The sequence below is a fragment of the Leuciscus leuciscus genome (genome assembly GCF_965113295.1).
Source record: "Leuciscus leuciscus genome assembly, chromosome: 16".
Lineage (NCBI taxonomy): Eukaryota > Metazoa > Chordata > Actinopteri > Cypriniformes > Leuciscidae > Leuciscus > Leuciscus leuciscus.
Window position 1 is genome coordinate 33982579 of NC_138740.1, and position 128478 is coordinate 34111056.

General features: G+C 38.6%; 4 protein-coding genes across 18 annotated transcripts in view; all 4 read right to left on the reverse strand.

The window, feature by feature from the left end:
• Positions 1-409: 409 nt before the first annotated feature.
• On the reverse strand, positions 410-12261 carry LOC309478163 (E3 ubiquitin-protein ligase TRIM4-like). 2 transcript variants are annotated; one of them, XM_082141756.1, is made up of 6 exons: positions 10785-12261; positions 8777-8872; positions 8464-8694; positions 8341-8363; positions 7864-7979; positions 410-2193 (listed from the first exon to the last, which is right to left on the reverse strand). In XM_082141756.1, exons 1-6 carry the CDS (start codon positions 11175-11177, stop codon positions 2138-2140), a joined length of 915 nt encoding a protein of 304 aa, XP_081997882.1. In that variant the 5' UTR covers positions 11178-12261; the 3' UTR covers positions 410-2137. The 2 variants fall into 2 exon arrangements, with proteins under 2 accessions (XP_081997882.1, XP_081997881.1); XM_082141755.1 differs by lacking the exon at positions 410-2193 and adding an exon at positions 6828-7788.
• A 1847-nt stretch (positions 12262-14108) lies between these two features.
• Positions 14109-61255, reverse strand: add1 (adducin 1 (alpha)). Of its 9 annotated transcripts, XM_082142134.1 has the most exons (19): positions 61097-61255; positions 46389-46590; positions 41179-41341; positions 38859-39010; positions 38696-38776; positions 37500-37649; positions 36408-36551; positions 36188-36286; positions 35226-35399; positions 33416-33763; positions 28219-28314; positions 27256-27345; positions 27126-27143; positions 24213-24296; positions 23309-23465; positions 21903-22124; positions 20583-20663; positions 19216-19249; positions 16677-16816 (listed from the first exon to the last, which is right to left on the reverse strand). In XM_082142134.1, coding segments are annotated over exons 2-19 (2289 nt in total). In that variant the 5' UTR covers positions 46584-46590; positions 61097-61255; the 3' UTR covers positions 16677-16815. The 9 variants fall into 9 exon arrangements, with proteins under 9 accessions (XP_081998256.1, XP_081998254.1, XP_081998255.1 ...); XM_082142130.1 differs by lacking the exon at positions 19216-19249 and having other exon boundaries at positions 14109-16816; positions 33509-33763; XM_082142128.1 differs by lacking the exon at positions 19216-19249 and having other exon boundaries at positions 14109-16816.
• A 28590-nt stretch (positions 61256-89845) lies between these two features.
• On the reverse strand, positions 89846-109951 carry LOC309478209 (uncharacterized protein). The gene is made up of 3 exons (XM_082141829.1): positions 109512-109951; positions 90922-91041; positions 89846-90765 (listed from the first exon to the last, which is right to left on the reverse strand). The coding sequence occupies exons 1-3, from the start codon at positions 109519-109521 to the stop codon at positions 90116-90118; spliced, it is 780 nt and encodes a 259-aa protein (XP_081997955.1). The 5' UTR covers positions 109522-109951; the 3' UTR covers positions 89846-90115.
• A 327-nt stretch (positions 109952-110278) lies between these two features.
• Positions 110279-128478, reverse strand: part of LOC309478145 (uncharacterized protein) — a 55571-nt gene continuing 37371 nt past the window's right edge. Inside the window, exons 1-5 of one of the 6 annotated variants that reach the window (XM_082141704.1) lie at positions 125430-125828; positions 125255-125279; positions 124739-124858; positions 112437-112553; positions 110279-112254 (exon numbers count right to left, since the gene is read on the reverse strand). In XM_082141704.1, coding sequence (XP_081997830.1) covers positions 111383-112254; positions 112437-112553; positions 124739-124858; positions 125255-125279; positions 125430-125441 — 1146 coding nt within the window. In that variant the 5' untranslated portion in view covers positions 125442-125828 and the 3' untranslated portion in view covers positions 110279-111382. Of the gene's footprint in view, positions 112255-112436; positions 112554-124738; positions 124859-125254; positions 125280-125429; positions 125829-128478 lie in introns of those variants that run through there. The other 5 variants (XM_082141707.1, XM_082141705.1, XM_082141706.1 and 2 more) reach the window with 5 other exon arrangements.

A 128478-nucleotide genomic window follows, 5' to 3' on the forward strand; every position in this document is an offset into this window, starting at 1 on the left:
ACGCCTGCTGGACTCATGGTACGGCAGCAAAGTTTCTTGATTATTACGCAGGAATGAGAGTATAGTTCCTAGCCATATCATCCTAGAAAATCGCAACTTTTCATTTTCCGTCGATCTTAGTACACGGTTTAACTACAGAAGAGTCAAGTTTTAAATAGGAAAAATATTGAAACTCTTTGGTCATTTTGAAAGAAATGCTACTGGACTCATCAGAATCAATGATCCATGCTAAGCTATGCTAAAAGTGGTACCGTCAGACCCGGAGTTCGGCTGAATGGATTCTAAAACGGTAAGACTCAACTGTTTAACTCTGGGGGAGTTGTAAAATGAGCATATTTCCGAAAAAAGTGGAGTATCCCTTTAAATGGGACGAACCAGCAGCTGAATGTTCTAGGGATGAACTGAACACATTAACTCTAGCCGCCTCAGATTCATTAATCGCTGATGAGCAGGACCGTTATACACCCTTGGAGACTTCTGCTGTGCATGCTCAGTCTCAGCACTCTCATAGTGATGAGGGTTCAAGCGTTCAAGGTGCTGGTTCTTCAGTGGCATTTTCATTGCAAGACACAATCAAGATAGCCCTTGCTATGTTGAATTTGGACCTACCTTCTCCATCGCAGGGGCCTTCAAACCTCTTGCGTCTTCCGTTTGCTCGACCTGAGGATTTCCTGATACCTAGCTGTCCTGACTTTACTGATGTTGTTTTCTCAGCATTTTGCTCTGCATCTTCTTCCAGACCAGTAACGAATACAGTTATGAGTGCTAGAGCACCTTCAACACATCGTACTTACACCAGTAAGTGGAAACTGTTTGTCTCTTGGTGCACAGTTGATTCAACCCAGTTGATTGCCCCATCAGTGGAACTTCCTGCAGTATTTGTTGGATACTGGATGTTCTCCAGCCACACTTAAAGTGTTTGTGGCTGCCCTGTCTGCTTATCGGGATCCTATGGAGCAGGTGTCAATTGGTGCAAATAGGCCAATACAGGTAGTCTGTACCCAGTAGGATTTACGATTGGTGTTGGACAGATTGTGTTCACCACCTTGAGACAGCATTTCTGTTAGCCATAACAGGGTCGGTGAGTTACATGCTCTGTCAGTGAGTCCACAGTGTCTCCGGTGGGGACCAGAGGGCAATCAAGTTACACTTTGGCCGAACCCAGCATTTCAGCCCAAGGTATTGTCGCCTCAATTCACAAACCAACCCATTCAGCTGGCGGTGTTTATACAAGAGGACAAGGCGGCCCTATGTCCAGTCTGTATGTTGAGGGAGTATGTATCAAAGACTGCCCCATGGCGTACCACTGACCAGCTTTTAGTCTGCTTTGGGCCCGGATGGAAAGGTGCACCCTTGTCAAAGCAAAGGCTAGCTCACTGGGTAGCGGACAATATTGGTGAGGCATATCGTTCAACAGGCCATTTATTGCCTACATCTGTCTCTGACGTTCTGGAACAGTGAAATAGAACGCTGGTCGTAACCGTGGTTCTATGAATAGTGGAAGACCGCCAGAGTCTCTGGTCACTCGGATTGAGAATGACTAAGAGACCGACCGTGTCAACGGTCAAAGTCACGTGTGACTGACTTGATACGAGATTCTCTATGTGATGCGCGAGACGCGACTCCTTCCACCGTGTATTGACCGTCTCTGGCGGTCTTCCATCATTCATAGAACCACGGTTACGACCAGTAACCAGGGTTCTAAACACTACAGTACAGAATTAGGGTTCTTTGGCTCGTAACAACAGCAGAACCCTTTTATAAGGTTCCATAAAGAACCATGCTTTGAAAACGTTATATAGGACCTAAATAGTGTTATAAATAACTTTTTTAATAATAGTTTATTTTCATTATTATTAGTAACTTCATGTTATTAATGTTAGTATTAATAATATAATAAAAATCTTGTTGCTTCCATTTGGGATTTACATAAAAAAAAATAATAAAAAAAAAGCACGGTGTCAATTAGGTATTTTTTTAAATGTATTAACATGGCAAATTGTAGCAAAAAATTAGCGCTCTAACAACAGTTGTTAGCTTAAAACATTAATAATTGACATTGAACATGATATAGATGTAGTGAAGACCAAGTTCCAGTGAAATATCTTCACAATCCTCCATGTCTTTACGTCCATCATTATTTGAGTGGCAGTTTCTCTTTGCAGATGATGAAGTTATGATATGTGACAGCATCTGAAATACACAATTGAGTTCAGAGTTAAAGTTTGTCTGTACATTTGATTATGTCAAAAAAATTATGTTTACACTCTAAAAACTGCTGGGTTAAAAAATAACCCAACCTTAACCACGCCGCTGGGTCACTATTGGACAGAACACGCGCTGGGTTGGTTTGACCCAAGTGCTGGGTTTTACCATTTAACCCATATTTCTGGGTCATTCATTTGACTCAACCAGTGGGTGAAATTAGCCCTCTTGCTGGGTTAAGTCTTACTCATGTGCTGGGTTATTTTTTGTTGCATTGCCTTAATAAAATTAGAACCATTAACAAATATTTGTTATATTATGAATGTAAAATAATTATTATCTCTGTAATACAATAAACCAGAGAGGCCACTGTATGATTTCAATCTCATTTTTTATTTTATACATTTCTTTAATACTTTTCTTTATCAAATACAAATGTTAATCAATGTCAAAGGTCTGACATGTCCCCCTCATTTCATCCCTGAGGCACAGAATGTGCAGCAATTCACCGGTCATCTCATTTTGTAAATATTCAACCATGTTGATCCTCACCTGTTGATTACACAAGTCAAGTCATCTTTATTTATATAGCGCTTTTTACAATACAGATTGTATCAAAGCAGCTTCACAGTGATACTGTAACATGAATATAATACAACAAAGTTTGTTTCTAGAAGAAAATTGCGTCATCGTCCACCTTAAGGCAAATCAATAATATTGTTGAATATTAAATGTCCCCAACTAAGCAAGCCAAAAGCCAAGGCAACAGTGGCAAGGAACCAAAACTCCATCAGTGACAGAATGGAGGAAAAAACCTTGGGAGAACCCAGTCTCAGTCGCTCAGTTCTCCTCTGGCCAACGAGCGAACAGTGTATGATTATGATCCAGGCAGCGTTACAGGTCAGAGGTCAGATTGGATCAGAACATTCAGAATATTTATCCAGTTCCATCTGGTTGGAAGTCGGAGTCATCACACCGGTATGGAGACGAATTTGTTGAGGATCAGTCGTGTCGATGAGGCCTTCACAGGGCTGATGAGGCTGGCCCTTCAGGGATGCGTCATGGATGGGTCCAGGCGCAGGTCCACCTTCTGATCTGGATACGGCCTGGATCCGGCTGACTTCAGTAAACTTTAGAATGAACAGAAAGACATACATTAGCATAGAGGCCATTTTTCTTATTAAATAATGAGTACATCAGGTGTTATAGGAAAGTGTCCCCGGTTCCGGCTGGCCTATGCAGCCTAATAATCATTTAACTGATTTGAATAATAGAAATGTATAATGTTCTATATGAATGCCAGGTAAAAGAGATGCGTTTTTCTAGATTTAAACTGACAGAGTGTGTCTGCTTCCCGGACAATCACTTAGAGTTTTGCTATAAAACTGACATGCAAGTTAAGCTTTTTTTGTGGAAGTATCAATTTATTATTGAATATGCAATTAAAATTATTGCAAACATTACCAAATGACCAAATGTGAAAAACAAACAAAATGTGTAGTATTTGCAAACTGAATTATAGTAATAGTAATAAAAGAGTAATTTGGACAAATATTATCAACATTAAGGCATTAAAATAAAACATTATTATTAAAAGTAAAATATTACTGTAATGTTGATATAGTGTCTTTAACATTAAAACTCACAAACCCACAAAGCTGCTTAATCTCCTGACTGGCAGCGCTGATGATCGCATCGTTTTAGATGTTAACTTGCACACAATAAAATGAAAGATGACATGCATGGTGGTAGGGTAGGCTATCATGTAAGTTTACAATTTTCTAAGTTTTAAATATTGGCGATCATTCGTTCAACTACGGGTATACTTTTCTTCTCAAAACTGGCGCCTGTCCATTTATTTCTCCTTTCCTCAGTCGATGTTTATAAAGATTGAAAGTCATACATTTACTTTAAAAAAAAAGGCTACATCAAGCTCTTGAAAGCCTTTTTTTTTTTGGCAGAAACGGTGGTTCGAGACATTACAGAAGACACACGCAGACTGTGCTGGAACTTACCTCAGTCACTTCTTCAGACGGGTATTTCTAAAACTACGCCAGCAGACTTTTCACTCACAACTCACTAGCTAGCCTAACGTAGCCTATATAGAGACTCATTTCCCGCTGATTTTACGTGCGAGCCCTGTGAGGGAAACTGCGCGTAGGGATTTCATACAAAACGCTTTTCTCACTTTTAAATATGCAACGTCCACAATGAATAGGCCTACGATTATTACATGATGAATTTAGAATTTAAATTTTCAAAAAGGCTGCTGATATAGCTGGTTTAATTTCAACTAAGGATTTAACGATGCAGCATGTTGTCAAAAATTCTAACCGGCTAGCTGTGGCTAATTAATGTTTCACAGAATAAATACGTTACCCCTCACACTTCCATATCAAAGACTGTATGTTGAACAGTGAAATTAGCTTGCTGCTACCACCACAACTTATTAAAAATATAGGTAAACATAACATTCATATTAACTTACCATAAAACACTGCCTGCTCCGAGTAGAGTGGTGTGCTCCTCGAGTCAGAAGTGAAGAAGAATCCAGAAAGTTCCGCAAAGAATGAAAAAGGTAACCAGTTGCTGGGTTAAAATAACCCAACCAGCGGTTCATTTGTGATTCGTGAATGACCCCCTTACAACTCATTTGACCCAGCATACGCAACCCAATAATGTGTTTACAGTACCCCAAACAACCCAACTTTTTGACCCAGCACAATCAACCCAACAATTTGTTTACAGAAACAACCCAGCATTTTTTTGAGTGTATGAAGGCCAGAACTAGCAAAAAAAAGAATATCAGTAATGAAGTGACTGTGACAGTTACAGATTTGAAAAGGTGGAAATAAAGAACCCTAAACTCCAAAGGGTTCTTCAGGACGATACAGTTCTAAATAGAACTGTTACTACATGTAGAGAACCTTTAAAGGATTAGTTCACTTTCAAAAAATGTTTTGCTGATAATTTAATCACCCCGATGTCATCCAAGATGTCCATGTCTTTATTTCTTCAGTCAAAAAGAAATTAAGGTTTTTGAGGAAAACATTCCACGATTTTTCTATACAGAATGGACTTCAATGGCAACCAACTATACCAATGTTCAAAGAAGGTTCAAATGTCCGTCTCAAAGCAGCTTCAAAGTCTCTACACGATCTCAGTCGAGAAATAAGGGTCTTATCTTGCGAAACGATCTGTCATTTTCTAAATATATATCATTTCTTTAGAAAATTTCTGTCATTTTCTAAACTTTTTAACCACAAATGCCCATCTTGTACCATTTCTGAGATGCATTGCGTCATCACGTTGGAAAGGTCTCAAAAAAGATAAATAAATAAATAAAATAAATAATAATAATAAATGAAAACAAAGATGTCGGACGATTTTGAAGTTGGAGGAGAACATTTTGGAGAGTTTTTCACCCTTCCCTACCTTTTTGAACTGGAGTACACAGACAAAGAACTTAGATGACGTAACGTGTGACCTTTCCAACGTGATGACGCAATGCGTGGCACATCTCAGAGATGGTACACAACGAGCATTTGTGGTTAAAAAGTATATATATTAGGGCTGGGGGAATTAACGCGTTAATCTTTGCGATTAATTTGAAATGTTTAACGCGTTAAAAAAAAATAACGCAATTGACGCAGCACTTTTTTTTTTTTGCCTCGTTTTAATGATTTACTGTTGCGTCTGCTATTAAAAAGGCCGAAATATGCCGTCCCGCCCCTCCATGTTCGGCGGTCAGGTTTCATTCTCGGGCAGCTTTCATGAGCGGGTCTTTTCCGCTCGGTATGTGCGTCGCACGCGCGCGTGAGTGTGTGTGTGTGTCGGTCGGTCGGCGCGCGCGTGCGTGTGTGTGTGTGTCGGCTCGCTCTGTCGTTAATGGCCCAGCAGCGGCGAGCTCTCCGTTGTGTGTGTGTGTGTGTGTGTGTGTGTGTGTGTGTGTGTGTCGGCTCTGTCGTTAACGGCCCAAAGGCTTCAATCATGTACTAAGCACTGGAAAAGTAAAGTCCACTCAAGTAACGTGAAATTTCTCTGTTGACTTCTGTTTGCTGAGCTGGTATAGCCATGCTGGGCAACAATGGTAAAATGACCTGCTCTGATCACATGCTCTGGTAATAATAGCTTTGTAGGACTATATTTTGTTTTAATAATTAATAAAATAATAATAATAATCTGTTAAATTGATTATGTTGATTGATTATTGAAAAAGAATAATATATTGATATATTGATGTTTAATATTTTAATATAGGGCTATTTTCTGTTCCCTTTTTTTCCTGTGTTGTTTAATTAGGTGATTCTAAGTTTAAATATTGATGATTACAAGCTTGGTGGAAGCGCAATTAATTGCAATTAATTACAGAAATTGTGCAATTAATTAGTAATTTTTTTTTAATCGATTCCCAGCCCTAATATATATATATATATATATATTTTTTTTTTTAGAAAATGACCGATCGTTTCACGAGATAAGACTCTTATTTCTCGATTTCTTCGTGTCGAGACTTTGAAGCCGCTTTGAGACGGATATTTGAACCTTCTTTGAACATTGGTATAGTTGGTTGCAATTGAAATCCATTCTGTGTAGAAAAATCCTGGAATGTTTTCCTCAAACCTTAATTTCTTTACGACTGAAGAAAGACATGGATATCTTGGATGACATCGGGGTGAGTAAATTATCAGCAAACATTTTTTTTGAAAGTGAACTAATCCTTTAAAAAACCATCTTTTTTTAAAGTGCACTGGATTGTTAGAATAATCCAAAGCAGTTTTTCTGATCCTTTATCTAGACCTGTAGTTTTTCGTTGACCTCATTTAGACTGTAAATAAGTTTATTACACTTACTAAGAACTTAAACGTATTATCACTGGTGATTATCAGTGTTATTTTCTGGGAGATGTAGAAACCTCAGTAAGGGATAATGCTTTTACCTGTTATACCCAGTTGCTCCAAAGGTCAAAGACACTCGTTACAAAATTGATTTACCCAGTTAGTGACTTTATACAGAAATGATTTCATTTTCCTGAAACACTTAATCACCTATTCTTTTACTGAGAGGTTACTTCAAAATGTTGGTTTTATATACATTATATATATAGCTGGTTGTCAGTAAAAATGGAGACAATTCCTCCTTTAACCCAACAAGATGTACTCTATTCTAAGGGTAATTTAAATTCACCCTTCTCTGATGTTGTAAATTTAGTTTTATTGAAGGGTAAATATATACACACTTGTTATGAAAAAAAATAAAAAAAAAATAAATTAAGCCCTCCTTTAATACATTTCTATGAGAGTTTGTTAAAATGTTTCAGAGCCTCAAATGCTTAAACATAATAGAAAGTCTGAAACTTCGTTTCTCTGTGTCAAAATTTATTTTAGCATTTTCCCTCCATTTCTTCACCCTTGCTCTTTATTTTTTTATTTTTTTATTCATTTATTTATATTCATTCCATCTGCAATTCAAACTTGATCCCCCGGGGTTTCTTGGACAAGGATTTCATATATTTTACTTCTTGCAGTGGCCCTTTTTTGGACCGATAGCGTCCACATTTTGGAATCATGTTGAAGTCTGAAGCTGAAGAGAGAGAACAGATACACACACATTAACACAAATAACCACAGAAGTCATTGCGGTGTCTGTCTTACTCACGTTTACCAACATAGTCCTGCATCTTCTGTAAGACATTGAGCTTCAGGTTGGTCAGGTGATCTGTGAAAGTGATCGTCACACTTGGACTGAGGTCTGAAGCTGGAATATATTGGGCTCTGAAACAACATTCAAGAGTCAGAGATGCTGATGGTTCAGTGTGGTTATATATAGAACTCTAGGGTTTTTGACTCAATTTTAAAGAACGAAATTTCAAAGGAGAAATATCTTTTTACTTTCATGTTTAATTGGTTGTCGATTTTTAGTAATAAAGTTTACAAGCTGTTAAATTCATAAAATGTAATTACTTGAACAAATTAATGGGTTAATTCAAACCAAATCCATAAAATGATGGGAACCTCTACAAGGTTCTACATAAGAAGCGCCTGACGGAACCCTTTAAGATTCCATATAGAACCTCTTCTTCTAAGAGTGTGATGATTTGAGTTCAGAAGCACAGAGACAAACAAACACACAAACCTTTGCAATGTGGCCTCAAAGTTCTGTAAAGAAAAATAATGTAAATTCAGCAAAACTTAATTTGGTTTTAATCTCTGAAATAGGCATTCATATCATTGGAGAATAATGAAGATTAATTGACACCTGCAGGAATGAAACATCTTCAGCCTTCATCTGCTCCTCGATGTCTCTGATTGTGATTGTGAGAGATGAAATCTGTTTGCTCGTCTCTTCAATCTTCTTCTTCATCCTCTGACTCCTCTTCTCCTCTTCCTCTCTCAGTGCTGTTATTCTGGCCGCTTCTTCATCATGTAAAAGCTGGTGAAGTTCCTCAAACTCATCTTTAATCTGAGTCTCTATGCACTGAGCGTGAAACTGAAATGAAACAATATTGGCCAAACTAGATCAACATCAGTATCTACACTTCCAGAATTGCATTAATCACATTATTTCAAACCTTGATATCTTCATCAGTTTCACACAGATTCTGTTCACGATTCACAGATGTTCTCAGTTCATCCAGTAAATCTTCCAGTAAAGCTTTGAGAATCTCCTGAAAGTAGAAAACAAAAAGTGTCCATTGTTTAAGGATGGCTGAAGCGAAACAGTCGTTCCGAAGCTTTGCGAGATCCCGAAGCGCAGATGTGTCGAAACACTGATCCGAAGCGTGATTCGAAACACCCATGTCACGTGACTATGACCAAACGAAGCCTCGAAGTGTTTCATCAGGTGTGGTCCGCCGAATCAGCGTTTGATTGACACGGTCGGGAACAGACCACACAATCGCACATCTGTATAAAAGTGAAATAAACGCATTTTGACCTCGTGGGTTTTTGTGAGAGGAGTTTGATTTTGAGATAGCGGATTTTTGGTGATATAGTGACATAGTGCGATTTGATTAGTTATAGGCAATTTAGACTTACATTTAAATTTACACAACACATTGACTGATAGGCTAGAGACAGACAGAGTATACATATAGTGACACATTAATAGATACATAGATATAAATATATATAGACAGCTAGATTAATAGATAGATACATATATAGATAGATTACAGATACATATATAAATACATATATTATAGATCGATACATATATAGATACATAGATTATAGATACATATCTAGATACATAGATCGATTCATATATAGATAGATTTGGATAGATAGATAAAATGGAGGCTCCCCAGAAGAGATGCCGTACATCAGTGGTGTGGGAGCATTTCCTATTAGAAACCCCAAATAAAGTGAGATGTGTGTATTGTGATCGGCAGCTAGCCTACTGCAACAATACATCATCCATGATGCGCCATTTGACAAGCAACAAGTGTCCCTTGTGAGAGGATTTTTTCAAAGGCTGGAGAAATTATCTGTAAAAAAAGTAGGCTAAGTCCTTCCACAGCAGATAAATTAATATTTTTTAATAAAAATCTCTAAAAAAGTGAGACATTGTGGCTTGATTTCTTTTATTAATATTCATTTTTCATGACCAAAATAACATTATGCACAGTGAGGAGCCTATAGGTTACAAGCTTCACATATTAGAACATTATAATAATAAAAAAAAACACATTTTTTTTAATGGCTCGTCAAGGTTGTTTCAGATCAACACCTGCAAGTGACCACTAGGTGTCACCGTTGAGACGGGTGTCGGATTGATTCGAAGCCTCGAAACAATATGGCACATTTGGTTCAACTGTTTCATTGGTTCACGAGGCCTCGATTTTGCCATCACTACCATTGTTAAATTTTCAGGTTTTTGCCTCTTATTTAAAGTCCACCAGTAGTCAATTATTTTATCCCTTAAAACTCACCTTTGACCACCAAAATTAAATATCGTAACTTTTTTTTTTTTTGCTTGAATGTAACTCGACACCCTTGCCTCATTTAGCATTCGCGGTTCTATGAATATGCAAATGAGCCCCGCCTCCACTCACTCAGAGATCCACTCGTTGACGATCACACATTGATCTGATTGGTTACAAGGTAGTTTGTGAAGTCAGAAAAAACCAAAGCTTGAGTTTACTCTTCTGCTACATTTAAAAGTATTCGTTCTTCACACACACCCACAAAAGTACATAGGCTACGTTTAGGGTGTAGTAGAAGTAGGCAAATGGTGACGCAGGAAACTCAGAATATTTATTTATTCTGAGTAGGTATACTTAGAATTATACTTCACAGATACAATGTAAAGTGTAAACATTATATTCATTAGCATAACATTAGCAGTTCTACAATCTGATTATGGCTTGAATTCCAAAAAAAGTATTAAAGACAAATTTAGCAAATTGCTCTTTGGTTTATCTGAGATTATCTTTGGTTTCATAATTTAACAGATTAAAAACATCTGTATTGTTTCTGTGTGAATAAAGCCACACCAGTATCAGTTTGTCATTGTGAAAATGTCTGTCAATAATGAGATTTGATTTTATAAAATGTTTTGAACATCATTTATCTGACCTTATTATCCACGACAGCTTCATCTACAGGACAGAATCTGTGGTTGGTGTGTTTTCTGGAGTCTCGACACACCAAACACACGGGCTGTTGATCATCCAGACAGAAGAGTTTGAGCTCCTCTTTGTGATCTCTACAGACTCCAGATCCAGATCTCCGTCTTCTCTCCTGTTGAAAACTCTCACACATGTTCTTCAAAGCCAAATTTACTGGAGGACGAACATTTGAAGATGTTCTTCGGCAAACCGGACATTCTTTAAATGTTTTGTTTCCCCAAGCCCTCTGAATACAGCTTGAACAAAAGCTGTGGCTACACGACAGAAGAACAGGATTTACAAAAATGTCACAGCACACCGGACAAGATAAATCCTCCTCAGACAAAGATCTAGACGCCATTTTTTATAGTTGCTTAGAAATGAAACTCAAAGTCAATCTTTAAAGTTTCAGTGATAGGCCAGGGGGTTTTCAAACTGCACATTTTGTATGTCTCTCTCATCTAACACACCTGGTTCAACTCATCAGCTCATTAGTAGAGAGAGGCTGCAAGACCTGAAGTGGGTGTGTCAAATAAGGGAGACATACAAATGCCTCGTCCAGATACACACACTTCTGGTCTTTGCACTTGACCACTTGCATGACATATTTCCCCAAGTAGGCGTAAAGACTGCAAGTGTGTGTAGAACTTTTGATTACTCGATGGGACACACTTATAGTCTTGCAAAAAATGCAGCTTTTATTTATTATATTTTCAATACTTTGCATTTTAAAATAAACTTGTACATGTCTGTTCAGTAGTCGCTGTGTAACGAACAGAAGACACACATTTTAAATTGTGGTGCTTCTAATTAAGTGATAAAAAACAGTTGCGAATGTTGTACAAAATAGGCCTACACACACCATACTCATCTTTGCACCAATAAAATGTGCAACACTTTATGATTTTACTACCAAATTATATGTATCTAATTTATTTAAATTACAGTGGAATGTTTTCCTTGACATCTCACGATTTTGGGGCACGAGTTCCCGAACATCATACATGATGGGATACGCTTAGCCTTGAATACCGCTCCGCAGTGGTATTGGAGATAGTGTGGGTGTAGTGTGCATTAAGGGCACTGCACTTTGGCATTTTTAAGACATGGGACCAGTGTGGGTATTTGGACAAGGCAATAATGTGCAGTGCTGGCGGTCCTCCAGTATTACACCTCTCAGGGGTCCTCGGTTGGTGGAGACCCTATTCTTTTAGTAAGTCAGAATTGCAAAATGTAAACTCATTGTGAGATAAAAAGTTAAAGTCCCCCTGTAGTCAATCATTGTATCCCTTAAAACTCATCTTTGATCACCAAAATTACACTAATTTTTTTGCTTCATGCCTTAAAATATCTTGACTGTAACTCGACACCCTTGCCTCATTTAGTATACGCGGTTCTATGAATATGCAAATGAGCCCCGCCTCCACTCACTCACTCAGCTCAGAGATCCACTGGTTGACGATCAAGGGTCAAGGTCAAGGTAAACTTTATTATCCACAAGTAGGAAATTCATTTGGTCACCATTACACGCTCCATTGTTAAATAGCCTGCTACATACCAATAAAACAAATACAAAATATTAAATACAAAAGCATTTAAAACATTTAAACAATAAAACAATGACAAGCATGTGTGGATAAATAAACTAGCTGAGTGCTAGCTGCTTATTGTACAGTCTAATTGCTGTAGGCACAAAAGAATTGCTGTACCTTGTGGTCCTAATTTTCCTTTGCAGTAGTCTGCCACTTGACCTGTTGCTTCTTAAAAAATTCTGATGAAGAGGGTGGGTAGAATCATTTAGAATTTGTTCTGTCTTTTTAAGACTAAGGTCATTGTTCAATTGGGCTACAGATACCTGATCAACTCCAATGATCTTACTGGCTGTTTTGGTCCTTAATACACGTTACCAAAGGCACAAATAAGGCCAAATGATAAGACACTCTGCAAGAGAGCTTTGTAAAACATCTGAAGAATACAGCTGTCTATTCTAAAATGGTTAAGTTTCCTTAGAAAAAACATCCTCTTCTGTAACCTTTTGGACTTATTTAGTGCACATTCATTAAAAGTCAATTTATTGTCTATTTCAACACCCAAATATGTGTATGTTGTGACCCGCTCTACCACTACACCATTTATATTTGAGGGTGGAACTATAATTCCCTTTTTATTAAAATCTATAGTCATCTCCTTTGTTTTCTTCACATTAACCACAATGAAATTATCTGTACACCAATTAATAAAACCCTGCACCTCCCTCTCAAAGCCCTCTAGGGATGCAGTATTGGACTGTACAAAACCCACTAATGCTGTATCATCAGCATATTTAAAAAATGTGTGGTTTGAGATGGTTGCTTGGCAGCTGTTGGTGTTTAAGGTGTACAGAATAGGGGACAGAACGCACCCTTGTGGTGCCCCTGTATTTATGGCTTTTAACGATGAGACACATGAATTGAATTTGACTTGACTACGATTCGTCAAAAAGTTAAAAATCCACAAAACTAATCTTGGGTTAACCCCAAGGTGAACCAATTTTTTTACCATCAGGTGGGGTTGGATTGTGTTGAAGGCACTGCTGAAATCTATGAACACAATCTTGACAAGACTCACACGTTGATCTGATTGGTTACAAGGTAGTTTGTGACGTCAGAAACACCAGCGATTTCAAAGCGTGTGTTTGAGACTGTCTTCGGTTCACTGCAGTTTTAAGGAGAAAATACTCAGCAATGCTGTCGACTTATGAATTTACACATGCTTTGTCTTATAATCATATTAAAAACACCACATACACACATAAACTACATTAAACACTGGATTTTCACCAAACAAATTTTTTCAAGAACATTTTTTTTTAATTATCCTTTTGAGGTCCAAAAAATTATGAATTGATTGAATGATTGACTTATTGCATTTTAAAAACACTATAAACAACATTAAAAGCTTGATTTTCACCACAGGAGGACTTTAATTAACACTTACCTTTTTATTTTATTCTGTGGCAGAAACAAGCTTCCATAATAATTAGAATTTACTATACATTATAAAATTAATAACATTCTCAAAATAAACATTACAACAGCTGTCGCACATTAACGTGCATTACAACTTCAATAGTATCATTATATTATAAATATTAGTTAACTACTAAAAGTTGTGTAAGGTCAAATATTCAATTGAACTAAATTTATTGGCCAAGTACGCAAAAAATGCAAGGAATTTGTTGGTATGAGGCGTCCCACATACTGTATATATGCAATGTATTGCAATTCATAAAAATGAATCTTCAAATCATGGCTGTTTTTAAAGATGGATTTTTATTCATGGTTGCAAAATAAACAGTACCATGAAAAAAAAAAAAAAATGGTGGTTTTAAAATTGTATTACATACAACTGCTTTAGAAAAGAAGAACAACAACAGCATTTAAAGATTCAACAGAAACTGGAAATAAAGAGTTCAAATAAAACCATCTAACTCAGTAATGTTATCAATAATACGGCTGAGAAGAACATCAACAGAAAAGCTCAAAGGACAAACAACACAAGCTAAAGCCCATAATGCCATGCGGTCCTTCAGCAACTCTTGTGTTGTGGCTGTTAGTCAGAAGATACTCAGACTTTAGTGTGTAAAACTGCACTTCTGCTTCACATTAGTCCAGAATGCAGATCTGTACAAGCCGAAGCGCTGTTTTGCACCATCAAAATTAAACATGGTTAGTATTTCACTCCTTTCTGCCTTATTATTATTATACATTTTAATTAGTTATAAGAGAATTGCTCATACTGCACAGGTCAGGCATTCAAGAACAGACGAATCTCAGGAAAACGGCAAAGAAACGCACAAATCATAATTCAACTCAAATCCAACAGAACGAATATGAAAATGCCTCCTTTTAAACAAAACACTGTTTTTTGCACATTTTTCCTTCAAAATGTCATCACTGAAGTACAAGTACACTATATATATTTTTATGTAAGTAAATGTTGCACTAATTTTATATTTATTTTTGCATAGCAGTGATGAGGATATTTTTTGCATTATGGTCATGATTTCAGGATCAAATCCTATGGGTCAAAATTTTTTTTTTTTTTTTCTATACGCAAAATAATGCTTTTCTTTTTTTAAATTTGGGTTGAAATATGAATCGGACGTTTCTTTGTGAGATTCAGTATTTAGACGTACATCTCGAAGCGCGTTTCTTTACCAGTGGCTATTCAGGATGGTTGAGTGAAAACTTTCAGTGTTACTAAAGACACACACCGCAGGAGTGTGTGTGTGTGTGTGTGAGAAAACACACCAGACATCTGTAAACCAATCCAGAACACACACATATATCATCACCAGCATCATCAGTGGCTGTTCATTAAACTTTAATAATGATTCGTCTATGATGTTCTACACAGGACAAGTGATAGTGTCAAAGTTACAACAGTGTCAAGTTACTTGACGTGTTTTGAATGAAACTTACGGAGGCCCGAACATGACATGCGGACAAATATATATATATCTCTTGTGGAACCAATTTGATTTGACTAAAACAAGGGAACTAATTATTATATTGTGAGCATGATTTACTTTAACTGAGTGGACGTATTAGTATGTCATGGGAATTAATTGTTCATTCTTGGCCACGATACACATATTCTTGTCCCCACGTCATGTACGGCTTCGTAGAAACTAAATAAACTACAGCTAAAAATAACTACAAAATATATATATATATAAAAGCAAAAGCAAACGTGTCATTCATATTACTGCAGGATGAAAGTCACAGCTAGTTTTAAAACAAACCTTCACATGAGGACGAAAGGTATTTTGTGTTTAGTTATAAATGTAAAGCCACAGAAACGCATCTCTGTAGAGCGAATCTCACAAAACATTCACATTACAGCCAAATATTACACAAAATTATGAGAATTTTCATAGCAATTATGATTTTATTTTTTTTTTACTCCAATTCTCCTTTATTTCAGGCCAAAAATATTTTTTTCGCAATCATTTTCAATTAAATGAGAATTATGGGGAATTTGATTATTTGTTATGAAAATTTCACAATCGACAAAAAAAATCTTTATTTGGTTTATTTGATTTTTGGGGAGAAATGTGTGACAGAAACATGTTCGTACGGGTTTTGTGAGATTCGCTCAACGCTTCGCACTGCATGTCCATTACTAAAATTCATTCAACGAGTTGATTTCCATCCAAAAACAAATTTAAGCTGATCAGAATATTATCACGAGCATGTTTTACACTCTTGTTTTACACCTGGTTTTACACTCTTATTTTACACCTGGTCAGGTGAAACTGCTTGATTAAATGAGGCATTTTCACTCCAGGTCATTCGTGTTTTCAAGACGTTTATAGACATGATTTGAAAAACTATAAACATGCAGCGGAGTAAAGATCTTAATTTAACACCAGGAGGAACTTCAACTTGAATTTATTTTTTTCTCTGTTACATTTGATACATTCCAATACATTATATAGTGGTTATTCATATTCATTTGTTTTTTTTTTTCTATATAAAAACAGAGATGATGACTGATGATCATGCTTAACGAGCCGCACTTTGCCGTAAAGTGCACATCAGCGCTCAGCCAGAACTGCTAAAAGAATAAAAATGTAATAAAAAGATCGACGCACTAAATGTGAACAGACACAGTACAAAAACAAATCGGTTTAAAGAAAGGTATTGCCAAGCTTCCCTCACTGGGTCTCAGACTTCTTTTTGTTTTTCTTCAGGAAAGACGGGGTGCGAAACTTTTTCTTCTTCTTTGAAGGGGATTTGTTTGGTGATTCATCGCTGCCATGGTCACCAGCCGCATCGTCGACTGCGACAGGCTCCTCCCCCTCCTGTTGAGGGGCGGAGTCAGTCAGTTCAGGGGCGGGGTCTTCTGCGGGGAGGGCGGCGGCTTCAGAGGCTTCATCGGGGGTCAGATCGGGGAGGGTCTGTCTTAAAGTGGCGGCGTCACTATCGTCTTTAAACGTCTGTTCCTGATGTGCCTCTGTGGAGGACGAGGAGAAAACATCACAGTGAGTTTGACGATCAGCTCACGGCATGGACACCGTCCAGAGGGAAACTCAGCGCTCAACACTCTGGCTCCTCATTTATGAAGCGTGAAAATAGCATTTCTGAGAAACTGATCATAAAACTTGAATCCCTGCAGAACCACACTGATCTCCAGACACACACTCATCTTTAGCTTTAATCACCAAACTGCTACATCACGAAACACTTCCCGATGCAATTACCTAATTAACAAAAACTAGATGTACTAGAACAACCACTCTCAGAGTGAACCCTGAACAACTGTGCCTAGTTTGCATAATAGGGATCTCAGTTAATAGCAAAATAGTAATAATGTATGCTTTAAAACAAGTGTACATGATATATTTACATATATGCTTAAAAAAAAATATTATAATAAAAAAATTATATATATATTTTTTATTATTTATTTATACATTCTCAATAAATTAGAGTATTACAATTTTAATCATATTTTCAATATATTTACAAGGTAATGTATTTAAACATACATTAATTTTTGTTTCATGCACCATTACAATATTGGGTTTACATAATATAATAAATATTTTTATGTAAATTACGTAGATAAACTAAATAATTTAATATATAATATTTATTTCTGTTTTGTTTTAATTTACATTTACAACTGTTTTAATTAAATTATTGTTAAATCAAATAATTTTTCGAATTATTCATCGATTAATCATTAACATCCCTTTCTGCAAACTATTAAAGACCATTAAAAGCAGATTTAATCTCTAGTAAAACCTGCATATCTCATCCTATAATTTGCATATCTGTCACTCAACAAATCCTAATATATATTATTCAGTATTTTAATCTCAAACATCAGAACGATGTTCAGTTCATGCAGCGAAACAGACTCCGTCTGAGATCCTCAAATGCACTAACATAACACATACATTTATAAATGCGACATTCATATTTCCAGAGACATTTCAGCTCTCAAACAAACACCAGTAATAAAGACACACATATATATGTATATATGTAACGCTCACTACTATCTGATATCTATAACCATCTGCACGCTTTAAGACCACACAGCAGCGCTTCACTGACAGTCATAAACAGAGAAATAGCAGAGATATTTAAAACATTATTCACACCAGAAGCGTAATATTCATACATTACCTGTTCGGCTAAAGCAATACTGGACTGGCATGTTAAAGAACTTTGCTATTGTTATAAAAGGTTAAAAGAGGAAAGTTTGTAGGAAAGGAATGTGGAAGTTTCTAGGAAAAGATTTGTTGCTATGGCATGATCTCACCGCACTCCAGACAGTGTCCTTACATCACTACATCCATCAGGTGTTTATCTACAATAATAATAATAATAATAAGATAAAGGAAAGCAAGGAAAAGTCAAATTAATCAATAATGTCATAGTCTTGTTTTTATTTAAAGTGCCCCTATTATGCTTTTTTTTTGAATATTGTGTAATAAAGGTGTTTGTGAGTGAAAAGGGTTTGCAAAGTTTTAAAGATCAAGTGCAGATAAAGTTATTGTCTCCTAAAAGAACGAATTGATTCTGAACTGTTGAAATGAGTCGTCAATTATTCCGATGTCATTTCCAGTTACAAATTTGCATAATGCCAGTCCATGGTTTTGATTGGCTGAACAGCGTCTCTTAGCTCCGCCCTCCAACACTGTAGTTTATCTGAGACTGGAAGAGTTTGATTTCGGGTTTGTGTGGAGAAGACGCTGTTTTCTGCTGACAAAGCAAAGCCACTTTGATGAGATTGATACGGTAAAACCCACGCCATCGTTACTGTTCGTATCACTGTGATCAAGAGCTGAGAGTCAGATATGATAATGAGCGTTGGGTTTTTGACCAATCAGAGCAGAGCAGCTCTCAGAAAGGCGGGGTTTAGAGAGACTGAATCTACGGACGAATCGTTTTCAGACTCTTTGAGAAATTAGGTGATGTGCAATATATATTATGAGAAAACTATTATTATTATTTATATGTATTGTAGGAGACCTTTAACACAAAATTAGGAATAGCATAGGGGCACTTTAAAATCTTTCATTAAAATGAATAAGTTTGTCAGCAAGGAAATGTATAATATGTCTAACAGGTTTCCATCCACTCAAATCCTGATGGATAAAAATCGGTCACATTATAGAAGATAAATGCGTTACAAATGCAGTTTCACTTTATTTCAAATGCCATTCGCAACCCATTTGACTTCCGTAATCTGACGTACGACTGGCTGGAGCCGAGCGGCGTAAACCATCCCTCACAACAAACGAGAGGACAGCGAGGACAGGGAGATGAGTTAGACAGCGGAGGAGTGAGATCCAGTGAAGCCGTGCAGCAAACTCGAGCGTGGGGAGGTGAGGTACTTACTATGGTAACAGGTACTCTTTTGCATTTCCATCTCCTGATTGTGACGCAGCCACGAAGAAGAAAAAGCACAAGTAGAGAGAGAATGTCTATGCAGATCAAATCACAGCCACCGGGTTAAATTAAAAAAGAAATTAACAGAAACCGTAAAGGGACACACAGGCCACCAGAAGTAAAGAATGGTTGCCGAGCCATTCTTAAAGACCCCGGAGAAATGAGCATGAAGGGTGAGTGAGAACATTTAAGACGGGTGATTTACAACACATTTCTCATGTCGGATTACACCTGAGATACAGCATCTGATCCGAGTTAATATATCAGTTCTGCTTCATTACAGCTCGTGACTGTGAGGTTATAAGAATCAGATGTTTATTTTGACATCCAGGCCCTAAAATACTATGAATTTACTTGAAATTTATGATTTAATAGTGACTTTATCATTAGGAGAACGAGTGCAATTCAGGGTTATAATCGTTAACTAAAACTAAGACTATTAAAAAAAATTCTGTTTAATTGAAATAAAGCTGAAATAAAATATAAATGTTAGTTTAAAAATTAGAAATGTTGCCTTGGCAATAAACTGAAATAAGTTTAAGTTGAAAACCTAAAATTATTAAAGCTAAAACTAACTATAACTGAAAATAAAATTAAAATTAATTAAGCCTTTTTAAGAAGATTAATTAAGAAGAGATTCTTGTTAAGAATACTAATACTAATACTTTAAATCACAAAAAATAAGCTAATTCAAAATATTAATAACTCTGGTGCTATTCGTCAGTAAAGCATGCGTAAAATGTGAAAAGTTATTTTAATGTTTATTTAAAAAAATTTTTTTTACTTTTGGTTCTATATGTTTTTAAATAGTGCATACAGTTTAGATTTATAATATTGGCCTATTGTTCATAAATTAATTATCGGATATTGGTGTCAATGTCAAAAAGGTGAACATTTGGTGTATCCTATAAATAAACACTATAAAGCATGTTTATTATGATCTCAATATAAGAGCTCCTACTGTATTCTGATAAGATGGGTGTAATCCATGGTAATAAAGACCATAAAGGGTGAAATAAAAACTTTTAATAAGATTTAAAAATGATTTGCTACCTGTCCAAGAGTGTAAAATAAAATAATTGGATTTAAAATAAAGATTATGTTTATGATTTTGTCATTAATCCTTAATCGTAAGATTATTATTATTTTTTTTAAGTTGTGGGGAGGTAAATGAACCAAACATCAATGATGCCCTTTGGTCTGTTATTACAAACAGCAATAAATGCCTAAAAATGTTAATTAACAAACATACAGACAGACATTAGCCAGCTGGAGAGGCTCATGCTGGGAGAGAGCCTGTGAGCGGATGAACGTACCTTCCTCCACACGCACAGGTGAGCTAGGGGGGGTGCAGGTGCTGCTGGGAACTTGACCATCTTCAACCTCTGCTGTCTGACCTACAAACAGCACACGCATCATTACAGTCCAGTCTTCATCAGGAAGACAAAACCACAGATCTGACATCAAAACACTGCAAAAATATCAAGACAAGTAAGTGACATAATACCAAATCCAACATGGAATCTGTGCATTTTTTACACATTGATTGATGGATAATATACATGTAAATATGGTAAAACGCACACTTTTGGTAGACAAAAGATTATAAAAACTGCCAAAATATATCAGCAGATGATGCCATGCAAGTCTGATAATGTCTGACTCAACCCTCGTTAACTAAAACTATTGCTTGAAATAAAATAAACATTAACTAAAATAAAATGAAATCTATATAAAAAACAACTCATTTTATTTCAGTTAGTGTTTTCATCTCGTTGTTTAGTTTGAGCTGATAACTCTAAAAATAAAATATAATGATGAATAAAACCTATAGAGATAAAAAAAAACTAATAAAAATGACAAACACAACAAAAGTACTAAATCTTAACTAAAATGAAAATGGATAATATAAAAAATAAACACTAATTCAAAATATTAATAAAAGGTAAAACAGTACACTAAAAAACGAATACAAAAAAGTACTAAAACTTTAATTAAAATGGATAGAAAAAAAACCTAAATATAAAATGACAACGGATAATATATATATATATATATACATACATATACATATACATATATATATATATATACTAATTCAAAATATTAATAAACTGTATATTAATGATACACACTATTCATTATTTGATTCTTTCCAAATGCATAAATGCTATTATAACAGTAAAATCCTTCTGCATTATAAAGTAAAAGGGAAAACCACTGAAAAAAATGCTAGAGAACCAAGAAACAGGACATAAGGAGGATTTTCACCATCAGCACATCCACATTTAGTCAAATCTCAGCTCAGATTCAGAGACGCCACAGTCAGGTTTATTAGTACAAGAATATCCAATTAAACCACAACAAGCAGAGGAGCGAATCCCACTTGAGAGGACAGCGAGGAGCCCGCAGGTGACTTTCAGTCCAGGACTGAGAGTGGAAGAGCTGACGAGGGTCTTTATTCACAGATCCAGAGCAGGGTGTTTGTGGGACGCAGGCTGGGGCGAGAACAAAGCATGTCGGATCACCAAGGTTTGAAACCAGGGGACAGCAAGAGACAGCAAGAAAGAAAGAGCCCAGCAAAGTCAGAATACACCCCAGAAAGAGAGGCCCTCCTCAGGCAGATGCAGGGGTACCTGCAGGCGTCCCGTCCCGCTCCGGCTCCGGGTCACAGCCCAGAGCCTTCAGAACCGCAGAGTGAAACTCCTTATGAGGGGACCGTGGAGGATCCGCCGGGGTGTCGTGACCCGACGGGCCCCCAGATTCAGTGCCGCGGCTGGGGATTATGGAGGGTGGCGGGGCCGTGGTGGCCCTCGGATCCTCCTGTGGGACGTCTGAGCCAGACTCACGAACCTGTGCTAAATGCAATACAACAGTTTCTCTCCTGACCTGCGGTGGCGCTGTTGGGCTGCAGGATTCATGTGCGATTGCAATAATCTAAACTCATAAACTTTGCACTCCGGAGTTGGTCAACAGAAGAGGTGGTTTGTTCAGAAAACATTACTTATGCTTTTTTTTAAATGTTTTAGACAAATGTATGAGCACAACAATTCATGCTTTTAATTTATTTCACACTGGACCACATTTACTAGTAAGAATTTATAAAGGGTGTCAAAACAGTTTATATATATATATACTACCGTTCAAAAGTTTGGGGTCAGTAAGATTTTGCAATCTTTTAAAAGAAGTCTCTTCTGCTCACAAAGGCTGCATTTATTTGATTAAAAATACAAACAAAAACAGATATTGTGAAATATTATTCCAATGTAAATCAGCTGTTTTATATGTGAATATATAGTTAAGTGTAATTTATTCCTGTGATCAAAGCTGAATTTTCAGCATCATTACTCCAGTCTTCAGTGTCATACTGTTCTGTTGAACTTTCTATTCATCAAAGAATTTTGAAAAAAAAAAATTGTACACAACTGTTTTCAACACTGATAATAATCATAAATGTTTCTTGAGCATCAAATCATCATATTAGAATGATTTGTGAAGAATCATGTGACACTGAAGACTGGAGTAATGATGCTGAACATTCAGCTTTGATCACAGGAATAAATTACAGTTTAAAATATATTAAAATAGAAAACATTTTAAATTGTCATAATATTTCACAATATTACTGTTTTTTTTTTTATTGTTTATTATCAAATAAATGCAGCCTTGGTGAGCAGAAGATACTTCTTTTAAAAACATAAAATCTTACTGACCCCAAACTTTTGAACGGTAGTGTATATATATATACACACACACACACACACACACACACACACACACACACACACACACACACACACACACACACACACACACACACACACACACACACACACACACTATTGTTCATGTGTACTGGGGGGGGTCCTCATAAAACATTTTGTGAGACAAAAAGCTAGTGTAAAACATGAAACTAACTAAAATGATTCTAAAATGACACTTATCAGGAGGACTTCGGGCAGCATTACAGGACGTTCTTGGCATCCATATCAGTTTCTGCGAGGAGAATTGTGTGTTGATCTGCGATTTGTAGTGTTCTTACCTTCTGGGACTTTCTGCTTGAGCTCCACTTCCTTGCGATACTCCTCCAGATCCTGGTCTGTGAACTTGTTGAAGGGGTTTGGTCCAGTTTTACTGACGACGACCCGCGGTTGGTACTCCTTCTCAATGATGGCTTTAGATGCGGTCACTAGCTCCCCCTGCGGGCCAAAAGAGGACAAAACAACACCGTTTAAGCACTCCTATCTTTCTAAAAATGAAAAAAGCATTTAGGTCAAGCAAATTTAGTTTCTCATAAATGATATTAAATAGAGCGAATACTAGTGGGACACTCAACATCCAAATGGCTTCATAAATGTCTCCAATTAGAGTTTGAGATGAACTAGATGCTGTTTTTTTTGTAATGAAAAAGTATAAAGAATGATAGAAGATAAAGCTCAAGTATCCCACTTAAATTGGTATTCATCTTTTATTATAAAAGCCTTGTTATTCAGTCTTATCATTATTGAAACTCAAATCCCAGTTAAGACGTTAATCAAAGGATGCAACATTTATTGCAACACAAACACAAACCAGGCTGTGAGCGATAAAAGTACACATTTGTTTTTAGATTTACATTTAGAATACATCTTTTCACAAATATCAAGTGGACCACAAAAACTGTACATGGGAAAACATTAAAAATATAGACTTGTAAACAAATGGGAAAACGTGACCTGAAGGTATAACATATTGGATGTACTTTTGGATCCTCACTTCCTTGTTTGTGTCAAATTAATCTGCCATAATTAATATCAATACACATCTGACATTGGTTTTGAAATCATCAGTGCAGACTCAAAAGGCCCTGAATGTTCCTGTCTTTTTCCTCAGTGTAAAGCAAGAGAGTATTGAAACTGTGTGTGGTTTGATGTTATCAAACATTTCAGTATTATCGCAGGATGTACCTTTCGAATAGACCTAGAAGGACTAAAGCTCTCTGAAGTGTCAATGCCATCAATAGAGTCCGTACAGTCAGAGAGTGGAGCGTCCTGAAACAGTAGAGCTGGTGAGCAGCGCACAAGCCCAGTACAAATACTGACCACACACACACACACACACACACACACACACACACACACACACACACACACACACACACACACACACACACACACACACACACACACACACACACACACACACACACACACACACACACACACACACACACACACACACACACTAATGAGGCAAGCCAGAACCAATGCATACAAGCAGAAGACCACACATTCTTGAACATCTATTTTTGTGAGGACATTCATTGACACAATGCAATCTCTAGCTCTCACACACGCACACACTCAAGCTCAAGTGCACACACACACACACGCTCAAGCACACACACGCTCAAGTAGGGCTGCACGATGTATTGTTTTAGCATCGAGATCGCGATGTGCGATGTAATATAGGGTCTGAACTTCGTTGTTGATCAATGATCCGTACAGGCCAGCTGCTCCCCGCTCCATAACGCCTGTGATTCACGGATTAATGCAAAGTTTAGCCATTATAGAGTGACAGATTATCATTTTCATGTGTTTTAAAGTCCTGTCAGTTTAAACATCAAGTGCAAAAAGACTGGAACTTGTGTGCGCGCACAGAGCCACGCAGACAGCACGTGAAGCTTGTGAACACCTGATCCCTTTTTTATCTATTTGTACTTGAACGGACATGTGCACGGAAATTTAAGTCAAATTGTCAGTTATGAGTTGTAAACAGAGAAAGAAAACGTATGCATGGTATTGGTTACGTGCATTCGTCTTAAAGTGACAGTAGCCCAATATACCAGCAACTGTTTGTGTCACCAAAGTTAATCAAACAACAAAAAATAAACACTTTTGTAGCTTTAACAAAGATAAACTGCAGTCTTAAATTTATAGATTAAATATGATTCAAATAATTAAGGGCGTTTTCACACCTGAGAGTCGCACCAAGGTCCGAACCAAAGGTCATGTTTTGATACATTGTATTCATTCGGTTAGTTTTGGTTTGGTTTCACATTGCAATTATGCGAGCGCACTAAAGAACTTTACATGACGTACTTGCGTCCTGTCGTCATCATCTATGTGGGCTGCATCTCGACATTGATTGGTTTGTAAACGGACGTGCGTATGACGTCAGCGTGTTGTCAATTCGGTGAGTAACTTTGACAAGAATGAATGAACAGACGCATATCGTTGCCACTATACTTTCATTATTATGGCATTACTCCCTGCAGCACCAACTATACTCGAGGCTAGTTCAAATTCGCCAAATGAACGTCCTCGTTGTGCAAACATTTTATCGTCGCCGGCAGGACAAATATGTGTGTGTGTGTGTGTGTGTGCTGGAAGAAACGCAGTGGGCAGGACTGACAGATCTGCATATAAATATTCTTCTTCAGTTGTTTAGGCTACGCAGGAACCACCGGAACTTCCTGTAAATGGTCTGAAAGTCTGAACCATACAGAAAATGCTTTCACACTAGAAACGAACCAAACCTTTGTTCAGTTTGATCCGGACCGAGACAAACTCTTTTCGTCGGACCAAATGTCGTCTGTTTGGTCCGGATCGTGGTCCAGCGGAGGTTTCACACCTGTAATTTTGATTCTGATCAAACTGAAAAGTCAGAAAATCCGGACCAAACAAGGTAGGTGTGAAAGGGCCCTAAGAGTATTATTTTACATTTGATTATTCAATGTCTGTACCTGAATAGTTAATTTCCCTGAAAAACAAAGCACTGCTTCTTTTATCTGTCTTTGCTCTATTGTATCTATGCTTGTAATTTGTTTATTATTATTTACACACGCTCAAGCACACACACTCAAGCACACACACACACACACACACACTAGACATGCAGAAAGCATTTCCTAAAGAAGCGTATGGGCAGGCTAGAGCGAGACGTGATTTCATGGCTCAGAGTCATGCACTGCAACACCAGAAACCAAACATATGTGTGCTAGTCAAACCACACACAGATTCATACTGCTGCGACTGGTGACCATGTGATTGGTCAGGAGAAATGAATACAAATATGTAAATGTACAATATATGCGTTCAGCAGAAACCATATTCAAAGGCCTGAAGATTTCTGGTTTGGAATAGTGTTGCTGCACTCGGGTGGTTTAGATGAATGATCTGATGGTTAGTGGCAAAAACACACTTCTGCATCTGAAATTTCTCTTTTAAAGTGTTTAGGGTGTTTAAAAAAAATGACTATAGAGATCATCCGGAGGTTTATGGAAGTAAAAATGAAACCTCCATATGTATAAACGTATAAATCATTCAAGACAGATCTAACATGAACTCTGGTGTTGTTAAGCAATGGTTTATGCTTCCGTTAAAACAGTGAGTGGAAGTCAGATATGAATTACGATAGCTAACTACTTATGTATCGTTAGTTAATATGTGATGTTAAAGCATATCAGCATGTCAGACAGTGGTGTTTTTGATCATTAAATGCATTAAAAGACGACTTTTTAAAAATGACTCTTTTTAATTGCCTAAAAATAAAATAAATGATTTACCAATAAATTAATTTAATTAATTATCTTGTAGTAAAATAAATATAATTATTAATATAAAAAAGAGAGAAAAAAAGTACAGTATACAGACTAATAAATGAACTGGTCTAGATTAGCAGCTCAGCACGGCAAACGTCACGTGAGACGTGCAGAATTATAATTGCATGTGTTACAACAGTATCATCCTGTAGAGTTTCTATTACAGTCAATGAACCAAACAAAATGAAAGAAAAAGGGCAAACATGGCACTGCAAACCAATCAAAAGAAAAAGAAAATGGACACAGCTCTGGCTTGCTGGTCGTGTGGTTTACTTACGTGCCATATAGTCACTCTCTGGGGTCAAAAGACACAATTAAACGGTTACACACACGGAAATAACGTTGGGAACAGAATATGTTGGATCCAATGGGAGGAACAGGAGTGTGCAGATGTGCGTGAGACTCACCTGGACGAACGAACGGTCCACCATGGAGCCTGTGAGCACCTGCGACTGAGGCCCTGCCGTCTTTTTGTCCTGCAGATTCTGGTCACGGATCTGACGAAAGAAAAGTCACTGTTAACACGAAATCACCATTAAAGATCGTCACAGGACTAGGGTTGGGTGTCGTTTGAATTTTAACGATTCCGATTCTTATCGATTCCAATGAGAAATTTTTTTTTTTTTAAACTTAGATATCATTCACATTTAGTCTTATTGCAAAATATTTAATTGTAATTGAATATCATGAACAAAAATCAACAGGCTAAAGAACACTTTGTCTGTGGTTTAAAAATACCAAGCCTAAAACACCTAGCCTAACTAATATCAATTTCAAGCATTATTAAAGACAAGTAAACACTAAAAAAGAACAAATAAAAATGAGCAACTACAACACAGATACAACTGAACAAAGATACAAATAAAATAAAGATTTTTAGGTACAGAAACTGATCAAATGTAAAAACGCTGCACTTTATAAAACAAAATTAACATTACAAATATAGTTACAGAAGTTATTCAGCCAAGAACGAGTGAATTTTCTCTGTGTCTTGTGTTGTTTGATTAGTGTTGCTATAGAGACGGCAGAAGGAGTATTAGGCTGCTGTCACTTTACAGTTTAACACTTTACAGAGTTGCTCAATACAGTTACACATTTACATGTACATGTACACAGACATGCCCACACCACAGAAAACAGGGCGAGAGTTGTCTCACGCTTGAATTGTTTTAAGTCATATTTAAATACTCACAAAGGAATCGATAAGAGGAATCAAAATTTACATTTTATAACAAGTATCCGATTCCAGAATTGGAATCGATTTTCAATTCCCAACCCTACACAGGACATTTACAACAGCTAGAAGGGCCAGAGTTTGTGCTTCCTCGTCACTGAAATGTCTTAAATCTACATGGAAAAAAGGTTCAGACCTTGTTGCGCATCTCTTGGACCTCTTTGGGGTTGGTGTTCATCGGGACAAACTGATTGGCCACAGCACCCTGTCGGAGACTGTCCTCCTTAGTCCACTGAAATTATCAAAGCACAGCCATTCAAATAAACCGAAACGAAAGAAAACTTACCCAAATTAAATATTTAACAAATAAAAGTTTTAATTCATGCCTCTCAAACAATACGAAATGAACACAAAGCAGATCTGAAACATTATTGGTCAAATTATAATTGTCCACTGAGCAACGAACCAATGATGATATACAGTTTGCTTTGGGAAAACTTGGAACTCTGTGGTCATCACAAGAATTCTAAATTCTAAAAATTCCAAACTCCTCTAATCCTCTGCACACAAAGCAATTAATTAGTAAGAATCAACTTTTCAAATGATATCAATTTAACATAATATTATACTACTTGGAATCTGCATTTGTTGGCAATCACCTCAATAAATATGATTCTAAATCAATATGTATAAACTTAAATTTGACATCTGTGCCGGGGCAGCCGTGGCCCTCATCATCATTGATACTGCCGTTGGGCGTATAGTAAGGACAGAAAATGCTAAAAAGAAAGAAAAGAGCACACACACACAAAGAGAAAAACAGAAGATTCAAGAGGATGATGGACCACGAGGGAGGCAGGTGTGAGGTGGGGTGAGGAGGCAGAAGCTGGTGTGTGTTTAGCAGTGGACAGAGGCGTAAGTGGACAGCCAGAAAATCCCTTCAGATACTGGAACATCACACACACACACAGTCTCTCACAGTCACACTCTCTCACAGACAGACAGACAGAGACACACTCTCTCACAGACACTCTCTCACAGACACTCTCTCACAGACACTCTCTCACAGACACTCTCTCAAAGACACTCTCTCACTCACAGACACTCACTCTCGCACAGACACTCACTCTCGCACGCGCACTTACTCACTCACTCTCACTTGCACACTCACTCGCACCCTCTCTCACTCGCGCACTCACTCGCACCCTCTCTCACTCGCGCACTCACTCGCACCCTCTCTCACTCGCGCACTCACTCGCACCCTCTCTCACTCGCGCACTCACTCGCACCCTCTCTCACTCGCGCACTCGCACTCACTCACACCCTCTCTCACTCGCGCACTCACTCTCACACTCACACCCTCTCATTCGCACACCCTCTCTCACTCACACCCTCTCTCACTCACACCCTCTCTCACTCACACCCTCTCTCACTCACACCCTCTCTCACTCACACCCTCTCTCACTCACACCCTCTCTCACTCACACCCTCTCTCACTCACACCCTCTCTCACTCACACCCTCTCTCACTCACACCCTCTCTCACTCACACCCTCTCTCACTCGCGCACTCTCACGCACTCACTCACACCCTCTCTCTCTCACCCTCACTTGCGCACTCTCACACCCTCTCACTCACTCACTCACTCACACCCTCTCACTCACTCACTCACACCCTCTCACTCACTCACTCACACCCTCTCACTCACTCACTCACACCCTCTCACTCACTCACTCACACCCTCTCACTCACTCACTCACACACACCCTCTCACTCACTCACACCCTCTCACTCACGCACTCACACCCTCTCTCTCACTCACACCCTCTCTCACTCACTCACACCCTCTCTCACTCACACCCTCTCTCACTTGCGCACTCACACCCTCACTCACTCTCACACCCACTCTCATTCGCACGCAGTCACACTTGCGCACTCACACCCTCACTCACTCTCACACTCACACCACCCACTCTCATTCGCACGCAGTCACACTTGCGCACTCACACCCTCACTCACTCTCACACTCACACCCACTCTCATTCGCACGCAGTCACACCCTCACTCACTCTCACACTCACACCCACTCTCATTCGCACGCAGTCACACCCTCTCTTACTCACACCCTCTCTCTCTTACTCACACCCTCTCTCTCTTACTCACACCCTCTCTCTCTTACTCACACCCTCTCTCTCTTACTCACACCCTCTCTCTCTTACTCACACCCTCTCTCTCTTACTCACACCCTCTCTCTCTTACTCACACCCTCTCTCTCTTACTCACACCCTCTCTCTCTTACTCACACCCTCTCTCTCTTACTCACACCCTCTCTCTCTTACTCACACCCTCTCTCTCTTACTCACACCCTCTCTCTCTTACTCACACCCTCTCTCTCTTACTCACACCCTCTCTCTCTTACTCACACCCTCTCTCTCTTACTCACACCCTCTCTCTCTTACTCACACCCTCTCTCTCTTACTCACACCCTCTCTCCCTTACTCACACCCTCTCTCCCTTACTCACACCCTCTCTCCCTTACTCACACCCTCTCTCTCTTACTCACACCCTCTCTCTCTTACTCACACCCTCTCTCTCTTACTCACACCCTCTCTCCCTTACTCACACCCTCTCTCCCTTACTCACACCCTCTCTCACTCGCGCACTCACTCACTCTCACCCGCGCACTCACTCACGCACTCACTCACTCACTCACTCACGCACGCTCACACCCTCTCTCACTTGCACACTCACTCACACTCTCGCACTATCATTCGTGCACTCACACAGACTCTTTGAGGAAGGACAGAATTACGCCCAACTATACTTAAAACGTACAAGATGAACTTAATTTTATGAAGTTTTAGCTTAAAGTTTCAGAGGTTTACTCCAAAAGCTCTGATACATGGATTCAAATAAAGATGAAGAGCGAGTACTAAATATTTCTGAAGCAAAGACTGTTAGCGTTTGGCCTGGGTAAGAATAGCATGAGTAGCCAATGAGTTTCTTGCTTTTACCAAAATGAAATAAAGTCATGAGGAAGGGTTTCCGTATGGGCGCTGGAGAAACGGGGCACATGGGATGAACACGTAAACATGAAATACTCACTGATCACGTTTAGAGCCCCACAACACAACACGCTCTCCCCCAACTAGAGACAATCGTTCGGAGAGTTAACAACCACTCATGAACCAATGATTTTTCCTTTCTTTTTAGGATGATTTTGAAATTTGAAAAGTTAAAATACACTCATGCGCAGGAAGAGTTCAGGAAAAGGTAAATCCAATTCAGAAAGAAGAAAAGGAAACTCATAAAAATAGAAAAGAGGAATTAAAAAGCCAACACAAATGTTTTTAAGCGTTTTAAGGAAAAAACATGGAGTCATAAAAACAGCAAGCCACAACTCCAGAATTATAAGCAGCCGAGCTTTTTCTCCCACAGAATGTGCGGCAAAAACCTGCCTTTTTCTCTGATATTCCTTGATTGCCTTAACAATTATTGTTATTTTCTTGGAAGCATTTTCATGCTCAAACTCAAAGAAAATTCACAAAACTCTCATATTTCACCCAAACACTAAAAGATTTGTTAGTAATTTAAAGCTATGCCAGATAGAAGAAAGAAAGTAGCAAAAATATGAAAAGAAAATTTTTTTTTTTTTTTGAGAGAATTTTTTCTTAAAAAAATAAATAAAATCTATATCTGGCCTTACATTAAAATCGTTTAACATCAGTAAACCAATTTTTCTTTTCTTTTTTTAAAGGTATAACTTAAAGATAATAGATTTTTTTTTTTTTTATGACATTATATTCATGGCAATTAAGCACACATTAGTAGCCTGCTAAAATGCAACAACACAGGGCTTATTTGTCATTAAAATAATGTCAAAATGGAAAAACTAATACATCTTAACGGTCCTAAAAAAAAAAGGTATTTTCTCTATGCAAAGTAGAATTTCATATTTTCTGTTATATTATTTTTAGATGAAATATGACAATTTTTTTTTGAGATTCATCCATCCGTTCACTCCAAAACTTTCCAATGCGACAGGCTTTTATCTAAAGAGCATTCATAAATGATCATACTGTAGGTCTTCTACTGTACTCCAGTATTTGCTGTCTTCATAACTGCATCTAAGTGCACAGTAAGTACATTATCCACACAAATGGCTCTCTACAAGGCTTCCTGCGATAGTTACTTAGTTTGCTCTGAGGAAACCGTTCATGTGGAGTAACGGCTCCATTAAAACACAAACAATACAAGAGGTGCGAAATAAATGAAACAAACAACAGAAACAGGAGGAAAATCCATAGCAGCAGAAAGGATTAGCCACACCCACTTTGCGCACATGCCACACCCTCCTGGTCCCCCAGGAGAAGATCCACAATGCATCTGATCAATCATGCAACACAGCATGCACTGAGCAGCCGGAGAGAACCCTGACACCCCTTCGACCAATCGTGAGAGAGGGGGAGGAGCCTGACACTGTGATTGACATACATACTTGCTTAGAGAGAAATCAGAGGAAGCAAGATCCAGAACAGATGGTTAAGGATAATAGGTTAGTTAATAAGTTAAAGAAATGCAATCTGGACCAAGTGATCAAACCCAGTGAGAATCTTAAGACAAGAACTACAAGCAAAAAAATTAAAATCTCACCAATTTAGCCTTCCATAAAGTGTCGTTTCAAACTAGTGGAAAGAAAACATCCTAAACAAAGTGTTTATTTTATTGCACTTCATCTATTTGCATATTTAGATTTCAATTACAATACATATCATTACATGCTGTAAGTCAATTACTCTCTGTATTCTGAAGGTTTTTGCACTGGGCTTTGTTAATATATTAATTGGTGCAAATGATTATTTCTGGCTTGTTGACAGTATTTTCTGATTAATGGAGTGATAAAAAGAGAAATGTAAAACTTTGACTTTTAATACGTCAATGAAACAAGAATTTTCAACATGGCTTTATCCAATGTTCAGATTTCTATTCAAGAAATGTATGCAAATTAGCGCATATTTAATTAGATGAATGCCTCATTTGCATATGTTAAACATTAACAAAACTTGTAACACCATTTCTTTTTGTTCACAATGGATAATAGATATCATAGGGTGTGTTACGGTAATGTTTTTTCCCTATTCACCTGTAGTGCCTTGCCTTAAGAAGTCAGCCGAGAGAAAAAAGCTGTATATTTACAGGACAAAACGAGTCTAAAGGACAATTTTCTTTGGTTGTCAAACATTTCACTCGAAGAAAAAGGCATACACGCCCAAAACCGCTTGGGTATGAGTAAAGGGGTGTTTTCTTGCCCTGGTGTCGGGGTGCTAACCAGCCGCCCTCTCTGGCTCTGTAGCAGTACGTTTCTAAACTATGAACAATAAGGTTGGCACAGACCAAGCAGTTGGTAATACAGCTTGGCACGCAGACACCGGACGAGAGAGACTGCAGCAAGGGTTTCACGTGATCGTGTGTTATGTTCGTCCACACCTTAGTCTTCGCCTTGGGGCTACCGCTGCCGTCCTGGCCTTCCTCCGCCGACTCATCGGGCCGCGCGGCGGCTAGCCAGCGAGTCTTGTCCCGCTGCTGCCGCTGAAAGCTGTGCTTTAACGGGGAGCGTGCACCCGAGTCACTGTCCTCGGCGTATGAGTAGCCCGTGGCTGAAGCGGGAATCTCAACGTCACTGTACTTTTTAGCTTTATCACGCAGCGCCGGGCAACGGTACGGATAACCAGTCCTGTAGCCCTGTGGAGGGAGGGAGAGAGAGAGAGAGGAGAGAGAGAGAGAGAGAGGGAGAGGGAGAGGGAGAGGGAGAGAGAGAGAGAGAGAGAGAGAGAGAGAGAGAGAGAGAGAGAGAGAGAGAGAGAGAGAGAGAGAGAGAGAGAGAGAGAGAGAGAGACCCAGTCAAGTCAAATATGTTCACAATACACACGGTTTCAAAGCAGCTTTACAGAAAATCATGATGTGTTTATGATATACTCTACAGTAGTCAACAACATTAGACGGTATTGTTCAAAATTCATGTATAACTTTGATGAAAAGGTTTTGATCCACTTCAGATGTTGACTACTGTAGTTGGATTTAGCAGATTAGAGTTGGGCGATAATATAGTTAAAGTCCTGCTGTGGTGAAAATCCAGCTTTTAATGTTGTCTATGTGGTGTTTTTAATATGCTTACGACCATATGATTATAAGACAAACTATATGCAAATTCGTAAGTCGACACCATTGCTGAATATTTTCTCAATTCAAAAACACGGTTTGAAATCGCTGGTGTTTCTGACGTCACAAACTACCTTGTAACCAATCAAGTCACCTTTATTTATATAGCGCTTTTTGAGCTCTGAGCTGAGTGAGTGAGTGGAGGCGGGACTCATTTGCATATTCATAGAACCGTGTATACTAAATGAGGCAAGGGTGTCGAGTTACATTAAAGATATTTTAAGGCATGAATAAATCTTTTACAAGGAAAAAAAAAATTTAAATACTGCAAGTCATTTTGGTGATTAAGGGTTTTAAGGGATAAAACTATTGACTACAGGGAGACTTTAAATTTTGCAATGATACAAACAATAAAGCAGCTGAGATTTATTATATTATATATCGCTTAACGTGAGTATATCAGTATGTATGGAGATAAAGTTGAACATACTTATATATCCAACTTTTTATAAAGGTCTCTGTTATGATAATTACATTTTGCAGCAAAATAAAAGATGTGATTTGCTATATAGTATATATAGCTTTGTATAAGTGTACTGTATGTATGCAGATAAAGTTGGATTTAATATATGTCCAACTTTATATATAGAGCTGTGCAATAATGCAGTTTACATTTTGCAACGATATAAACAACCACGCAGCCAAGATTTGCTATATAATATAAATTGCTCTATGCAGATTTTCCGACAGGATTTTGTGAGACAATAACATATATTGTAAAACAAATGCACTGTAAAATAAATGAAATAATTTTACTTCAAACTACGATGGGGAAATTACAATACTTTTGACTAATTTCTCCACTTGTAGGAAGATAAACCCTTGAGCTTTAACTTTGGCGGAAAACACCATATAAGTTAGTGAATGCTGTCTGGAGATCCTGGTACCATTATTGAGTTGTTAAAAACCAAGGGAAAATAAATAAATAAATAAATGAGCAAAAAAAAAAAGATAAAGTAATAACAGAGTTTGTTCTCTCGCTTACCAGATTATCCAGCATCCTCATCAAGGCCTCAAACTCCTGCTCCCCGATCTGCCACTTCGGGTGCGAGCTCGACCCGTCTCCAGCCGGCTCCAGGTGGCGTGGGCGAGATTTATACTTGCCTGGGTCCAACATTACCAGGTTATCAGGACCGCCCGCACTGGCGAGGGTGCGGACCTGGAATTTCAGACCGGAAACACTGACATTTAATAAAGCCAAGTGCATCAACTAAGGCCTAATAAACGATCAAAGCTTTGCTGTAAAACCTGTTGCACACAATCTACTACATTCCTTCCGTCGTCCGATTGATATTTTAGCCTTTATTTAGCAGGTAAAAGGCCTTTAAGTATAATTATCTAAGTATAATAGTGTCTTTTTGCTGTGAAATCTTTAGTGATTTTTATAAAAAGTAAACAAAAGAATAACTTTGATATTGTTAGTAATATTTCAAGATGAGCGAAATGGATTGAGGAAATTTTGGTTTACTTCATCATTTTTTTGAAAAATCATAAGTATGAAATATGATCATCAGGCTTTTGAGGAAGGTTTATTTGTTCATCTCTCAATCATCATTATATTTCATAGCATTATGTGTTTTAAAACTACAGAAGCATTTAAATATCATCTTACTAAATCATATTATTGGTAGATTTAGTGACTGATATATATATAATATCATGAAAGTAGTCTGCTGTTATAAAGCTCTCATTAATTTACATTACAAGCATAAGAATTATCTTTTTGTTCAAATAAATATCAGCAACTACAACAAATTAAGTATTTTTGCTCAGTTTGGGCCATAAAAAATTGAGTTGGTTTTTTCTCTCAATATGTTCACAATATTAGACGATTTGTGCCACAAAATTTTGTATTTTTCTGACTATATTATGTCAAGCTTTACAGGGTTAAAGCCCTGCTGGAAACACAATAATTTCACACATTAAAAATGCTAAATTGATGGATACCTGAATCTCACAGGCTGTGACCAGGTTGTGAATGTAGTAAAACGCCTCTTCAACTGTTTCTCCAACAGACACCAGACCATGATTCCTCAAAATCAACACCTGAACACAAACAATTATCTCAATCACACATTTACACAACATAAAACTGGATAGAGCTTAGGCTTATAGTCAGACAGAAATTGATATAGCTGTTTAATCTCTGTGTGTGTATATATGGTACCTTGCTCTTGGGACCCAGGTTCTTCTGTATGAGGACGTTCTCCTCCTCGTCCACCAGGATACCGTGGTAATCGTGGTACGCCACCTCGCCCAGCGCCAGAGCCTCGGGTGAAATAGGCAGAAGACCACATTTCATAGCAGACACCTGGAGGTCAAATGATTTAAATGATTAATATGAAGGTATATAACAGTTCAAATTATAATAAATATACCATGAAATAAGTTTATCATGAAATATTGCAATGAAATGAGAGCATAAATAAATATTGCAAAATGCATTTATTCAAGAATGAATTATTTTAAGTCTATTAAAAACGAAATGGGACATGAAACACCCATCCGAATACAACATAATTCAAAATTAAATGATCAAATACTATGTAAAAATGCTGCAATTTGTAAATAAAAATAAGTGAAATGTGAACAAACAAGATGCGTGTAATTCTTCATTGGTCACCAAAAAAATAAAAATCTCTTTATGCTAATAATGCTATGGAAGCTTGTATTCGCCACGGAATAAATCAATTTAAAAGATAATTGCAACTTATTCTTAATAAACTCGAGATATAAACTTGCAATTCAGAGGAAAAAACGCCAGAATTGTAAGATAAAAAGTCGCAATTAATTATTATTTTTTATTCAATGGCGGAAACAAGCTTCTATATTATGCTAATATTTGACTGTATGCAATAGTTTTAGATAAAAGCATCGGAATTAAATTAATTTATTTATTAAAAAGTTGGTCCCACTTTATATTAAGCGTCTTTAACTACCATTTTCAATCATTTAAATGAATCATTTGATATAATGCACTAATTGTTTACATGTTTTTGCATTGTACTTTCATTTAAAAAAAAAATACCTGCATGTAATTACAGCTGTAATTAAATTCTGTAATGACATCTCTAATTCCCTTACCCTTTAACCCATTCTTAAACTTACCCGTACCACCAAACCTGCCCTAACCTTACCCATATCCCACATCAAGGGTTTTGCAATACAACGAACACAGTAGTTAAAGACATCTAACAGAAAGTGTGACCCAAACGTTTATTGTTGATGATTGTTGAGTTTGTCATGAACCGGCTCGTACCGCGGCGCCAGCGGGCGTGTGAATATGCACGATGCACTTGATGTCGGGCCGGGCCGCATAGATGGCGGAGTGGAGGGTGAAGCCAGCCTGGTTTACGCCCAGATTCGTGCTGCCTCGGTCTACGATCTCACCCTGAAGGTTGATCTTCACCTGAGGACACAAACAATGCTGATAAATACAAGTTACAACTGCTGGCTACTCCGAACAACTATTTAATTATTTTCCTACAGGTAATACACCATTTAATAATAATAATAATAATATTATAAGTAAGCATTAAAGGTCCCGTTTTATGCCCCTTTTCACAAGATGTAAAATAAGTCTATGATGTCCCCAGAGTGTGTATGTGAAGTTTCAGCTCAAAATACCCAACAGATCATTTTTTACAGCATGTTTAAATTGACATTTTTTGGGGCTCAGAAAAACGAGCTGTTTCAGTGTGTGCCCTTTAAATGCAAATGAGCTGCTGCTGGACGACACAGGGGGCGGAGCTTCATGAGCTCGCGCTCAGTCTGTCAGGAAAAATTCATCTCACGGAATGATGATAATATCAGAAACTCTCAGTAACGGCGTTCATTTCGAGTCGGACAATAATGCCTACAGAGTCAGAGTGCTGTATAGAGATGAAACAGGTAGGGTTTAGTAGTTTAATTACGGTTATTATAACGTATTTGTCATCTGCTTGTAGGCTATGTATCCATTATTTATTAATAGCCTACAAGTCTGCTGTCTGAATGATGATCAAACATGTACTGATGAGTTTAATAAAGTTTATTGTACATCACACAAAAGATGAAGCGTCAGTTTTACTTCAGAAAATCACCGTAAGAGCTGAGTAAACACAGTAGCCTAAGTTATAAGAAGTGCGCAAGTAGCCAGTAGAGTTGAGGGAGCATTCCTGTGGGCGGAGGTTAGTCAAGAAACGGTTCTAGTGACATCATTAAAGAAGGAAGTAGAGGGATGTAGTCCAATCGAGCCGTTTTTTGTAGTCAACTTCTGTTAAATAAAATATCTCGCTTGGCATTGAACTTTGAGCTTTATAATTTTACAGATATTATTTATGCTCTAACAGCAACATTACACACTAACTAAAGTTTGAAACATGGGATCACGCAGAACGGGACCTTTAATAGCCTGATGTCAGTCACGTTCTAAGAGCCAATCAGATGGTTGGGATAAAACAAAGGCAGGGTTACCAGACTGGAGGCCGTGACTTCACTGAACAGAAGACCGAACGGGACAACCAGAAAACGCTCCTGTTCGGTGTTCAGCCGGACCTGAAGAGACAGAGAGGTTTAAATTGTACTGCCACATATCAAACGTCCTGAGATGTGTTGTATATATTTGTGACACACTCACAGTCAGGTGGTTGTAGATGAGCTGAGACCAGCCGAAGAGGTCGGCCAGGCGGTAAAACGCAGCGAGTTTACAGCGCAAGAGCTTCTCTCCTTTCTCATAAGCGATGGAGTCTGAACCTCTCAGGTCATTGACTGGAGTCACCATCCCCAAACCTAAACACACACACACACACACACACACACACACACACACACACACACACACACACACACACACACACACACACACACACACACACACACACACACACACACACACACACACACACACACACACACGTCTGTTAGGACCATTAATACATAAACATATATAGGTGTAGAGTTCTTTAAAACACTGAAGTTGTTGTTTAAAGCCACACCGCGGAACTTTTGCGGGCGCTAGGGGCGCTAGACCTGTAACTTTCACGTCTAGCGCCCCTAGAGGCCACAAGCGCCGCAGCACTGTCGCAAAAGCCTAGAAGACATCCACTTAATAAATTAATTGCACAAAAAGTGAACAGAAAATAATGTCTGATCAGGTAAGTCGCATAGACCAGGGGTGCACAACCCTGCTCCTGCCGATCGTCTGTCCTGCACAGTTCATCTCCAATCAAACACACATGTCTTTAATTTTCAAGCGATCCTGAATACGTTAATTGGTTGCTTCAGGTGTGTTTGATTAGGGTTGGAGATAAACTGTGCAGGTCAGGACAGTCGATCGGCGGGAGCAGGTTATAGACGTTTTGTACCTAAAACTAAGTTGTTATTGTGCTTGTTTTGGAGTCATTTTATCTTTAGATCGGACTTACATCGTTTTATTTGTGTTTTTCCTGTAGTAACCTATGAATTTGAATCTAAAATCATATAAGCCTCTAATAATACATGCACGTTTGTATCTAAAATCATATAAGCCACTAATAATAATACACACATATATGAATGTGTAAAAGGACAAAGAAACTGAAGCCTACAAATAACGGCAGTAGGCTATGTTGTGACTTATATCAGTTTTGTTACACGATTTCCAGACTTCGCAGTAAATATTACATTATATATCCACATTTATGCCGATGTTCGTTTTATTGTCACTCATTTTCTTCACCGCTTGAAGAATCTTCAGAGTCCTCTCCCGAAACAGGGAGAGGACGAGGAGGACGAGGAGGACGCGGAGGACGACGAGGGAGAGTTTTAAAAAAATGTATTGCCTCAGCCATGTCCGCGAGCCGAGCAGGCGGGAAAATAGTAGCAAATGCCTTAGCTCCATGAGTATATCAGAGCCTATGGTCACGTGACGGCCGTAAAGCGATACGTTCTCCAGGTCACATGACCTGGCCAACGACGGTCCGTCTTCTCCAAACTTACATAGGCGGTATTTCAAGAGGGCAGCCCCGATCGGAGCATTAATAGTGTCAAACGCTGTATATTGGCCTGAGGAATCATTTAAAATAACTCGTATGCGTCAACTCTTTAGGTCACAAAGTCCACGGTGTGGCTTTAAAGTAGTACTTTACTTTCAGTGTGGAACACCAGGGTTATCATTAATTTAAACTAAAACCATTAAAATGTTTTAATAATTCGTTACTTGAACTAAAATAAACATTAACTGAAATTAAACAAAAGTTATTTGCCACGGCAACATTTCTTATTTTCATTTAGCTTAAAGGTATAGCGGAGGATCTTTCCAAATTTTAGATAAGACCCGCCCTCTCCACTTTTTGAAAAGTTTGATTGATTCACCAGAATGATTGACAATTAGGAGGACCAATAGTATAAGTTACCCACCAGGAAGTAAAACATCCTCCGCTATACCTCTAACTAACTAAAAAGTACACAAAAAAAAAAGAAATTAAAAAACTAATACAAATGACAAAAACACAAAATGACAAAAATAACTAAAATTTATATAAAAATTTGTTTAAAAATATTATTGCTAAGTATTAAGTACTAAAGTAACAAAAAATATAAATAATAAAATTGAAATATACATACATAAAAAAAACTATTAAATTACAGACACAACAACATGACTAAAAATTAAAACAGAAAATATATATATAAAAAAATGAATAAAAATGATCCAAGTATATAAATGAATAGAAGGTCGATACGTCAAGGCAAGACAGTAAAGTGGAGCAGATTGTATATTTTAACTTTTTGGATTCATTATTATTTGTTAAATGTTGGATTTATGTTTATAAAAAAAGACGTCATGAGTGTGATGTGATGAATCACGATTGTTGCAGTGCCAGTAGAAAGTTTGCGTGCTCAAAGTCTAGAGTGACTGTGGCTTAACGCAGTGGATTCCCACACACACACACACACACACACACACACACACTCACTCATGTTGAGGGCAGCCATCCCTCCCTGCGGGGCGGCGGGGTACATGGTGGGAACGCTGGTGGTCATGAAGTCAGCGATCTGCTGCAGGGCAAGCAAACTGGTGGGGGTTTTCCCCTTCTTCATCTGATCCTGGATCAGAGACTCCAGCTCATCACAGAACACCTGAAACACAGGAGAACACACACACATATAATTACAGCCAGAACTATACGGTCCCATTCTGGAAATGACTTGAGGAATCATTCGTGTCTGTAGCACACACAGTACGGGACGAGTTACACACTAAAAATGGTTCTTGATCTGCAACCTGGAATCTCAAAACTTGCAATACTGAAAATATTTAGATATTATTCTGTACATTTACATCAATATTGTTTTCTGTCATTTTTATTTGCCTGAGATGCTCCATTTCCAAAAGATGAGCATCTAAAGTTAAGCACCTTCAAACCATTGGAAATGTACTTGATCTTGACTTCGATATGAAAAATATTAGAGGGAACATTGACAGCGACCACTAGATCGCTGATGGTACTGGGCCTAAAAAGCGTAAGAGCTGAAAATCAGCTGCCGTTCCTTCACTCCCTCAATTTCTGCCTGAATAAAGAGCATCTTTATTCTTCCGTTGACCGTCCGCTTGCATAAACAGAATCCCCTCTGTGCTTACACACACACACACACACACACACACACACACACACACACACACACACACACACACACACACACACACACACACACACACACACACACACACACACACACACACACACACACACACACACACACACACACACACACACACACACACACACACACACACACACACACACACACACACACACACACACACACACACACGCATGATTGCTGGGCATATTGAGAAATCAGTCACAAGGGGGTTTTTATTGAGAGCTGAATGAACTGTATGGATACCACCAGAAATATGAAGCAGCGCAACAGCTTTCAACATTGATAATAATAAATATCTCTTGAGCATCATATCATATCAGAATGATTTCTGGAGGATCATGTGACACTGAAGACTGGAGTAAAGATGCTGAAAATTCAGCTTATATTTAAATAGAAAAGTTAATTTAAATTGAATTAACATTTCTCAATTTTACTGGGTTACACTTTATTTTAAGGTGTCACTGTTACAGTGTAGGGGTGTGAACCTGCACTGGTCTCACGGTTCAGTTCGGTTCGATTACGATTATCATGTCATCGATTCAGTTAAATTCGATATCACGATGCACCGCATCCTCAATTAAAAATTTTATTTCAAAAGTGATGTGCGCGTGTGTGTGTGTGTGCTCGCCTGTTCGGGAAGTCGCAGTGACAGAAACAGTGACATTCCAGTTTAAGTTTCAAGGGAGTAAAGCTTGTTTATGCCATTGAAAAAAGGAAAATCTGTCAAATAAATGTTGTTTTAAAGAAATGTTCATTTAAAAGCAGCGCTCATTAATCAGTGTGTTATGCTACCATTAAAGATGCGCGCATCAACCGTCGCCGAATCTGCTGTTGAAAGTGACGATCATCCATTTATAATCACGCGTAACAACACAGAATAATTGTAATTTGACCATCGGGTGCGGGTGGTTTATCAAGTTAGTGGTATTACCTCCTGCATATTCTATTTGTGCATGACATGAGAGCGCACACAGCGCGTGTCTTCTGCAGGTCGTGCTTACCAGGCTGTTCATAAAAGCCGAAATGTGCCCAGATGTAGGCTTTTAAAGTAGTTGGAGCATTTTTAATTTTCTCACACTCGCGTCTAGGGATGGGTATCGTTAAGGTTTTAACGGTATTACTACTCTTACCGATACTCCTTATCGATCCGGTACTTTAACGGTATTCTTATCGGTTCTTTTTGTTATATTAAAAAAAGGGGGGAAAATAATTTAGAACATAATTAATATTGCTTTATATTTTGAAATGTAAAATAAATATCTATAGCAAAAGAAAAAGCAATGCTTTAACAAAACAAATAAAACATGTATGTTATGCAGAAGGGTGCAGGCTTTTGTGTTTTATATAGACAGACAGGACGCCAAAAACAAAGTACAAACACATGGTCAAAAAAAAAAAAAAGTATACAATAAAACAAATATACAAATTATATACCCAGTGCTTTAATTTCAGTAATGTCCACTGACATTACTGTTCAGGAGTAATATGGGTTAAAAATACATCTAATAAAGTCAGATGTAAAATAACACTGCATAGTTTATCATAGATAGATTAAAGCTTATATCATTCAAGAGCTGTGACTGATTTTCTCTTTGCCTTTTGTTGTTTGATTCACATTAATGGAGCAATCGTCAGCAGGATTATTAGACTGCTGCCTCTTTAAGACCAAATGCAGATCTAATCATTATTAAGCCTCATATTTTCTCCCAACTATTTACGCCGATTTAAGACATAAACTGTATTTAAGTGAATAAACTGTTTAAGTGAATCTCCAAGACGGCCATTTTGACATATTTGTGTATTTGATCGTTTAGATGCGCACACGAAGCCCAAAATATACGTTGCTTGTCTCGTTGCGGTGTGTTTCGGAGCGTGCACCGCATTTTGGAACGGCGTCTATTGCGTCAATTTTGGTACTTTTAATAGCCTTTTATTATCAAACGCGTCCCGCAGTTTAGCAACAGTACAGACTACATTTTACAACAATCACCGATCGTGCAGATTCTGACGTTACTTTGGGGTTTTAGGGAGAAATGACAGCGCATCGCTCTGTGAAGGGAAGGAAGTTGCGCTGGAGAGAATGTGGCTTAGTTATTAGTTTTTAATGGTTACACCTCAAATATCTTCTTTTTTATAATCATTGGAAGCCAAAATCTAAATCTAAAATAAAATTAGTTTAATATCAAAGATCTAAAGTGTAACCTTTTGAATGTTCTGTCCTCATCGTCACTCATTAAGCAGGGCTGTTGTGTTGCGCGCGCCGTGGCTTTGCGTGAAAGATCGCTCGCTCTCGCTCTCTCTCTCTCTCTCACACACACACACACACACACACACACTCTCTCTCTCTCTCTCTCTTTAGCAAAAATGCATCACAGACAAATGGTTCAATATATATTCGCAAGATAATAATTTCTTAATAGCAATAATAAATAGCACGTGTAGGCTACTTTCATAATTTCTCCAGTACCGACAGCAGAACCGATAACGTCCGAGCTTAACGATCCAGCGGTCTTTCAAAATTCAGCACCGGGGCCGTTTAATACCGGGTTTCGGTACCCATCCCTACTCGCGTCTCACCTTCCTCTGCCATTGTATGCTACCGAGACAAAGCACGTACGCAACAAATGACGTCAGAAAAGCGTCAGTACATTGTAATCGGTTATGGTCTATTACTGAACCGATACCGAATCGTCCTCGTCTGCATCGCGATTAGAGGTCGACCGATTCATCGGTTTTGCCGATTAATCGGCACCGATAGTTGATTGGTGGAACTATCGTTATCGGCAAAAATACATAACGATAGTTTTTCCTGGTTGCGTCCGTTACTGGAGCGGCTGAGAAGCTCGCGCTGTCATTCATTACACAGTAAGAGAGAGCTGAGAAGGGTCTGCTGGCATCATGCAGTACAAGAGCGGCCTCTAGAGGTGTAATAAAAACTATCGCTGATGCCTCGTGTTGTTTATTTCGACACGTGATTCTGCGTGCTGCACTGAGAGCACTCGCTGCGTGGAGAGCGCTGACATCAGATGCGTGTTTAAAGCACCGACAGCTAAAAGGTAGCCTATGTATACACTACATTTTTTCATATCATTATAAAGTGATTAATTTGTTGACTAAATGCTGCATTAGTAGAGAAAGAACAGCACAACAAAATATGTTTGTTTGCCTTCGAGGCTGAGAGGACGCTATAGTACCTCAAGCGGTTAAAACACTGACAAAAATAAACGTCCGACCCGAATGTTTAATGTCACAATTGTTACCATCTATTTGCATTAGTTTATATCGAGCTGGTCACTTTTATGCATTAAATATGCAGAAAAGTTGCATATTTAAAGCTAGAGACGTAAGATAGCAAACTGATATGTTCATACAGCCGACAGAAAGATATAAACAAATCAGAAAAGCATTCGATTTCGGTTATTTTTTCATCATCACTTTAATACATATTTTGTTATTTTGATTAGATAATCATCAAGTGTTTATAAAATAGAAGCAAAAGTGTGAGACTACATGTAATATTTATGTAATTTCAATGCTCTGGCGTTGTAGATATTTAAAGTTGGCCATCTTTAAGCATGACTGTTTGGATTTATATGAAATGATAACACTTACAGTAAAATTCCATATGTAACATTAACTAAGGTTAATAACTGCTGTATAAGTATTGTTCATTATTTGTTAATTAACATGTACTCATTTATATTAAGTACAATATATACATTTAAATTAAAGTTTTTATTTGTTAACCATAGTTAATGCACTATCAAACTAACATGAATGATCAAGGTGCAATTGTATTGCTCAAATATTTTACCGATCAAATTTTGTTACTTTTTTATTCATTAAGTTGGCTTGAAAGAACAGTTAAACAGTTACATTTTAATGTTACTGGTTTTATTTGTTATTTAGAGTATTACTTTTTGTTTCAGTTTGAATGAATGTCTTTTATTGACTTCAATATTTATTCATATTTATATATTTATTTCATTTAGCATGTTTTCATGGTTCAATACAGTTTTATTATTTTTATAATAAAGTTCAGCACTGTTTTACTTGGAGTGTTATGGGTTTTTTTTATCCAGAATCAATTTTAAAAACTATCGGTGGATTAATCGGTTATCGGCAAGTATGGCCCAACCTAGCTATCGTTATCGGTAAAATCCACTATCGGTCGACCTCTAATCGCGATGCATCGTAGAAACGATTCATTTCGACACCCCTATTACAGTGTACCTATATATTTAAGTACTGTGTAATATTAAGCAACTACATGTACTTACTAGAGGGTTAGGGTTTGGTTGAGGGCTACTTGCATGTAAGTAGTTATTACTATGGTAAGTACATGTAACAAAACAAGGACACTAAAATAAAGTGTTACCTTTTACTGTTTTTACTGTATTTTTGATCAAATAAATGCAGTCTTAGTGAGCAGAAGAGACTTCATTTGAAAACGTTTTTAAAAAAAGCAGTAGTGTATATGCATGCTCATGCGTTCTGTAAGTGTGTGTTGTGTTCTCACTGGACTCTGCAGGATCATAGAGACTCTCTTCCGCTGCTCCATCATGTTGAAGTCCTGCCGCAGGTCGGGCGCCATGTTCCTCTCTCTCTGGTACTCCGGGCTGCTCTCGTCCACACGGTCGAAGTAACGCTCCTTATGAGGGGGGTTGGTGGGAGGGGGGGCCGTCACCACCCCTGCACCTGAGTCTCCGTTCATCACACACCTGCAACAGAGCTCAGTTTATTTATTTATCTATGATTCAACTCTATATCAGCAGCAATGGCAATATCCATGGCAATCAACATTATTTCAATAAAAAAAAAAAATTCTGATTACAATCAATTCAAAACATTGTTTACAATAATTTAACAATTTTTTCTTAAACAATCAATATATACAAACAAAATCTGACATTTACACCAATAGTAACAACAGTAATAATGCAACAGAGGTCAAAGTTCAGGGGGGATTTGCATACTTTAACTATGCGCCATAAATGAAAGTACATACTTACGATCAACAAAACATGCTCTAGTTTTACTTTAAAGCTACTCTATGACTTCTTTTATAACAGTGTATTTTATTTTATAATACATTATTGTTGTATAGTAGAATTTAGATGCGTCTCAATAATAATACTAACACTAATACAAATAAATTATCATCAAAACTTTATTTTAAGGAATTTTTCTTGCTTGTTTTAATTGTAACAGTAAAGCTGATTGTGCAGCACGTTATTTGACAAAGAGTTTGTTTAATTTCATGTGATTAAAAGAAATTAAGTTAATGTTTTATGTCTTCATTTGATTACCAGAAAAAACACAACACAGAATGTGTGTGAAAAATAAAAATAAATAGATGTTTTATAAGTTTAACAATTGTTTAATTTTTTAAAAATTAATTAAGACATACTTTTTGATTACTAAAAATGTTACACCATGTATCCATAAAATGCCCGCTCCGCCACACTAGTAGTTTTGGGGGGTCTACCACCCCCCCCCCCCCCTGAAAAATAAATCCTAAGGAAAACATTGCATATTATTTCCCTTTTTTGGGGGGGGGGGGGGGGGGGATCCGGACATGAGATTCACCCACTGAGAGTCATTTTAAACGGGCATAGGAGACAGAATGCTGCACAGCGGGAGTGTACGAGTGGTTATAACGGGCTGTTTACTATCGAGTGCTCTGGACATAATGCGCTTTCTCAGTCCATTAAGCAGAGTCAAGACAAGCATGATGTTCAGGAGGAGGAGAACGGAAGACACTGGGACTGTTCAAGGGGGCATTGAGCTCCCAAACAGATCCTGCTGTTGTCACAGCAACTACATCATCATTAGCAGCCACACAGAGTAATTCTCTGGGATCAAAACAAGTTAAGCTCTACATAATGCAGTATTAATATCACAGAAAATAAGACGCAGTAAAAAGTCAAAAATCAGGATGGCAGAAGCAATTGCTCTTATGATAAATTCAGGCCACCTGTGGTGAAAATCCAGATTTGAATGTTGTTTATGTGACTATGTGGTGTTTTTAATGTGCTTTAAGACAAACCATGTGTAAATTCATAAGTCGACACCATTGCTGAGTATTATCTCTTTAAAACTGCAGTGAACCAAAGAAATCACGGTTTGAAATCGCTGGTGTTTCTGACGTCACAAACTACCTTGTAACCAATCAGATCAATGTGTGATCGTCAGCGAGTGGATCTCTGAGCTGAGTGAGTGAGTGGAGGCGAGGCTCATTTGTGTATTCATAAAACCGCATATATTTAATGAGGCAAGGGTGTCGAGTTACATTCAAGATATTTTAAGGCATGAATATTTTCCTTGATATTTTTCAATATGTAATTTGAGTGATCAAAGATGAGTTTTAAGGGGTACAATTATTGACTACAGGGGGACTTTAAGATTAAAACAAGATAAAAATTCTAAAATGCATTCAGATTTCTGATTAGAATGCCGTTCGTGTCGAGTATCTGCAGGAGAATCAATGACGCTAAGGCAAAGAGAGAGAAGGAAAGGGAGACAGTCTGTCTGACTCGGCATTATTGATCGTCTAATGTCATCTAAGTGGTTTTGTTTCTGTAAGCTGATGTTTCAAAGCCACATGAACATGTACCCGATGCTACAGAACCTACGCCACAAACTGCCCAGTGCAACACATTATTACAGCATGAAGTCAACAAGCACAGGCTGCTCATGTCACCCCAGCACAGGAAATAACTGCAGCATTGAGTAATGAAACCCTGGAGCTCCTGACAGATGCTCTGCTCTCAGTCTGCAGAAACACCAGGAGTCTCGCAGACCGTTCGTCCTATTTCAGCTTAAACCCCCTAAATGAGCTCGTTCAATCAGTACAGAAGCAGGACAATTAAAACATGCAAACACGTTTCTCTACATCATAATGGCTGCTGAGTTAAAATGAACGACAACAAAAAGTTCATCCTGACGGCAAGAATTCAATGCAAGAATTCAGACTTTAATAATAGCTATAACAATCATTATTGGGGGTGATGGTTGTTGGAGAATAGCAAGAGGTAGGCTCATGCTGTTAAGTGTACTGCACGTGTTAAGTGTATTATTTATACATGCACGTAAATTGTTGCGTCCAACATTGTTGAAATTTACAGCTGTACTTCGGTTTCTTTGCGGGGACACCGCCTTCACCTGCCATGTCTATCGTATCGGCTCACTTTCAGGTTAAACTTTCCGCGACTGCGCAACTGGGTTATAGGTTGCCAGGTTGAGGTGACAAACGGGTTGAAATTGTATATGGTTTGTGGATTGTGTGAATATAATGCATTTAATACAAGATCTGGCAACTGCTCAACATTAGACAAACATATTGGTCCGATTATTCATAAAGGAGTTTGGGCCATGCAAATTACGCGAGTTTCCCGGGAGAAATAACAAACCGGGAGGGGTCCGGGAGATAGGGCTAAAAAAAAAAAATGGGAGAAACCCGGGAAAAACGGGAGTGTTGACAGGTATGATATAAAGTGACAGGATGAAGAAAAGGTGTGTTAGGGCTGCAAAATGATTTGGAAAAAAAATTTGATTTAAAATGTGATTTAAAAACTCCAGGTTTTGCTGTTCTTTGTTTGCAGGGCTGCAAACGTCTTATTAAATATATGAAACAATAAGAAATGTTCCTGCTGTAATATTTCACTGTAAAAAAAAAAAGAGAAAGTGAACCATGATTTTTCAGATGAAATGCGATAAACTGCTGTGGTTGTTAGTAGGGCTGCACAATTATTATTATTACTATTAAAAATATTAAACAAAATAAGAAATGTTACTATTGTAACATTTCACTGTAAAATAAAAAAAGAGAATTTAAGATTTTATTTTACAGTACAAGTGTAATCAATACTATTATTTATTAGGGCTGTAATCTCCCAGTCGATTATTGGTCGATACGTTCTGGCTCGACCAAAATTCTGATTGGTCGATTTTTTGCGGCGTTCATTTCATCAGGTGGAAAGCACTAATTGCTAATGGGGGTGTTTTCCGAGCACCCCTGTTTCACAGGTAACAGTTTGTCTTCAGAACACCCCCCTTGCTTTCACTTCTTTTGAATTAGCCCAACCCACTGGAGAAGAGAGACAGATTGAAGAAAGTAAGCTACTAGAAGGTTTGCTGAATATTATTTATTTAATTGTGAGAGCGTTTAATTCAGTCAGTCCTCTTCTACCATGTCAAGTTAATAGTTAATATTAACGTTTAATAGTTTAAGTTAATAGTCTATTCGTGTCTCAGCTGAGCTCCTATGTTCAGTCTGAAATGGCTGAAATGATAGTATGTCTGTCAGTTATTATAATACATGTGACAAAAACAATTGTCTAAATTATGTTGCATATGCATATTCCTCAAAAGTTCTTGTGATGATATCACTAGTACTATTTTCGGAAATCATAGGCTCTGATATTGTGCAGATGCACGTGATGCAACGCTGCCAGAGCCGACAGACTCGTGTGTCAGACTCATTTCAGTGCAAAATAATTAGGTCAAAAACTATTTAATATACTGCAAATAGTCCACTAGTTTTTTATGTTTATTTATAATTAATTTAGGCGGACAACAAGGCTACCAAGTACTGCGCACAGTGCACAGCTAATTCATTTAACATTTTTTTTTTCCTAACGTCATTTTTAGTCGAAAATTTCAGGACTTCAGTCTACCAAGATTTTCTTTGGTTGATTACAGCCCTATTATTTATGGCTGTCTAAGTTTCAGTTGAGCGTTTATTTTTCTGCAAAAACCACAGGGAGCACTTAAAGCACTTAAAAGCTTCACTTTTGTTGACAACAGCTGGTTTATAATCGCTTCTCATTACAAGTTTGAGAAGATGGCCTGCGCGTGTTGCACGTGACTCAATCTCAGAGACGAGTCCGTGTGGAGCAGCATTTACAGCGAACCTCGACTCAAATGTGAAAAACAAACGTCCTTTAGAATTAGTGCTTAATACACCCGTGCATCTCTCTCTGTCTCCATCTCTCCAGAGTTTCCTCCCACTCTCTTTCACGATGTGAATTACAGCGCAGCCCTTCTGTGTTCCTCTCCTTGGTAACTGCACAGACACCGAGAGACGCTTTAGTTTCCAGCGCAATCACATAAAGGCCTCGGACGTGTTCAGATATAGACGCCTCTTCACGCAGAATTCTGAATAAACACTGGGATTTGAGCACAAATTAAAAGTCATCCGAGAATAAAAGAGCGCTAGTTCTCCTGCATGTTGTCTTTCTCTTCCTGTTGAGAAAGGAAATACAATGACACCCCTCACAGAGAACAGACAATGATTGGAAAATGGAAACCACTCCTGCCTCTGTAACCAAAACACTCTCCTTATCTTGGACTTCTGATAATATCCTGTGACTTTCAACACCAAACTTTCCATGAAAATCCAACCGATTTGTTCCAGTATTTCCCAGAGTACACAGCCAACAGCGATTGGTTTTTCCGTTGTGCTTTTGATTGATTTTAGGCATTAGTTGCAGACAAATGCAGTGACCCTTTAGGACCGAACAAAGCTTTTATCCCTAAATGAAACACAGTACAATAAGAATCTGTCCAGACACAATTGTTGTCCCGTCATCCTTCCGATAAATATAAAGGCTGTGACACACCAAGCCGAAGTAAAATGAATGTTTTTGAAAACGACACTTTTCGTCTACAAACCACAAAAACATTTTGTGAAATCGGTGATGCCATGCACATGCATATTACGTGTTCGGTCTACAGGCACGCGCGAGTGCTCAACCAAAACAACACTGGCGGACTGCAGGACTGTGTTTGTTCTGCTCAGGAGACAGAGTTTATTGAAGGTGCAGTGTGTAAGATTGACAGCTAGCAGTTGAAATTAGGGCTGCACGATTAATCGAAATGAAACCGAACACGGTTTGGCAAAGGCTGCGATTATTTTATGTGCAGCTTGTCAGTGAAGTACGGCTCTGTGACCAGCAGTAAATGCTGCTCCATCTGAAAGCCAGAGATTGAAACGCTTTGATTGATTTTTAAAGCTACACTGTGTGATATTTTCCCCCATCTAGCGGTGAAATTGTATATGACTACCCAGTGAATATTAGTTTCTTTTCCTTTCAATTTCGAGGGCGTTTTAACTCCTACGGTGGCCGTATTATTCCAAGATTAACATGGCTTCCAGTTCGAATTCGTCCAATTGCGCCTTTAAAACTATCACCTGTGATCCGTCGCAGCACAGATTTATGTTACAAGGTAAACAATACTTTTTCACCATTAACGCGAGGAAAAGTAACGCAAGTTATACTAGAGGTCGTTCTGGCGTTATGCACAACCATGCTATGGTTAGACAAGCAACTATAAAACTTCGAATTTACACAAATAGGCTGGATTACCTGCCGAGAAGAAAGCAGGCAACTTCGGTGTCCGTTTCAAAATCTTTGCTCCTCATGAGCTCTTTCCATCTGGGAAAAGTTACTCCAGTATTGACTTTGGTCTTGCTGATCTGCCTGTCGCGTTGACGTTTTAATTCTCTCTTTCGCTTCCTTGGTGACTCTGCTACATGTCCTCGAAAATAGGCGTGATCCTCCATCAGCAATCTTTCAAATCTGCCGGCAGTCGCGAGTAATCTCCCCCTCGCATTCGTCTCTGTGTCACTGAGTGTAAAGCGCGAAAGGCGAAGCTTGAATTTACAGGTATGTCCCTCTTTGGCTAATGTAGTTTCAAGATGGAGGGGCAACATGGCGACCGGCATTCGAACCCCTCACCCGTATGTACTTTCAATGGCAGATTATAAACTTACGAGAATACTTTATTACTTGAAAGAAGTAATTATACATTAATGAGCACATATATTTTTGAAAGAACTAAGTGTTTTTTGCTAAGAATAAAAAAAAAAAAGATGTCTTTTGTTGGACAAGAGGTTCATAAATACTTATGTTTGGAAAGATGTTTGACGCGTGTTGCTTTTTCAAACTGACGTTATAAGCGACTCAAACTCTCAGTGCTTTCAGATGGAGCAGCGTTTACTCCTGATCACAGAGCTCATTAAATAATGCGATATTCGATACGATAATGCTTCAAGTGTGTAAAATAAACTTAAATTATCTTTAAAATATATTTAAAATGATATAACCAACATACGTGTTTCACATTCTTTTTGTGACAAGAAAACATCCCTAAACTTCTGAAAGTGAACATCAGTGTTTTACTGTAGTATCAGAAGTGTTATTTTAACATCAGTGTAAACCACGGGGTTCAGGAAACTGAATAATCAAATGTAAAAATAAAACACTGCTTAGTTTTCACTGTATGAATTAAATACTGATTCTTATTAAAGCTACAAAAGTTATTCAGCCAAGAGCAGCGAGTGATTTTCTCTTTGTCTTTTGTTCATGACCACAGTTATTGCAAGCCGTTGCGATATGCATATCGCGAATACATTTGCGATATAATTTCAATATATTGTGCAGCCCTACTCAACATATACGTTTGTGATTGCCAACAATGATCAACGCTTAAAACAAGTTTTCTTCACCGGGCGCTTACACAGATTCACACGAAAGCGTTTGAAAGCAGGCGTATATCAGCTGACCTCTAATATATCCACTGATGATGGACGGAGACGCCTGCTTTCAAGCGCTCCCGATCTCTACACTCCTGGATAAATGTTATTATCCTCTATTATCTGGTCAAATCTGACTTTCCACACAAGAAACTATAGCCTAGGTGCTCGGATCAGTGTTTTTGGGGCCGATCACAGATTACCAGAAGCAGTATTGTAAAAGAAATTTTCTCTGCACACTGAAAAATGGTCTCGCGTCATCTGATAGGCCTTTATAGAGACCACCAAACTAACTACTGTATATAAAGCTACTATCGGCCAATATCGATTGACACCCGATCACGTGGAGCACCCTTAGAAAAAACATGCATACAACACTTCCTAAAACCTGAATCACACGGTTATTTTAATAAAAAATTTTCTTTATTAAAGGTTAAAATGTCATATTTTTTGGGGGATATTTAACATTTTGTGCATGCACTGTTACATATGTGCAACTTCCACCGTGAGTTTGTTATGCAGATTAGAATCTCGTCAAATGTAAACAAGCCTGTTTCTTTCCAATACCTGGATCATTTCACATGTTGATAGTAAATGGATCGGTTAAAAGAATAGTTTCTGTTAGAATATTCTTTTGCCTGGAAATGTGCCATAATATGCATTTTTCCGAGCTCATTTAACAGCAAAATGATCATCATATCACACAGAAGTGATGTTTCTAGCTCAGAGATGTATATTATAGCGTTATGTTAAGCTTGCGTATGGTTTTAAGAGCACAGAGATGTGTAGGCATGAATGTAGTCGCTATGGGAACAAAACACATTTCCATGGAAACCTGTAGGATTATGTAATAGTATACGGTCACTCCTGTCCTGTCTTCTGCCCACTCACTGAAACACTTTGCACAGCTCACTCCTGGATGCTTTGGATGATTTACAGTTCTATTATCTTTGAGTCTTTACGGCCTATCAGCACCCCGTGGTCATTTCATCATTCGGTTTCCCCTCTGGCTACATTTTAAGATTGCACTCTGGAAACATCTGGAAAGTTTCATTACCGAGTCAACAACATTGAAATCATTGAATTTGTCTGAACAAATTCCATGGAGGAGAAAACTTGAAAGTCCTGTAAAACCATTGTAAATGAGGCAGATCTCGCTGCATGAATTTCCTGCAGTAATAATGGCGTCTTGACAGTTTCTAAATGGCAGTCAAATCCATTTCAGCCCACCAGCCGGCTCAAATGAAGGCCAAAACCCATCCGAACGGGCCAAAACCCAGCTCCAGATTCCCTGGCCGACGTTAAACCGGACAGCAGGCGATCAGAGAGAGTCTGTCGTGACTCAAAGCAGCCAAACAAACCAAGCGATCAGCTTATAAATGCATGAAAACACTGGAACACCTGCCGAGTTGGAGGAAGTGTGTGTCTTTCATATGAAGAGAGAAAGACAGCATGAGAGAGACAGAAAACATTCAAGTCGTGAGGTTCTCAGAGGTCTGAACTACACAATAAAATCTCGTAGTTGCAGAAGGCACTGTTTAAGATTGCAGGTTAAATCCCTCATGATTTAGTGCCCGCCAGATTCACATTATTAGAGCATATTAAAAATAAAATGCAGGCCAGCAACTACCGCACTACCATAGTTTAACCGGCACGGCTTGGGTCCATCCGGACCGAGGGACATAATTGTGCCGTTTTCCCGTTTCTACAGATTAAAGTGCAAAACAACAGAGCGGTTCACACCACAAGCGCTCGGGGTTGTTTATGCTAATGATCTTTCAGAGCTATATCTATAATATTTTTTTCTAGAGCCAAAAATAAAAGTGCTTAATTCAAGCCCGAAGCGTTTTCTCCCGATAAAAAAGCACCACATTAAGAGCTGCAGACGACACGGTTGTTTTAACAACAGTAGCAGAAACACGGTGAGCAGCAAAATAGATACCTTCGCTAAAACGAGAATGCAGGTAATACAATTATTTGTATCCGTCATACAGAAGACTGTTTGACTAAACCAGGTTTGAGATGAGTTAACGTGTGACGTTTTTCCCCCATACATTTAGCATTCGGCTATTTATTAGCATATAAAGTACCCTGGTAATCCAGAGTTCTCGCGAGAGCACAAGTTGAATTTGCTCAGCGAGTTCCTCTGGTGTCGAGTAATGATGCTCATTAAATATGCCCCTCGATCTGAGCTGCACCAATCACATCGGGTTATCTGATATAGGCGGGCCAGAGGCGAGATGACGACAGCGCTTTGACGTTAAAGTCATTAGTAAACATTGCAAGATGCCTATGGATGAACACCAGTTGTTTGAAACGGCTTTGGCCGCTACAATGAACGAGTTAGACTTGGCTTTTTATCTAAAACAGGAACAGAAGACGCCGCTCGAATCCTTCCTTTGCAAGAAGGACGTTTTTGCTGTTTTGCCGACCGGATACCGCAAGAGTCTAATCTACCAGTTAGCTCGCTGGTAGCTAAGCGTATGGGGCTTGTTGTGATTGGTCGTAGTGTTATCCAATTGCGTGCAGTGAGATTTTCAAACGCATGCTTGGTGCCGCCCTTCGAGCTGGCCGATTCTCATTAGTCGACTCATCTTTTAGATTTAGGTCTGGATTTCCAGGCTACATATAAAGAGCATTTCATGATAAACAATGTTAGAATTTGGACAATTATTTAGAGATAGCAACGGCAACTCAGCAACATCTGATCTAATCTTTTTATAAATATCAAATATTTACTTTTTTTGGTTAAAAAATTCTTAGACATCATTGTTTTGGCTCTCTAGGCCCAAGATTATTTTCTTTTTTTCTTTTAACAAAGTACTACGACTGCCTCGATGGAAATGTATAACTGTTCCAGAAAAGCATTGCCCGGACCTCCGCTGGCAGGGAAATATAGTGAACTGACCTTTACTTTAATTGAATACCCCTGGTTTAAAGTGTCACGAAACCCCCGTTTATCACTGGTCGTTCACACCTCAGATTTGGAAAAAGACTCAAGAAATGGGCGTGTAAACAAACAAGCACACAATAAAACACCAAAATTAAAAATCAAACATCACTCAACGGATCAAATCTAGGATCTGATAGACCTTCTGTGACTTCGTTAAAGTGTTGAATCTTTCTTTAAACTGCATGAATTTGCGTCTTATCACCGACTCATGAGGAACTTCCTTATTGACCTAGTTTCCAGAAGAGAAGTGTGTGTGAATTATCTCACCCGTAACACTTCACAGATGTGAGGGAGGGTGTGGATCAGTGATCATGTGACTGCGTGTGTGTGTGTGTGTGTGTGTGTGTGTGTGGGATTGAGTTGCTGGCTGAGGGTTTATGTGGGTGTGATCATAATGTTTGGAGAGTGACGTTACGTAGATTCAAAACGTGAAGATTTCCAGTTCTACAGTCAGTTATTTGCTTGGTCAATGTCTTTGTGGGTTTTGGTTTATTTTGCTGTTGTAGGCTGTAAGAAGAACCTTAGCAGCAAAATAATTGAACACCTAAAAATGCTCATCAGCCAATCAGAATCAAGCATTCAACAGCCCCGTAGTATAAGCAAAACTACCACCTACAAGCCACACTTCAATGCTTAAATGCTTAGGCCTATTCTTTATATTATTCACCAGCCAAAACTCTTCAGATTGGAGCCAATTAAGGGAAAATGTGCTATTAGGATTATATGATTGTTACCTTCCTACTTCCTAAATAAATAGACCTGAAATAGGGATGCACCGATATGAACATTTTGTCAGATACCGATAATTCTTTATATTTGAAAGCCAATAACCGTTGTATTTTTATATAATTTTTGAGAGCCTGATTACAAAAACGTCTCACCATCAAAATCCATGTCCCAAGTACCCAATTATGATGATGTTCTCGTTATAATTGTATGTAGCCGATATGACAGACTTGAGCTGCACATTCCAATCATATTTCAAGCAATTCAAAACCATCATGGTGAACAGTGCGCATCTGAAGCGTCTCAGCTGAAGGAAATTATCTATTATTTATCAACTTTAATATATCGGCAGGGCTCGCAAAATCGCTAGCCCGACGTCCCGGGGGCCGGGGCTAATGTGTTTTCTCGAGTCAGGCTACCAAAATGCATAACCGGCCTGCCCGACGGGCTAACTGAAATAGTGTTCACTTCAGTCTTGTTTTCAGATTCAGCGCGTTCTTCATCTTTAATCCGCAGCGGCGCCGAGCAGAGCGCACGTCAGAAACAGAGGACAGGGTGTGTGTGTGTGTGTGTGTGTGTGTGTGTGTTCATCTGAGCCTCATTGGTCTGTCACTGCTCGTCAATGTCAGAACACTTGAGATGACCAATCAAATCAAAGTAGGCGGGATTTATGTTCACAGAGCGACAGACGCTTCAGTTTACGGTCAAGTGCGAGATGAGATGTAAGTAGCTAAACTAAACATACTTGACAGTTTTTTTAGGTCATAAATGTAAAACTAATGACAAAAATAATCAGGCAAACGAATATACTTTTGTCTAATTTCGCCATTTTGAACTGAAAATAGGCCTATGTAACGTTACGCATAATTTAATAATTAGTTTAGTCATTGTGAGGGGACAATAAACATTAACAAAGCCGTTTTCATCATGTTAGGCACAAGATTAATAATGAATGTGTACATGTTGAGAATTAATATAATACAATTTGTAGCCTTCAGTAAATTAAAAAACTTCAGCTTTACGTGTACAAATAAGGTCACATGAGACACAGACATCTTCTAACCGTATACATACTGGGAACTATATTCTCAGAGGGCGAAGCACTGCTACTTTAACATCAAAAATGAACATTGAGCGATACCGAAATGGTGGCCGATACATTGTGCATCCCTAACATGAAAAGAGTTTAATATTTTTATCATATACAGTGCAGTGTGTGTGTGTGTGTGTGTGTGTGTGTGTGTGTGTGTGTGTGTGTGTGTGTGTGTGTGTGTGTGTGTGTGTGTGTGTGTGTGTGTGTGTATATATATATATATATAAACTAAAGAGAGCTGGGAATTACCCTAACTTGCCCTGAAATGTTATCTGAAATCTGTACATTAACAAAGTTTGCCTGAAAACTGTAACCACACACCAGCTGTTAAACATCTCAAACAAATCACTTGGTGTGTGTGTGTGTGTTTGAGGAATGCCATGGCACTGGTCGTCTGCATTATTCCTGGCACACGGTGGGTCTAAATGTGTCCGTGGGCCAGTAGATCTGAATACTGCACATGAACTACATGCCTCACATTCACCAAACACTGAGAGATGGACCCCTACAAACAATATTCCTTAAGCGATGCAAATATTTCAAATAACACCACTGGACTGCTAAAATAAAATACAGCTTTATACCTGATAAAATATTCTAAACACATTGAAAATCCCCCAAATAGTGCTGAATTATCAATCATAAACATATGGACTCTGTTCCAGTAACTAGTGAGATGCCTTGCTGTCTACTTACATCCTTCACACTCCACATATTGACAATATAGGCTATTATACTTGTATTTATCTGCTTATAAGGAATACTTATTTTGCTATTGAATGAATTATAAGTATTTTGATCATCAACATTTCTCTTTGTCCACCATGGATGGATTTCACAGTTTGTCACAATGCATTATGGGATTTTTTTCTCTCTCAAGTATGCAATTCTGCCTGATAATTTGGCCCCCAAAAAAGCAGCATAATCACTCTGCAAACATTTCAAATAGCCTTTGTGTCGGGATTGTGCTTTAAAATGCTGCCCATGGAGGTTTAGGCTTTGGAAGAGCGCCGTGTTTTACAGCAGATGTAGTTTTTATACTGTGCAAAACAAACGCTCAGCAAACAGCTGCACACGCTACACAAACAGCTGCACACGCTACACAAACTGTTTCCTGTTTAAAGCAACAAGCATTACACATATGAAAATTTGAGCAACCAAAAGGGAGGAGAGAGGAAGAGGGGAAAAAGTTAAACAACGTGAGATGAAAATGAGAAACACATTTCCGTCCCTCTAGAGGGTCACGGGCGAGAGAACGAGCGTCTCAATCTCGGGTTTCACCATCGCACTGTTTTTGAAAAAGCTGATAAAAACGGACCACTTCAACACTAAACTCCTGATTGAATGAGCCACGTTCAAAACCATTGTAATATGTAAACACTCACACCTGTGAGCGCCCATTCTACATTAAAGTGCCCAAATTATTCTATTTTTAAGGTTCCTAATTTTGTCTCCTACAACAGGTTTATCATGCATACAAGGCCATATTGATAAAACACTTTCATTTCACATAAAATTTCGTTTCAATTTTAATTTTGCACATCACCTCATATCTCGTACTCTGAAACGATTTCTTTGAAGATTCAGTTTCTCTAAACCCCGCCTCTCTGAGAGCCGTTCTGCTCTGATTGGTCAGACGGCCCAGTGTGCTGTGATTGGTCAGAAACTAAACACTCATTATCATATCTGACTCTCAGTTAATGATATACACAGTGACACGAACAGTAACGATGGCGTGGGTTTTACTGTATCAATCCCAAAGTGGATTTGCTTTGTCAGCAGAAAACAGCGGCTCTGTTCAGCCAATGAAAACCATAGGCTTGCATTATGCAAATTTGTTACAAACATACTTAGATTTGGAATGAGTTAGACTGGAATTACTGACTCGTTTCGGCAGTTTAGAATCGATTCTTTCTTTTAGAAGACAATAACTATATTTGCCGTGCACTATTATTATCTTTAAAACTTTGCAGACCTTTTACAGTCACAAACAGCTTTATAACACACTGCATGAAAGGTAATACTCAAAAGAGCATAATATCATCATTAATTGGCAGAACAATTCTTTTGATCATGATCAATAGTAACTTTATTGGCCTTATGTATCATATTGATATTGCCACGGTTGTATTCAAGCAATAAGCTACTAGAAAGATCTGCAATGCCCTTATGCTACAAATCAGCAGACAGACGCTTCAGTCTCTCTTTCTCTGACTGACAGACTGTCAGAAACACCAGTGACACAAACATGAGCCCGATCTGTGACCAGCACAAATACACACACATCCCACAACACACAAGACGCCTTATGATAATAATAATTCGTGATTAACCCATGATAAACTGATATATCAGCCAGACACGGTCTGGATGGCCACTTAGTGTCCCTTCCGAGTTGAAAGTGCACATTTTAATTTCACAAAGGAATAAAAAATAAAACAAAACGTATGGCATGAATTTTGCATATTAATATTGTAGATAAACATAACCAATATCACTTTAAAACCAAGGAAAATCAGATGCGTTATCGACATTCTGTCTAATGTCAAATACGTGCAACAGGGATTACCACATTTTGCAGAACACACAATATTTCCAACTTTAAAAGTGACAAAGACTTTTAAGTATTTTCATTTGTGCGCGTGCAGAGTTGCAGTGGCCCTGTCCGGTGCACGCGCGCGACTACGCTCTCCTCTTTCTACAACATAATACACGTTACCGAGAGTCCCGATTGTGGCAGAAAACGCTCACGTGACCTCTAAATCAAAAGAAATATCGGAACATATACGACAAACGAGTTCGTCCTGCAGAAAGCGAGCGTTAACGCCACTAGCTCGCTCGCTAACGCTGAGGCCGCGCGACTAAAACCCTGGTGAGAATAATCCAGAGTGAAAGGAAAGTAGAAAACAAACTTACGCGATTTTTGGGTTTAAATGTGCGGCTGGAATCCACAGCGACTCGGGGACGGGCGGGGAGCTTGATGTTTGTCTCCGTTAGTGGGATTGTGTCCACTGTTTCTTTCTGCAACCGTTTGTTTCTGTCGGTGCGCGTCTCACAGACTGGGGCGCGGCGCTGTGGACTCGCGGAGGAGAAGAGGCTTCTGATTGGTCAGCGTCACACGACGTTCCGCCCACAACTCAAAACAGAGCCAGAGCCTTTGAAGTGAGCCGCCCACATACATGATGGGCGGGGCCTGTCCGTCCATTAAAAACAGTGAGCTCGGCGTGTGTAATGATCTGTTGTTTTGTGAGAGACTACTGGGTGGGGTATGTGTAGCCTAGGCTATATGTTTTCCAGTAAATTAGTGTTTTTTTTTTAAACTAAGCATCAGAATCAGAATCAGAATCAGAAAGAGCTTTATTGCCAAGTGTGCTTGCACCCACAAGGAATTTTTCTTGGTACTGAAGCTTCCAGTGCACATATACAAATACAAATACAACAAGAAACATAGTAATACAAATTCTAAGAATAAAATATATAAAAAAATAATAAAATAGTATAAAAAGTAAAAAAAAGGGGTCACAGTTGGGTTTAGTCTGAATAAACATTTACAGATTATGAACATATTTACAGTATTTTGAGAAGTATGAATAATATAAATATAAATATCACCTGAGTTAGAGAATATTACACTAGACAGTGGGAGTCTAGTGTATGTTACAGATTATGAACATATTTACAGTATTTTGAGTAGTATGAATAATATAAATATAAATATCACCTGAGTTAAGAGAATATTGCACTAGATAGTGGGAGTATTGCACTTGCAGGCATATGCCTTGGGGGGCATGTTAAGTGTTCAGAAGGGAAATGGCCTGTGGAAAGAAACTGTTCCTGTGCCTGGATGTTCTTGTGGCCAGTGATCTGTGTCGCCGTCCTGACGGTAACAGTTCAAACAGGGGGTGTCCAGGGTGAGTGGAGTCTGTGATGATTTTACCTGCTCTCTTCCTCACTCTGGAAGAGTACAGGTCCTGGAGGGTTGGCAGGGGGGCACCAATAATCCTCTCTGCTGTCCGGACTGTCCGTTGTAGTCTCCTGATGTCCGATTTGGTAGCTGAACCAAACCAGACAGTGATGGAAGTGCTTAAAACAGACTCAATGACGGCTGAGTAGAACTGGATCTATTATTGAATAGCTTAAACGTATTAATTTGAACCTTTATATTCTGTAATACATATTATATAGTTGTATTATATATATATATATATATATATATATATATATATATATATATATTATATTTGATAAAAAAAATCTACATAGTGCAAAGTCAAGTCAAGTCACCTTTATTTATATAGCGCTTTACAATATTTATGTAGCCTACAATGTACAATTTAGTTCATTTATATATATAGCCGCTCTGGAGAAAACCGCGATGTCATCGCCCAGCTCAGTTCAGTTCTCATATTATGGTGTCAGAGCATAAAAATTAAATTAAATTAAATGTCCCCAACCAAGCAAACCAAAGGCCAAAGGCGACAAAAGCGAAGAAAAAAGAGAACTTCCAATGCATAGAGGTGAATTGGGACACATTTGCCATTGGGATGACTGGGAAAGAATGTCCCAATTATGCTGAATTACCCATATCATCAGAGCAGGTGCCTGTATAATGCAGTTTTTATATAGTGTATTCTGTATTCTCTGTATTCTCATTCTGGTAATCCTGACAAAAATTCTATTTCCCAAAAATGCATGGCACTTTCAATTCCAACGTCATGCGTTTGATTCCCAAGGAATGCATGAACTAATCAAATGTAGCTGTAACTTAAATGCAATGTAAGTCCATTTCCACTTAAAGGGATACTCCACTTTAAAATGAAAATTCTGTCATCATATACTCACCCTCATGTTGTTTCAAACCTGTATGAATTTCTTTCTTCTGCTGAACAGAAAGGAAGATATTTAGAAGAATGTCAGTAACCAGACAGTTTCTGGTCTCATTGACTTCCATAGTAGGAAAAAAATATACTATGGAAGTCAGTGAGACCAGAAACTGTCTGGTTACTTTAAGTATCCCTTTAAGTCCACCCCATCCCCTCACACAGCCATCTCTCCCACACTTTTACTTCTATTTCAATAAAATTCTCAGCCAAATAGGCCTAGGCCTAAACACATTTTTTTTTCCTGTGATTTTTTAAACATGATCTGGATATGCTTTGCAATATTAACCATACAATACAGATATACATCTCAATATAAATGTTTCAAAATCCACTGTCTGCAAGCAGGATAGTTCAATTGGTTCATAGTCACATGGCCTCAAGTTCACCACACGAGGTCGCCATTTTACACTACTGCATTTCTCTGTAACCCATGGCTGTGTCCGAAATCACCTCCGATACCCTTAATAGGTCACTCTTTGGCTGCGTTATCTGTCCAAACAGAAGTGTACATCGAGTGAACTCATTCAATCCCTCAATGCACTGCAATAACGAGTGTACAACCGATATACACTCAACGACTAGAGAATACCCATAATGCACTGTGAGGGTCATGCTGAATTTGAAACCGTGAAAATACTCAGCAATGGTGTCGACTTATGAATTTGCACATGGCTTCCCTTAAAGCATATTAAAAAACACCACATAGACATATAAACAATATTAAAAGCTTGATTTTCACCACAGGGGGACCATTTTGACTTTAGGCCATTTTATTATCAGTCTCAGACTAAGAGGACTTTAATATCTGAAAACCCATCTCTTCCGTGAGCACTTAACCTTATAAAAAAATAAAAAAAATAAAAAAAAATCCTTTCCCTTTGAAACATCACTTATCAGGCTTATGCTACTCTGAATAATACCTGAACTTCGTATTTTGAGCACTTCTTGCGTTGTTGTTGTTTTTGCCTCTTTATGATGACTCGCTGAATTTTTGTCCTAATTTGTAAGTCGCTTTGGATAAAGGCGTCTGCTAAATGACTAAATGTAAATGTAAATGTAATATATGACAGATACAAGCAAATGTGCATTTACTTGTGTTACTTTAATTATAATTTTACATAATATCCAGTATAATATGAGAAAACAGGTAAACTAGTTTGGTGTTGATAAAGGGAGCCTTACTGACATGACTGAGGAAACATTTTTTGGTTAAAAATTATCCAAAATAAATGTTTGAGCAAGTACATAACCAGCCAGTGTTCAACACTATCTGCTTGCCGTAGCTCGATTAAAAACGGTAAGCTTGTAATAATGTTTTTAATTCCAGTGGTACTAGTGTTTATCCGCGGGAAATTCAAGCATGTCTTTGCGTGATTACGTCACATCTGTACACATAAAGAAGAGTCCCGGCTATGAGTGTGGATGATGGAGGTGGAGATTTATAGCCTTTTCTCACAGCACTTGATATAATTAAACTTATCAATTTGATGGCGGATCCAGAAAGGTTCAAACGACAATCACCAGTGACAACTGGAGATTCACCCGTTGTAAAACGCAAAAGACTTCGGAGTGGCTACAGAATAAAAGAGACTGCAACCGGTCCATGTGAAAACAAGGATAATATCGGAAGGGCATTAAATGTAGTCACGCAGTGCTGATGTTGTTAACATTAACAATTTGAGAACCAAGTATAATTTGCACGGTTTGACGTGATATGATGAGCGATCGTTAGATTTAATCAGCGCGATTTACTGCAGTGCTTTTTACCCCTTAGTTGGTCAGAACCAAAGTGGATGTTCAGATGTTACTTGTTACTCTTACTTGTTCAGACGACATTTTCCGGTGAATATTCTTATATTGGTCATACTTCCAAGTAGAATCTGTGATTGTGAATGCCAGGATCCCCAGCGACTGACAGCCGCACATTCTCCTCAAAACATTGGATTCATCCGCGCTGTGCCGAGCCGAAGCACAACCCACGGTAAGTTGATAACTCCGTGAATAAATGCAATTGCAGATTTCGAACAGAGATGGCGACAAAGAGGAAAAACTACGGACTGCAGCTTTAAGAAATTAGGAATGACACAAATACTCACACCAGCCAAGCTTATATACATTTTATTAGGTCACAGATTCATTTATAGACGTTTTTTTCAGGCATTGTTGTCAACAGGCTACTAGTCATCGAATGCCAACAAGGTAGGCTACTAACCAAACTATTCAAATTAAATGTCAAGTCAAGTCAAGTTTGTAATGCAATGTAATGCAAATATAAATGTAAATTAATATTACAAATGAAAATAAAAAAGGAAAAGTAATCAAAGAGTAAAAAAATCTGTATTAGCCTAGACAAAGTTATTCGTTTGCTCTGCTTTGTCCACCATATTTATCTGAATGCCTGTAATCAATCAGGTAAAACAGCCCAGACTATTTATATTACACAAATATTGTTTTGAAAATGGGAAATGTTGCAGTTAATGCTTAAAGGACAAGTTCGGTATTTTACACTTAAAGCCCTGTTTACAGATCGTATCTGATGAAATAGAACGGTTAAGATTAAAATTTGGACACATGCTGCTGTCCCGGGAATTTTAGGTTTATTTCGCTTCCCCCCTCCACCCCCACAATGGTTGTCTATATACACTGGAAGATTCCGTCCTAAAAACACATTAAACTTTCGTTTACAAAGACGTGAAACTCACCGAGTGGTCAGGGGTGTTCACTGATATGTTCCATCAAAAATCGCTGAAAAAGATGCATTCCAACAGGTTTTATCGTAGTTTTTGTCCAACTCCATTGACTTAATAGGACGTGCTGTGAGACCGCAGCACCTTTACGGTATTACTCCGCCGCTTCTTCTTCTGCTTCTTCTGTGTATTCAATGAAATGCCCGTGGTTTGCTTGCAATTGGCAAAGGTGCATTATCGCCACCAACTGGGCTGGAGTGTTTATTATTCAAGCTCTCAACGGAAGAATCACGGGTGTGACGCGTTTGGCAAAATAGGTCCACAAAAGCGAAATAAACCTAAAATTCTCGGGACAGCAGCATGTGTCCAAATTTTAATCTTAACCGTTCTATTTCATCAGATACGATCTGTAAACAGGGCTTTAAGTGTAAAATACCGAACTTGTCCTTTAACATTGAAACCATACCTTTTCGAAATAATCCATTAAACGAGTTGCGATTGATGAGCGAGTACAAACAATTTCAGTTCCATTTGTTTTGTGAGTTGTCTCAAGGCCACGCCCACAACAGGGGAAATATCATGAATATTCAAGTGAAATCCATCCACTGGAACAGTTTTTCACAGGAGCTGAATATTACACAACGCCAGGAGCAGCAGCTCATTTGCATTTAAAGGGACACAAAAACAACCAAGATTGCATAGCAATTTTAACATGCAATAAAAATACCTGTGGGGTATTTTGAGCTAAAGCTTCACATAAAAATGAATCTCATCACAGTTCCCCTGAAAAACTTTAGAAATACTTTAATGCAAAAGAAGTGTTTGAAGTTCAGTAACGTTGAATCATATAATTATAAATCATGTTACACTTCACTACTTTTTTAACCCTTAAATTTAATCACTCTATTAAAACAATTTGAATGTCAAATTATTTGTAAGTACAATTAAATCATGGACGTGAATGTGAACTTTGCTTAGTTAGACGAGACGACTTCAGGCAATGCTTTCTCTCATGATACCGTAGACTAGATGATGTGGTGAATCTCTTTCCACATGAAGAGCACTTGTACGGTTTCTCTCCAGTATGAACTCTCTGATGTGATTTTAAGTTGCCTGATGTAGTGAAGGTCTTCTCACAGTCAAAGCACATATAAGGTCTCACACCAGTATGAATACTCTCATGCACTTTTAAATACTGCAGTCGTGAAAAACTCTTTCCACAGAAAGAACAAAAGTGAGGCTTCACACCAGTATGGACATTAAGGTGTTCTCTTAAGTTTGATGAATAAACAAATGTTTTATCACACTGATCACAGCTGAATGATCTCACTCTAGAGTGACGGCGCAGATGATCTCTGAGATTACTGTTCTGAGTGAAACTCTCTCCACACTGAGAGCATGTGAACGGTTTTTCTCCAGTGTGAATTCTCATGTGTACATTTAGGTTTCCTTTTTGACTGAAACTCTTTCCACACTCAGAGCAGGTGAAAGATCCTTTGACTCCAGATTTTTTAGCTCGTTTTTGTGTGAAACGAGTCTCTGAAATTACCGCGTTTCCATCTTCATTTTTGAAATGCTGAGGATTTTGAAACTGATGTTGTTTGTCTTCATTCACTTCCATCGGGTCTAAAATCAAAATATCAAGTTTTCAAAATTAAAATAAAGAATGAGAAATGAGAACAATAAATATACACAATTGAGTCACAATTAAGAAAAAATGTTGTCCTTTTATTTAGTTTTCATCTTAATGTTCCTCATCAGTCATTAAAGAGAATGAAGGAAAACACCAACCTATTTGTTCCTCTGTATCTTCATCTTTTATTCTGCAGGGTTCTTCCTTAATCTCCATCTTTACAATAGTATGTCAGTAGTTTCTCCTGGAGTAATTCCTCCTGCTTGCTTCTTCTTCTTCTTCTTCTTCTTCTCCTGTGGGAAGATGGGAATATTCCCCAGCATTTAAACTCTCATGAACGGCTGTGGGAGCTTCACTGACTGAAGGAGTGAATTGTGGTCGTTGTTGCTCATTTAGCAGATGATCATCACACTTACAATCACTCTCAATTATCCAGGTGCAAATGTTTTGCTCAAATAGTCGTTAAGAAACCATTCCATGATTTTTTTTATTTTTTATTGAGACGTCAGGACACAATAGACCCTTTTACAGCCGACGTGATCAAATAGCTGCGCGCATTTTGGCAACGGAAGTGGTGTTTCTCCCCACTGGCTCTAACGTGTTAGCAACTCCGACAATTTATCAAAACGGTTTCCCAGCATCAAAATGTCTGGTTGTTGCGTTTACGGTTGCACTAATCAATATTCCACCAAGGGGCTTAAGTTTTATATTATTCCGACAGGATCACGGCCGTTTCAGAAGAGTGGCTGCAAGCGATTAAACGTGTTGATTGGAGCGAGGACATAATAAAAAATGCTCGCGTCTGTTGTTTAGTCCGCTCGCGTAGCTTGACATGCTGCTGATTCTCGCCATACTTCCGTTGCCAATGTGCGCGCGCATACGTCATCATTGTGTACAAACAGTAAAAGGGTCTATATATGAAACAACAAACTTCATGAAAAACTTCAACAAAAAAATCACGTCTTTTAAGTTTAAATGAAAAAGAGATAAATAAATAGAAATAAAAAACTATTAAAAAAGAATAATAACATATATGTGCACATATTTAAATCCACAAGCATACATAATGCAAACCAATGACAGAAATAAGCTCAGTTAGAATAGAAAATAGAATAGATTGTGACTATATTGTATTTCAATACGACGTCAATCTTGACAATTAATTGAAACTAGTTTGCCCATAGTTCATAATATAACATATAGTTTAAAGTTCAATACAAAGTTTAATATAATAAAAAAAATAAAAAAAAGGGATGTATGAAATGATACGATGTTAGGTTAATTGTTCCCAAAATGTTTTACACAAGAGTTAATATATTGTTAAAACTTGTAAAAGTGGTGTAATTATCAGAAATGAGCTCTCTATTTACAGCACTGTTAAACTATCAATTCAGTTCAGAGAAAAGATAAATGAATATTGATGAGGGTTTATTGCTGTAATCAGACATCTATTAAACATGTGAATGTGTGCGAATTGCAGACAAAGGAATCGTTTGCAATTCAGAGATACAGGCATTTAACTTAAAAACTGAAAAAAAATCAAATCTCCATAAACATGCAATTCATTCTGAGACTCCTTTTGTACAGACACTTGAGAAAAATGTCCATATCGCCCTTAATTTGGAAGTGAAACACTAAATGCTCTTTGGCCAGTTGCCCGACATCATCCGTGTCAGCCTGTGGAAGTTGAAGAAGGGCTTTTTCCTGGTCTTTCTCTTTCAATTTCAGAAAGCAAGGCTCTTCCACTAAACCTCTGAAGACTTTAGGTTGTTTCGCAGCCGTTCGACTGCAGCGCAAACGTCTCTGTTATCCGTGGCTCCTTAAAATGGGATGAAATGTTGGATGTGTCTTTAACAATACCTTGTGTTAGTCAGGAATAACAACGTTTTGTAATTCTGTTTTTCTCATGTCTATATTGGAGACATAAATCATACCCTGTCACAATTTTCCACACTGAGCTTAACCCTGAGTTATCGTCGATCTAAACACCGCAACCCGGTTAAAGTAACTTTCACGCTTGTATATTTACATGCTTTAGACAGTCACTGCACGGCATATTCTTGTAAAAAACGGAGGAAAAATCCAGAATACAAAGAGTTTTTGAAATAAGGTCTGTGATTAACACAAGCTCAAGATGTTTTCACATTTTCAGATTATCAGTAATACCTGCTTGTGAATTGGATACATGTTATTTTATCCAATCTGATTGGTTCTCGTCACCTGTCATTCAACTTTACGCTCTTGGCCACTACTGCGAGTGCGCGCGGGCGACACCGTCAAAACCTTGCTAGGCTGACCACTTTGGTAGAAATAATGGCCGCAGTTAATCCAAATTCTATCATTTATTTACAAAAAAAAAAACTTCAACAAGACTTTCGCTGGAAGAAAAAATAAATAAAATAAAGGATCTCGGACCGGACCATCCAGATTTACAAATCCAGTAGCAGGCCAGTGACAGAGGACGAAGCTAACGCTACACCCGGAGCTTCACCCGCGCTTGTAATGAGAAATGGAGGTGGCTGGCTGGATGTGATGTTAGCAGTGCCCTGTTTTGTTTTGTCACTGAAGTTTTGTGGACAACAACGGGGGTAAGAGACCTCAAACATCTATCTGAAAAATATACCTATTCCAGCTGTTTATGGAGAATAATCTCGAAGAAGTCTTTTCCGAAACTGTGACTCTCCTAAAAGTTCTCATTACCACACCCATGACCACGGCTGAAGCTGAGAGGTGCTTCTCAACCTTGAAAAGAATAAAAACTTTTCTCAGAAACACCATGACCCAGGAGAGGCTGAATGCACTGGCATTGCTGTCCATGGAAAAGAGACTTGTTACTGAGATGACTGACTTTAATCAGAGAGTACTCATGGCGAGCGCCCCCAGTGGAACTCTGATTGGAACTACAACCAATAGGACTTAATAGGGCGTTGGAGTGAACAGGCTTTCCGTAGACGGGCTTTGTTAGCGCCTATTTTGCATACCAAAACAATGGCCGCGCCAACGCCTACAACAACCACGGGTGACGAGGAGTTCGAAATCTACACTCCTGGCAATTTGAAAAGCAACATACTTTGGGTTACCAAAGAAACAGGGATCAAACTATTTACAAATTTATGATTAGGTTTTTCTTTGGTTATTGAACCTCTCTAGGAAGGTGAAGGATGGGGCTCCTCTCTTGATGTCCATCATATGGCTTTCTGTTGACTAACTCCCAGTCTTCATCCAGTTCAATGTCAGATGATTTTCTGTGATATAAAAAAAGCAAAGAAAGAAAGAAATAATTTACATATTTTATGTATTGTGTACTATTTTATACAGAAACGCACGTACACGAACAACCAGGCATATTCTCTCTCTCTCTCTCTCTCTCTCTCTCTCTCACACACACACACACACAAACCCGTGGATAAAGACACAAATATACATTTATACCTCATAACAGCTCAAGAGCGCTCATAACACACACACACACACACACACACACACACACACACACAAACACACACACAAACAAACAAACAAATAAACACACACGTGGATAAAGACACACAGGGACAACAAACATAAATGTACAGCTCATCATAACACAGCACAAGAGCGCTCATAACACCAAACACACACATACGCTCGTGGACGAGCAAACACACATTAGCAAGTTAGCATGGCCATCTCAAAACACAAATTTGTGTAACGGCAAGATGGCGGCCAAGGTGGATAATCTTTCTTAGCTGTGAACGTCTTAGGGGTGTTTTTTCCAAATATTCGTGAAGGGAGAAAATCATTGTCATATTTTATGGACTAGGATAGTTACATTGGATGGTTAACTAGACTAACCCCCTCGGTTATCGATTTCCTCTCACAAAATGAAGGCGAGTACGGTCAACGGCTCTGGTGGTGCCTTTAAACGAAAAGAGAAGGCTGCTTCTAAAGCATCGATATCTGTGGAGACACAAAAAGTCAAGAAAAGGGGATACGCAATGACTTTGAGATGGCAGATATGGAGTTTGACACACCAGAAAAACCTTGTTCCAAATAAAAGAAAGAAGAGCCGTCGCTTCTTGAGATGCAAGAGAATATTGTAACTCTCTTATCCAAGAAAATGAATGAGAGTTTGGGGCTCCTGGAGAATCTGATTCGAGAAAATACGCTCAGCATTGGAATCCTCAAAAAGTCAATTGACTTTGCGCTGAATGAAGTTAAGGATTTGAAAGACGAAATGAAAGCGGTGAAAGAAATCACTAAATCGCACGAGCAGAAAGTTGCTGAGCTTGAACGAAAAGTCAATGAAGCAGAAAGATATCGTGGAGATGGAACTTGAGGCTGCACGGTGTTCCTGAGAAAACGGATGAAGATCTCAAGCATCTGGTGATTGGAATCTGCGGTTCGGTTGCTCCAGAGCTAAAGGAGAGATGCCAGGTCGATGTGGACATTGTTCATAGACTGGGTCGGAAAGAACATGGCAGAAGTCCAAGAGCAAACGATAATTCAGTTCATGAACAGGTCTACTCGGGATCTACTTTGGAAAAAAGCGAAGAACTGTGAATTCCTTCAGGCACAGCGTTTACGGTTTACAGAGGACTTGACTGCGCTGGACGTGGAGAGACGAAAACTCCTGTGGCCCATGGTAAAAGATGCCAGAGAGAAAGGTCGTAAAGCTTATTTTGTGGGGAGTAGAGCCTTTGATGATGGCCCCAAATAAAAGTTTGGTTCTGATAGTCTCTGACCAAATAATTCTAAGTGAGGATTTTTGGGTTGAAAGAGAATGATCGAGGGGGAGTGAAAAAAATTAAATAAATACAAATTAATCTCCCAGGTTAAATTGTAAACTAATAAGGAATATGCACCTTTTGAGTTACATATACCTTAGCTCTTAAAGGGTTAGTTCACCCAAAAATGAAAATTCTGTCAGTAATGACTCACCCTCATGTTGTTCCAACCCCGTAAGACCTTCGTTCATCTTCGGAACACAAATTAAGATATTTTTGACTAAATCTGAGAGCTGGATCACTCCTCCATAGGCTTCTAAGGCATTATAACTTGCTGGCCCAGAAAATGTATTAAAGACATCGTTAATATACTGTAGTCCAAGTGAGTACAGTGGCTCAATCTTAAGTTTATAAAGTGACGAGAATACTTTTTGTGCGCAAAAACAAACAAAAATAACATCTTTATTCAACTATTCATTTCCTTCTCTGTGGGCCTCGAGTTTTTTCACGTAGTATAACTGCGCAGCGCATCTGTGTTGTACGTCACACGTAGGCTCACTATTGGCCGACGCTGGTCATGTGTGTGATGCAAAATGTATTCTGGCCGACCAAATTTTATTATTATAATTTATTATTGTCTAACCTGACAATTTTTTTGCTCAACCTGTTAAACACCACTTTAACAGGTTAAGAAGAAAATCTTCGTTTTAATGTTAACACATAATTTATAGGATTCCTTATATAATATCACCATGGTAATTTATGAAATCATTTGAAAGCTTACAATTTAACCTTTACAAATAATACACTCTAAAAACTCCTGGGTTATTTCTTCAACCCATTTTCTGGGTTATTTGTGTTGGGTTAAAATGATGGGTTATTTTTTCAGAGAGTAACCATTTTCTGGGTTATAGGGCTAATATTTTGACCCAATTCCTGGGTTGTTTGGGTTTCTGGGTTATTTTTCAAAGATCAACCCATGTTCTGGGTTATAGGGCGGATATTTTCTCAGTTCATGGCCAGCGATATTGTTATGTTTAAGGACATTATGAAATTAAGATAATGTCTGTGTTCTGATTGCACTGTACTGTAACTTACAGTAGTGCTCTGTGGCGCGGCAGGATTTTGAACACGGTCCTGAGTCGTTGCTGGGCGCGGACAGACGCAGAACGGACGGCGCGCCGCCGGTGTGTGATACCTCGAGTTGTCATAGACGCGACGCTTCTCTCCGGTGTGCGACCGCGGCTACAGAGTGACGAAGCAACACAATAGTTGAGTTATTTTTACCAGCTGCGTCGTGCTTGCTTATCATATTATAGAGTGCTCTACTGGCTGAAGTAGTGAGAGTTAAAGAAGCGGGTCAAGTCTTCGAATTGTTGCTAACCTTTATATTGCTGTTTTCTCCAGTTCATTTAGAACGGACAGGTTTGTCGCTGATAAGCTATTGAGTGGCGGCTGTCTGAGCTGATAGAGAATTTTAGAGGTGAGCATTTTACTCTTACTGCCCTTATATCATCTCTCTATACCTAAACATTTTTCTTTAAAGGTGCCCTAGAATGGATTATTTTATTATTTTATTATGTTTCCTGGGGTGCCCTTATAATGTTAGTATGTTTTTTAGATCAAAATTTGTTATAATTTATAAATAAAAGGCATATTTCCTAGCCTGATTTCATCCCCTGATTTGAACACTCTGTTTGAAGGGGCGTGTCTGCTGTGAGACTTCAGTGTTGTTGCCCACGGCTGTGATTGGCTGACATGCTTGCATATGAAATATCTGGCATTACATGTAGAGCTATCTGGAATAATTTTACTATTACAGCTTTTATATGTTTTTTTCTATTACAGCTATCGGGATTAACGAATCATGAGAAGTTTTTTAAGTATTTAGATCTATTCCCATCAATAAAAGGTTGCAGTGATGACCACTGAGCAGATGACAGCCTGTTGATCGCGTGAATGAAGATCTTATCACTGCAATGCGATTTACTGATGCATAAACAGTGTTGAACGACTTTGAGAGAAAGATTATCTGTCTGAACTTGAACAATTACACATCAGAAATTCACATAACCCACTGGTTCTCCAGAGGCTCGGATGAAGGAGCTAAAAAAATATTTTTGTGTTAATTTGTACATCCAAACACTGAGCAACTGCCATGCTTCGTTCGCTCGTTTGCAAGCCATGATGTCTCTCGAGGAAAAAACAATATCGCGCTGGATCTAGATAACACAGTGTAAATTATCGTTAATAAAATCACTACTTACCGCTTGCGGGAATATAACGTTAGTTGAAATTGCCCCCTTCGTCAGTATGAGACGTTGAGAGAAGCCTGGCTGCTTGATATTGTTCCAGGTTAGAAAAACAGTCCGTGGTGAAATGGGCAGAGCAAACTAACAACTTCGAATTAAACTGTAGCGGTATCCGATTATAGATAGATAGATAGATTATAGATAGATCTGCCATTTCCCCTATGATCCTCCTCCTGCTTGTTTCTTCACCTGCAGAACTTCCGATGATTCGGCGTTAAGGCTGATTTATACTTCTGCGTCGGACCTACGCCGGAGCCTCTACGCTGTAGGCAACGCGTTGGTTTTCATTTATACTTCTGCGTCGTTGTCCGCGTTCAGGCGCGCAGAGGGAGCATGTGAGGGAGCGGTCCGAGCAGACCAATCACAGCGCTTGCGTCCGCGTAGAGTTGACGCGTTGTTACATTTTTGGAGAGGTGCACGTCAGGGTACGCCGAAGGGTACGCGCGCTACACACAGCCTAGGACGTAGCTACGGCGTAAGTTCGATGCAGAAGTATAAGGTGTGTTCGACATCGGCTGCGGCTGGATGTAACCGATCGGCGAGAGTAGCCGCGTGCAGGCGGGGAGGAGCTGCAAACGGAGACGTGAAGTCGGACACTTTCTGGTTTCCGTAGTGACCGCTCACGTGGTGTTCGCGTACTTTACCACAGCTGAAGTGAAATAAATGTAATATTGGCCAAATAATACACAGATTTTCAGAGACATTTTCATTCAATAGGCCTACTTTATGTACTGCTTCATACAGCGTCTGTTTGAACAAGAATACAGTTCAACATAATTGCTACTATTAATGAAGTGGAGTCTATACGTTTTTTAATCAGTTTTAATTTGATAAACATGACACATAACATACGACATGAAAAGAGTGTTTACTGTTATAAAAAACTGATTTGTGAGCTTTAGAGTAACTAAAGGGTGTTCGAATAAACACGAAACACACGTGATTGTTGTCATGCGGTGAATCCGGCCAATCGTGGGACAGCTGTGTCGTCATCAGCCCTCCTGCAGCCCAGTGCAGCCGCTCTTGAGAAGCTGCGCTGGCTGAGTTCTCCGGCTACTCTCGAAATGCTCTCGCGGTACTTTGATGTCATATGTCACAGTCACGTGGCGTCGGCGCTGTATCAAGTCGGACAACATTTCTAACCGGCATGCACTGCTTCAAGTCAACCGCCGATCGGTCTGCGCAGAGCTGTATGAAGTCGAACAAGCCTAGTAATTGGGCTTTACTTGATAGGCGTGGCAGCCTATGCCGGAAAGAAGCGATCGACGTCATTTTCGCGCGAAGAAGAAAGCGACATAAACAACAATGGATGACATACAGCAGATCTGGTTCTTGCTTCTCGGCATGTTTGTCACAAGAAGCCAAGCGCCGCCGCCGACATTAGGCGTTTCTCAATAGCAAGTACGCAAAGTTCGGACTTGCCAAGTCCAGCTCAGGAGAATGACTCATGAGGACGCGAGTCCGGTAATTCTGCTGATGGAACAGCGCGTTCTTCAAAGCGTCAGTCAGCTCGCTCTGCTAACGTTACTCCGGTTATCTCTGTATGTACATTTTAGGCAACAATAAAATGAAATATGTTATAAAATACCACACTTCCTCTTTACGTTTTCATTTAAAGAAATCTTAAACATTATAGCCACACAAATGTGGTTCAGGCAACGCGTATTTATTATATTCACTGCATGTAACGTTAGCCTATTTATAACAAAAAATATACATAACACAACCCTGCCTCTTTTCGTTTAAATTTTAAAAATATTAAACTTATTAATATGGTTCAGGCAATATGTGCATTTGTACTCTGATCATCGTAATAAAATTAAAAAAATTAAAAAAAGTCTCTTTTTGTTAAATTTCAGTTTTATCAATAATAGCCATTATAAAAGTATAAGTAAAAAGTACAAGAAGCTATACAATAAGAAATAAAGCAAACAATTCAGTCAAACATACAAAGTCAGCGCTCTAGTCTAACGATACAACGGTAAAGTTAAATAGCCTAAATATAAAGTTATGAAATTTCACTTAGCCCTCAGTTCGGCCAGGGAACAAATTATAGATTCACAAGACCAAATATCGCCTGTTAGATATACACAAGACGAATTATATCTCATGTTTAACCACTACTGAGACGTCAGAGTCAGCGGCAAACTTCAGAAAGACCAGCCGAGGAAAGGCTGGGGTACATGAGCGCCGAGCGCCCGGTGATTGCACGGATCTCAAATTTTCATAAATCTTTATAAATAAAGTAAACCACAGATTTGAGCTTTAAACAACTACATTCTCACCTGAAAAACTCTTAAAATTACATTTCGTGACACAGTAACAGTAGTATTATATTAAACTGTATATTAAAAAATGGCGCTTCTTATGTTGTCATTCCACTTGTAGCACGCGCAAGTGACGATTCTCTGTCAACCAATCAACGTTCTGCAGTGAGTCTAGCTCCACCTTTTAGTACCGTTCCACTGTGCTAGGTACCACAACGGAAGGGTACCCAAAAAGTGGTACGGTACGGTTCGGCATTTTGGTACCATTTACAACTTTTGATAGTGGAAACGCAAATAAATGCGTACCGTACCGTACCGTACCGTACCGCTCAGTGGAAACGAGCCATAAGGAGCCATTGGGGGCTTAAAACACCATCGAGCTGTTTGGAGAGGTTCTGCTTGACTCTCTTAATTGCCGCTTTCTGGGTCTGATTCTGGCTCAAACTGACACGGCAGTATTATTTACATTTGACGGGAGCACATATGCAACTTTCGCCCGTAAAGGTAATGCGCGTGAAGTTTCCGGACAACGTGCACTACGCAGTTTAGCCAATTACAACACACCGGCCCAACTAACCAATCTGAGCCCATTGCCTGTTTCTGAGGGAGTGGTTTCATAGAATCAGGAAGTCAACCGGTGGTTCAAATGACAGAGGAGAAAGTGGCTTACAATAAAGGTGAAATTTATGAAAAATAAGGCTAAAAAAAAACTAAAAAACACGAAGACATGTTATATTGCACCCCATAAACACAATCATGCAAAGGTTTATATAAAGGTAATAAGGTAATATAAAGTTTAAGGTAATATAAAGTTAGATTTGGTGACATACACACCCAGCTCAGAAACCGAAAAAAAACATATAATGAAAAAATTTACTTGCATTGTGTCAAAACACAAAAACAATCAAAACTTTCCTCTAATCAGCGAGAGACCATCTTCTGGCAACGAGAGAAAATAAGCATAAACACAACCTGCTTGACCCTGACTTACTATGTAAAAGGTCGGTGTTACATTTAACCTCGCGTTAGGTTGTGCCCCGCCCTCCCCTATATTCTCCCGTTCAGTTCTGTCCCTTGTCGGTTATTGTTTGTGTGAATGCTAAAATGCTGTTACACTCTGTTCACCTGCTGTTGGATTAAACCTTTTTTACCATTCAAATCTACGTTCGTCTGTCTGTTTCATCTGCCTAGTCGTGACAGAATAATCGACCCTCACAATTTGAGTAAACGAATACGATGGACTCACCCACGCTGCTGCAGCTATTCCTCCGCCCGGAGAGACGGCCGTATCTGGGGTACCTGGCCTGGATGCTCTGGAACAGTGGCCTCTCTTCTGCAGCTGACGAGCGGGAGGCACCCATCGAGGTAGTCCCAGACTCCGGAAGTCTTCTGTCCACATCCCTGCCTGTCCCAACCAGCCCCCTGGATCCGTCTGCACCACTGGCGTCGTGTAGCTCCTCGGCTCTGCCACCGCCGCTCACTCCGTGCGGCTCATCCTCTATGCCTCGGGCTCCCCTACCACCAGCTCGTCTAGAGGCCGAGTCCCCAGCTACACCTCAGGCCTCCAGACCCACACCACCACCTCGTCCTGTCAGCCCGTCGCCCTCACCTCGACCCACCACTCCTTCATTGCCTCCGCGGTCCGTCTGCCCGGAAGCTTCCGTGATTCGGGCTGCACCCCTGGACTCCTCCCTTCCTCTGATCTCCCCATCTTCACCCCAGTCATCTGTCCCCACGTCACCGCCTCAGTCCCGCAGGTCAGTGGCTCAGCTCCCGTCTTCCGGGTCTATGGTGTCGGGCCATGGTCCGTCGGCCACTCAGCTCCGCGGAGTCCTCAGCCACCCATGGTTCCACCGCCGTTGATCGGCTCCCAGGTGTCGTCTTGCCCGTCAGTTCAGGCTCCGCCCTGGCTCCTCCCTGGCTCCTCCCCCGTCTGTGCCACCATGGTGCCCATCGCCAACGTCCCCACGGTCCAGTCCGTCCCCAGCTCCACGCCCTCCGCTGAAACCTCCGCCCTTTTTTATGTTGTTTGAACTTTTGTTGTCTTTCCGAGGGGGGCGTAATGTCCCAATTATGTTCTGCCTTGTCTGTACCTGTTCTTGTTAGTCCCGGATTAGTTAACCTTCATCCACCTGTGTCTTGTTAGGGACTGTTCGTTTTTTATTTAAGGGGCTACCGAAGGAGTTTTGAGATCTATAGTCAAAATAGACTTGACCCTCCCTTCGCCAGCAATACATTTTTCTATGACCCTCCAAAATGATTGTGAAAAAAGGCATGACCCTCCCAGATACTTTATTGATTACTTCTGTACTGGTTTGTGCTTGGCAAAGTTGTCAGATAGCCATTTTTTTTTTATAACCGTGACAAACGGCGTTTCACACATACTCTGTTTGCAGTGCGTATGCGGTGCGTCTTTTTTTCTGTACCCATGTTAACAGGTTAGAGCACGCGGATGCGGTCCGGCGATCCGTTCGTTGTGGTGTATGGCAAGCCGTTTTAGCTTAAATCGTACCCAGCGTTACTCGTCGTAATTGCATTTTTACTAAGAATTCCAATTAGAGAGCTCTACAAATGAATTTTTACTAGTCATATGTCTCCACTGACTTCCATTCATTTTTAATTACGGAGCTCTACAATTGAATTGTTACTTGTAAGAATGCAATTGCAGAGCTCTTTAATTCAATTACAGAGCTCTGCAATTATACATATCTTTAATTCGTTTTTTTTACTAGTAACAATTCAATTGTAGAGCTCCGTAATTAAAAATGAATGGAAGTCAATGGAGACATATGACTAGTAAAAAATCATTTGTAGAGCTCTCTAATTGTAATTGCTACTAGTAAGAATTGAATTGTAGAGAAAAGTCCAAGTATATTTGGCCTGTACTTGTACTCAATCTTTTGATCGAGATATACTTAAAATTATAATTAAGTATTCAAAGTATACTTGGCTTGTAGTTGTGTTAACTCTTTTGATCGAGTAGCCTAATAAATATACTTTTTTACATAGTTTTTCATATACAGTCTTATGAAACTTACATTGTTTGAAAATATTGCTATAAAACAGATGTTTCTAATTCTGTGTATGTGTAGGCTAGTCCACTGGTAGTGTACTTAGGAATTTACTTTAATTCTACTTTACTCTTTCCCCACCATTGACTGAATTTTCCAGCTATCCATGTTTTTACTGTTATACGCTAGGGGGCGCTATGACAGTTCTAGTACAGAATCTCCGGATCAAAACACAGGAGAAGAAGCTGAAACAAGTGATAGAAGATTGCTCACTCAAATGTAAAATAACGTGATCAAACATTAAACAGCGTGTAAATCAAAACTGCTTAATGTTACCAAATGAAAAGAAGCGTAACCCATGAAGAGAAAACGACTGTGAAGTTTTGGGGGTGTTGGACTCGATCTACTCCATCTGTGTTTTGATCATCGTTCTGAATCTGCATGAATGCATGAAGCTAATAAAATGTTTTTTAAAATGAGTTAAAGTACAGTTAAAGGTATTTTTCCAGTATAAAAAACAATATCTACATTTGAACATAGTAGTATACTGCAAGTGCAAAAATAATATAGAAATAGTAAACTAGAAGTAGGCTATAATGTTATGTTCACTTAAAGAAAACTTCCAAGTATACTTTCAGTATAAACTACTAAACTAGAAGTTTACTGAGAGTACACTTTCGTGTGTACTTTCATAAACGTTTTTTTTTTTTACTACTTGTATTAAAATAGTAAACTACTAGTTTACTAATAAGTTAACTTGTAGTACAGACGCATTACAAATGAAAAACCTAGTTGTGTACTTAACGTTTACTACTATAGTGCACTTAAACATACTTTTATATACTAAAAGTGGGCCAATTTAGTCCCAAGCAGTATTGAAATAGTACACTTACAAGTTTACTACAAGTACACATTGATATTAGTATACTTACTACATAAAGTATACTTAAAAATATACTTGAACATTACTTAAGTAATGAGTAAAATTAACTTGAGGTATACTTATTTTTTGTAAGGGTTAGGATTATTTATTTTATTGAATGAGCTGATGACATCACCTACTGTAAAACATTTTAAACAAAAAAACATTTTGCAATATGACTTTGCAAAAGATGAACCCGGACTAAACATTAAACAAAGAACAGAAAAAAATTCTCACCAGTTCACCTGAAAAACTTTAAAAATATTTTAATGCAAAACAAGTGTTAGAAGTTCAGTAAAGTTGAATCATATCATTAAAAATCATGTTACAGCGGTTGAGAAAAGAGAAGAGCCAGATTCACACTTCACTACTAATTTAACATTTAGATTTAATCACTCTATTAAAACAATCTGAATGTCAAATTATTTATAAGTACAATATTTGTAAATCATGGACGTGAAGGTGAACTTTGCTCACTTAGATGAGACGACTTCCGGCAATGCTTTCTCTCATGACACTGTAGACTAGATGATGCGGTGAAACACTTCCCACATGAAGAGCACTTGTATGGTTTCTCTCCAGTGTGAACACTCTGGTGTCTTTTTAAGAAGCTCGATAAAGTGAAGGTCTTCCCACAGTCAAAGCACACATAAGGTCTCACACCAGTATGAATACGCTCATGCTCTTTTAAAGTCTGGAGTAATGAAAAACTCTTTCCACAAAAAGAACAAACATGAGGCTTCACACCAGTATGAACTTTAAGGTGTGCTCTTAAGCTTGATTCCACAACAAATGTTTTATCACACTGATCACAGCTGAATGATCTCACTCCAGAGTGACGGCGCAGATGATCATTGAGAGAGCTTTGCCGAGTGAAACTCTTTCCACACTGAGAGCATGTGAAAACATTTTCTCCAGTGTGAATTTTCATGTGTCTTTTAAGATGTGATTTATATATGAAACTCTTTCCACACTGAGAGCATGTGAACGGTTTTTCTCCAGTGTGAATTCTCATGTGTACATTTAGGTTTCCTTTATAACTGAAACTCTTTCCACACTCAGAGCAGGTTAAAGATCCTTGTCCAGTTTTTTGAGCTTGTTTTTGTGTGAAACACTTTTCGGTCTGTTGAATCACTGTGTTTCCATCTTCATTGTTGAAATGCTGAGGTTTTTGAAACTGATGTTGTTTGTCTTCATTCACTTCCATCGGGTCTAAAATCAACATATCAAATTTTCAAAATGCAAATAAAGAATGAGAAATGAGAACAATATGGGGTGGTTTCCCGAACAGAGATTAAGCCTAATCCTAGACTAAAATTGCCCTTTAAACCAGATTAACAGAAATCTGCTTTCTCGGTCAAGGCTTTAAATAGTCCTAGATTTAGTTTAGTCCAGAGTTTAATAAGCTAATTTCCTATATATACTAAGTCACAATTAAGCAAAAATGTCCTTTTATTTAGTTTTCATCTTAATGTTCCTCATCAGTCATTAAAGAGAATGAATGAAAACACCAACCTATTTGTTCCTCTGTATCTTCATCTTTTATTCTGCAGGGTTCTTCCTTAATATCCATCATTATAATAGTATGTCCGTAGTTTCTCCTGGAGTAATTCCTCCTGCTTGCTTCTCCTTCTCCTGTGGGAAGATGGGAATATTCCCCAGCATTTAAACTCTCATGAACGGCTGTGGGAGCTTCACTGACTGAAGGAGTGAATTGTGGTCGTTGTTGCTCATTTAGCAGATGATCATCACACTTACAATCACTCTCAATTATCCAGGTGCAAATGTTTTGCTCAAATAGTAATTTAGAAACAATTCCATGTTTTTTTTTTTTAAGACTTCAGGACACAATATATGAAACAACAAACTTAATGAAAAAAACGTCAACAAAAAAATCATGTATTTTAAGTTTAAATAAAACAATTTTTTATTAGATAACTAGGACCACAAATAGTCTATTACTGGCGCGAGTCCTAGCCAATTAATGACCCGTCACTGAATAGGTTTTCGTATTGGTACATATAATAAAATTATGTATTTCATGGTGAACAAAATGAATAAAATACCTCACGATAATGGTGAAATTATCACAGAGATTATAATCAGTTCAAAAGTAGATAAATTATTAGATAAATAAATAGACAAAAAACTATTAAAAAACTAATAATAACATACACTGTATGTGCACATATTTAAATCCACAAGCATACATAATGCAAACCAATGACAGAAATAAGCTCAGTTAGAACATAAAATATAATAGATTGTGACTATATTGTATTTCAATAGAACGTCAATCTTGACAATTAATTGAGACTAGTTTGCACATAGGTCATAATATAACATAAAGGCTATTGTAGTCTAAAGTTTAATATTAACTAAACTTTAAAAAAGGATGTTTGAAATAATGATACGATGTAAGGTTAATTGTTCCCAGAATATTATACCTGTTCAAAGCAAAGGGAGATATTTTCTTTTACAGAAATCACTTAAGGACAACAACAAATGGCTGGTAGGGACTACCAATCAAATATTTGATACCAATCTTTCATTTGAAAGCCACGAAACCAGGAAGTTTGACCATATTCCCACATAGCAAATTTTATCTGGCCCAGCTCTGTTCCACACAACCCCTTTTCCCTCGGTCCAGATCCGGACTGAAGACATGGACCACACATGGGCCAACACTAGTGTAACGAAACAGACACCCCGAACAAGAAGGTTGAGAAGAGTAAACAGTTTATTGATGTTATGAGAAATGCAACAATGGGAACTGCAGAGGATCAATGACAATGGAGGATATGGAACCGGAGATACTGACTGTCCTTGATGATGATGGATGAAGCACACACTAGTGTTGGGAGAGAGGTGAGTATACTCAGGCACGACGAAGAGGATGACGAATCTGGAAGACACAAGAGGCTCGGGGACATGAATTGGAAAACGAAGATATCTTGACGAAATAGCATAGAAGGTAAGCGATGTAGCTTAGGCAGTCCTACTCATTTACAAGACCTGACATAGTGCCAGAGTGAAGTGTGTGCTTATAAGTGTTTGTGGTGATGGCGTGCAGGTGGTGGTGATTAATATTCAGGTGATAGCGATCTCAGTGATTGGGTGGTGGTGGAGCCTGGCTGATCCCTGACAACTAGCCCAACTCTCAGCCATTTAATAACCATAACAGGGCCTGAACTGGGCCAGAACTGGGGCCTGTACCATGAAGGTAGCTGAACAAACTCGGAGTTACAGGATTAGTTTTGAGTTGACAAAACCAAACCGATGCAATCAGGCTTTATTGGTACCATGATGCAGCTCATCAACTTTCTCTGTCAACTCAGGCTTTGATCCTTAAGCTATGATTACTCCACGCGCGCGTGCACATAAAACAGTGACGTCGACACTGAACAACCAATCGCGGGTAGAGCGAGAGCGATATATTTTTCCGCGGAGGAGCAAGAGATAATCATTCATAATTACGATGAATTTAAATATGTATTTCAAGCTCGAAACAATACGGTCTCTGCTGCCAAAGCAAGAGAAGACTGTTGGAGAAAGATTGCTGATTGTTAATGTTTAAGTTAAACAAATACGCTCTATATTATTGTAAAATGATGTGTATGTGTAGCCTATATGTGTAATATAGCCTATAGCCTATTTTTATAATATATAAAAAATTTGCATGTATGTACTATAAGAAAGATTAATATTCATTGAAGGGCCCTATTTTAACGATCTGAAACGCAAGTGTCAAGCGCAAAGCGCAAGTAACTTTGTGGGCGGGTCTTGGGCGCTGTTGCTATTTTCCCGGCGGGATAAATGACTCTTGCGCCCGACGCAAATCTAAAATGGGTTGGTCTGAAGTAGCTTCATTATTCATAGGTGTGGTTTGGGCGTAGCGTGAAATAAACCAATCAGAGCGTCATCTCACATTCCCTTTAAGAGCAGACGCGCTTTTTCCATAGCGGATTTGCTATTGTAACGGCGGATTTGCCAGGCGCGCGCCAGGAGCGGTTCACAGCCAAGGAGAGCAAAGCTCTCGTCACGGCCGTAAAAGAGAGAAGTTACATTGAAATGGAGAAACACACCCAAATTAACTTCGGTTAAACAGGCGTATGATAATTTGGGTAAATGTGTAAGCTAGATGTATGCTTTTGTAATAAATTGTCTATCTATCTATCTATCTATCTATCTATCTATCTATCTATCTATCTATCTATCTATCTATCGTAATAATGTATGATTTGCAAAAATGAAAACTGCTGCTTCTGTGTAGATGAGAGAATCAAAGTGTATGCGCGTTGTGCACACGCTACATTGATTATGGCCAAGCATGCGCCCTTAAAATAGCATATGAATAACATGCGCAACGCGCCACTGACTTTAAACTATTTTTTCCTGGTTAGTGGCGCAATTGTTTTCTAAACCACCGCCCCCGGGAGCGCAAGTTCATTCCCTAGTTTAGCGACGTGCTTCTGTGGAGGGAAAAGCGCGCTTTGCGCGGGTGCAAAATAGGAATGATACATGCGTCGGTGTACAAAGTCAATTGCGCTGGGTGCAAGATAGGGCCCCAAATGTTCTTGGCAGCAGATAAAGACAAAATATAAAAATATAATTCAAAGTGGTGAGTATTTACCACAACCTTTTATTACTTTTGTGAACATTTTATCACAAACACTTGTTTGCAGCAAACAGAAATAAAGAGTTAAATTCAGAAAACCAGAATACACTGTGGCGGAGGAGTTGGCTCAGAGTAGGCAATAAGGGATGGCCGATTATGGATATGATTACAGGTGCTGTACAATCTGACCCTGGTGCTGGCTCCTCTAAGCAAGTAACACTGGGTACGTGTGCAATACATTACTACTTTTTTTTAAGTTTTAAATATGGCTGACTGTATGTTCTGCAGTAGAGGGAAATACAGTGTCCCTGTTGAAGCCAGCACACATACACACAGTCTCCCACACAGAGGTCAGTATGCAGCAGACAGAACACCAAACATAACCTGCTTTACAACAGTCATGCTTTACATTGGCCTCAATGGCCTTCAGAAGAAGTGTGAACAAGGTAAGGATTTAAAACCCTTGACATAAATTACAGTCAGTCCTGTGTTTGTAGGAAGTCAAGGAACTTTTTGTGATTTGATGAGCCTCCAGAAAACTTGTAATGATCATGTTTGTGGTGGAATTATGTTTCAGGTGGAAACAGACTCAGTCAGGGCCCTGTACAAAAGGAGTCTTGAACTAGACTGCACACTAAAGGAGACTTGAACTAGACTGTTCACTAAAGGAGACTTGAACTAGACTGTTCACTAAAGGACACTTGAACTAGACTGTTCACTAAAGGAGACTTGAACTAGACTGTTCACTAAAGGAGCTGGACTGTGAGCTGAGGAGGCTCCAAAAAAAAATAATTGGAGATCAAACAGCTGGATAAAACTGATCTCAGTATGTGAACTTATTTAACCAAGTAACACTTTAGTATGAATATTTATTAATGCAACTTTCTCTTGCTCTCTTTTTCCCTCCCATCCCACAAAACCAATAAAACAGTTTGAGACCTATCTGCAGTTTCAATGTGCTTTTATTAAGTGTAATATTGTATGGTGATTGCATCTACATCTGCACCAGCTGGGTGGTCAAGTGTGATCGGGTCAGTTTCATCGGGGAGAAGCTGGTTTTGTGGTGTTTCTCGCTCCTTTCTAATGGTGGCTATATTGTGCAGAATGGCACATGCAGCCACTATCTGTGATACCCGCTCTGGTGACTCTTAAGTGCTGAACACAGTTGAAATGTGCCTTTAGGATGCCAAAGGTCATCTTCACTCTGGTTTACTGAGGGCCACATTGAAGCGGTGCTGTGGCCCTATCTGAGGGTCATGATAGGGGGTTATTGTGTAGGTTTTTCTATCTCAGTTCAAATTAACAGTGTGTTGTGCTGACACAACACAGACTCACGGAAAATTTGTGAGACAAGCACTGGAGCCAGGCCATTTGGCATCCAAACTTGTGATCATACGTTCACGACCACAAGTCGTCTGCAGATGAAATGTTTAGTAGATCATTGTTATATCTGTTAATGTTACTATTAATTTAAAGATTCATCTCACAGAAAATAATCATCTCACATATTCACATCATCTCTACCTGAACATTAAGGCTGTGATAGGACTTCCTATTAACATAATCTGCCTCATGTTCCCCTAGAGCAGTGGAGATTGGAGCAAGACTGCATACATGTTGCAATGACTCTAGGGAATCCTATCATAAGATTAACAGAATAATAATAAAAAAGTTTTAAAATAATTCTTAACATGTATTATATTGTATAGTAGGCCTACATTTGTGAAATTTGCTCTTTTTTTTTTAAATGTGTTCATGTGATGTCACCCTATCGATATATTGATAGGGTGACATCACATGAACACATTTAAAAAAAAAGAGCAAATTTCACAAATTACCAGCAATTTTATAAAAGCCCTCTTTTATGGACGTGGTCGATAAATGTCCGGGGAACACTATTAATTAAACTATTCATGTACTCCTGCAGAGCGAGGACCACCTTACGAATGGTTCGACAAACCGTGTGTTTTCTCCGAGCTTCTGTGCGTCACCCACCGTGCAAGTATGTACCACTTGCAAAAAAACGCAACGCAATACCATTTGCGGTACAGTAAGTGCATGAATTCGACGTGTTAAATTCTTAATGCGCGGCTCAGACATTCCTTCCGCGGAAAATCTGTATCTTTCATAAATTCATACAAGTAACTATCAGGAAAGGCAAGGGGATTTTGTCTGGCTAAAAACTCTTTCTCTACGAAGTGCTCGTCAAACAATTTGCGCTGAGATGTCACCGGATTTGGAAGAAAAGGTGAAGTCATTGCAACAGACACTGGGAATAAGTTTCGTCACCTATATGTTTCTTTGCTCTCAGCTGATTGGTCAAACTTCAGTCTGAGATCTTGAATCCAGAACATAACCTGCCCCGGAGCAGGTTAGCCGTGCAGCGTAAGATACCATGGCAACGAACACCGATTAAAGTCAAGCTACCTTCATAGTACCTAAAACCCAGGGTTGGCGGAAACTAAACTGAAACATAGCTGGCTAGCCACCTAAACCGGCTTCATGGTATAGGCCCCTGAGCCTTATCTAGCCCAGTCCCAAAACAGAATTGTTATCTTTTATACATTGCATACTACTTTATATATATATATATATATTTACAGTACTAGCCATTATTTGTTTTGTTTAATATTTTGGTAATATTATATGTAAACACAATCATTTCAATAAACGACATTAATTTGAATCAATATCACACACACACACACACACACACACACACACACACACACACACACACACACACACACACACACACACACACACACACACACACACACACACACACACACACACACATACTTACAATCTATAAGACAAATGTATCAGACAGACAGTGTAAGCACAATCATTTTTTGAATCATTTTTCACAATCACAATCATTAATGGTGAATTCAGTGACGTTGTGAGAAGGATTACAATGAAATCGCAGTATCTAATATCATCTGAAGCTGGGGCCACACTAAAATCTTTTTTAAATCTTTTTTAGACCACAAACATGACGATAAAAAATATCATATATTTATCCACTTTGTTCCTCTAGTGTGTGGAGTGCCACGATGTGACCAGGAAAGCACACCACACACAAACAGACTCCATTCACAGCCTGTGAACTCGGGAAATATTGCAAAATCTCTCTCATCAAACGTGACTTTAAAGTAGTCAAGTCAGTCAAGTCACCTTTATTTATATAGCGCTTTTTACAATACAGATTGTATCAAAGCAGCTTCACAGTGATAACATGAAAATAATACAACAAAGTTTGATTCCTCCTGTAGTCAACCAACAAACATTGTGGACGACCGGCAAGAAGAAATTGTGCTTATAGTGTTTTTTATAGTGTAGTAAAAAATTACTACTTGTATTAAAATTGTAAACTACTAGTATACTAATAAGTTAATACCTGGGGGGGGATAAGAATACCTGTTTATACTTAGATTTAAACTTAGATTATCCACATAAAAATGTGAAAAAATCTGAATGTGTTGCTTGTTTGATGTGTAGACAGACACATAATATTAATATTACCACTGTAGGCCTCTCTGTGGCAGCAGAAACTCTTTATCCCCATCGTCCTGTGAAGATGAGCATTTGGTCGAGTGCACTTTATAACACTATTTCTCATCATTTCTGGTGTATTGATACAACTGCCTGGGGTTCTGTTGGGACAGGAGGCTCCAAAAGACAGATATTTGGGACCAACAAAAAAAAATAGCCTATATAAAAAATAACACATGTAAACCTCTTACATTTTATGAAGGCCCTTGGATCTTGGGGAGTGACTGGCTCTGAAGTCCCTCCAGGAATTCCCTCAGCCGAAAACGCTGCTGCACTGCTAGACACTGGATGCTATTTAGTTATTTAATATATCAAATGTAAAGTCAGGTAGCCTACACCCATGATATGCTCAAGCCTTACTTGATTGAATTATGTTTTATATTTAATTTTCAGCAGCTGCCATGTTCTTTTAATACCTGCAGGATTGCACCTACATGACAATTAAAATTAGGTTTACATACTGTTCTTCCAGTTTCACCTCAGATATTATAACAGTTGGGTAAATTACTTGTATTATAACTACAAATGACATCTTCAACAATGTAATTAGATTAATGTAATAATGACAATCTTTAGAAAGCATTGGTCTACTTATTACTAAATACTAAATCCCATGTCAACCTCAACCACTTGAACAATACAAGGAGAGACAAGAAACTGCACTTTTAATGCTTTCAAATAAACAATATACAATTGCATGAATTATTCTTGAATTGACCAAAGTGTGTAGAGGGAGAAGGTTACATTAAAAATATACCTTTTAAAAATGTATGTTAAATATACAGAATTGTTCTATAGTCAATGCAATTACATCAGATTTTACTTTAAATTAGGCTACAGAAGAATTAAGAGTAATCCCTTTAATTAAATTACAGTATTAATGTTCTAATACTGTAAAATTACAGTAATAATGTTCGTACTGGTGAGAAATATGAACACCTCTTTTTGTCTGGCGCTGTTGCCATGGTGACTCATAATATCTGCTCTCCATTGATAACGCCTTTTTATAGCGCTTAACTCAGAGTAAGTCAACTAAGTCAAGTTTTAACTCAGAGTTGGTTGAACCTCCTTTCTGAAACAGGCACCAGTTCACCTGAAAAACTTTTGAAATATTTTAATGCAAAACAAGTGTTTGAAGTTCAGTAAAGTTGAATCATATCATTATAAATCATGTTACAGTGGTTGAGAAAAGAGAAGGGCAACACTTGATCAAACTATTACCAGATTCACACTTCACTACTAATTTAACCCTTAGATTTAATCACTCTATTAAAACAATCTGAATGTCAAATTATTTATAAGTACAATATTTGTAAATCATGGATGTGAATGTGAACTTCACTTAGACGACTTCAGGCAATGCTTTCTCTCATGATACCATAGATTAGATGATTGGGAGAAACTCTTCCCACATGAAGAGCACTTGTACGGTTTCTCTCCAGTATGAACTCTCTGGTGTTTTTTTAAGTGGCTGGATGTAATAAAGCTCTTCCCACAGTCAAAGCACACATAAGGTCTCACACCAGTATGAATACGCTCATGCTCTTTTAAAGTCTGAAGTACTGAAAAACTCTTTCCACAAAAAGAACAAACATGAGGCTTCACACCAGTATGAATTTTAAGGTGTTTTCTTAAGTTTGATTCGACAACAAATGTTTTCTCACACTGATCACAGCTGAATGATCTCACTCCAGAGTGGCGGCGCAGATGATCTCTGAGAGAGCCTTTGGATCTGAAACTCTTTCCACACTGAGAGCATGTGTACGGTTTTTCTCCAGTGTGAATTCTCATGTGTACATTTAGGTTTCCTTTATAACTGAAACTCTTTCCACACTCAGAGCAGGTTAAAGATCCTTGTCCAGTTTTTTGAGCTCGTTTTTGTGTGAAACAATTTTCGGTCTGTTGAATGACTGTGTTTCCATCTTCATTGTTGAAATGCTGAGGTTTTTGAAACTGATGTGGTTTGTCTTCATTCACTTCCATCGGGTCTAAAATCAACATATCACATTTTCAAAATGCAAATAAAGAAATGAGAACAATCTATATACTAGGTGAGTCACAATTAAGCAAAAAATGTCCTTTTATTTAGTTTTCATCTTAATGTTCCTCATCAGTCATTAAAGAGAATGAAGGAAAACACCAACCTATTTGTTCCTCTGTATCTTCATCTTTTATTCTGCAGGGTTCTTCCTTAATCTCCATCTTTACAATAGTAAGTCCATAGTTTGTCCTGGAGTAATTCCTCCTGCTTGCTTCTTCTTCTCCTGTGGGAAGATGGGAATATTCCCCAGCATTTAAACTCTCATGAACGGCTGTGGGAGCTTCACTGACTGAAGGAGTGAATTGTGGTCGTTGTTGCTCATTTAGCAGATGATCATCACACTTACAATCACTCTCAATTATCCAGGTGCAAATGTTTTGCTCAAATAGTCATTTAGAAACAATTCCATGATTTTATTTTATTTTTTAAATCAGGACACAATTTATGAAACAACAAACTTCATGAAAAACTTCAACCAAAAAATCATGTATTTTAAGTTTAAATAAAAAATAAATTTATTAGATAACTAGGACCACAAATAGTCTATTACTGGCGCGAGTCCTAGCCAATTAATGACCCTTCACTGGCCCTGAATAGGTTTTCGTATTGGTACATATAATAAAATGATGTACTTCATGGTGAACAAAATAAATAAAATACCTCACGATAATGGTGAAATTATCACAGAGATTATAATCAGTTCAAAAGTAGATAAATTATTAGATAAATAAATAAAAATAAAAAACGATTAAAAAACTAATATAACATATACTGTATGTGCACATATTTAAATCCACAAGCATACATAATGCAAACCAATGACAGAAATAAGCTCAGTTAGAACATAAAATATAATAGATTGTGACTATATTGTATTTCAATAGAACGTCAATCTTGACAATTAATTGAAACTAGTTTGCACATAGTTCATAACATAACAAAGGCGATTGTAGTCTAAAGTTTAATATAACAATATTAACTAAACTTTAAAAAAGGATGTTTGAAATAACTAGAATGCATTTCCGGAGGAACTGTGAAGTGTGCTTGCTCGGGTGCGGTTCACTAACGTTAGCAGGTAATGGATAAGGGTGCGTTGAAGTTTGCTTGATCTGAGAATTTCAACAATAGTACTTTTTTCAAAATTGTGCAAAAAGGTGCAAAGTTATGTGCATTAAAGGGATAGTTCAATCAAAAATGAAAATTGTGTCATCACTTACTCAACCTCGTGTTGTTCTAAACCTGTATGGGTTTCTCTGTTCTGTTGAACACAAAAGAAGATATTTTGAAGAATGTCGGTAACCAAACAGTTGATGTGTCCATTGACTTCCATAGTATTTTTTTTTCCTCACTATGGAAGTCAATGGACACATCAACTGTTTGGTTACCGACATTCTTCAAAATATCTTCTTTTGTGTTCAACAGAACAGAGAAACCCATACAGGTTTAGAACAACACGAGGTTGAGTAAGTGATGGGGTCATTATTAGAAGTGTAATGTACCGACATCCTAAATCCTTGTTCCCAAAGCTAAGAACAATGAGTTTTCCCCTACCATCTTTTCCAAAGCATCTGAACGATTATGAATCAGCCTCGAAGAGTTGTGAGAGGATGGCAGTTGTGTGAGCGCTCTCGGTCTTTCATTGCGGGAGCAGCAGCTCATTTGCATTTAAAGGGACACACACAAAAACTTTTCACCCTCGAAAAGTGACAATTTTAACACGCTATAAAAAAGGATCTGTTGGGTATTTTGAGCTAGAACTTCACATACACACTCTGGTACATCAGAAATATTACATCTTGTAAAAAGGGACATTATAGGACCTCTTTAAAGCAGCACTCAGTAGCTTCGGGACTTCTTCGCTGTATTCTCGCTTTTTGCTCGCAGGTTTCTCTCTAGAGCTCCCCCCACAGCTTCGGAATAGATATTTGACAACACTGTTGTAAAAACTCGTTGTTGATTCTCAGACACCAGAGGCTATAGATCAACGACATCAAAGCAGATGGGACATTCTTTAAAACATCTTCTTCATTCGGGTTCGGACAGCGTGAGGGAGCGCAATAATGACAGCATTTTAGCAGATTTCTTTTGGCCGTAAAGCAATTGTTTACATCGCGAGACCTGATATCACGCGAGACTTCCTGACGCAGCGGCCGGCGGCCCGCCAGCTCAAAGTTGCAAGTGCGTATTTTCCACTCACGGGCACCAGGGGGGTGCGAAACGACCACCATTCAACCCGAAATAAGTAATATAACCATTCCAATGACTCCGAAGCTGTTCAGTTAAGGTAAAAAAAGTTACTTAGTTCACCTTTAAGCAAAAACAGAAAATAATTAATCTTACCACAGTTCACCTGAAAAACTTTAGAAATCTTTTAATGCAAAACAAGTGTTTGAAGTTCAGAAAAATTTAATCTATCATTATAAATCAGACAAGAGAAGGGCAACACTTGACCAAACTATCACCAGATTCACACTTCACTACTAATTTTACCCTTAGATTTAATCACTCTATTAAAACAATCTGAATGTCAATTTATTTGTAAGCACATCATTTGTAAATCATGGACATGAATGTGAACTTTGCTCACTTAGAAGACTTCAGGCAATGCTTTCTCTCATGATACCGTAGACCAGATGATTCGGTGAAACTTTTTCCACATGAAGAGCACTTGTACGGTTTCTCTCCAGTATGAAGTCTCTGGTGTCTTTTTGAGCGGCTGTGTGTAGTGAAGGTCTTCCCACAGTCAAAGCACATATAAGGTTTCTCACCAGTATGAACTCTCTCATGATCTTTCAGGTTTCCTGACTGAGAGAAACTCTTTCCACAGTGTAAGCACTTGTACGGTTTCTCTCCAGTATGAACTCTCTGGTGTTTTATTAAGTTGCTGGATGTAATAAAGCTCTTACCACAAGCAAAGCACACATAAGGTCTCACACCGGTATGAATACGCTCATGCTCTTTTAAATACTTCAGTACTAAAAAACTCTTTCCACAAAAAGAACAAACGTGAGGCTTCACACCAGTATGAGTTTTAAGGTGTCTTTTTAAGTTTGATTCCACAACAAATGTTTTATCACACTGATCACAGCTGAATGATCTCACTCCAGAGTGATTAAGCAGATGATCTCTGAGAGAGCTGTTCTGATTGAAACTCTTTCCACACTGAGAGCATGTGAACGGTTTTTCTCCGGTGTGAATTCTCCAGTGTTTCTTAAGGTCTGATTTTTGTGTGAAAGTCTTTCCACACTGAGAGCAGGTGAAAGATTCTTTGACTCCAGTTTTTCGAGCTTGTTTTTGTGTGAAACACTTTTCAGTCTGTTGCATGGATTGAGGATTTTGAAACTGATGTTGTTTGTCTTCATTCACTTCCATCGGGTCTAAAATCAAAATATCAAGTTTTCAAAATTCAAATAAAGAAGGAGAAATGAGAACAATAAATATACTAAATATACTGGGTCACAATTATGCAAAACATTTAGGCGTTTTTTTTTCCAGTTTTCATCTTAATGTTGCTCATCAGTCATTAAAGAGAATGAAGGAAAACACCAACCTATTTGTTCCTCTGTATCTTCATCTTTTATTCTGCAGGGTTCTTCCTTAATCTCCATCTTTACAATAGTATGTCAGTAGTTTCTCCTGGAGTAATTCCTCCTGCTTGCTTCTTCTTCTCCTGTGGGAAGATGGGAATATTCCCCAGCATTTAAGCTCTCATGAACGGCTGTGGGGCTTCACTGACTGAAGGAGTGAATTGTGGTCGTTGTTGCTCATTTAGCAGATGATCATCACACTTACCATCACTCTCAATTATTAAGCTTTAAGTGAATTAAAGGTTGATTGCTGCACTCAGACATCAATTAAATGTGGGAATGTGTGCAAAATAGAGACAAAGGAATAGTTTGCCATTCAGATCAGATTTACCTAAAACTACAGTTATTTCTGGCACAAAAGACTGCTGCATAATTTACCGCAGCACGTTTAGAAAATGTTGTAAAATTTTAATTTGGCACATATTATCTGTTTTTTACCCGATGGATAGTTCAGTTAAAACCTTGCCCTCTTTGGCTTACTATTAATGTTGTTAAACTTAATGTTCAAGGAAATCTGTCAGCTTATATAATAACAACACTGATATAAGAATGCACTTTTTATTTTTCAATCAGTTAAGAGCCATTCACACGTTAAAAAATGAGACGCTGTCAGTGAAGAGGAAAAAACGCAAGGTAAAAGGTTGAAAGTATTTTAAATTGGGTGCAGTATTTTTAGTACGCGCATCATGTCCGAGACGCCGCTAAGTTCCATATGTTATTATAAATAATGTTTTATTATAAGTGAGAATGAGATAGAAAGTCTCATATTGAGGCGTGTTATAAAATGTTCAGTATAAATAAATATAGTTTAGAAAAGTTATAAAATAACCTATCTATCTATCTATCTATGGTAAGATTGATGGCATATACAGCTCTTTAAAGGATTAGTAATCCGGTTCAAAAAGGTAGGGAAGGGTGAAAAATGTCATCTCATTTTCTATTCCAACTTCAAAATCATTTTAATTTATTATTATTATTTTCTTCTTTTTTTTTCGTGACCTTTCCAACGTGATGACGTAATACGTGGCACGTCGCAGACCAGCACAAGACGAACAATTGTGGTTAAAGGGGAATTGTGGTTAAAGGGGAACATGGCAACTATTTCAACTTAATAAATCTGTTTTGAAATCATTTGGATGGTTAAATAACCTGTTCTGGTGAGAATGGTGACTTTCCCCGCACCCCCCAGCGTTCCCAGACAGAAAACCAACTTTGCAACATGGGGACTAACGTCCCGGTAAGTTGGAAATAGTAAGTCTCGTGAGAAGCAAGAACGAGCGAGAAACACAAACTGCTTTACGGCAATTCAACATAAACACACACGCCATGATACTGTGTATGATGCAGTGTTGTAGTCGAGTCACCAATTGTCGAGTCCGAGTCAAGTCTCGAGTCCCCGTGTTCGAGTCCGAGTCCAAGTCCGAGTCACCAAAGAAGAGACCGAGTCGAGTCCGAGTCGAGTCACCATTACCTGAGTTCGAGTCCGAGTCGAGTCTCGAGTCCCCAGTGTTCGAGTCCGAGTCGAGTCATCAAGGTTGAGTCTGTGTTATATTTCAAGACTGCCAACATTTCTCTACTCTGGCACCTTTAAAGAGCTGATATAATTATAAAAGAGGGTCTACATTAAACAAAAATGACACCACTGTGTTGACAATTATAAATAATAAATACAATAAATATAAATAAAAAATTTGATTTCAATAATGTAGGCTATTAGTAGGCTAAATGTTGAAATTAACATTAACAATGCTGTAGAAGTGCAGTTTATTAATAGTAGCCTAAATGTTAACTAATGTAGTTAACTAGAGTTTAATAAATGGAACATATTGTAAAGTGTTACCGATTTGTTATACACCGATTCAGACGTCTCGTGAGTTCGTTGTTGGACAGATGGTCAGTTGTTTTAACCATTCATTAAAGTGAATCGTTCAAAGGAGTCATTAGTTCGCGAATCGGACGTGTCATTAATGGACGTGTAGCCTATACGGCACGCCTTGTGTGATTATCTCGGCAGTTTAGGACAGGACAAGATTTGTGTCAACACAGAAAACATTTCATCACTAGATAGGTCTTTTCGTTTATTGAAATTGTGGCTAATGTCAGCTGAATGTGCGGAACGCTTTTCAGAGAAGATAAGGCAAACGTTTTTTGTTTTTTTTTCAGCACAATTCACACCTCGCGGTAATTCAGGAGAAAAAAATCTCTGAATGATCTACGTGAAACTTCGGTCTTCCGACCTTTTACTATCGTGTCAATTGATTTTGATTAATATGCGTGAGGAGGGAGCACCGCTCGTGTTGTTTGAAGACGGTGAGAGCGCGCGCGCGGCTGGGGCTTTCTCTCTGCTCGTTCATATATGCAGGAAAAAAAGAGATCCCGTCCGGTCTTGGAGCCCAAAACAGGAAAAGTGTAACATCTTATATCAAATTTTAAATCCTATTTAGTCAGAAACTTCATCCAACGTCATTCATTTGATGAATGCTCAAGTCCGATTTTATATCCTCGAGTCCGAGTCCAAGAACGAGTCATCAGTCCGCGAGTCCAAGTCAAGTCACGAGTCCTGAGAATAGAGTCTCGAGTCGGACTCGAGTCCAGAGAATAGGGACTCGAGTCCGAGTCCAGGACTCGAGTACTCCATCACTGGTATGATGTATTACCCACCTCGGTAGACATAGCTCCAGTCCACACGATAAAGTTGGCCGGCTCCCATAATAATAAATGCACATAAGCAGTGGTAGAAAGGGGGAGAAGGGTGCCCCAAGTGAGATTTTTTTACTATACGGTTTTGAAATATACGGCCCACAGCTGTAGGGGGAGCTCGTTGAGAAAACACGCGACAACAAAAGTGAAAATCAGCGAAGAAATGGCTAGAGTTGCCTTGTTCCCCTTCTAAAAAAAAAAAAAAATTTTTTTAATTTTAGAAAATGACCAATCGTTTCGCTAGATAAGACCCTGTTCCTCAGCTGGGATCGTGCAGAGCCCTTTGAAGCACTTCAGAGCCCTTTGAAACGGCATTGATTTGAACTTCAACATTCTGGTTGCCGTTGAAGCCAATTGTGTGGAGAAAAATCCTGAAATGTTTTCCTCAAAAAACTTAATTTCTTTTCCACTGAAGAAAGAAAGACATGAACATCTTGGATGGCACTGGGGCGAGTAAATTATCAGAAAATTCTCATTTTGAGGTGAACTAATCCTTCACTCCAGTTGACAGTTGATATTCAGCCTTTAAAGGAACACACCGACCTTTTGGGACTTTAGCTTATTCACCGTATCCCCCAGAGTTAGATAAGTCCATACATACCCTTTTCATCTACCCACCCACCGCTAGCCTAGCTTAGCTTAGCACAAAGACTGGAGGTAAACGGCTCCAGCTAGCATACGGCTCCCAATAAGTGACAAAATAACGCCAACATTTTCCTATTTACATATTGTGATTTGTATAGTCACAGCGTGTACGAATATGCAATATGCGATCATGTGAGTAACACGACGCACATGCAATGCATTAGGTGACAGTTGACCATGCAGAGCATCAGGGAGAAGTTGGAGCGTAAGGAATTACTAAAAGTTCCCAATACTTCAGGAAAAGCTGCATTTTGAAAGAGTTTTGATTTGATTATCGAGCCAGAAGCCTTCAACAGTGGATATTCTTTTTCTTCAAAACGATCACTAATAAACAGTGAATGAGCACTAGCTCTGTTCAACAGATTTTTTTTTTCTTTATTATATTTTTATTATTATTTAACGTTAGCCAGTTGGCGAAGAGTTCTTTGAAACGTTATTCTTCAGTAAAGTTACTTGACATAAAAAAAAAAAAGGTAGGCCGTAAATCTTTATTTACTGCTGGATAACATTTGGCTATATGATATTCTCTACTGCATGCTTCTGCTTCTCTGTAATGGACAGTCTGTATTAATATTTGAGGGCATAATTGTCGTTGGTGGTAGTTAGGTTTGAGGCCTATAATAAAATTGTACCTAGTAGCGTGTGTATGTATGTGTGTGCGTCTAGAATAGACAGCGCGCATCAGAGAGAGCTTTAAGTGATATTGATGTTGGTCTCGGGTCGGGTTCGGGCTGAAAAATTGCAGACGTTTTCGGGATGGGGCCGGATTAGGGCTTGAACACCACGGGCCAGGTCTCGGTTAGGGCTGGATGTTTTGCCCCGTGCAGGGCTCTAGGCAGTATGCTAGCTGGAGCCGTTTACCTCTCGTCTTTGTGCTAAGCTAGGCTAGCGGTGGGTGCGTCAGACAGAGTGACGGAACGCACGGAGATGAAAATGGTATGAACTTATCTTACTCTGGGGGATACAGTGAATAAGCTAAAGTCCCAAAAAGTCGGCATGTTCCTTTAAATCCACTGACCACTACCTTTTTGTACTTTGAAAGGGTCAGTGTTGACTTTATTGTTAGTAAGGCTTTGACTTTTGCCCAAAAATCATATTCGAAGTTCGGTTGTTTATTAATATTAATATTTTGACAGAGATAGCATGGAGTCAATTCTGGCCTGCCTCGCCCCCGATCCCTCCCCCTCCTCCTCTTCCAGCTTGTCGGGATGTAGTGTTGACTAGTGTTGGGCTCTCATGTTGCTGGTCGTTGCTGGTCGTCGCGTGGTATGTAAGTTTGGCCCTACATATTTTACACATCACTTTGTCCTTAAAGGGATACTTCACCTCTGGAAAGATGAATGTGTATTTAAAATAGGTCATTTATGTAGAAGAAATGTGAAATTATTTTTGAATTTGGAGCTTTCTAGACTGAGAAAAGCCAGAAAATGTATTTTTGGCTTGTTTGTATGAAAGACAACAACTTCCAGAATGCACTTGCTTCGCTGCCCTAGGAGGCCACTCCCAAGCCACGCCTACCGGTAAGAGAGCGCAGGCTAGGCTACAAGTGAGTCTCCGTGACGACGAGTCTGGCCGGGATTTCGAGATCGCCCAAAATGTCCGGTATTCGGCTTTTGCGTTCTACAGTCGCCATTCATCATGTTTACTGTGGCGAGCAGGACGAGGCTGAGGGCCGCGGGAGAACGGCGCGAGGCCGGTGGCGTGATTACTGAGACGCACCCGTCTCGTATCTCTCACGGAGGAGCAGGAATTTTCTTAGCAATGTTAAAACGCACATCGACCGATCACTTGTGTTCATGTAAACACTACATTCAGATTCACCAATCGGAATGAATTTAGTTAGACTGAAACAAAAGGTGTGCATGTAAACAATGAATGGCGACTGTAGAAAGCAAAAGCTGAATCCCAGACATTTTGGACGATCTCGACGGCCAGACATGTCCGGGAAAAAGAGGATGGTAACCCCTACTACTCAGCTTTCTCCACAGAACAAGAGCCTGCTAGCTTAGCTTCCAAAGAAAGACAGCTGACACTATGTGTAAAGTCTGTGACTGAGATCCCACCCTCTATGGGCGGGTTGAAAACATGTGGGACAGCCCCTACTACTGGCTGTAGCCTTTAGCCTCTGGCCAAAAAATCCTCCAATGATGCAAAATGACGATTTTTGCGTCATCAGAGGATTTTTTCCAGACAAAAAATACATAAATCCCTCATCTCCGGGGGATATGAGGGAGGAAAGCACAGTAATACTACAGGTTTTCTACTACAAAGCTTAATGCAAAATCCTGAAGTATCCTTTTAATCTTGATTTTTCCGTTTCTTTGGGAACCCAAAGGAGCGCCACACGTTGCTTTTCAAATTGTCAGGAGTGTAGATTTCGAACTCCTCATCAGCCGTGGTTGTTGTAGCCGTTGGCGCGGCCATTGTTTTGGTATGCAAAATAGGCGCTAACCAGGACGCTAACGTCACCTAAGCCCCTTTCACACAGCGCTTTGAACCCGGCAAATTGCCGGCAAATTGCCAGAGCGCCTTCTGTGTGAACGCAAACTCGACCCGGGATTTATGCCGGGATCGATGCCGGGTCGGGACCTAGTAACATTGCCGTGTTCAGTCCCGGAACGCGCGCTGTGTGAACAAAAGCCGTAATAATGCCGTGTCGTAGTGATGACGCTGAAGCCGGACTCGTTCTCCAGCTGTGAAACGGTACGTAATGCGCAAGTTTATGATCGAATCAGAGAAACAAATGCACAGGCGTGGTTTCTCGAGAGAGAGATCGCAGCTCATAAGCAAACTTAAGACGCTGCTGAGATTACAAGTCACATCGATGTCACGTGTCTTTACGGCATTTTTACGGGTTGTGTGTGAACGCACTCTCTGATTCCGGAAAATCACTGGCAATGTGAATGAACCAAAATCAAACGAACCCGGGTCAAATCCCGGGTCACTTTATCCGTGTATTTTCCGGAATCTCTGTGTGAAAGGGGCTCTACAGGAGCCCAGATGACCAATAATAGCCTTGCTAATGAGCTCGCGATTCACAACTTCACCAGGCGTGAAAAAGCCTCGGAATCTGAATTGAAAACGTTTACAAGCAAACACATTTACAAGAAATAATGCCCATAACAAGTTTGAATATTAAAGGCTGCCTACTATTCGTTCGAATATCATTATTTTTTTAAATATTCTAATTATATTAGAATAACAAAGTTCGGAGTCAAAGCCCTAATTGTTAGTCCATGAATTCAACTACTAGTATTTTACCTAAGAAGCCTGGTTGTGATGTTTCTGATTTGTCCAATTACAGGCCTATTTCTATCCTTCTATTTCTGGCTAATGTTTTGAAGCGTGTTGTGTCTATTCAGTTCAATAATCACCTAGCACTGAACAGTCTTTTTGAAGCTTTTCAATCTGGTTTCAGAAAAGGTCAAAGCACTGAGAATGCTTTATTGAGGGTTGTAACTAATCTTATTGCAGCTGATTCTGGCACATGTGTTGGAGGCCCCGTGCAGAACGCCTGGTTGACAAATTAGAAAGTTCTGCGAAAACAGGAAAAATTGAGGAGATAGGAGCAACCGTGTAAGGATCGCACATAAGCCCCAGCAACTGTTTATTCAATGTTGTTGTTTTTTGTCACATCAAATAAAGTATTTTTTTCTTATTACATAAGTGTCCTTCTTTCATTTTCTCTATTGTCACAACAATGCTCATTTCGCATTTTCATTTTCCCTTTTTTTTCTCCACATAAAATGATACATTATAGCTTTTCAAATTGCTCAATTAAATCTACTCAGAATGAGCCAAAGGGTATTTTATGCATATAAAAGCAACACATGACTAAACATGTAAGGCCTAGAAACCTGAGAAATATATGTAAACCATACATTAACATTACCTCTGCATTGGAAATAGAACAGCATTATATTTGTTTGCACTGAAATGGCTGTTTGAAACATTTGGCTGGAGAAGAAGTGCAATGATATTTATACACATATGAACTCTAATAAGCCAAACACAAATTTAATACAAGTAAACTAATAAATGAACAATATCCCTGGTAACTGGAGCCTGTCTGAATCAAATTAAATGCATTCCACGAGCACATCATGGCACAGTGTCCACAAAATGGCGGATGAACATATTCACTATTTTCACAAACCAGAACATTTATACACAAAATATTGGCAATATGAACACCCACATAGATAGCACATGACTCGTGTGAATATGGTTTAGTTGTTGTGAAAGTCATACCTGCGAAAACAGGAAAAATTGAGGAGACAGGAGCAACCGTGTAAGCATCGCACATAAGCAACTGTGTGTGTGAGGGCGCCCGCGCAATTCAGCTGGTGTATACCTCGGTTCTTTTTCAAATTAAAAGTCCTGATCTCGCAGAGACAAACAATTATGTTAGAGTAGTTTAAGTGTTTAGTCTGGTTAATAAAGTCTTTACAAAATTTATATTTCTTAGAATTAATAAACAATTAACTCTGAGTGTTCACAGGGAAACAGGTTAATTGATTGTAATATTAATTTACAACATTAAGTTAATTAAATTAACTGATCCAAATATTCATAATCAATTATAACCAGTTCTATTGATTATTAATATTTCATAAAGCTAATTTGCTACAACAAAAGCAGCGCTTTTTACTAAATTTTTTTTACTTAAAAAGTGACAAAAAAGGATATAAAAAAGATCTGTTGAGTATTTTGAGCTAGAACTTCACATACACACTCTGGTACATCATAGATATTACATCTTGTAAAAAGGGACATTATAGGACCTCTTTAAGCAAAAACAGAAAAAAATTTATTTCACCACAGTTCACCTGAAAAACTTAAAAAAATATTTTAATACAAAAGCAGTGTTTGAATCATATCATTATAAATCATGTTACAGTGGTTGAGAAAAGAGAAGGGCAACACTTGACCAAACTATCACCAGATTTACTTCACTACTAATTTAACCTTTAAATTTAATCACTCTATTGAAACAATCTGAATGTCAAATTATTTGTAAGTAAAATATTTGTAAATCATGGACGTGAATGTGAACTTTGGTCACTTAGACGACTTCAGGCAATGCTTTCTCTCATGAGACCGTAGACTAGATGATGCGGTGAAACTCTTTCTACATAAAGAGCACTTGAACGGTTTCTCTCCAGTGTGAACTCTCTGGTGTTTTTTTAAGTTGCTGGATGTAATACAGGTCTTCCCACAGTCAAAGCACACATAAGGTCTCACACCAGTATGAATACACTCATGATCTTTTAAAGTCTGTAGTCGTGGAAAACTCTTTCCACAAAAAGAACAAACGTGAGGCTTCACACCAGTATGAACTTTAAGGTGTGATCTTAAGTTTGATTCCACAACAAATGTTTTCTCACACTGATCACAGCTGAATGATCTCACTCCAGAGTGACGGCGCAGATGAATGTTGAGATTACTGTTCTGAGTGAAACTCTCTCCACACTGAGAGCATGTGAACGGTTTTTCTCCATTGTGAATTCTCATGTGTACATTTAGGTTTCCTTTATGAACAAAACTCTTTCCACACTCAGAGCAGGTGAAAGATCCTTTGACTCCAGATTTTCCAGCTTGTTTTTGTGTGACACACTTTGATGTCTGTGAAATGACTGTGTTTCCATCTTCATTTTTGAAAGGGTTTTGAAACTGATGTTGTTTGTCCTCATTAACTTCCATCGAGTCTAAAATCAACATATAAAATGTTCAAAATTCAATAAAGGAGAGAACAACAATATATATACTAGGTGAGTCACAATTAAGCAAAACATTTAGTCCTTTTTTTTCAGTTTTCATCTTAATGTTCCTCATCAGTATTTAAAGAGAATGAATGAAAACACCAACCTATTTGTTCCTCTGTATCTTCATCTTTTATTCTGCAGGGTTCTTCCTTAATCTCCATCTTTACAATAGTATGTCAGTAGTTTCTCCTGGAGTAATTCCTCCTGCTTGCTTCTTCTTCTGTGGGAAGATGGGAATATTCCCTAGAATTTAAACTCTCATGAACGGCTGTGGGAGCTTCACTGACTGAAGGAGTGAATTGTGGTCGTTGTTGCTCATTTAGCAGATGATCATCACACTTACAATCACTCTAGATTATCCAGGTGCAAATGTTTTGCTCAAATATTAATTTAGAAACAATTCCATGATTTTTTTTTTTCACAATATATGAAAACAGAAACAAAATCATGTATTTTAAGTTTAAATGAAAAAGAGATAAAAAAAATAAAAAAAATAAAACTATTAAAAAACTAATAATAACATATGTGCACATATTTAAATCCACAAGCATACATAACGCAAACCAATGACAGAAGTAAGCTCAGTTAGAATAGTCCAGGTGATATGTGAAAATTATGTTAGCTTTTTTATAAAAGCATGAAACTTGGTACACATGTACAGTTTGCGACCAATGGGGCCATCGCAAAACGCCCCGTAACTGAATTATGTATTTTGTACTATATCTCGTGAACCAAACATGATAACACAGAAAAGATGTTTTGATGGTCAAGGGTTACAATATACAACATCACAAACTGTTCAGGTAAATAGTTAATGGTGAATTCAGTGACGTTGTGAGAAGGATTACAATGAAATCGCAGTATCTGAGAATATCATCTGAAGCTGGGGCCACACTAAAATATTTTTGTAATCTTTTTTAGACCACAAACATGACGATAAAAAATATATTTATCCATTTTGTTCCTCTAGTGTGTGGAGTGCCGCGATGTGACCAGGAAAGCACACCACACACAGACTCAACAGCCTGTGAACTCGGGAAATATTGCAAAATCTCTCTCATCAAACGTGACTTTAAAGTAGACAAACATGGTGGGCGACCGGCAAGAAGAAATTGTGCTTATAGTGTATGGATTACTTTTTAAGCCAGGGACACACCTAGCCAGTTTTTGAGTGTCGGCCGACTTAGTTTTCTCGGTGTGTTCAGCATGGTTGGCTCTAGTAAACACAGTCAGCTTTCATCAGCGCTCGTCCTTAGGCATCGTTTGGTGTCCACAGGGGCGTAGGAATGACTTGGACATTGGGGGGGACATATTGGCCACTATAAATCAATGTCCATCCCACCACCATAATAGTAACATACAGTATGGTGACGTGGTACAACATGTATGGAATCACAAACAGCAAATAAATAAACAAAATCATCCAATCAGTTTATTATTAGACAAATATTGTAGTTGTGAAACATATAAGTGTACAAGCCCCCCCCCGTAACTGCCCCCCTCCCCCCTCCCCCCTCAAAAAAAAAAAGAATCCACCCGCAAACCGCCCGAACATATGATATTCTTTGATTTAGATATCTGCATCTGATCATCACAATTATTCAGATTCTCAGTGTTAAGCATCATAATATGGTAAAATATCACACTGAAGTAGGCTGATTTAAAAATAACATTTATTTAAAATAAAAGTTCTTCTTTTGGCAAAATTACATTTCCTTAATAGCCTAAACTTAAAACTTAAATTGTTAATGTTTCATTAAATCACTGTTGGAAAACACTCTTATCGGAATATGTTTTTTTTTACCTTTATAAAGGGCTCCATCTTTCATTTCAAATTCTTAAATTTGATCAATAGGGCTTCATTCAGTTGGAATTATAAGACACTAGGCTGTTACCAATCAAATTAAATAATTTACATTGAAAAAATAAAACTGTATTAAATGATTAAATTCATTACCAAAATCATGAAATAATGACAGGGAAAAATTACTCTGAGACTTGTTTAAAAAGTTTTACGAATCACCACAACATGATTTCGTTTTATTAAAATGATTCAGAATAATAGCATACAAAGGCAAAAATCCCCCCCCCCCCAAAAAAAAACATAAACACGTAAAAGTCTTCACCCGAAAAAATGCGGCCACGAAAAACTTCAAGTTCTTTTTTTTTTTTCTAATTATGGGCTGTCATTATACAGGTAATTCCCTTGTAAGGCAACACCTGGGACTTATCCTAGTCCCTCTATTAACATAAGCTTGCGAAAGCACATGTTCAAATTATCTATTATATTTCACACTTATTCGCAGCACGTACATCAAAAGCTTTATATGGTAAGTTCCTCTATCACAGCCTTTTTGACCTTTCTCTAGCTTCACACATGCATTTTCTATGTCTGAGGTAAAAGATGTTCAAAGTTCCCTTTAAAAGTACATGTGGTTTAACACCCCTAAACATGTCCTATAGCCACACACATACATTACACTTCTAACAATGACCCTTAAGTTCGCAGGCCAAGCTCGAACTAGGCTTTAAGTAATTCGATCTTGCCCTGCAAATTCAACACATCCTCATTTGAACATTTTATTTAATTATTCAATTTGCTGTAACTGACAATTTGCTGTTATTTTCTGTGACTGATGAGGATGAAGCAGAAAAAAGAAATGTTATTGTCACGGGCAAAGTTGAGATTTTTATGGACAATCTTATAGTTGAACACCTCCAGAGGGACAACGCAAAAAGAGCTCGCAAGACGGAGAAGAAGGAGAGAAAGGCGCTGGCGAAGGTCTTCCACTAAGGCTCAACTCCCTCGAGACGGACAGATTCAACGTGCTCAGCAGTTAGTAAAGATTATCAAACAAGTTGAACAATTAAAAAAGAAGATAATAAACATTGCAAACAGTTTTATGATTGAAAATGAAATAAAATGTTCAAATGAGGATGTGTTGAATTTGCAGAGCAAGCTCAAGCTACTTAAAGCCTGGCTGGCAACCTTAAGGGTCATTATTAGAAGTGTAATGTATGTGTGTAGTTATAAGTATACAACATGTTGAGGGGTGTTAAAAACTCTATGTAGTTTTGCAGAAGTACTTTTGACGACTCTCGCTTCAAACATAGAAAATGTGTGAGGTCGGAGAAGGGTCAAAAGGGCTGCGATAGAGGAACTTACTATAAGAAGCTTTTAATGTACGTGATGCATAAAATAAGTGTGAATAACAATAATATAGAGTTTGTATGTGTGCTTATGCTAAGTAGAGGGACTAGGATAAGTCCCAAGTATTACCGTATAAGGGAATTGGCTGTGCTATAATGACAGGCCATAATAAAAAGGCGGCCCAAAAGATAGAGTTAGTATAAAAGACCTGGAAGAGGTTTTTTCGAGGCCGCATTTCAGGTGAAGACTTTTACGAGTTTGTGTTATTTTTGCCTTTGAAATTTTTGTCTATGTATTATTCTTAATCTTTTTAAAATAAAACGAAATCATGTTGTGATGATTCGTAAATCTTTTTAAATAAGTCTCAGAGTAATTCTTCCCTATAAATATTTCATGATTTTGGTCATGGAATATTATAATACTGGCAAACGCCCAGTGCATTCTAATTCATGATTGAACTGGTTAGATGCACCGCCGAGGACCCTGAACCGACATCCAACATCCTTGTTCCCAAAGCTAAGAACAATATTTAATTGCAACAAATTATGGAGATGTATGAGAATGATTTATGGGTTACAGCTGTATAGAAATACAACTTTCAAATCTTTTGCTTCGGCACTCATAAAGTCAATAACATCTTTCAATCCAGAAATCTGCCTGGTATTTTTATTGATCGTTTCTTTCATACTTTCATTACACGTGAGTTTTCCCCTACCATCTTTTCCAAAGCATCTGAACGATTATTAATCAGCCTCTAGGAGTTGTGAGAGGATGGCAGTTGTGTCAGCGCTCTCGGTCTTTCATTGCGGGAGCAGCAGCTCATTTGCATTTAAAGGGACACACACAAAAACTTTTCATCCTCGAAGAGTGACAATTTTAACATGGTATAAAAAAGGATCTGTTGGGTATTTTGAGCTAGAACTTCACATACACACTCTGGTACATCAGAGATATTACATCTTGTAAAAAGGGACATTATAGGTCCTCTTTAAGCAAAAACAGAAAAAAAATGAATCTTACCACAGTTCACCTGAAAAACATTAGAAATCTTTTAATGCAAAACAAGTGTTTGAGGTTCAGAAAAATGTAATCATATCATTATAAATCAGACAAGAGAAGGGCAACACTTGACCAAACTATCACCAGATTCACACTTCACTACTAATTTTACCCTTAGATTTAATCACTCTATTAAAACAATCTGAATGTCTATTTATTTGTAAGCACATAATTTGTAAATCATGGACATGAATGTGAACTTTGCTCACTTAGACGACTTCAGGCAATGCTTTCTCTCATGAGACCGTAGATTAGATGATTGGGAGAAACTCTTTCCACATGAAGAGCACTTGTACGGTTTCTCTCCAGTGTGAAGTCTCTGGTGTGTTTTTAAGCGGCCTGATGTAGTGAAGGTCTTCCCACAGTCAAAGCACATATAAGGTTTCTCACCAGTATGAACTCTCTCATGATCTTTCAGGTTTCCTGACTGAGAGAAACTCTTTCCACAGTGTGAACACTTGTACGGTTTCTCTCCAGTGTGAACTCTCTGGTGTTTTATTAAGTGGGTGGATGTAATAAAGCTCTTACCACAAGCAAAGCACACATAAGGTCTCACACCAGTATGAAATCTCTCATGAGCTTTTAAATACTTCTGTAGTGAAAAACTCTTTCCACAAAAAGAACAAACGTGAGGCTTCACACCAGTATGAATTTTAAGGTGTCTTTTTAAGTTTGATTCCACAACAAATGTTTTATCACACTGATCACAGCTGAATGATCTCACTCCAGAGTGATTAAGCAGATGATCTCTGAGATTACTTTTCTGAGTGAAACTCTTTCCACACTGAGTGCATGTGAACGGTTTTTCTCCAGTGTGAATTCTCATGTGTTTCTCAAGGTCTGATTTTTGTATGCAAGTCTTTCCACACTCAGAGCAGGTTAAAGATCCTTGTCCAGTTTTTCGAGCTCGTTTTTGTGTGAAACACTTTTCGGTCTGTTGAATGACTGTGTTTCCATCTTCATTGTTGAAATGCTGAGGTTTTTGAAACTGATGTTGTTTGTCTTCATTCACTTCCATCGGGTCTAAAATCAAAATATCAAGTTTTCAAAATTCAAATAAAGAATGAGAAATGAGAACAATCTATATACTAGGTGAGTCACAATTAAGCAAAAAATGTTTTCATCTTAATGTTCCTCATCAGTCATTAAAGAGAATGAAGGAAAACACCAACCTATTTGTTCCTCTGTATCTTCATCTTTTATTCTGCAGGGTTCTTCCTTAATCTCCATCTTTACAATAGTATGTCAGTAGTTTCTCCTGGAGTAATTCCTCCTGCTTGCTTCTTCTTCTTCTCCTGTGGGAAGATGGGAATATTCCCCAGCATTTAAACTCTCATGAACGGCTGTGGGAGCTTCACTGACTGAAGGAGTGAATTGTGGTCGTTGTTGCTCATTTAGCAGACGATCATCACACTTACAATCACTCTCAATTATTCAGGTGCAAATGTTCGCTCAAATAGTCGTTTACAAACAATTCCATGATTTTTTTTTTTTTTTTTTTTACATCAGCAGCCTGTTTCAATAAGGAGGTTCAACCAACTCTGAGGTAAAACTTGAACTCTGAGTAGATTTACACTGAGATGGGAAACTCTGAGTTTTCAGTTTCAGAACAGCTGAATTGAGTTAGTTCAATAAACTCTGAGTAAGTTGACTCTGAGTTAAGCGCGTGCACCATGACTGTGAAAAGCCATGATCAATGGAGCTCTGAAACTACGACTTACCATGGCAACAGCACGGCTGTGGGAGGTTCACTTACTCTACAAAGTAGGCATAAACAGCACTTAACTCTGTGGCATCGGAGTCGTGTTTCCACAACGGTGGCAGCTGTGGAGATCGCGAAATCTAATTCCGTCAGAATGCCGGTTTCGTTTTGGAAACTCACCGGCTTCGAGCAAACGTGCTCGTCAGATCGCCGCCCGGGTGCATTTACTGGGTGCCGTCTTCTCCCCCGAATCTGCTGTTCAATACTGCGGGCAACCTCGGATATATAAGGACCTCCCGCCCAACGTACGTATCAATCGCCAACCTAGATTCTTCCCGACGAAAACCTGAAGCTATTTTGTCTCATAGATCGCTAGAATGACAACTGTTTACATCTAGAGACAGGGGGCAGCCATTTTGACTCTGTGTTACATTAAAAAACATTCCCCGTGGGAAACCCATTCCCCGGCGAGTGCGTTCCTCCCCCACTGAATATAGTCCCCCCGTGACATTAACACATCACCTCAAATATTGCCCATACTGTACTGAACCACCTGGACTAGAACAGAAAGTAGAAAAGATTGTGACTATATTGTATTTCAATACATCGTCAATTTTGACAATTATTTGAAACTAGTTTGCACATAATAGGTATATCATAATATAACATATAGTTTAAAGTTCAATACAGAGTTTATTATAACAAAATTAACTAAACTTTTTAAATGGATGTATGAAATAATGATACAATGTTAGGTTAATTGTTCCGAGAATGTTTTACAGGAGAGAGACAGAGATTTGTTTAAATACTTTCTCTAAACCGACTAAAAAAAAAGACAAACAAATAATTAATTTATCTTCGTAAAAGCAGTGTTATTATCAGAAATGAGCTCTATATTTCCAGCATATCCAGCATAAACATATTTCTATATTTACTTTCACAACACAGACTGTAAAAAGATGGACAGCGCGTCTCTGCTTCTTCCACTGTAAAAAACTAACGGTTTAGCTTACAAATATACATGATCTCAGCAGCGCTGTATATAGACCTTATTCACAACAGCGCCATCTTTGATTTTAAACAGGAATAAAAGCAAGGCTGTGAAGGACAGACATTCATCTCTTCAGTGTGTTGTACTTTTATTTAATTTGAATCTAATTTAAGCTAAACCACTGGCTTCCTGTCTGTTTCAGGATTGATTTTAAGATTTTATTGCATGTTTTTAAGATTTTGAATGGGTTGGCGCATCTTCTTTATCAGAACTTTAACACGTCCGCACTCCGCTCAAAGCACTGAGATCGTCCAATCAGATGTTCCTCGATTTTCCGAGAAAAAATAAAGGTGACCGAGCCTTCTCAGTGGCTGGTCCTAATCTCTGGAATAGTCTACCGGTTCATATAAGAACAGCTCGGACTGCTGAGATTTTAAGTCATTGCTTAAGACCAGCTGTATCGCTTAGCTTTCATCTCGAGTTGAGTTTCGCTACTGTGACATTCACTACTGTGTTTGTTTATTTGTGTGTATATTGACATTGTTAAGCACGTTGGTCGACTGTGGTTGTTTTTAAATCTGCTATACAAATAATTTTGAACTTGAACTTAATGAGTTTTGGATTGTTCTGTTAATGAAACACTTCAAAACATCTTCGAGAAGTTTCAATAGTCACAAAACTTCCAGACAACAAGAGTTGTGGATAATTATTAATGATCTACAAGCTTTATTCAGCTTTTTACAGTAGATGTCACAGAAAACACAGCAAGTCTTTCCCTCACAGCCTCGCTTTCATTCCCGTCACAGCGCTGCTCTGAATAAGATCTATTGACCTTCAGAACAGATTTGATGTATTCACAGCCTAATACAACACTGTAGGGCTGTTTTAGATTTAATCACTCTATTAAAACAATCTGAATGTCAATTTATTTGTAAGTACAACATCTGTAAATCATGAACTTTGCTCACTTAGACGACTTTGGGCAATGCTTTCTCTCATGATACAGCAGATTAGATAATTGGGTGAAACTCTTTCCACATGAAGAGCACATGTACGGTTTCTCTCCAGTGTGAATTCTCTGGTGTATTTTTAAGGCACTGGATAAGGTGAAGCTCTTCCCACAGTCAAAGCACACATAAGGTCTCGTCTGGTGTATTTTTAAGCGGCCTGGTGTAGTGAAGGTCTTCCCACAGTCAAAGCACATATAAGGTTTCTCACCAGTATGAACTCTCTCATGATCTTTCAGGTTTCCTGACTGAGAGAAACTCTTTCCACAGTGTGAACACTTGTACGGTTTCTCTCCAGTGTGAACTCTCTGGTGTTTTTTTAATTCATTGGGTATAGTGAAGGTCTTCCCACAGTCAGAGCACACATAAGGTCTCACACCAGCATGAAATCTCTCATGAGCTTTTAAATACTTCTGTAATGAAAAACTCTTTCCACAAAACGAACAAACATGAGGCTTCACACCAGTATGAACTCTAAGGTGTTGTCTTAAGTTTGATTCCACAACAAATGTTTTATCACAATGATCACAGCTGAATGATCTCACTCCAGAGTGACGGAGCAGATGATCATTGAGAGAGCTTTGCTGAGTGAAACTCTTTCCACACTGAGAGCATGTGAACGGTTTTTCTCCATTGTGAATTCTCATGTGTCTCTTAAGTTGTGATTTATATTTGAAACTCTTTCCACACTGACAGCGGGTGAAAGATCCTTTGACTGCAGATTGTCCAGCTTGTTTTTGTGTGAAATTCTCTTCAGTCTTTGAAACGACTGCATTTCCATCTTCATTTGTGAAATGATGGTGTTTGTCTTCATTCACTTCCATCAGGTCTAAAATAAACATATTCAATTAAATTTAAAAAGGAAAAATGAGAAACATCTTTCTTTCCTTATTTAGCACAAAGTTTCCTACTGAGTCTACTAGTATCTAATTTTAGATGTAAAGTTAAAAAGTCAGTTCTCGTCTAAATGTTCCTCATCAGTCATTAAAGAGAATGAAGGAAAACACCAACCTATTTGTTCCTCTGTATCTTCATCTTTTATTCTGCAGGGTTCTTCCTTAATCTCCACCTTTACAATAGTCAGTCCGTAGTTTCTCCTGGAGTAATTCCTCCTGCTTGCTTCTTCTCCTGTGGGAAGATGGGAATATTCCCCAGCATTTAAACTCTCATGAACGGCTGTGGGAGCTTCACTGACTGAAGGAGTGAATTGTGGTCGTTGTTGCTCATTTAGCAGATGATCATCACACTTATAATCACTCGCAATTATTCAGCTTTAAGTTAATTAAGGGTCGATGTGGGAATGTATGCAAAAAAGAGACAAAGGAATAGTTTGCCATTTAGATGAGATGCACCTATACCTACAGTTATTTCTTTCACTAAAGACTGTTGCATAATTTACAGCTGCATATTTAGAAAATGTTGTAAAGTTTAATCTGTTTTTGAACCTAAGGACGCTGCAACATACAACATGTTTAGGGGTGTTAAAAAACTCAATGTAGTTTTGCAGAAAAACTTTTAACGTCTCTCGCTTCAAACATAGAAAATGTGTGAGGTCGGAGAAGGGTCAAAAGGGCTGCGATAGAGGAACTTACTATAGCTGCTTTCCGACCGGAGGAACCTTTTCACAGTTCCTAGAACTATTGCGGGAAGTTCCCAGATGTCGGCGTGTTCGCACCGCAGGAACTAGGAACGATTTTAGTTCTAGGAACTCCATTTGGAGGAACTCATTTAGCTCCTACTTCAGAGTAGGGTCTAAACCAGCACTATAGGAACTACTCGTGACGTTAGTGTACGCTGATGACCGAACGCACGCAAAACACCAGCACCTGACATTTTTAAAACAGCTATATGTAAACACACAGATTATAGCCTATATTTACTCCAGAAACTAGATACAAACATGGAAAACAGTGATAGATGGGCCTCTAAACCTTTATGTTGAAGAGAAAATCCAACGCAACTTTGAGGGGACCAAGTCAAACATGATTATGTATTTCTGCTCAGCTAGCAACACTGGACATCAACCACACGGCATAGGCTAATAACTTTTTTTTCATATACTGTGTACTTTCTATAACAATTCTATCTAATAACATGTTTAACAGTACTGTTAGACAGATCGCTAACTAATGAACACAGAGAATGCATTGTTTGCTCTGGCGTTCTCAGCGCCGTCAAAATAAAGGTCCTTCGCTCCGTCAAAATAAAAGTCGCCGTGCTTGCGTCACTCCCTTACCCCTCCTACCAGTTCCTATGGCCACTTGGCCAGTGCAAACGCAAACAGCAAAACCAAGTTTGGGGGAGAGTAGTTCATAGAACTGTTTAGAAGTGGACAGTTCCTATAACTAAGTTCCTGTAACTACTTGGTCGGAAAGCGGCTTATATGAAGCTTTTAATGTACGTGATGCATAAAATAAGTGTGAACAACAATAATAGAGAATTTATATGTGTGCTTATGCTAAGTAGAGGGACTAGGATAAGTCCCAAGTATTACCTTATAAGGGAATTGGCTGTACTATAATGACAGCCCATAATAAAAAGGCGGCCCAAAAGATAGAGTTAGTATAAAAGACCTGGAAGTGTTTTTTTCGAGGCCGCATTTCGGGTGAAGACTTTTACGTGTTTCTGTTATTTTTGCCGTTGAAATTTTTGTCTATGTATTATTCTTAATCTTTTTTAAATAAAACGAAATCATGTTGTGGTGATTCGTAAAACTTATTAAATAAGTCTCAGAGTAATTCTTCCCTATAAATATTTCATGATTTTGGTCATGGAATATTAATACTATTACTGGCAAATGCCCAGTGCATTCGAATTCATGATTGAACTGGTTAAAGGCACCGCCGGGGACCCTGAACCGACATCCAACATCCTTGTTCCCAAAGCTAAGAACAATAGAGGGTAGTGTTGCACGGTGTACCGATACTTCAAAAGTATCGCGATACTCGGAAATTAAAAACGTCACGATACCTAAATTTTTCAGTATCGATACTTTATAAAAAAAAAAACAAAAAAAAAAAACGCCTCCCTATGGACGTCTGTGTTTTTTTCCTGACGCACGCAGCAAAGAACCTGCCGCTGTCAGTGTCATGTGACAAAACACTACAGCGAGATGGCTGCATGTGCGAGCACATGTGGTCCACGACTCGTAGAAAAAGATGACGCGAGGAGTGACATATGGAAGTACGTACGTTGCCTACCTTTCTCTGTTGCACGGTGCACCGATACTTCAAAAGTAAATCGGAAATTAAAAACGTCACGATTCCTTAATTTATTAGTATCGATACTTCTAAGAATGACTGCGTTCCAGATTTGTAAGGCCGGCGAGTCGACACACTGGCTGCGTGTCGTGTCCGTTTTTATTTCGGCTCCCATGTTAACTGCCTGCGTGACACACGAGTCTGGGCGCAGCTCGAGACGCGCGGAAAACGCGTCCATGCTAGAAATGGAACCGACGCCTATTTTTCACGCGACACGCAAGCGTGTTGGAAGCGTTTCCAGGCAAAATAGAATAGGAAAAGATGTTTCTATGTCATTTTGACACGAATACATATTAAAAAATGACATTTTGATGTTTGAACGTTTTGACATAAATACAATAAATGTCATTTAAAAAAATATTATCGATTTTCAAATATTGCACCTCTCAAATACAGAACGAATTATTCTGTAGCCTATTTTGCCGTCAACACTGCCGACGTTGTCTTTGCTGCTATATATTTATGTTTAACATGAAGTATAGGCCTTCCACACATCTCTCTCTCCCCACGTCAAATATATCACCAATGAGGCTTATCATATGTTACCAATATTAAACATTGTTTAATATAATCACTGTTCATATTTTTATTCAAAGTTCAGAATCAAGATAAAGCTCTTATGTTTCTTATGATAAATGAGATAATGCTGCTAAATTGATATATTTTTTTACCTTGAATGTCATTGCTCTAATTTATTTTTTATATTTCATATTTTGTTCAAATGTTTAATATATCTGCTGTTCATATGTTAATTTATTAGTGTGTTATATGATTAGAATGTTGTCCCGGTTTTAAAATAAAGCACAGCAATGATATTTGAGAGTGTTTCTCCCTTTTCAGGAAAAGTATCGAAAAAGTATCGAAATCGCAATACTTGACTTGGTATCGGTATCGAAACAATAATTTTGGTATCGTGACAACACTAATAGAGGGTTTTCACCGACGTCACGTTCTGGGCGGTAACCCGGACGCGCGGCCATTATGGAGGCACTCGGATGTAAACAACAGCATAGATTGCACAATTTATGTACTAATTCCTGTGAAAGTCAGGAAGAAGAGTGGCAGACAAAAAGCACCTTGGAAAAACTCAACAGCAGTGCAAAATATGAAAAGACAATGCAGAAAAGCAGAGCGCATGTGGCGGAAGACAAAACTTGTAGTCCATTATAACATCTACAAAGACAGCCTTCATGCTTTCAATATGGAACTAGGCAAAGCTAGACAGACTTTCTTCTCAAATATTATAAACTGCAATTTAAACACACACACTCTTTTTGCTACTGTAGAGAGACTGACAAACCCCCCAAGCCAGATTCCCAGTGAAATGCTCTCAAACAGCAAGTGCAGTAAGTTTGCTTCTTTTTTCTCTGAGAAAATCAATAATATCAGAAAGGTGATCAGCACATCCTTGAGTTGCACTGGGGTCAGGCAGATCAGACCACCTGAGAAAGTAGTAACTTTGTCTGATTTCAAAGAAATTGATGGCAAAATTTTGGAAGAAACCGTACAGCACCTTAAAACATCAACATGCGCTCTTGACACACTTCCCACATCTTTTTTCAAAAGTGTGTTAAACAGTTTAGAAGCAGATCTTCTAGAAGTGGTAAATGCCTCACTTATCTCTGGGAGTTTTCCAAACTCCCTTAAAACTGCAGTTGTCAAGCCCCTCCTGAAAAAGAGCAATCTGGATAAGACCATATTAAGCAACTATAGACCGATCTCGAATCTTCCTTTCATAGGCAAGATCCTTGAAAAAGTTGTCTTCAACCAGCTGAACAAATTCTTAAGCTCGAATGGATACTTTGACAATTTTCAATCTGGTTTCTGACCGCACCACAGCACAGAGACAGCGCTCAAAGATAATAAACGATATTCGCTTAAATACTGATTCAGGCAAATTATCAGTGCTGGTACTACTCGACCTCAGTGCTGCATTTGACACTGTCGATCATAACATACTTCTTGACAGGCTGGAAAACTGGGTGGGGCTTTCTGGGATAGTCCTAAAATGGTTCAGGTCATACTTAGATGGGAGAGGTTATTATGTGAGTATAGGAGACCATAAGTCTGAGTGGACATGCGGAGTCCCTCAAGGCTCAATTCTTGCGCCACTCCTGTTCAACCTGTATATGCTCCCAATGAGCCAAATAATGAGAAATAACCAAATTGCTTACCACAGCTATGCAGACGATACACATCTGTACTTAGCCCAGAGTTTCCGCTAGAAAAAAATGGTGCCGGTCAAAGTGACCGGCAGAGATTTCGTTTTCCGGACATTTTGATGATATGCCGGTCAAATATTGCCTCTTAATTAGTCAAGTTGAGGAAAACTGGAGGCAGGCTATGTAACTTAAAAAAATGACATAATCAGGCCGTATAGAAAGCAACATGTTTATTAGCCTAACTTTCAAATAGACGGAAAAAAAACATGAACGTCCGATTGGCGTCAATCAACGCCAATTGTTTTTACTATGGTTTCACATTCATAGTTTAACAAACCAATCCCCCTTCCCCACATAAAATATCTGAATATCTCGCGGTGTAAATAGCCGCATTTCCATTACAGATTTGCGCAAATGTTTTGCGCTATTATCTAAATATCGATAAAAAACTATTGCGAAATGACGGCGTTTCCATTAACCGATGTTATATGCGACTAAACGTCCTTTTTTCTCTCACGATAAGTCATTTAAAAAATCACGGCAACGGACGTTGGTTTATATAATATCACAGCCACCGCATTAGACATTATTATTATGATTAATGGAAGGAGACGTGGCGTGTTATCCAAGCATTAATGGCAGGGAAAGACCCTTGTACTGCGAACGACACATAAAGAGTTTCTGGGTGTTTCACCCTCATTTCTGCTCCGAGGTTTTGATTGTGGCATTTATTTGAGATTTAGAATCCAGTATTCCTATAGGCTAATTATTGTTTCTTTTATGAATTTAATAAAGAACTCTGTCTCGTATTCTGTCCAAACGATCCACGTAGGCTACTTTTGTCCATTCGTTTTTCCTTTTTTAACCCGTAATTGAAAAACGAAAAATGAACGGTTGTTGTCTTTTTAAAACGCAAAGTTGAACACCCAAATTTTAATTTGACCTGGCTACACAAACTGCTGCGCAAAAAAGTAAATAGGCCTACCGACGCATTTTCTGATTTTTGTTTATGACTTTTTGCCCCTTTATTAAACATTTAAAATATTCACAAATTAATATGGAAAACATGTCGATTTTACTGGTTTTCAAAGGCCAAATTAGAACCTGGAATTGATGTTTTTCCCGCAGTGCTGAATGAGAAGAGCCATTAATATTATGAATAAACTATTGTTTTATAAGTGTCGGCTAAAATCACATCTCCATCTCCGCTGTTAAGCAGATGCGCTTTTAGAGAGAAATGCATTTTTCGGATTACATAATCAGAAGGTATTAGCTTTCGATTCGAATTTGTTCATTTTAAAGTGGACATTTCAAGCTTTAGCCTACATAGGCTATATTTTGTTTCAATTCTCACGCTCCAGTTTATGGAGATCATGAAAGTGCGTCTGATTGTTTTATTTTATTTTACAAAAGCACAACGTTTTCTTGTTATTGTGAGTTTACACAAATAAAAGTAGTTGAGAATAATGTATTATTATTTTCTGTATGACCAGAAATGATAGAGTATTTTAAGTTGTTTCCACTGTTAATAGGAAAATGCAAGTGGTCACGCCCGCGCCTCCGTGCCATGCAGTGCGCGCTCCACACTCAGCTTTGTTCCTTTTTTGCATAAAAGCGTCTTCTAAATATAGCTTATTAAATGTTATAATATAATAAAATAATATAAAATGATTATTATTTGCGTAGCTATACATGGACCTCAAACACACCGCGTCTTCTAAGTCAGGTACGTGACTGCAAATGCGCAAAAACTGTTTCCATTGCAGTTTTGCGAAATATTCCTTTTTCGAATTGCCTGAAAAACCACCTCATGCGAGCATAAAAACGTTCTTGCTATAAACGGGAGTTTTTGCGAAATTAACGTGTTTCCATTGTGCGTATTTTTAATTCGCAATTTCAATTTGCGCAATTTGAAGGGTAGCCTAATGGAAACGCGGCTAGTGTCTCTCCACAACTTGCAATGCGCATAAGCCGCGTAACCTTGTTCTCCGCAAGGCGACTTCGCTGCTTCGTCTTGATCCGATTCTGCTTTTTCTCGGGTGGTGGTGGAGCTGTCTGGACATCTGAGGCTTCAGGCGTTCCTGATTCACCATCGTCCGTCGCGTCTGGCCTCTGAAAAAAGCTTTTACGGCTAGTCTGCCTTGGCCTGGCCATATTTGAAACGTCTCACTCATTCGTTTGTTGTTTAGGTCTATATTACAGCTGTTTTAGGCGTGCGCTTTATTTGAAATGCAGCATGTGATGTTGTTTAATAACTTTCAAACGGTAGAGCCTGTTCCTTTATAACATAGCCAAAGGTCGGTGTATTTTTATTTTATACATTTTAGGCTTATTCTCAAATTCAGATTGTGTTAGGGGGGCGGGATTATTAGGTAATTTTAATCGGACAATTTGACCGGAGAGATTTAATTTCGTCGGACATTTCATTTTTTTTCCGGCCAATGTCCGGCAATTACCGGACAACGGAAACCCTGACTTAGCCCTATCGCCTAACGATTACAGCCCCATTGACTCCCTGTGCCGATGCATTGGTGAAGTCAACAGTTGGATGTGCCAAAACTTTCTTCAGTTAAACAAAGACAAAACTGAAGTCATTATGTTTGGAAACAAAGATGAAGTTCTCAAGGTGAACGCATACCTTCACTCTAGGGGTCAAACAACTAAAAATCAAGTCAGGAATCTTGGTGTGACACTAGAGTCAGACCTTAGTTTCAGTAGTCATGTCAAAGCAATAACTAAATCAGCATACTATCATCTCAAAAATATTGCAAGAATTAGATGATTTGTTTCCAGACAAGACTTAGAGAAACTTGTGCATGCTTTCATCACCAGCAGGGTGGATTATTGTAATGGCCTTCCCAAAAAGACCATAAGACAGTTGCAGCTCATACAGAACGCTGCCGCTAGGATTCTCAGCAGAACCAGAAAATATGAACATATCACACCAGTCCTCAGGTCTTTACACTGGCTCCCAGTTAGATTTAGGATTGATTTTAAAGTATTATTACTGGTATATAAATCATTCAATGGCCTAGGACCTCAATACATTGCAGATATGCTCACTGAATATAAACCCAACAGATCAGTCAGATCATTAGGATCATATCAGCTAGAAATACCAAGGGTTCACTCTAAGCATGGCGAGTCCTCTTTTAGCTATTATGCCAGCCGCAGCTGGAACCAGCTTCCAGAAGAGATCAGATGTGCTCCTACTGTCACATTCAAATCCAGACTCAAAACACTTCTGTTTAGCTATGCATTTACTGAATGAGCACTGTGCCACTGTTTGTCCGACTGTTTGTACTGTACTGTACTGCATTTTATTTTTCTAAACTGTTTTAATTATTCTTATTTCTTTTTATTATTTTAATTTCTCCTATGTAAAGCACTTTGAATTGCCATTGTGTATGAAATGTGCTATATAAATAAACTTGCCTTGCCTACTACTGAACACACTGTTACACTAATAAACCACAGAAAAAACACATGGAAGCTGCGAAATCATATAGAGAAGTAAGAGGGTAAGTAGTAAGAAGGAAAGAGCGCGAAATTTTGCCAAACTAAAGTTAATATGTGGTAAAGATCCGAACGAGCTAGCTTCTCTAGCCCTTACTGCAATTCTTCCTTCTTTTTCTTATCCCGACATTGGCTACCTTCAGATTGTCAGTCCAAAAAAGCACATGAAATCCATTTCAAGCTACATCCATATGCGGTTTGAAATCCTATTCAAATCACATATCAGGAAATCCGCTTCAGTCTGAAAGCTCTGATCGGATTTTGCGTGGTATGTTACTTTCTCACCAACATGACATCATGACTTTGCGTAAACATACACGCCACTTTCAAGTCAAGTGGCGTGTTATTTATACGCATTTTGAGCTATCCGCGTGTATGTCCACGCCGAAACGAACCGTCATCTTCCGCGTGTATGTCTACGCCGTTAAACGTCAGAGTGATTCCGCGTGTATGTGTACGCCGTTAAATGTCCGAGCGAAACTGAGCAAAATGTATGTCTACATCTGGGGAGCAATATTTTTTTTCCTAGGATGGTAGGGGAACACTCATAAATGGTATTAACCCGTGACGGGTAGGTTTAGGGACGCGGTTGGGGTAGGTCATATATATTTATATATACAGTAATGTAACGTTAAGTCACCGAAGTTGATAAACACGCTGAAAATCGATTATGCGTGTTGATAACACGAAAAAATGGAAATACGAATTGGCGTGTCATACATACGCCATTTCATGAGATCAGTCTGTTCTCACAGCAAATAAAACGTAAACGTCAGACGTTGTTATAGGGAACATGCTGAAAGTCGCTGCCGAAACAAGGGTGTGAAGTGCCGGACGAGCAGAATATTATAATTTTTGAAACCGGCGCAGACAAGAGCGCGGAAAAAAAGCTGTGCATACCAGCCTCCTACAGTTCTGCAGCAGGCTCAAGACGCAGTAGTCCAGCGCGGCGGCGACACATTTCCATGTTGTAAAATTCAAATAAGACAACATCTCCATTCAGGCCCGGAGTGGATAATCGGGAGAATCGGGAGAATTCCCGGTGGGCCGCTTCACTTTTGGGCCGGTCGAGGATATATATATATATTTTTTTTTTTCACATTTCAATGTCACGTTAGTTACATTAGGCTACACACGTTCCGCATTCTGACACCGCAGCGCGCAGCCTCTGCATGGGTTGTACCATGTGAGGGAGTTCTATATAGTTCCCCTCCTATAGAGTTGGTTGGGTCCATAACACGTCTTTTCCAAAACGTTTTCTCAGGTAGGCTACCGCGGCACCGCCGGCGCCTACCGATAGCTGGGCCGGCCCTACCGTAACGGTATGCGTCAGGGAGGATGGATGGGAGGAAGAGGCCAGGAGGTATGGAAGCTTTGTTTCTGCCACAGAATAAAACATTTTAAAAGATAATTGCGACTTTTTATCTCACAATTGCGAGTTTACAGCTCGCAATTCTGACTTTATTTCTCAGAATTGCGAGATATAAAGTCAAAATTGTGTGAAATAAAGTCGCAATTGCGTGTTATAAAGTCAGAATTGCGAGATATAAAGTCAGAATTGCCTGAAATAAAGTCGCAATTGCGTGTTATAAAGTCAGAATTGCGAGATAGAGTCAGAATTGCGTGATATAAAGGAGCAATTGTGTGTTATAAAGTCAGAATTGTGAGATATAAATTCAGAATTGTGTGAAATAGTCGCAATTGCTTCTTATAAAGTCAGAATTCCAAGATATAGCCTAAAGTCAGAACTGCGTGAAATAAAGTCGCAATTGCTTATAAAGTCAGCAAGATATAGAGTCAGAATTGTGATATAAAGTCGCAATTGTATGTTATAAAGTCAGAATTGCGAGATATAAAGTCAGAATTGTGTGAAATAAAGTCGCAATTGCTTCTTATAAAGTCAGAATGGCAAGATATAAAGTCAGAACTGCGTGAAATAAAGTTGCAGTTGCTTATAAAGTCAGAATTGCAAGATATAGAGTCAGAATTGTGTGATATAAAGTCGCGTTATAAAGTCAGAATTGCGAAATATAAAGTAAGAATTGTGTGATAAAGTCGCAATTGCTTCTTATAAAGTCTAAGTGAATTATTATTTAACCTTTACATTATTTGTTGAACCATGGTATTAATACAAACTACACAATAGCTGAACTGTTGCTTCATTTATCCAATTTAGAAAAAGTGCTAATTTGGAATTCCACCATGGAAAAAGTGGGCCGGTCTTGGGCCTGAAACTCCCGGGCTGAAAAGTGGCCCCACTCCGGCCCTGTCTCCATTGCAAATGCAAACCCCTCCAACAACGCAACGTCATTGCTATTTTGTCAAAGAGCTGCGTGGACACACAAATCGGATCTGAACAGTTGCGATACACAGTGTGGACATCATTTTAGATCACATTCCAATCGGATACAAAGATAATCAGATTTGGACTGACAGTGTGAATGTAGCCATAGTGAACTACATCAACATTTTAGCCATAGTCAACGCTTCATTTACACATGTGGCTGATGCTGTGCCTCTCTCAACAACAAATGCCTTCTTTAAACCACAAATTACACTTCAAATATTTTTTTTTCAAAGATTGTTTCTGTCATTTATTGTAGTTTTTAATCACGCTGATGTAAGTTCAAGTGTCTGTTTTTAAAATAAATTTGTTTTTAGTTAGTTACGCAGTGCTATAAAAACGGTGGTGTGACATCATGATTGACAGCTGTGATTGACAGGTTCTCTGAGCGAAGTAGTCACTGAAGCACCAACAGACTTTTTTTTCGGGATCTTCGGAGGACTGAGGAGATTGTATTTACTTTATTTTAACAAGCCTCTTGTCGTACTGCAATAAAAAAAAATTTTCAGTGCACTCAGGGAGAGTGCATTCTGCGAGAGTGAGGGTGGGCGCTGATTTCGCAGCTTTACTTCCTGCTCGCTACTGCTCAGGTCTGGTCCCGAGATGTTAGCGCCATATCGGCGCTGGCGGCTTCACTTCTCACCAATGGAAGAGAGCGAAAGACATCCATCTTTTTTTACAGTCTATGATTAAAACAATCTGAATGTCAATTTATTTGTAAGTACAAAATTTGTAAATCATGGATGTGAATGTGAACTTTGCTCACTTAGACGACTTCGGGCAATGCTTTCTCTCATGAGACCGTAGATTAGATGATTGGGTGAAACTCTTCCCACATGAAGAGCACTTGTACGCTTTCTCTCCAGTATGAACCGTCTGGTGTGTTTTTAAGCGGCTTTGTGTAGTGAAGGTCAAAGTCAAAGCACAAAATAATGTTTCTCACCAGTATGAACTCTCTCATGATCTTTCAGGGTTCCTGACTGAGAGAAACTCTTTCCACAGTGTGAGCACTTGTTCGGTTTCTCTCCAGTATGAACTCTCTGGTGTGTTTTTAAGTGGCTGTATGTAATAAAGCTCTTACCACACATAAGGTCTCACACCAGTATGAATACTCTTCATGAGCTTTTAAATACTTCAGTAGTGAAAAACCCTTTCCACAAAAAGAACAAACATGAGGCTTCACACCAGTATGAACTATAAGGTGTCTTTTTAAGTTTGATTCCACAACAAATGTTTTATCACACTGATCACAGCTGAATGATATCACTACAGAGTGACGGCGCAGATGATCTCTGAGAGAAACACTTTCCAGACTGAGAGCATGTGAACAGTTTTTTTCCATTCACTTCCATCGGGTCTAAAATCAACATATCAAATTTTCAAAATGCAAATAAAGAATGAGAAATGAGAACAATATATTTTCTAGGTTTGTCACAACTAAAGGGTTAGTTCACCCAAAAATGAAAATTCTGTTAGTAATTACACACCCTCATGTTGTTCCAACCCCGCAAGACTTTAGTTCATCTTCGGAAAATAAATTAAGATATTTTTGATTAAATCTGAGAGCTGTCTCACTCCTCCATAGGCTTCTAAGGGATTGAAACTTGCTGGCCCAGAAAGTTATAAAGACAATGTTTAAAAAAGTCCAAGTGACTACAGTGGCTCAACCTTAAGTTTATCAAGCGACGATAATACGTTTTGTGCGAAAAAAAAAAAAAAACTTTATTCAACTATTAATTTTCTTCTGCGTGGGCCTGAGTGAGTTCACATAGTCTAACAGCGCAGCGTTTCGGTGTTGTATGTCACCACGTAGGCTCACTATTGACCGACGCTGGTCATGTGTGTGATGCGTGAGCCTACATGGCAGAACAGAAGTATTGTGGGGTTGGAACAGCATGAGGGTGAGTAATTACTGACAGAATTTTCATTTTTGGGTGAACTATCCCTTTAAGCAAAACATTTAGTCCTTTTTTCAGTGTTCATCTTAATGTTCCTCATCAGTATTTAAAGAGAATGAAGGAAAACACCAACCTATTTGTTCCTCTGTATCTTCATATTTTATTCTGCAGGGTTCTTCCTTAATCTCCATCTTTACAATAGTAAGTCCGTAGTTTCTCCTGGAGTAATTCCTCCTGCTTGCTTCTTCTTCTCCTGTGGGAAGATGGGAATATTCCCCAGCATTTAAACTCTCATGAACGGCTGTGGGAGCTTCACTGACTGAAGGAGTGAAATGTGGTAGTTGTTGCTCATTTAGCAGATGATCATCACACTTACAATCACTCTCAATTATTCAGGTGCAAATGTTCGCTCAAATAGTCGTTTACAAACAATTCCATGATTTTTTTCAATAAGGAGGTTCAACCAACTCTTAGGTAAAACTTGAACTCTGAGTAGATTTACACTGAGATGGGAAACTCTGAGTTTTCAGTTTCAGAACAGCTGAATTGAGTTAGTTCAATAAACTCGGAGTAAGTTGACTCTGAGTTAAGCGCGTGCACCATGACTGTGAAAAGCCATGATCAATGGAGCTCTGAAACTACGACTTACCATGGCAACAGCACGGCTGTGGGAGCTTTACAAGTGAATTGTGGAAAACAACAAACTTCAACACAGAAAAATCATGTATTTTAAGTTTAAATGAAAAAGAAACGTATTAGATACATTTATTAGATAAATAAATAAAAATAAAAAAAGATTAAAAAACTAATAATGACGTACAGACCAGGGGAGTCATAGGCAGCCAATTGTCACACCACACTGAACTACAAAGTAGGCATAAACGGCACTAACTCTGTGGCATCGGGGTCGTGTTTCCACAACGGTGGCAGCTGTGGAGATAGCGAAATCCAATTCCGTCAGAATGCCGGTTTCGTTTTGGATCCTCACCGGCTTCGAGCAAACGTGCTCGTCAGATCGCCGCCCGGGTGCTGTCTTCTCCGAAGAATCTGCTGTTCAATACTGCGGGCAACCTCGGACATATAAGGCCCTCCCGCCCAACGTACGTATCAATCGCCAACCTAGATTCTTCCCGACGAAAACCTGAAGCTATTTTGTCTCATAGATCGCTAGAATGACAACTGTTTACATCTAGAGACAGGGGGCAGCCATTTTGACTCTGTGTTACATTAAAAAACATTCCCCGTGGGAAACCCATTCCCCGGCGTGTGCGTTCCTCCCCCACTGAATATAGTCCCCCCGTGACATTAACACATCACCTCAAATTTTGCCCATACTGTACTGAACCACCTGGACTAGAACAGAAAGTAGAATAGATTGTGACTATATTGTATTTCAATACATCGTCAATCTTGACAATTAATTGAAACTAGTTTGCACATATATCATAATATATAGTTTAAAGTTCAATACAGAGTTTATTATAACAAAATTAACTAAACTTTAAAGGATATATGAAATAATGATACGATGTTAGGTTAATTGTTCCCAGAATGTTTTACAGGAGAGAGACAGAGATTTGTTTAAATACTTTCTTTAAAAAATAAAGGTGGCCGAGCCTTCTCAGTGGCTGGTCGTCCTAATCTCTGGAATAGTCTACCGGTTCAGATAAGAACAGCTCGGACTGCTGAGATTTTAAGTCATTGCTTCAGACCAGCTGTATCGCTTAGCTTTCATCTCGAGTTGAGTTTCGCTACTGTGACATTCACTACTGTGTTTGTTTATTTGTGTGTATATTGACATTGTTAAGCACGTTGGTCGACTGTGGTTGTTTTTAAATCTGCTATACAAATAATTTTGAACTTGAACTTAATGAGTTTTGGATTGTTCTGCTGATGAAACACTTCAAAACATCTTTGAGAAGTATCAATAGTCACAAAACTTCCAGACAGAGTTGTGGATAATTATTAGTGATCTAGGAGCTTTATTCAGCTTTTTACAGCAGATGTCACTGAAAACACAGCAAGTCTTTCCCTCACAGCCTCGCTTTCATTCCCGTCACAGCGCTGCTCTGAATAAGATCTATTGACCTTCAGAACAGATTTGATGTATTTACAGCCTAATACAACACTGTAGGGCTGTTTTATGATTATTTATTTATTTAATGAGCTGATGACATCACTTACTGCAAAACATTTTGCAATAATGACTTTGAAAAAGATGAACACCTTTTTGTTGAACTAGACATAAAAATAATAATAATAATAATGTTGGACAAAATCGTTGGGTTTAAAATGCAATTTAAAAATGGACAAATTGCATTGGTTACATTAAAAATGTAACCCAACGACTGGGTTTGTCCATTTTTAAATTGCATTTTAAACCCAACATTGGGTTAGTCCATATCTGACCCAAAATTGGGTTAAAACAACCCAGCATTTGTTCAGTAAATTTGAATCATTTTATTATAAATCATGTTACAGCGGCATCAGAAGGGCAACACTTGACCAAACTATCACCAGATTCACACTTCACTACTACATTACATTTACATTTAGTCATTTAGCAGACGCCTTTATCCAAAGCGACTTACAAATTAGGACTAAATTCAGCGAGTCATCATAAAGAGGCAAAAGCAACAACAACGCAAGAAGTGTCACGGTTCATGAATTCGCTGTCTCTCTCTCGTCTAACGTGCTGTTGTGTGTTTGTGTGTGTGTCTGTGGGCGTGGTCACTAATCATTAGTGATCAGTAGCGCCAGCTGGTTTCAATTGTCTGTCCCTTTATAAGCTCAGTAACCGGTGTCTCATGTTGTCAGATCGTTGTGGTTGTTCCTGGTGTGTTCCCGTGCTTGTTCCCGTGCTTGTTCCCGTGCTTGTTCCCGTGCTTGTTCCCGTGCTTGTTCCCGTGCTTGTTCCCGTGCTTGTTCCCGTGCTTGTTCCCGTGCTTGTTCCCGTGCTTGTTCCCGTGCTTGTTCCCCGTGCTTGTTCCCCGTGCTGTTTGGATCTTCCTGTCTTCGTCGTGTTCTCCTGGATTCCTGCACTCTTCACGGATTCATCTTGCACTCACGAGGGATTACCACTGGATCACCGCACCAGCACCTGTTGCCCACCGAGGTCCCTGCGTCACCACACCATCAGCGCTTGTGTCTGCCCACCTGTCCCGCTGTGTTGGCGATCGTCTTTGTGCTGTGTTTCTGACCCACTGAGTGTTTTCAATAAAGAGCGTTGTTGCATATACATCCTGTCTGTCATCCGTTACAGGAAGTGCTCAAAATACGAAGTTCAGGTATTATTAAGTGATGTTTCAAAGGGAAAGGAATTTTTTTTTTTTTTTTGTCTTTTTTTTTTTTTTTTCTATAAGGTTAAGTGCTCACGGAAGAGATTGGTTTTCAGCTGTTTTTTGAATGTTGTCAGGGATTCTGCATTCCGGATGAGGGTGGGGAGAGCGTTCCACCAGCATGGAACTGTGAATGAGAATGTTCTGGAAAGTGATTTTGTGGCTTTCTGTGATGGAACCACGAGACGTCGCTCGTTGACCGATCGTAGGCTTCTGGTAGGGATGTAGACTCGTAGGAGTGAGTGAAAGTAGGAGGGAGCTGAGCCTGTGATAGTTCTGTAAGCAAGCGTCAGTGCCTTGAACTTGATGCGAGCAGCGAGAGGTAGCCAGTGTAGAGAGATGAACAGAGGAGTGACGTGGGCCCTCTTGGGCTCGTTGAAGACAAGACGAGCTGCAGCATTCTGGATCATCTGTAGGGGTTTGGTTGCACATGCTGGAAGTCCAGCCAGAAGAGCATTGCAGTAGTCAAGCCTATAGGCCGCTGTCAGTAGCCTAAAAGAGGCCTAGAAATAGGGTTTTCGTTCCCCAAGTGGGG

Bases quoted from the DNA above. Each gene is read 5' to 3' on its own strand.
- add1 (XM_082142128.1), bottom strand. From the start codon at position 46,583: ATGAACGGAGACTCAGGTGCAGGGGTGGTGACGGCCCCCCCTCCCACC. The intron at 41,342-46,388 runs GTGAGAACACAA...CCTGTGTTTCAG, and splicing joins CTATGATCCTGCAGAGTCCA to GTGTTCTGTGATGAGCTGGA. The intron at 36,552-37,499 runs GTACGAGCCGGT...TTTGACCTCCAG, and splicing joins ACACGCCCGCTGGCGCCGCG to GTGTCTGCTATGAAATGTGG.
- LOC309478163 (XM_082141755.1), bottom strand. From the start codon at position 11,177: ATGGCGTCTAGATCTTTGTCTGAGGAGGATTTATCTTGTCCGGTGTGC. The intron at 8,695-8,776 runs GTTTGAAATAAT...GTTTCATTTCAG, and splicing joins AAACTGATGAAGATATCAAG to TTTCACGCTCAGTGCATAGA. The intron at 7,789-7,863 runs GTGAGTAAGACA...CTCTCTCTTCAG, and splicing joins GCAGGACTATGTTGGTAAAC to CTTCAGACTTCAACATGATT.
- LOC309478209 (XM_082141829.1), bottom strand. The intron at 90,766-90,921 runs GTTGGTGTTTTC...TGTTGATTTTAG, and splicing joins AGATACAGAGGAACAAATAG to ACCCGATGGAAGTGAATGAA.